The 137,214-nt window shown below is 52.0% G+C and overlaps 9 protein-coding genes, 3 long non-coding RNA genes and 1 other non-coding gene across 18 annotated transcripts; 8 read left to right on the top strand and 5 right to left on the bottom strand.

Moving 5' to 3' along the window:
* The first annotated feature begins 389 nt into the window (after nucleotides 1–389).
* Nucleotides 390–2,303, top strand: nkiras1 (NFKB inhibitor interacting Ras-like 1). The gene is made up of 4 exons (XM_057020057.1): nucleotides 390–525; nucleotides 753–853; nucleotides 926–1,167; nucleotides 1,321–2,303. The coding sequence occupies exons 2-4, from the start codon at nucleotides 760–762 to the stop codon at nucleotides 1,561–1,563; spliced, it is 579 nt and encodes a 192-aa protein (XP_056876037.1). The 5' UTR covers nucleotides 390–525; nucleotides 753–759; the 3' UTR covers nucleotides 1,564–2,303.
* Nucleotides 2,304–2,340: 37 nt separating this feature from the next.
* Nucleotides 2,341–7,360, bottom strand: LOC130517873 (ubiquitin-conjugating enzyme E2 E1). 2 transcript variants are annotated; one of them, XM_057020051.1, is made up of 7 exons: nucleotides 7,311–7,360; nucleotides 6,791–6,859; nucleotides 5,783–5,941; nucleotides 5,403–5,453; nucleotides 3,311–3,443; nucleotides 2,967–3,114; nucleotides 2,341–2,875 (listed from the first exon to the last, which is right to left on the bottom strand). In XM_057020051.1, exons 1-7 carry the CDS (start codon nucleotides 7,343–7,345, stop codon nucleotides 2,778–2,780), a joined length of 693 nt encoding a protein of 230 aa, XP_056876031.1. In that variant the 5' UTR covers nucleotides 7,346–7,360; the 3' UTR covers nucleotides 2,341–2,777. The 2 variants fall into 2 exon arrangements, with proteins under 2 accessions (XP_056876031.1, XP_056876032.1); XM_057020052.1 differs by lacking the exons at nucleotides 6,791–6,859; nucleotides 7,311–7,360 and adding an exon at nucleotides 6,462–6,574.
* An 879-nt stretch (nucleotides 7,361–8,239) lies between these two features.
* LOC130517874 (ubiquitin-conjugating enzyme E2 E2-like) lies at nucleotides 8,240–35,680 on the bottom strand. 2 transcript variants are annotated; one of them, XM_057020055.1, is made up of 6 exons: nucleotides 35,521–35,680; nucleotides 33,210–33,407; nucleotides 30,232–30,282; nucleotides 14,293–14,425; nucleotides 12,073–12,220; nucleotides 8,240–9,021 (listed from the first exon to the last, which is right to left on the bottom strand). In XM_057020055.1, the coding sequence occupies exons 2-6, from the start codon at nucleotides 33,398–33,400 to the stop codon at nucleotides 8,945–8,947; spliced, it is 600 nt and encodes a 199-aa protein (XP_056876035.1). In that variant the 5' UTR covers nucleotides 33,401–33,407; nucleotides 35,521–35,680; the 3' UTR covers nucleotides 8,240–8,944. The 2 variants fall into 2 exon arrangements, with proteins under 2 accessions (XP_056876035.1, XP_056876034.1); XM_057020054.1 differs by having other exon boundaries at nucleotides 8,240–8,983.
* Nucleotides 35,681–36,635: 955 nt separating this feature from the next.
* sf3a3 (splicing factor 3a, subunit 3) lies at nucleotides 36,636–40,236 on the top strand. Its single transcript, XM_057020049.1, has 17 exons — nucleotides 36,636–36,863; nucleotides 36,979–37,026; nucleotides 37,372–37,424; nucleotides 37,576–37,681; nucleotides 37,762–37,834; nucleotides 37,943–38,034; nucleotides 38,121–38,203; nucleotides 38,275–38,413; nucleotides 38,495–38,563; nucleotides 38,727–38,794; nucleotides 38,928–39,035; nucleotides 39,123–39,192; nucleotides 39,281–39,445; nucleotides 39,515–39,625; nucleotides 39,703–39,793; nucleotides 39,861–39,916; nucleotides 40,002–40,236. The coding sequence occupies exons 1-17, from the start codon at nucleotides 36,768–36,770 to the stop codon at nucleotides 40,077–40,079; spliced, it is 1,506 nt and encodes a 501-aa protein (XP_056876029.1). The 5' UTR covers nucleotides 36,636–36,767; the 3' UTR covers nucleotides 40,080–40,236.
* A 393-nt stretch (nucleotides 40,237–40,629) lies between these two features.
* maneal (mannosidase endo-alpha like) lies at nucleotides 40,630–45,269 on the bottom strand. Its single transcript, XM_057020050.1, has 4 exons — nucleotides 44,341–45,269; nucleotides 43,822–43,931; nucleotides 42,321–42,397; nucleotides 40,630–42,057 (listed from the first exon to the last, which is right to left on the bottom strand). The coding sequence occupies exons 1-4, from the start codon at nucleotides 44,846–44,848 to the stop codon at nucleotides 41,421–41,423; spliced, it is 1,332 nt and encodes a 443-aa protein (XP_056876030.1). The 5' UTR covers nucleotides 44,849–45,269; the 3' UTR covers nucleotides 40,630–41,420.
* Nucleotides 41,076–41,148, bottom strand: trnav-cac (transfer RNA valine (anticodon CAC)). Its single transcript has one exon. It is a non-coding gene; the product is annotated as a tRNA-Val (tRNA).
* A 2,301-nt stretch (nucleotides 45,270–47,570) lies between the features above and the next one.
* LOC130518231 (protein lin-28 homolog A-like) lies at nucleotides 47,571–52,459 on the top strand. The gene is made up of 4 exons (XM_057020671.1): nucleotides 47,571–47,763; nucleotides 48,625–48,785; nucleotides 49,397–49,575; nucleotides 51,090–52,459. The coding sequence occupies exons 1-4, from the start codon at nucleotides 47,754–47,756 to the stop codon at nucleotides 51,295–51,297; spliced, it is 558 nt and encodes a 185-aa protein (XP_056876651.1). The 5' UTR covers nucleotides 47,571–47,753; the 3' UTR covers nucleotides 51,298–52,459.
* A 1,255-nt stretch (nucleotides 52,460–53,714) lies between these two features.
* Nucleotides 53,715–59,590, top strand: pdik1l (PDLIM1 interacting kinase 1 like). Of its 2 annotated transcripts, XR_008947966.1 has the most exons (4): nucleotides 53,715–53,874; nucleotides 54,898–55,193; nucleotides 55,998–58,448; nucleotides 58,661–59,590. XR_008947966.1 is itself a non-coding variant. In XM_057020668.1 (3 exons), exons 2-3 carry the CDS (start codon nucleotides 54,909–54,911, stop codon nucleotides 56,736–56,738), a joined length of 1,026 nt encoding a protein of 341 aa, XP_056876648.1. In that variant the 5' UTR covers nucleotides 53,715–53,874; nucleotides 54,898–54,908; the 3' UTR covers nucleotides 56,739–59,590. The 2 variants fall into 2 exon arrangements, 1 of the variants encoding a protein (XP_056876648.1); XM_057020668.1 differs by having other exon boundaries at nucleotides 55,998–59,590.
* A 21-nt stretch (nucleotides 59,591–59,611) lies between these two features.
* LOC130518229 (replication protein A 32 kDa subunit-like) lies at nucleotides 59,612–61,554 on the top strand. 2 transcript variants are annotated; one of them, XM_057020669.1, is made up of 8 exons: nucleotides 59,612–59,764; nucleotides 59,839–59,940; nucleotides 60,306–60,419; nucleotides 60,493–60,552; nucleotides 60,624–60,731; nucleotides 60,867–60,950; nucleotides 61,153–61,233; nucleotides 61,308–61,554. In XM_057020669.1, exons 1-8 carry the CDS (start codon nucleotides 59,741–59,743, stop codon nucleotides 61,449–61,451), a joined length of 717 nt encoding a protein of 238 aa, XP_056876649.1. In that variant the 5' UTR covers nucleotides 59,612–59,740; the 3' UTR covers nucleotides 61,452–61,554. The 2 variants fall into 2 exon arrangements, with proteins under 2 accessions (XP_056876649.1, XP_056876650.1); XM_057020670.1 differs by having other exon boundaries at nucleotides 61,136–61,233.
* Nucleotides 61,555–71,731: 10,177 nt separating this feature from the next.
* Nucleotides 71,732–100,766, top strand: foxo6b (forkhead box O6 b). Its single transcript, XM_057020389.1, has 2 exons — nucleotides 71,732–73,166; nucleotides 96,551–100,766. Exons 1-2 carry the CDS (start codon nucleotides 72,669–72,671, stop codon nucleotides 98,240–98,242), a joined length of 2,190 nt encoding a protein of 729 aa, XP_056876369.1. The 5' UTR covers nucleotides 71,732–72,668; the 3' UTR covers nucleotides 98,243–100,766.
* Nucleotides 100,767–110,390: 9,624 nt separating this feature from the next.
* Nucleotides 110,391–115,667, top strand: LOC130518072 (uncharacterized). 2 transcript variants are annotated; one of them, XR_008947921.1, is made up of 3 exons: nucleotides 110,391–110,564; nucleotides 114,926–115,080; nucleotides 115,459–115,667. It is a non-coding gene; the product is annotated as an uncharacterized LOC130518072 (long non-coding RNA). The 2 variants fall into 2 exon arrangements; XR_008947920.1 differs by having other exon boundaries at nucleotides 110,391–110,783.
* A 307-nt stretch (nucleotides 115,668–115,974) lies between these two features.
* LOC130518075 (uncharacterized) lies at nucleotides 115,975–125,797 on the top strand. The gene is made up of 3 exons (XR_008947924.1): nucleotides 115,975–116,950; nucleotides 117,035–117,226; nucleotides 125,592–125,797. It is a non-coding gene; the product is annotated as an uncharacterized LOC130518075 (long non-coding RNA).
* Nucleotides 125,798–130,852: 5,055 nt separating this feature from the next.
* Nucleotides 130,853–131,983, bottom strand: LOC130518074 (uncharacterized). Its single transcript, XR_008947923.1, has 2 exons — nucleotides 131,168–131,983; nucleotides 130,853–130,990 (listed from the first exon to the last, which is right to left on the bottom strand). It is a non-coding gene; the product is annotated as an uncharacterized LOC130518074 (long non-coding RNA).
* Nucleotides 131,984–137,214: the final 5,231 nt, after the last annotated feature.

Here is a 137,214-nt window from a genome sequence, read left to right as displayed (position 1 = left end):
TTTAATAATATGTTAAAATATCTCGAGCAAGCTTTAAATGTGCCAGCTTCAAAAATTCAAAACCTAGTAAAGTTTATGTTTACTCTATGTTCAGAGCAGTGGATTAATGATCGCTGGATGTGGGAGCAGAGACGCGTTAATAAGCCACTAAAAGTTACGGATTTAAATGGTCATAAAAATCATGTTTCTCGTTAAACATGTAATTAAACGTCCTGAGAGATGATCTTAGAGGATTGTGAAAAGTAAATTCACTCAAGTCAGAGGCAGAGTAGTCATGAGAAGAAGTCGTCCAAGACAAACTTGAAACGTTCGTTCAAAGAGGAAATTGATATCTTTATTCAGTTCCAGCGTTTTCCAAATAAAAGCGGGAGCCCTGTAGGGGGCGGTAAAGCAACACCCTGCGCTGTCCCGCGTAGAAGAAGAAACCACGCATGCTCAAAGCGGGATTTAGCTTGACAGCGTAGGTAGCTAAGATGGATGCGACACTTTTAGACTTGGTAAACATCTAGAATCCCAATGATCCAAGTAAGACACATAACCACGTTATTATTATTTTTTTTTAGTAATTTACTATTTATGGCTCTCAAAACTGTATGACGCGTGGTTAGCCTGTTTCCTAGATTGTAACTAATAAAAGGAAAAGCTAGCTCAGCCCAAATGTAGCGGATTCCCAGAGCCTCACTAACTCGTATCTGTTGTCGTCTCATGTTTATCGTGTAAGACTATTAACACCGCAACTATGTTAATTACAGGTCCGAGATGGGTAAAGGTTGTAAAGTTGTGGTTTGTGGTCAATCGGCAGTTGGGAAAACGGCAATACTCGAGCAGCTGCTTTACGGAAATCACGTAGTCGGTACGTAAATGACGTAGCGGCCAGGGGGCTTTTCCTCCTCGGTGACAGCTGATCGCGTGCTCACTGTCATAGGTTCCGAGTCCGCCGAGACCCAGGAGGACGTGTACGTGGCCTCGGTGGAGACTGACCGCGGCGTGAAGGAACAGCTGAGGCTTTACGACACCAAAGGGCTGCACGATGGTCAAGATCTGCCCAAACATTACTACTCTGTGGCCGACGGCTTTGTGCTGGTCTACAGCATCGACAGCCTGGAGTCTTTCAGGAGGGTCGACATGGTCAAGAAGGAAATAGACAAATCCAGGGACAAGAAGGAGGCATGTTTACAATATTTCAAGTCAGTGCCTTTGGGAAATGTACAAACAGTGTAGAGTTCAATCACCGGCCCCTTAATGGAAATGTTGGAACTCCAGTGGCGGCCCTCCTCTGGAACCGCAGCAGATTTACCGACGTCTTTTTTGCATCCTCAGGTCACAGTCGTAGTCCTGGGCAACAAGAGCGACCTGCGGGAGCGTCGGCAGGTGGAACACGAGGCGGCGCAGCAGTGGGCTCGGGGTGAGAAGGTGAAGCTGTGGGAGGTGAGCGTCACCGAGCGCAGCTCCCTCATCGAGCCCTTCACCCAGCTGACCAGCCGGCTCACGCAGCCACAGAGCAAGTCGGCCTTCCCTCTGCCGGGCCGCAAAAGCAAGGGCACGCCGTCCAATGACATCTGACCCTCCCAGCGGGCCCAGTACCACTCCGGTTGCTTCTGGTTTACGTTCATCATTCCACCATGTGGAGAGCGCTGTCGCTGTCTGGTTAGCCTAGCCAAGCTCTGGTTAGGGCAACTAGTTTACAACTTAAAACAGATTTTAATCTAATTATTTCTGTAGTTTACATGGTGGACGAGTGTCCAAATGTCAGCATGAGGCGCTATAGTCAGCGAACCAGACCTGAGGCTCATCTCTAATCTAACCCTAACCCACGATCCACGTGCTATTTTATTGGTTCTGGTGAAACCAAAGTTGTTGTTTTTTTTTCTAGTGTTAAAACTGTCACATATCATTTCATCTCGGCATGAACGAGCACTTTACGACCAAAGATGCGACGTCTTCAAGAGTCTGTCCATGTTTAGTTGAGAATCACAGCACATGTAACATTAGCTGGCTCTTCCCTCTGAAGCCGACCTGAACCCATGAGCACCGCATCATCCGGGTCGCCTCTCAGGCCTCGAAGCAATAATATCACTGGTACTGCGTTTACTCGTGATGTCACTTCCTGTCTTACTTCACCTCCTGCCTGACTGGACTTCTAGCTAAAGCACTTTGACCAGTAGAAGATAATTTATTTTTGTCACTTTATCAAAGCCACATTCCTTTGATGTGAAGCTCCTGCAGCACTTTTGTCTTTGATTTCACAGAGATTTACTTTTCATTCCAGAAATAAATCTGTTAATAAAGCGTTGCCGATGAAAGCGGCGTTCTGGTGTTTCCCGAAGACGACCGCAGGCATCTGTTGGTCACGTTTAATTCATAAAAGAAGAAACAGAAAAGTTCTTGATAAATTGGTACAGAACACAAATTACAACCATAGCTAAACATGTCTACATGTGTGAAACGCACAGAATTTGGAGCGGGGAAGCAAACACCAACTGGAACTTCTTACAGGTGAGGATCGACACCGACGTGACCGACGGGGAATCATGCTGCGACACGTTTCATCTTATGGGTTAGCATGAACGTCTGCGATCAAAAACACGAGCTAAAGGCGGCGCTGTCGGATTTCGTTACAGTTGGGCTTCAGTTAACTTAAAAATATACAATAAACAACACAATTTCAGGAGTTTAAGACTTCAATTCTGAGATAAAAATCCACACGGCTCCACCCTCCACCCCTGAGTCAGCCCCCACCCACCCACGAGTCAATCAACCGGCGGCTCGTCGAGCGATTATGTGGCGTAGCGTTTGGTCCACTGTTTGGCTATCCGGTCGTGTTCGGGTCTGTTTGTGGTGTACTGTGTGGCGATGCTTCCCACCAGGGGGTCCGCTGCAACAACAACGTTCACAGGCATCACGTTACACATGTGGTCCAAACGTGTGTGTGTGTGTGTGTGTGTGTGTGTGTGTGTGGCTCTCACCAGGGTTGCAGTCAGTCAGCAGGGAGCAGATGGACAGTAGGACCTTGGAGATGGTGAGGGCAGGACTCCAGTTGTCCTTCAGGATGTCCAGACAGATCACCCCCTGGCTGTTGATGTTGCAGTGGTAGATCCTGGTCCGGAACGTCACCTGGAAACACAAACACACATGATTTCTAAAGCCCACAGGAAATATACTGGTGAATTATTTGAGCCGAGAAGAGATTCTGTCAGATTTTATTCATATTCTGTCTCTCCAGGAGGAGAGCAGCTCATTCTTTGTGCGTGGGCTCCCTCTAGTGGAGAAGGCGAACACGACACCCCTGTTGGACAGGTTGAGGACTCACCTTGGGCGGTTTGAAGGGGTAGTCTGGCGTGAAGGCGATGTCCAGGAAGAAGACTCCTCCCTCATACACAGAGCCTGGGGGACCCAGGATGGTGGACCTCCACTCATAGATGTTGTCTCCTTTGGGACCAGCACTGTCAGAACAAAGATGTCCTTAATGAGCGCGACCTTTCCAGTGTTTTGGGGTCACGTCTGCCCAGGTCATCATCTTCAGTCATCAACAAAAACAAACCGCAGCATCTATAACCTCCACTTTTGGGCTCAACCATCTTTTGAGAGTGTTTGACGGCGCAACTCCAGGCGGCGCCGGCGCCGCGGACAGAGATCGTAGCGTCGCCCACAGAAACGACCACACTGAGGTTTCTCTCCTCCGACAACAGAGGCGGCTCACATTCTCAGACAGGCCTGCGACGACGGCGAGCCGTGGTTTCCTCCGGCGTTCACAAAGGCTGCCCAGTGCTTTGTGTTGGCTAATGTCATGCAGCCGGGGGGGGGGGGGGGGGGAGGGGCTTCTGCCAACGCGCGGCGGCACCGGCGCTGACATTTCAGCCCCGTGTCTTTGGGCCTTTAACCTTTCGAAGCGGCCTGCAGCTGGTCTCCGCTCCTCCAGCACGTCAATGTTGCCGCGTCTCTCCGCCGCTGATGCGTCCGCTGGCAACGGGGTCGTGATGTCAGGCGGTGGCGCCGTGACGCGCCGCCCGACGGAGGCGATCCTTTACCGGGATGGCGATCTTCTCTCCTCCTGCCTCCCTCCGCTCACACACGTTCTGACTGAAATCAAGGCGATGGACGGTAATACGAACACCCTGGATCTGTCGGCGGTTGCCACGGCGCCCCTCTGGTTTTAGCCAATCACAGAGCTTCGCCAACACGGAAAAGTAAGTGACGAACTTCAGCTGGGAGACACGTGGCTTCTCTTAATTACCACCGAGCTATTTCAGTACTTCGGAGATCAGACCTGCTCCTCCTCCACCTCCACAGGAGCCAGTGGAGGAGGTTTGGACACAGTTCCAGGTTGGGGGGGGGGACACATGGACGGACTCTGGACACTGGGGGGTGGACTACATTTCCCAGAGGAGCTGCCTCCACTGCCCATGCCGGCAAACGCTGCCTTGCTCATTGGTATCCAGACGGTTGGCGGCCCCCACCGTGTAATTATCCGTGCACGGTGCCTCTGGCTGCAGCGCCTCCGGTCGGCCGCTTCCTCCCCGGGGAGCCCAACTCTTATAGACTGGCAGAGCTGCTGCGGAGGCCTCGGCCTCGGCGAACAAACAGCGGAGGAGACCCGGCCGAGGGGAAGAGGAGGAGCCAGAGGGGGCGGGAGGACGCAGAGGGAGGCGTCACGGGGACGGCGAGGCAGATCTCCTCCGATGACGGCTCCGCTCTCAGGGTGTAGAAGAAGAAAGAGGCTCCACGTCCTCCGCTGAGGGTTGTAATCAGGTTTTGATAACCGACTGATGAAAGGCTGAACGTGAACCACGGGAGTCACTGGTGACAATGGGAGCCCGTCAGGACTCACCGTGGCGCTCGCCATGATGCTGAAAACTCAGGATTAGCATCACAGAAAGTGTGTGAACAAGCCCTGGAGCGCCTGAGTGTGTCTCAACATTATTCTGGATTAATGAGAATAATCTGGCCACCGGTCCAGAAAGGGTCAAATCAGGTGGGCACAAGGGACCGGGACATCAGAGGGACCACAACACCCGTCCAACTGTTTGATCGGCGGCTCCAACGAGAGAGAAGCGGCGTTCCAACTGCTCGCCGTTCCAGCCGACGGGACCACAAACCACGAGGGACGGCGAGGAACGCTTCCTAGTTTCCTCGAAACACCGGCTGCAGCGAGGGCGCGTCCTCCTCCCCTCAAAGCGGTCCGTCTTGTTTCTGGAAACGCTTTGATGCTGTGTGTAAACAGTGCTGAGACGGCACACGGAGGTTCCCCAGGCGGCAACTGAGAGGACTCCGAGTGTGGCGGATCTGGAAGGACGCTAGCTGTCCCTGATGGACCGTTTAGCCTCATCGCTAACATCAGCACAGCCACAGAAACACACACACACACACACACACACACACGCCATGAAGCCGCGCCAGCTCACCTGCAGTTGGGCGGCGGATCCAGAGTAATGTCGGCCAGTTCTTTCTGAATTCTGCCAAAAGAGGAAACAGACAAATGTCAAAAGGAGGTGGATCTGGTGTAGCTCAGCATCCGTTGGACAATTCTGCCGCCACAGGAAGTGCGTCGTTCTCTTTGATGTGACACAGCGGCGCAGAAATAAGCAGAAGTTTACGTGGCGGTCCAAACTGACGGCCCTCCCTCAGCTGTAGGCGGTGCGTCGCATTCAGATTTCTCGTGAACTGGCGCCCAGCTCGAGGCTAGCGGCCTTAGCTTAGGCAAGAGCGCTTGGAGTGAAGCCGTGGCGCCATCTAGTGTCCATTGCTGTTCTGTCAACGGTTCTTCCCAGAGACCCAGACCCACCTCTTAGCGCTGGTAGACAGGAGTTTGGAGGTCTTGCTCATGCTGGCTTTGCTCTCTCGTTTCTTGGAAGGTGTGTTGTCTGGCTGCTGATGGTGGCCGGAGGATGTGGAGGATGAAGAGCTGGTGCTGGCACGGGAATCCTCATCCGACATACCGAGCCTGGAGGAAGACAAACGGCCCCGGATGAGACACCAGGTGAACTTTCAGGGAGTTTTATTAATTTTTTTACAGGTGTGTGGGGCGGCGTGAGGAACGGCCACTGTGACACCCTGGACACGGGAAACTTGTTTTAGGGCGAGTTTAAGAATTTCACCGGTGGAGAGTTCGAGGCTGAATGTCAAACGTGGTTTGAACGGCCAGGCCCGAACTGAATTTTAACTCGAGTTAACCGCTCTACCGGTTTAAATCACCATCCTCTGGGTGTTATCGAGGAACCCAGCGACTGGGCATTTTCATTCTTTCATAACACTAAATTGTGTCCTAGGCCAATGTCTGCTGTTATTTTTAGCCGAGCCAGGCTGCGACAAAAGAGGACTCCTTTGGCGAAATAGTCCGACTAAAGGCCTAGTTTACCGACCCACACCTCGGAGTGATAAAGCCGCACGACACCCATGGAGAGCCCCCCTCCCCAGCCCTAGAATCGACTCTAAGAGGTCGGAGTGGAAAAGCAGGAACACACCGACGGGGCGATGTCGCAGCACCCCAACAGTCCCCGCACGGATCAAACTTTACCCCGAACAAGTTGGTGCGGCTCCGCCAGTCGATTCGGAGCCGCATCGCGCCGCTCGCACCAAATACAAGCGCGCCGCACACTTAGGAGAGGTTTTAAACGCGTTTTTAAAGCGATATCCGTCGACACGCAGCTGATCTCGCAGAATGGTTCGACTCCCGAATTGTCCTTCCGACTGTAACGCGACATTTTGTATCACCTGTATCCTCTAGAGGACACGGACCCCTCAAACTGTCACAGTATCACCGGCTAAATTACAAATATTCCAGACTTTATACCTTTCTTTGTGTGGACAGCCTGTGTGCGTACGTGTGTGCCTCCGCCGCCTGGACGCACCAGTGTCAAACCTGCGTCAAGCACGAGACAGGAAACTTCCGGTCATCATCTAAAAAATAAAACGCCCAAAGCCGCGTTCACAATGCTAATGCTAAAAGTGCTAAGTAGCATTTTTTTAAACGTACGATCCAGGGAAAAATCAACACTAAATATGCGATTAATGTTGGAATATTTTGCCAAACTCCAAAGTGTAATAAAGGTTGCCTGATTATCAAAATAAAATAGTCACGTTTGATTTTGGGAAGTTTAAAATAGCAATTGTGAATTTTTTTTTATTGAGAAAACATTTAGATTTTCATTTCAGGAATAAAATATATATTAAAAATGTATATCCTTTATGTCCTCACCCCATGCGGCCTGAGTAATTAACAATATCAAAATCCTTGCAATAGTAGCTGTTGAAGAAAGCGATTCCTTTAAAAAAAAAAAATAATAAAGTTTAAAATTTGAAGCTTATTCTACCAGTGAATTAAGAAATAAATGGCAAAGGCGTCCATTTCTTCAGGATCGGCGCTTTTATTTTGTGCGTGATCGAGTTCCGGTGTGATGCTGCCGCTGGACGCGTGCCTCCCCTGGCAGGAAGTGTTGATCCCGCGGCCGACGTCCTGACGTCACGGTCACGTATCCTTATGACGCTTCACACAGCGTTGTAAAGTGACGTCACAGAGAAGAAAAAGACACCTAAAGAAACCCCAAAATTCAAACTTTTAACGACCCCCCCCCCCCCCCCCCCCCCCCCCCCAACATTGTGTGCCTACAGTTTTAGCCTGGGCAAATTTCTGTGAAATACTCAGAAGTTTTGTTGAAGGTAGCTCGAGTTGCATTCATCTTGTTCCATGTGCTGCTCATTTCAGGTTTCACTTCCCATCGTTCACCTACCTCCCGCTGCAAACGCCACTTCTCCTTTTCTGTCAGCTTCCTCCTCCCACGGTGTGCGAGGGAGGGAGGGAGGGAGGGAGGCTGGAGCACCCCCCCACCCTCCCCCCCATGTGTCAACCATAATTAACTCTGCCACTGTTGCTCCACTTTGGTTTTGTAACACGCAGGCAGCAGCAGAGCTCCGTCTCCTCAATATCACCTGCGGCCCCGGCCGGCCAGCTCCCCCAGATAGCGTTTCTGGAGGGGTTTTATTTTGAAAACTGCCCAGGAACTTCCCGTCCGCTCCGCCGTCGCATCCAGAACCAGGCGGAGCGGAAACAGGCCGCGCGGCGGCTGTAATCGTCTCCAGCTGCGGCGGAACACTGGAGCCGTCCCTCGACCGGTGTGAACTGGACTTCAGACATGAAACATTAATTAGGCGGCGCCTTTCTAGAGGTAAATCCAGCGTCCCGCACGACTCCAGTGACATGGTGGAAACATTCGACAAACAAACCAAACGCTGGTACTCAGGATTCATCACATTACAGCCAGTGTTTAATCGAGTACGTTTGTTTTTGTTGTTTTTCTCACGAGGCATTAACTGTACAGCCAACTAGCACTATATTCACACATGGTGATGGGCTCCCTTCATGCCGGGACAGAAATAATACCATGATCACATGAACACGTACGGCGATGCCATGCACTAATATTGATGATGAGCTGGAAAACCATTGAAAGCAAACTAAATACACGCGCTCAGTCTGAAGGGATTTTTTTTTTTTCTCTTTTCCGTTTTTTTTTTTGTTTTTTTTTTACAAGACCGTGGTGTAATGTTTGAGATAAAGAAGACGAGGAGGGTGGCCACCATGTTATAAACAATGCAACGACAACGACGACATTGACAAGAACGATAACAGTATTAAAGCTTTTCATGACCATATCAACATTCAGTGTATTGGAAAATACAATCCCAATAGACTCTTTGTATAAAAAAGAAGCTTTTTCAAGTCAGCATGGAACAAATAACAGTTCATTTCTGTGGGGAGGGGGGGGGGGAGGGGCGGACGACAGGAGCAGGTGTGCTTCCGTAAATTTCAGGGGGGGGTTGTTGGTGTGTGTATGTGTGTGTGTGCGTTTTTGTGTGTTGGGCGAGTTGAGTCGGGGTGTCTCGGCGGTCTATGTGGCGTAGCGTTTGGTCCACTGTTTGGCTATCCTGTCGTGCTCGGCTCTGTTGGTCAGGTACTGGGTGGCGATACTTCCGACCAGGGGGTCCGCTGCAACGACAGGAGTGATGTCACCGCTTTACCATCAGCTGATCACCAACAGACACATCGGAGGAAAAGGCACGTCATCACACGTTTCCAGCGACCAGGCTAATGTTTGCTTGTTTGACTGGCATAACCCTGAATGCGCGGGGAATTCCGGCTAATGCTTGCTAATGTAGCCTAGCGCAACTGATACGCACTAGCATTAGCTCGCCGCGTGCAAACGCCACGTAAGAATCAGCACATTCCGCTCTCCAGCAACGTGTACACCGCCCCCTAGTGGACCGGGGCACGTGCACGTACTGATGTCCTCGTGCAGTTTTTCCAGCGATCCAATTTGAACGGGAGCGGTGACCATAATCATCCACACTGTCTGGGAAAAATAAACACGTTGTCATGGCGACTGAGGGGGAAACGTGACGTCACCAACGAGCAGAACCCAGCTAGTCCAACAAACGGCGCCCTTTCATTGTCGTTCCGTGTGACCTACAACGGGGCCGACGCTTTTACGGGGCGGCGCAGTAAAACGCCGGCGCGGCCGTAAATCTGCGGTGATCATGACGGTGCTTCGGCATCGTGCAGAAAAACACGCCGCCGGCGCTGCGGCGTCCCGCCGGCTCCTCCACAGATTGTGCTGATGCTCTGGCAGAATCCTTGACGAGGTGATGGGGGGAGCGGCGAGCTCCCGTCCACTCTGCTCAGCGGCAGCGTCCCCGACGGGCCGCGGCCTGCTGACGGCGCAGTGTGTTCAGCTTGGCTGAGCAGGCGGCACAAACACCCTCCACGCTAATCTCCGCACGGCTTCCTTCTCCCCGCATTCCTGGATAAACGGATCCTTACGTCCGCTGCAGCTCGCTGCCGCGGTTCGTTGGTGGAACGGCCGCCGTGCGTTTGCATCAGTTATTTTGCCCTCTCGTCTGCAGGCGGGTTTCTTTTTCGTGCGTCTGCAGCGGGATTATGCAAATTGCGACGGAGATTTCAGTGAATTTTGATGGGACGTGGGAGAAGGGCGCCGCCCTCAGAGGCGTTTATACCTGCAGCAGTGAAGGGAAACGCCCAAGTTTGACACCCAAACGCTCGGAATAGCCCGACAGCTCCGTCCAACGGTCACCCTGAACTATCTCATATTTATAACTACAGAAGGAAAACTAGACACAACCCTTAACACAGCAGACAGGTTTAAATTAGGCACCGTTCAGGCTCATTTGGGCCAAATGGGAAACCTTGGAGCACAAACCAACAGGACATGGGATAAAATCCCCGAGGTGGCAGAGACAACAACGTCCCGTGCGGAGCCGCTAATCTGCCGAGAAATTCCAGGGCTGACGCGAGTCAGGGTTTTCCTGGATTAAGCCTCCTGAGGTCGGTGATCCTGAGTCCATTTGTGGAGGAGGAGGACTCGTTTGATGGAATGAAATGTGCTTCCTGGAAACACTTGTCCTTCAGAGACGAAGCGAGGCTGCAGGACGAGGTAATAAAGCACCGCCGCCTTATTTCCTCCCGTCTCGCCGGCGATCTTTGTTAAATTAGAAGGTGGCTTCCGCTCCGTTATCACAGGGACAGAACAGCAGGTCTGCCTCTAACTGCCCGTGTCAAAGTGGCCACAAATTCATTGCAAATGACTTTTTTCGCGCGGCTCTCGTGGAGTCCGGCTCACAGGGAAGGGCAGGATGTAAATTGGTCTCCTCTCGCCCCAGTCTGATGTCAGCTGAGATTGTTAAGTCCTCCTTTAAGGTCACACAGGACGCCTGTTATTACAGCTTTGACAAACTAACACCCCTGAAGCTGCTGAGAGGGGAAAGACGCAGCAAGCTCAGGAGATTTCCTCTGAAAGAGCAGGCGAATATCAGCGAGACATGTGACCCATCCCCGGGAGCAGCGGCAGACGGCTCCATCTGGCTGTGCTGGGAATTCAGCAGCACTTTTTGATGTTCCACGGACGAGAAAAGACAAAGACAAGGAGACAAAAATCAGGCCTGACATCGGTCTGAGCCCCCCGGGCTGGACCTGAGCCAGGATGGGCTGTGACGCGACAGACGGCCACCTGGACGCCCCAGGTAGACGCGCACGTGACGGCAGAGACGCCGAAGCCCCTGGGAGGGTTGATTAACTGTCACTCCAGCTCACCACCCTGCCCCCGCTTTAATGAGCCACATGCTGATAATCTCCGGCTGCAGGAGAGAGAATCACCAGATGATTCCAGAGCCCATCTTCAGCCCTCGAACGGGGGGGGGGGTTAAAACCCAACGGTGAGAAATGTGGTGAAAGGACTGATTCTGATGAGGCAAGAGGCTGAAAAAGGAACAAAAATGTGCGTTGGTAACAGGAAGGATGGTTTCGGTTGGTGTCGATCAAGCTCCTTTTCATCAGACTTTGAAGGAATTGGCTCATTTCATCTTGCCAACATCTGAAAATGTCAAAGGAGAAGAAGAGGAAGAGGAGGAGGAGGAGGAGGAGGAGGGGGCGGAAGTGAAAGCTGTTCTCATTTTCACCCACAGATGAAGCAGTCTTATCAAAGAGCAATCCCCTCCAAGAGGACATCAGCCATCATCAGAGGCCTCTACAATCATCCCCGTCTCCGTGAGTCACGTCTCAGATCACCTGTCCTCCCTCACAGCCCACTGATCCCTGGGAGGGTCAAACTGGGAGGGTCAAACTGGGAGGGTCAAACTGGGAGGGTCAGATCGATCTATTAATAACAGCAGACCTTGGCTCTTAAACAGCGATTAGCTCTGAAGACGCCGCCGTCTTCTCCGCGGTGTTGGGTCCAGAACCTGGTAAATATGGACTGAACTCCAAGACCGGAGGAGGAAGACGATGGTGAAGGAGGCTGATTCCTGACGCTGCCGCGTATCTAAGCCAGATATATAAAGACAGAAGTCGCCTCACTGGAAGGAGCATCTGGAGGTGTGACTGACGAGCAGCGTAACGAACTGTTCATGAAGGCGTCAACGTCAACAACTCATCTGTCCGTCTGTACGCTCCGCTCACGGCTGCGTGGACACGATCCAGACAGAGCGGCACATCTATCGACCTGTCACAGGTGGAACTAGAGCGACGTACGTGCGTGTGTGTGTGTGTGTGTGTGTGGCTCTCACCAGGGTTGCAGTCAGTCAGCAGGGAGCAGATGGACAGTAGGACCTTGGAGATGGTGAGGGCGGGACTCCAGTTGTCCTTCAGGATGTCCAGACAGATCACCCCCTGGCTGTTGATGTTGCAGTGGTAGATCCTGGTCCGGAACGTCACCTGGACAGGGACAGTCACATCAGGCCCATCAGTGGTGTGGGTGTGTGTTCCCCTACAGCAGATCCTCTGAGGTTGTCCATGACCTCAGGGACAACATCAGTCATAGTGTCACTTTGCCTTAATTAAAAGTGACACTTTCCATTATGGATGTGGAAAAGTCCAAATATAATCTGATGGATCCTGAAGTTTCCTTTATTCACCTCAAAACAATCACAGTATAATAAAGTGGGGTGCTGGTCAGGTCTCAATTTAAAAATGGACCATTTTCTTCATAGATGAATAAAACAGTGAATTATTTAAGCGGACTGAAAGCTTCTGTCTGATTTATGAGCTCTGCATCAGTAAACATCGGCCTTATCGGGACGGGAACGCCGGGGAGATAAAAGTGCGAGTGAATCAGTGAGAATCAGCTGCTGCAGAGTGAAGGTGACTCTGACCGTCCCGGAGAATCCTTCACGCCAGAATCCTTGAAGCGAGTACTCCTCATTACCGAATGACCTTTGACCTTGCGGTTACCTAACAGTAAAACCTGCTGACCTGGACGGGCAGGTTTGTTAGTGCTAAGCTGCTCTCTACCTCCGGACTGCTGCCTGTCCTCCTCTGGTTCCACCACCTTTCATCCTCTCATGACCCCCCCCCCCCAATACATAGAAATAAACCAGCTGAACTGGTTCAGTGAGCCCCCCCATGGGCAGAGTTGGCAGTGCCCAGTCACTATGTGGTTCTGTGGTCTCATTACCAGCCTGTAACGGCATCGTGGGCGAGGCTAGTAGAGTCTAATAGGTTTGCTCTACGGGTCTAATCACACGACACACAAACATCCTGACACTGAGGCAACGTACCAGATTAATCTGAGCCATAAATTCATGGGCTGGAGGGTCAACTTGACATGGCACCAGTGAAGCAGAACAAAGAGTTCTGAGATGACAGCGAGAACATAGTGGAAGTCCCCTCATCTCTGCGTCCAACCTTGACTTTATGGTGCTTCACGTCACCTTAAACGCCCGAGGACGCGGACGCAGAGAGAGTGTTCAAATCGGGCTGGAAAAAAAAAAACGTGTTCCCCAAAACTATTTTTAATTGCAAAAAGCCAGACTGTCATCATTGCCTGAAATGCCCAAAAAAAACACAACACACAAATCTCCAGAACCACAGAAAGAGCTTCTCCTGCGAGCCGACGCTGGCCGCCAGAACGGAAGAACATGACAGCAGCCGCCAAGAGTTTACATGAGCTCTGCCTGCCAAAGAGGAGATGGCGTTTCTTCGACAGGCGTGCGTCACGCCGCTCAGCGGATCACCAGACCGTGGCCACGACACCGTTTTGTTTTATTGCTTGTATAAAGGCGATGCTGTTTTTAGGACGGCCACTCACGGCATTTTCAAAGGTGTCGTCTTCTTATTTTACAGCCAACGTTGGCATTTCAGAAAGTGAATGAGCTTTACTGACCCCTGGTGGTAAAGGCTGGGATAACGGATGGTTAAAACATCCTGTGCTATTTTCATTCTGCCTGGTGTCCTCCTGAATCTGCCCCAAGAGAGGTGACAACTGCCCAGGATGGTGACACATTCAACGGAAGGGGAGGCAAAGCAGACATGATGACAACTCTTTTTCGCTAATTCGCCTAGCATGCCACATCACTTCACACTGCGTCTACGACCACCTGTAAGAGCAAACGCTGATGCACGAGTGAACTCATTTACACGACAGATGGCTGATCGGATCATCGGCGATGAGATTCTCTCCTCTTGTCCTGCAAAACTCTCCTTTATTTATCTCATTTCCTGCTCGACCTACATTAAGCATTTGTTGTTTGTTTTTACCTTTCACAGTTTCATCATGTCCTGGGGAGGTGTGATCAGCTTACGTATATCCAATAAATTCGAGGCTGAGCTGCGTGTGCGAGCTCTTCCAGGCTTTAAAGACCGTTTACGTCTCTTTTGAAAGGATGACAGCGAGTCTAAAGCACCTCAAACAAACCCCCTTTGTTGGACAACAGCCTGTAAAGGCAACGGCCCGTTGAGACAACGGCGGTGCTGTTCTGAATGCTGCAGCACTGCAGGGCAACACTCACCTTAGGTGGTTTGAAGGGGTAGTCTGGTGTGAAGGCGATGTCCAGGAAAAACACTCCTCCCTCGTACACGGAGCCTGGTGGGCCCAGGATGGTGGACCTCCACTCATAGATGTTGTCTCCTTTGGGACCAGCACTGAATTTATGGAAATAAAGAGGAGGGAGAAATTTAATCAGCCGGAAGGAGTCTGGAGAGGAAGAGACGCTGGAGAGGATCATCCATGTCGTGTCTGAGTCTGGGGTGCACAGAGCACACACATGCTCCCCCACACACACGCACACACACACACACACACGCGCGCGCGCACACACGCTGCAAAACACAAACAGGAAGGTGTGGAGCAGCAACAGCAGCAGCCCTGTTCCTTCACTGTTCGCATCAGCAATCCGCTGTTGTGCAGCTGGTCACTGCAGCGACACACACATGCGCAGACACACACACACACACACACACACACACACACACACACACACACACACACACACACACAGACGAGCATACACAGCTGTGAGAAGAGAGGCACTAATCCAATTCCATTTTCTGTTGGAATTAGGCCAGATGCCCCTGTCGGTTTCTTGTATTGCTTTCACTTTCATCATTTACACACAGGAAAAAGCAGGAAGGAGACAGAGAGAGAGGGAGGGGGGGGGCATTTCAGAGAGAGAGAGCATGTGTTGGGTACATAAATGTAAGATGAGGGTGTAAGTGGAGTTATTCATGTGAAACAGCAGCCTGTTGTAAAGACTACAGACCGTCTCCCTGTCAGCGAGTGTTTGGACACACAACAGAATTATGGCAGCGAGCTGCAGAAAAGATCCGGGCTCGTCCTCCTGGACGGATATAAATAGTCCGGAGAGTGATAGCACGCCGGCTGACCAGGGGCAAGAGAGCCAATAAATCATTCTGCTTCATCTGAGGCTGGTTTGATGGTGTAAAACATCCATGTTGCTGCGGCAAAATGTAAATAATGTAAATCTGCAAGGTTTTGGACGGTGTTCTGCAAGGCGCCACACTTGGACCATTTCCCCCTTGTTCTACTTCCCCTTTTTGCTGTTCACGTTATTGTTTTCTAACATGAATACTTTTCATAAAGGGCTCATTGCTTTTCTAAACCACACAGAGGAGGTATTCCAGGGAGGTCACGGTTATTTAACTCTAACTGTTGCCCCGTATTAGCAACGGTTGCTGAACGAAATCCACAAACTGCCACTCGTCTCCTGAAAAGCCGCATTATTAGTCAAATCTTGCATGTAAAATCAGCGTCCAGGCCTCTTAAAGTTGTCCAACCTCTGTTTTTTCACTTCTCCCAGTTCAATCTGCAGCATCTGGAAATGTTTAGTCCTCTCCCAACACTGTTCCTTCTGTCTTTTCCAGCCGCCTGGTACGACTCGCTCTTACAGGGGGACGGATTTTAGACCCAGCTGAGGAAGACCCAGATTCTCATGGGCCGTTCGGGATGGTTCACCTCTGGGTGTGCCGTTGTTTATTGGGCTTGTCTTGGCCGACAGCCCAGCTCTCTGCTCGACAGCTGGGGAGTTCTCACTCCAGATCTGGAGTCCGGTTCAAATAAACCAAAACAAAGACGAACAAGCCAGAGGAAGGAGCCCGAAAGATGATGGACCCGTTTATTTCCCATGGTGTCACTTTCCACACTGTAAGCCATTAATAATGAGCCTGAGAGCACTAAGAACAGCACGCGAGGGAAGCACTATAATTAAGATGAGTAGCCGTTAGCTCCCTAACAACTGGGAATGCTCCATAAAGCCTGAGACTCACTGCTGGAAAACAAAATGTCAGCTGACAAAAGGCAGCTCATCAGGTATTTATTTCAGTCTGGGAGCGTTTTGGAGAGACACGCCGCTATCATTCTTTGCTAATCAGAGGCACCTGTGATTGGCTAAATTGGAACCAGCTTTTCCCCCCAGTTTCAGTATGAGGCCAAAAAAAGCATTTAGCATTAGCATTAGCATTCCAGCCCACACATCAATATATAGGCGTGGTTATTATAAAGTCTGACTTCATGTTTGGAGATAACGTGGCTATTATTGGACCAGCCAATAAGGTCACGCACAGATTACAGGAAGTGGCTGAATTTGGGTTAATTGCTGTAGTCTTGAAATCACAGATTCTCGAATTCCAGGAGGAAGTGACTTTATTCCATGGCTGATTTGTTCATTTAAAGTTTGGCGCTGTTAAACATGGATGGAGGCTTCTGGTGTCAAACTGTTCCTGCTCCCAGTTGGTGAACTGGGTCCTGGTTTTTCTTCTCCTGACATTTGAAAAGTGGAGCCAATTTAGGCCAAACTCTTCAATCAATTAGCCTCATTTCCACAAACCTGAGACATTTCTCACGAGCCGTCACAGTCGAATGTCAACATCGCCATGGAGACCGTAGCTTGCAATCCAGGCGGATGTTGCTCTGCATTTCAATGCACAGGATAAACACGCACGTCGAGCCGACGCCAGTGAACGATCATGCAGCAGCTTCACGAAGGTGCTGCACGTTCCCACAGACCTAGATCGGCTTCTACCCTCGCGCAGCTTCAGCTCTAGCTGTTCAGACGTTTCCAGGCCAGGCTAACAGCCACGCAAAACATTCTGCGGACGGCCCCGAAAAAGGCCTGAAGCAACCTGGGAGACACAGCAACAGACGGAATATTTTTAGGTTTGAGTTTGATGGACTGCCCCGGCACCAGGGTGGTAATGAAGTCTTTAAAGCACGATTTCCTCAGCGGTTCTTGTCTAATTAAAGATCCAATTAGGAGAGTTCAGGACAGGATGGACAGTAAAGAACCCGGAGTTTCCTCATATATGAAGATGATACAGAAAACCTGGTGATCGGGCACCAAAACCAGAAAAACGACCTCACATGTGGGTGAAAACGGCAGCAAAAATCTCCTCTGGCAGCTCAATAGCACGTCAGAGACACATGTGGGGACGCAAAGTCACAGAGAAACACCTCTATTCAGCGGGTGGATGGAAGGAGTGTCTGCGTCCTCGCGGCGGCTCCCTGCTGCACACTGAGACACATTGAGAGGGACACAATGGCGGCCTTGTCCTGCAGCGGTGGCAGCAGCTGGGGGCTCCGTGTCCCACTCAAGGACACGTCCAGCAGTGGCTGTTTGAGGGGCCGACAGCAGAATACGCTTTCCTCACCCGACAGTTTGCTGGAGCCGGAGAGGAGCGCTGATGTTCGGGGGCTCATTCATGCGCTCCCGCCTCAGAAAACAGGACCCCCTGATGAGCAGCAGCCTCCTCGTTTTATCGCTCTGTCACCGAGATTACACTCGCCAGTCGAGATATTTATGACACATCGTAATTAGACGTTCGCTCACATCCTAATTAGACATTCACAGGGCAGATGGCCACCTTGTTGTCGGGCTCATCCCTCAGCTGTGGCAGCCGGGGAAGATCTCACGTCTCCCACATTTGTTGCACGACGTCGCCGTCACCGCAAGCAACGTGCACGCCGAGGAACAATTTAGTGTAAGTGTTCATGTTGTAGGACCGGCGTTCAGTTCAAATCCAGCGGCAGGCGGACGCACAATGAGGAGAAACGGATATTTCCTGCTCGTGGAGCATAAAAATGACACCTCAACACCACACAGACGGGTGGATAAAGGGCAACTGAGATGGGTGTAAAATGGAAGCAGACAACAGCTCCGTCCTGCTCTGCTGGTGGAGCCACACCCACACCCACACACACACACACACACACACACACACACAGATAATATTTGTGAAGGTGTAACAGGCCTTATTTAGATTTTTCATTGCCCTTCAGGTTAGTGCGGGGGGGGGGGGGGCAGAGCTAGATATTTCCCAGAATTCTGCGGTGATCAATTAATCAGTGTGAGGACGAGCTACTTCTGGCCAAGGTGTGATGACATGAGCTGTGCTACCTGGACTTCCAAGGTAAAACAGACAGGAAGTGATACAATTAAAATTTCACTTGTTGCTAACTTTGCTAGCGTTCAGCGGCGTTTGGTCCCCAGCAGCGGGCTCTTTAACTAGCAGCGTCTCTGTGACCTCTGTGCTCAGAATAGCATCATTTATCCTTTTCCCCTGCGGCCATATCAATGATTGCACTCGCTAATCAATCGCACTAACGAGGCCGAGCGTCGCAGAGGAGCCCCGGCCGTCTGTCGCTCACGCCATCGCTCTCAGAGAGCGTTTGGGGGTGAATCCACAGAGCCAGAGGGTCAACGTGGGCTCTCTTGGTTGGCATTTCACAACTCACATTAACACATTTGCAGCTTATTTACCAGAAGCTAAAATGGAAAAACCCTCTTTTATTGACTCTACAGCACAGAAGTGACGGTGTGTTTTGTTCCAGTGTTTCAGCCATTTGGCACTTGGAGCAGCGAGTCCACCAACAGGCTTTTATTATCGTAGAAGCCCCTCAGCAATGTTGCCAAGGGCACCGCACAAATGTCAGCGGCTCGGCGGAGCGTTCAGGCACAAATCTATTACACCGGGGTAAATAAAGTGTGAAGGCTCGCGGAGGCAAACCAATTAAGGCAAAATAAAAACAGAAATATGAAAACACTCCTAAATAATACATGATGTGCTGCTGCTGAGACGATCCCCGGAGCCGCTTTATTCAATACAGCCTCGGAGATTAAAGGAGGTGCTCGCGTCTCTACACCTACGCGCAGCCTCTGAAAGAGGATTGATTAGATTTGGAGAGCGCAGCGGCGTCTGACAGGAGCGCAGATGATTCACGGTCGAGACGGCGTGATGAGATTCAAGAGGACGGGTCGGCCTCGGCCTGCTGAGGAGCGGCGGAATAAAAACACTCCCATGGAAATCTCAGCCGTTCTGGATTACGGGCTGACCGGACTGAGTCCATGAGCTCACTGGGAAAGAACAGAATATGAGACAAGTGAGCAGAGACACGTTAGCGTAGCTGTAGAGCACCTTGTTATTTCAACCAGGACAGGAGTCAGTCGGTGTTGATGGAGAACGCAGCAGGTGCTGATTGACAGTCCTCCGCTTGGAGGTTTTATTAAACTGTAATTCTCAGAGGTGGAGGTTCATTTCTGGCGGGTCCAAAGCCTCGTTAGCAGACGCCAACCGGCAACAATACGTCAGCTCTTCTGATTAAAGCTGGGCTCGAGATCGGCGGAATGAGCCATTATCAAGAGGGGAACACTTCAATCCCCTCGTGAGAAAAGCTCTTTTGATTTCCGCTGCTGTCTTGGCGAAAAGGGCCGGCGGCTGGCTAATGCGACCTTTTGGGGCCCTTCAATTATGCCGGCGATTCGTCCGAGATGACCGAGAGAAAAGGTGGTGAGAGCGGGCGACAGAAGGAAGGTCAGGAAGGAAGGACTCCGACCTTCTAACCTTTCAATCAGCGCTAAACCAGCCGCAGCTCCCCATTGTCTCTCATGTGTTGCCTAGCAACATTACATCCCTGCAGTGACGGTACTTTGTGCCGCAAGAGGAATTTACGTGGAAAGGCCAGCAGCGTGACACCGGATTCACCTGGAAATAAACGCTGGGTGAGGCAAATCTCTTGTTTATGAACCATCATCTCCAAACGGATCCTTGGGGGCAGCAGCAGCAGAACCTTGCGCAATCACATCAGAATAGATGATGGTGTGACAGCGGCGGCGCCGCCTGCACGGCGCATAAATCCGGGGCGGTTTGAAAGGGATCGGGCCCTTTGATGTGCTCTGAGGGTGAGCAGTCATCGGGAAACCGCATCATTCCCAGCTCAGTGGAATCAATCTCCAGCGGGTTCCACCGTCAGCCGGCGAGCGCTGATGGGATGTTTAGACACAGATTTGTGGAGAGATTCGGGCTCCGAGTCCGGGCGTCACAGCCCGCTCTGACGGAGGAGGAAGATGAGGCGATGAAGGTGCGGGCGAACCACAGAAACTGTCCAGTTGGTGCCAGCTTTTGCACCCTGGTTGTTGGAATTCAAGGCATTCAGGAAATCCAGGCCGTGCACAGGCAGAACAACAGCGTCTGATGAGGGTGGAACCTCGTGCTGGAACCAACTACAAAGCTGTTGGTTCGATTGAAATTCCACGCATTCCTCCACGCTGTGCACCTTCAGCAGCTAGCGGTGATTCCTGTTCTCCATCAACCCTTATTTCCTGCCGCCTCTGGCGGACGACAGCCTGTGTTTTGCTGAATGGATGTTTGCTTTAGCGCCAACACCATCTTACAGCTTCCACCCCTTGTTTATCTTCCCGTCTCTCGCCGCTCTGACTCTTCTGTTCTGCAGCCGTGCAGATTATCTTGGAATTATCTCGAGCTCCGCAGCAGCCGTGCAGAATATCTACGGGTAACTGACGAGCGTCACCGCGTCGCACCGCTGCGATGTAAACTCCACTCCTCTAAAGCTTCTGTGTAATAACTAAAGTGTCCCGTCAGACAAACTTGCTAAAGCCACAGAAATCCTTCACACACGCCACAAACTCTCTCCCGGTAATAAAGTTGGCGTGCGTCTGCCTCCATTATGCTACATCCACCGAGATAATTCAGGCAAATGATAAGGTTGGATGTCGGCCAATTCCGCCCTCATTTTCTCACACATTTCAGCCACGACAGGGAGGCAAATGTGTTTATGATAACCTTTACCGCTGCTGTAGCCACTAACGGCGCCCATTACAGCCTGGAAACAGTCAGTCATTAACCCTTCGGGGGCAGTGCAGTCGATATAAAAAGGACATATTTTTTTGAAATGCTGCTGTAGTTTAGTGCACGCTTGTGTGTGTGTCTGTGCACGTGCGTGTGCCGTCTGCAGCGTCTGCCCCTGTTTGAAGGAAACACAATCTGACGGGGGCAACAGACCTGCCGGCTCAGCAGAAAGCTGAAACTCTGAAGACTGTACGGATCCCAAAACGCCGCCGCCGCCGCCGCATGTTGCGCAATGCTGGAGACGTCCGGGAGCTCCAATATGTGATGCTCGTGCATGTTCTTTCGAGCTGGTCGAGCAGCGGCGCCAGGCTGAAGCTTAACGATGCAGACAGGATCTATAGAGGCCACAACCACAACTTTCAATTCCAATTGAGCCCAGTTTATTCAAGGTCCGGCTGGAGCGTCGTTAACTCAAACAGATCATTATCTTGATCGGGTGTGGACGGGACACCGGTTCACCACAGGGCGTTAAAGGAAATGTGTCTTCGCTCGTTCAGGGCGCTTCAGAGTGAATCAACGTGATCAACGGATACGTGACAAAGACCAACGTTTGAGCTGAAAATAATAAACTATCACAATGGGTAAAAGACTTCCTGTAAGTATCACCTCAGGTGGAGAGGGCCTGTTCTTATCTATACAAGGTGATGCTGAGAGACGCAGTCGAATAACGTTTTAATAATATATTAGTCTCTTTTCTGGCTGCTCTTTAGAGACACACACACACACACACACACACACACACACCCCCCAAGGTCGCAGAGACCTGCACACTCAGCTTGCTCGTGTGAGCGAGCCTCGTTAGCTGCTCTTTCACCATCGTGTGCACGGCTGATGGCAGCCGCCTCTCACAGTCTCGGAGGGGAAGAAGGGAAACGGGCGAGGAAGATCGCCGAGTTACTGCGGACAAGAAACTCTATTAAATTATAAAACACGCCAGCTTTTTTTGTGTAAGGGTTCATTAAAGGGAAACACGGAGCGACCTCCACGACTTAGGAGAGAATGAAAGTCCCTCCCCGCCGCCATCATGCCAGCATTGATCAGGCAGCGCTCTGGACATCGATTTCACGTCTCTCCTCCATTGAGATGGGCTCAAACAGGCTGCAATCACTCACGGCCAGAAACATTCCGCCCGGCCTATAATTCACTCTGTCTGTCCTGTCTGACACGCGCTCTAATCTGAATATAATGCCCTTTAAGCTGTCACGTCGCTGAAATCATCTCCATAATCGTTTAGCTGAGCCTCAGACCTGGACAGCTGGGGAAGGAAGCGCGGCGTCAGCTGAATATCTGGCAACGTTTCCCCACATTCTTAAGATCTGGGGCTGATTTGATCCGCGGCGTCCTCTCAGCCACGTGTCCGGGAGCTGTCAGCCTGAGATGCTGCGACTGTGGGTAATGATGGTGGGACAGAAGCAAATCTGCGCTCGTTTAGAACGCGCCGACAATAATAGAGACATTTTTGGACCTGCAGGAGGCAAATGTGCAGTACTGAGCTCACCGGCTCCCGGTTTTGGTCTTTTTTCTGGAAATGGGGACGACATTTTGCATTCATGCCACATGGATTCCCAGGACACGAGACCGTGCCCCCCACCTGAGAGGAATCAAAGCCACCTGAGTGAAATCAGAGCCCTGGCAGGAAGCGGAGCGTGTGTGGAGGCCGGGGGGGGCCTCGGTGTTGCCGCCCAGCTCGGTGCCAAATCGGTAACTAAATCTAGCTGTAGCTCGGAAATATCTGTTCCTGCGCCAGTTCCTCTCACTGTTCAAGCACACACACACACACAAGCCCCCGGGCAGGTGCCAGCCCCCCCCGGCCCCCTGCAGGAACAGGACTGCATGTCTGCAGTAAAGAAATGCGGGCGAGGCCCTCATGATTTACAATCCTCCATTAGCTCACATTAAAGCAGCATCACCGCCTGCTTCTCCCAGCTGACCTGCCATGAGAATAAAGGGGGGAGGGGGGAGGACCCCCCCCCCCCACTGTTAAAAGCTGAGGCTTGAAGGTGATCGCTGTTGAAAGCATACCACAAAAGGGCACATTAAGAATTCATCAGCCAGCGCTGCCACATCAACTGGAAAAACCAAGGCAGGCACGGATGGAGACAATTAGCTGGAGATTTACCGTCCTGCGGGGAGGACGACCAGGAAAGGTCCCGGAATCTCACACAGAACACACCTTTAGGAGGCCTGTGTGCGTTGCTCATGCAGCACCACATCCGAACATGGAATTACCCCACGGACGGCTCCCCCAGCCTCCATCGTGTTGGTGGACGAATGACCTCGAGTTGGTCCACCAATATGGCTGAAACGACTAATTAATCTTATCGAGGGCAGAAGCGTGCGCGGCGATGACAGTGGAGGGACCGAACAATACACTTTTAAAGGATCCGGAGGTCTGAGCGATGCATCATTCCCACGGCTGCCACGGAAACACGGCGGCTGGTCCTTGAGGGGGGGGGGGGAGAACTGTAGGCTAGGACGGAGCCTGTGGGTGTAGCCTGGCTCCCGGCGCACTATTGATTCAGCAGCGCTGCAGTACGGGCGAGCGGCGGCTGGCTGCGAGGAATGCAAAATAAACAGAGAGGCGCTCCATGGGAAAAGAAGGAATTCTTGAAAGAGCATTCCTGGATCCAGACTCTGATGGTAAGTGGGTCAAGGTCCACCTCTGGTAAACGTTCTAATGGAGCTCCATCGTGTTCCCGAAGCACAAACACGTAAAATAGTTCTGTTTAAAGAGACAGAGTGCGCTGGACGTGTTTGCTTTGGAGCCTCCTCGCTAGCCAACGCGATCGAGCGCGTTTCTGGGGCTGCTGGTGCGCCTGGATCTTGAGGTTGAGCTTGCACCACGACGGCCCGCCTTATCTCTTCTGCGCTCCCAACTGCCAGGTTGCGTTAAGCTGTAACAACACGGGGAGATAAAGTGACGCCCAGGACAGCGTCAGCTGTCGGCGTTATCTGTGCGATGACAGCGGAGGCTAAACAACCGCGGTCATGCACATAAACTAAACTCTGCGCTCCTCTTCAGATCTCAGGTCTGCTTTATTTAGTGCACTAAACACCCTCTTTCAGACAGTCGGAGGCTACCGGTGTTATCCAAACAGCTATTTAACCAGAGTTAAATAGCTGCAAATGTGTCCAAATGGAATTAGGAACCTTTGAAAACGGATTCACAAGTGGTGTTTGATTAGGCTCCAGCTGATGACAAAACAAACCAGAGCTTCCACTGCAGTGACATTTGAGGTTCACACAGAGGAACATGCAGTTACACAACGGCTCCTGATCACCCCCCCCCCCCCCCCAGACACATGGCACACGCGGTTTGATGCATCCAGTCAGTAGGTCGTTCATATACAGCTCGATGGGTAAAAGTAAAATCTGCCTTTCAATGCAGGACTCCTTTCAGAATCCACCACGTGTGAGGCCGCATGTCACGCAAGCCTGCGGGAAAAAGTGAATGATTAAGTGTGGTCGGAATGGTCAATGCTCAGGAAGTGATAGCAAGTTTCTCTGTGTGGCAGATGAATGAAGTTTCCTCTTTCGGCGCGGCAGAGGAAGTGGTGTATTTATGTGCGATGTTTTTCTCTGTCTGAACGCGATGCGAGAGTGTGTGTGTGTCTGTGCAGACGGTGTGTTGCAGCCTGTGAGAGCCGATGCTGCTCTGTATCCTGATACTGCAGCACTTCCGCCAAACAAGCACAGCTCAAGTGAGGATCATTCATTCAGCACCGAGACATGATGTGCGTAGATGATTCAGGCACTATGATGACCACATTCCCACACACACACACACACACACACACACACACACACACACACACACACACACACACACACACACACACACACACACACACACACACACACACACACACACACACACCACACACACACACACACACACACACACACACACACTGCAGAGGCTTGGTTAACTGCTGTCAAACTGCAGACAAGAGGAGGAAATGAACGAGGACGGCGGAGCAGAAACAGTCACGGAAAAAACGGAGTGGAGTCGGATACAGAACCGTGACAACACGGCCGATCAGAGAGTGAATAAAGGGCCCATCAAAACTCCAGGAGGTCACAGACGGACCTATAGATACAAATAACTGGATGATTTAAGCGGTCACATGGTGTCCTGATGGTAGAATAAACAGCAGTCAGGTGACCTTTACTACTGATACTGCAGATTAAACAGCAAGGGCACAAAATGGGCCCTTCGTCAATAAAGAGCCCTCCGGGGTGACTTTCCAGTGAATAAATCTGCCCTCAGATGAGCTCTTAAAACCTCTGAGATGCCCTTCAAATTGGGAGAATGTGATAAAGTGCCCCCGCAGTGCCCTGCCAGTGCAGGAATCCAATAAAATGCAAAATGCCTTGGCTTTTTACATAGAGAAGTAAGCAAACACACCTCTAGACCACAACATACAGCAGAATCAGCAGGATAATGAGAAGCATGGCGTGCCGTTACGCCAGATAAAACCTGCTAAACCTCCAGCATGCTCAGTGCCCCAGGCGTCCCTGCTTATGAAACAAAGGCTACTGTTTGGACTACCTGATAATAATGGTGAGCTTGTGGCTGAAGAAGATGATAATGAGAACATAAAGGCAGTTAATCACCAAACGCTGACGCGATAATGAGCGTCAGCCATCTTCATCTGGGAAATGATCTGTTTTTGGGAGGCTCCTGTTGGATGGAAGCAGCAGCCTGACGGTTTTCCCAGGGAAATGTGACATAATGCATCTGTCCCTCCATAAAGGATGAAGGCAGGTTGGTCTCATCGCCTTTATTCTCACTGTAAAACATCTTCAGAGCGGCGTATTGAGAGAAAAGCGCGGGGCTCTGCGATGAGACGGTGAATAATTAGTATTTCCTCAGCGTCGCCTCCCTGCAGGGGTGCTACACAAACCTTTAAGCTCCTTCATCTCTTCCCTGAAACAGGCGGAATACGTCACGCTCCACTCGACCGCTTTCCACCAACTTTACTGGATCTTTGATCTCCAAACTCCAGGAATTTTCAAGATGGTTCCTTTTGTTTTTGTCCAAATCCTGGGGGAGTCTCTCCGTGCTGGAGACGTCTCTGGCTGGATCTATTTGGCAGATCACAATCATGCGAGCTTCTCCAAATATCTCACTCGGCAGAACAAAGCCTCGGCGTTCTCTGCTGAGGTAAATGCTCTATTAAACCACCCCCACATGACTAGTAAATCAGAAAGTTTCCGTCAAAGCACAGACTAAAACCCGCTGGAAAATAAAACAAAACAACTCGCTAGCATTACCGTAAAATATCTGATATACAACTGAGACGAACTTCATCCAGGTCGTTTATTCTCTGTGAGGCTTCTCTCTGCATTCTATCACCCCACAGAGGTAGCAATGAGCAGGGCGGCCAACAGGTCCATAATAGATAGGTTCCGTGTTCTGGTGCGAGCCTGGGGAGGTCCCAGTCCTCGTACAACTTGTCCCAAATATTGGCTCATTTGTCCTGTCTTTACTGTGGTACACAGCTGACAGAAAGGTGCTACGGTCACAGTAGAACATCCACGCTGACAGTTGTGGACACTCCTGACTGCAGCCGTCTGTCCAAAATCATCAGAATAATTCAACAGTTCTCGGCGCCTGACAGGCTGACACCCGCCGAACCAGCCGCACGGAGGCGGCACGCGTGTAAGCGATCGGGTCGCGTCCTTGTCAGACAAAGCCACGTCTGGCGAGCTGTAACCTTGAGCTGAAATGAGGAGGACACCTCTGGCGCGTTGAGGTAATATTTCAGCTTTTTGACAGCTGACATGAGCTGGGAGCGAGACCTCCGAGCCCGATTCAATCGCCGAGGCCCTGCAAAGTCCTGGAACCCCTCCCCTCGTAATCAGCTTCACGTGTGGCTAGCTTCTCTCTGATGCTGGACTCTCCCTCCTCGCCGTGTTCCTCTTCCCTCGCCGCCGTCTCTTTGCGCACTGATGCAGCTTTTATGCTGAGCAGCGAGTTCCTGTCCGGGCAGCTGGTGCGCTCACCAGCCGGCTGTTTCTCTGCGGGACGTTCCCCAGTAGCAAACTGGACCTCCCCCATTCATCTGCCAGAACAGCCTGCAGTAGCGCACTGATGGTGCAGGGACGCCGTCCAGGGTGGACGTGAGTCACAGTTTCGAGAAGAAAGAGTGAAAGTTGAGAGAGACCAGGCTGCAGCTCCGCTAATTTAACCATTGAGTAATAGAACTCTTTCGCTTCCCCGTCTCAGTTTCACAATCTCTCTCTCCGAACGACGCGCATTCAGAGAGGGGAGGACTGTTCTTAACGAGACAACGTGTGCTGGGGCGAGAGGAGGCGCCGACAGATTAAACTGCAGAGATCTTCTGTGGTCGTCATCTCCCCGCGCTGTGATGGGTTGTGGTTGGTTTGAGTGGAATAAAGAAACGGAAGCAGCGGCGCAGGAGCATCTCTGGCCTTCGAGAACATCGGCGCCGAGTCTCGTGGCGGCCGCTAACGTTGAGCTCCGCACATCGCACTCGCTCCGGTGCTCACGTTCCACGCCGGTCTAGGTCGTTGGGAGGGAGCCGGAATCCCGACTCTGCTGCTGCAGCCAACAACATTTAGGAATTGAAGCGATTCAACTGGGCGCGATTTTAAAAGATGATCCCGAGGGTTCCCCTCGGTCCGTGGAGAAAACGGGCTTCCCCTGTAACCATCGCGTCCTCCTTATCGGCTGTTCCGAAGGTGCTCCGGTGCAGCAGGCCTGTACATCACCCACCGACGCCTGTTATTCATCCTGCGGCATCAGAGGTCTGAACACGCTGGAACCGTGTAGCAAACCTCACATTTATGGTCTTATTCAACAGCTGCTGAGAGACTGGTGAAATAAGGCTTCACGGGCCTTAACAGAGCTGAAGAGGATGATGGTGGATGCGTTCAAGGACTCGAGCACTGCAGAAACAGTGCAGATGGTGAAAGAGCTGAAGTGAAATGGTTAAAAGAACAGGTTAAGTGGGGCCAACTTCGATCCAAATGAAAGATAAATGGTGTTGCTTTTGCCACGTGCACGCGAAACTTGGAAGGGTCATAAAGTTCCAGGAGTTTTAAATTTTAAAAGACGACTGGTTGAGAATCTGCCGGGTCATGTGATCAAAATTGGCCTTTGATAAGAATAAAAGAGACACGTTGCCACGTCAAGTGGATAATTTGCTTTAATCCTGGGTGATCTAAAAATAACCACAATCAGAACAATGTCCACACTCTTCCTCTTCCTACACTTCCACCACAGAACCTCCCAACTCAACCACGTCTGGAGCTTCACTGGTGGGTTTATTTACTGTTTTCAGAGCGCCGATAACCCTCCTGATAGCCAAAGGAGGTCGTACCTCCGACGCGATCACCGCGGACAGACTTGCATTCCTCTCAGTTGGCCCGTTCTGTGGCGGCACATTTGTCTTACATCACTGCCCTCATTCCTGGCGGATTCACGGGGGAAGTTCCTCCTTTGAAATGAGCAAGGACTTGCCGGGATTAAGAAGGGAAGAGACACAGAGGGAGGAGAATGGCAATTCCCCCTCCGCACATTGTTTCCACTCAGTCGACGGGGGATTCTTATCAAAACGCTGCCAGGACTATCTTGAAAGGATATGGTAATTATGGGAAATACACGTACACACACTAACACACTCACACACGGAGCCAGGAAGGCAGCCCAAGAATCGGGCTAATGTAAAGTGTCTGGTGTGGGGGTTATTTACATACCCTTCCAGAGCGCTTGTCACATCTAATTAATTACTCTCTGGCAGGGCAGCAAAGATGATTAGAACCAAGGAGGGAAAATATTTCATCAGGCACTGAGCTGAACCATCTCCAAATCAAGGTGCTTCGGCATAAGCGAAGGGGGCTTTTCTGTGGTCGCGACTCCTTCGACCGTGGAAGGGAATGAGGCAGAAGGGATGTTTGTGAGCGGCTGTGATCACGAGCAGGGCCAGAAGAAAGGGAAGGAGCCGAGGCCCGTGGGTAACGAGCTGCATCACAGCGTCCGTTCATAACCCCTCACATCTGACGTCTTTCAGCGCGCACAGCCTATTTAACACTGTCAGATCAATTAGTAGGTGAAGAAAGGGGCTGGGGGAGAAGAGGGGCCCTTTGTTCCCACAGACAGTGCGTGCAGGGAGGTACGCAGCGCTTCAGGGGTATTTATCTGGGGGAAGAAGGGTTTAATGTTCCCAACGCACAATTGTGATTCACTTATCCCACAAAAGAGCGGGCTGAATCGGGACTGTTGTGGTGAAACGTGTCGACGGAATCAAACACTGGGGATGTGACAGCCTGGGGGTTGGGGGGGGGGGGGGGGGGCGCTCAAACACCCCGGGGGGCATATGAATGCAGAAATCTACATTTCAAGCAGAGCCGTGGCTGTCTGCGGCTGGCGCCGAGGAGCAGCCGAGCGGCCCGGGTGCTTCGCCGCCCCGCTTTTGTCACGAGGTCTCGGCACCGACGTTCTTCCGAGGAAGCTCCCAGTTACGGCAGAATGTCATTTTCTTTACAAACTACAGCCCGTGGAAATTCTTTTTCCACCTCTGCTGCACAGCTCTTTATCGGGAGCCGTGACGGCTTCAGCTGGAGCCTCTTTGTCTGCGAGGACGGACAGACAGGCAGACAGACAGCCAGCTAGCATCTCTATAAAGCTCCCACCTTTAACCCAAGAGATGTAAAACTGTTCCGGTGAGAGGCTAGAACTCTAAAACCAGAACATTCTTTTGAGCGATCAGGTAACATTTGTCAGAGATTACAGGAGACCCATGAAAGGTCCCTCTGAGGGTCCCCCTTTGTCTTTGGGCCGAGGAGGAAAGTGGACAGTTTACATGAAACCCACGGGCGGGGGCGGGGGCGGGGCAATCCTGCATATTTCCGATCTGAAACAGAACCTCTGCCAAAGCAGCCTCCTTCCACACAGGCCACACAAACCAGTCGGGCCGGAGCAGGCCGCCTTTCCCTCCCCCGGGGAGCAGGAGCGCTGTTACTGCAGTCATCCAAATGGTAAACACTGCCAATCAAGTCAATTACACACTCTATTCACCTATTCCTCTCTTCATCTGGGTCTCATTCTGCTCACAAGGCGCATCCTTTCAGTTTTCAGCCGGGGCAAAACAGCAGCGCAAATCCACCACAATAATCTACCTTTGCTATTCATGTGACTCACTGAGCCGCTGCAATCCATTCAGACGGTTCACACGAGGCTTGTACACACACGCACACACACGCACACACACACACACACACACCAGTGCCTCAGGTGTGACAGCACAGCAGCAGGCTCCTACCTGCAGTTTGGTGGTGGGTCCAGGGTGATCTCTGCTAGCTCCTTTTGGATTCTGGAATGAGAGCAAGAGCGACGTTATGATCACATTCTCGGACACAGGCGGTTATAAAAAGTATATCTTGCCTGCCAAAACAAAACAAAAAAATAAAAAAAATCAATTTTCAGCATGTACACCCCGAACGCCTCATTGGTTTTCTATTGACTCGCCCAGCGTGGGCTGGCTGACGAGGAGACGCGAGGCCGAGTATTTGCTGCTTCCTCGGCCGGGTTAGAGCGAAACAGTGGCGATGCTAGGAGGACAAACGCACGTCAGGTCCTCTAATGAATGTCTTTATGTCCCGATGTCCATACCCATGTTCCCCGTGTTCCTGGAGAGCTCCCTTGTCCCTTAAATATTTGCAGTCTCTCGCCATCATGTCCTAAACGCATTGAAAAGCCCCGAATAGGTGAATTTGCTGCTTTGGAATACATGAATCCCAATTCGGTGGTATTCCGGTTCATCGACAATGTAGAAGCAGCTCTGGGAGGACGTGGCAGGGGGAGGGGAGGGAGGGGTGGGGTAGGGGGGCGAGGTGATGTGGCAGCACAGCCAGATAAAATCAGACAGCCACTGCGAAGAAAACGGTGCGTAAATGTCACAATCGCTCCGTACTGAGGATCGTCTCCGAGCAGGAGCGCGCTAAGCGCGGAAGCTAATTAAACCCAGCAGGAATAACTCGTAGCTCGGATTTAAAAATCATCAGACTGAGAGAATTTCTTGCCTCATAATCACAGGAATTACATCATCTGACACACAAAGGCAGCGTACGAGGAGACGGACCCGCCGTCAGAACCAGATTAAAACCTGAGGAATCGTGGGAGACGCGTCTCTCATGGAGCAGCAGCGAGCTTCTCGATGGAATGAAAACATCCTGAAAATGACAAAGATCAAGGTGTATTTTTGACTTTTTCACACAGGCGCTAATGAGGCCGCTAATAATAACGCACGCCGCGCCTCCGCGCTCAGAGATGACATAATCCCGGCGCTAAACGCGCTGCCGCTCCAATCAGCCGTCTCATTTTGATCAATCAAAGCAATTTCCACGTTAAGAAGGACTGACAGACGATATTCGTCGGGAGGTTTCGGCAACACACAGACGGGGCTCCTTCGAGAGAAAAGCGCCTGTTTGACAGCAAGATTATCGACCATGACGGGTTTATTTTGGAGACGACGTCGCCCAGTGCTTAAACCAGTTGTTATAAAAAATAACGGATTATATACATACACACACGTGTGTAGCAGGCGCTACCTCTTGTGACGTAGCCGCACACGAGTGAATGCGTATTTGAGATACAGGTGACCTGCTACTGTAGCTACAGGCGTTACTCCGGACTACGTCCCTCAGTTACATCACGCATCATCTAATAGGGCTGGAATAGAGACAGTCAACAAAGAGCCTCATCATTCATGTTGTTGTCATCATCAGTTGCAGCCATAATCCCCTCGAGAGGCCTGTCGGTATCCTGAGAAATACGAATGTGGCTTCCCGGTAATGGACCGCTTTTTTCCTTCGAATGCTCCTCGGCGTGGAGACGGCTGCGCCCGGCGTTAAGACACATATTTGTAAAGGAGCCTGTAATACAACCTTCACAGTTATGGAGCCGCTCTCAGCTCTGGCGCGCGCTGTGTAATTTCATCTGCAGTATTTCCTGAGGTGGCACAATTTGCTGGCTGGAGCCGGAGACCCCGTTCAGAGCGCTGACGCGGCGAAGGAACACGGGTGGGGGCGGGGGGGGCGCCAGGGTCTGCTGCCAGTTCCTTTAACGGCGCTCAAACGTTCCACACCTCGCTGCGTTTGATAATCCCCCGAGACGCCGCTCAGGCAACGAAACTTTACATTTTACGCGCCTCTGCCGTCTGAGCGCGGGCGTTTATGGCCGACAACAGGGAGAGCCGGGATCTAGAACAGGAAGGGACAATCGGTCGGTTTATAAAATGGGTCGTATCGCCGATACGCCGTCCTGTCCGATATCCGCGGCCTCAATCCGGCCGTCTCCGGAACACTGCCGCCACGATCAAACTGTCAAATGTGATTACTATGGTTTGTCTTCAGCGATACATCACATCAGGCCGCGTCACTCGTGGTGTTATGGCCCATTTCACCGATATTAAATTATTAATGAAACCTTAAATAATCCAAAGGAAGGAAATTAGATCAGACATTAGCGAGAACTTCCACTGTGACAGAACCATTTACTGAGGCTAGAAGCACGATCCTGTAATGACACAACATTTGTGCACGATGGCCCGTACGCACACGCCAGTGTCTGGTATCAGAGCCGTTTATCGTTCTCACTGGAGGCCTGACGGGAAACACAACGCTGGGTGTGTGAGTCCACACAGAACTCTGCACTTCAGTGACACAACAACTCACACTCCATACGTCTGCACGAGACTTGGGAAAAAACAAACAAATTATTGCCCTAATCTGACTAAAACTGGACGACTAAAGTGCATGTAAACGCATCAGTCCAATTAATAGTTAAGTCCAATTCTGTTCCTGGCTGGTTCCAACTGTGCATATAAATGTACTGCCTGTTAGCACCTGACGACTTAGACACTTGAGATTCTTTTGTACTTTGGTTGTGGTAAATAATGCCTCCGGGCGCCTCCAGAAAACATCCTTATTAGCAGCACAGCTTCCACTGACACGGTGCAAATAAAGAGAGAACATCTGGGTCGGCAGCACCGACAGATCATCTGAGGGAGGCTTCATCCGTGATAACGGATCAAACAGCACCAGATAGGGAAGCGCTGCGTTCCCGTCTGCACACAGAACCTCATTTACAACAATTTTCAGCATCAATTTGAGAGTTTGGGAAATGGGGAACATGAAAGATCGGACCTGGAACGTTGACGTTCGGCTGCTCGCTCTTTTGTCACCGACCCCTGGAAGTGAAAACAAACACAACCGCGTCGGCGAGGGAGGTGAACTCTACCTTTTGGCACTGGTGGACAGCTTGGCGGCGGTCTTGCTGGAGATCTTGGCCTCCTTCTTCTTGGGCTGGGTCTGGTCCCGCTGCTCCGGGCCCGGCTGCTCGGGGAGAGGCGCCTCCCTCTGCTCAGCGTCCGAGCTCCCGCCGCTGGTGTTGGGACTGTCGTCCGGCCTCGGCTGCACCTCACTGGACATGCTGACGCTGCACACAGAGGAAGAGGCTGAGGCAACCGTTCCGTCTCCCTGCCGTGACCTTTAACCTTTATCAACGCCAGAACCAGGCAAGAGTGAGACGCCCGAATAGCAGCGGGCTCTCGCCCTCAGCAGTCAGAGTTGGGTCTCATTCATAATAGATGGAGGGGCATCCACCACCCCCGGACGGGGACCTTTGCTTTGCCTCATTTCCCATCCCTCTCCCCCTCATTTCCTGGCACCTCCCGACCGTCTGCGCTCATGAAAAGACAGAAATACCTCTTCAAAATAAGTCCTCAACCCTCAGAGATCCATCACAAAGGACTGCCTTTTGTCTGGAACGCTCTTTAAAGACGCGCAGATATCAAATTTAGGGCGTTAAACGAGCCCTCCTCAGCAGCCAGACATCATCCCCGACGGGCTGCAGACATCACATGTTTGCTCTGAATGCAGAGGTTAAGGTAATACTTTGTTCCCGGGAATGCCCGGGGGCGCCGGCGCCTCCGTTGGATGTATACGCCATGTAAATGAGAAAAGAAGCTGCAAGAACAGAGAGGCGGGATGGCGAAAACAAAGGACCTGTTTTGGAGAGACCTCGCAGCCCTCAGTGGAAAGACAGCGAATTCTTGAAGATCATCCCTGTTCAATGAGCTGGAAATTATGCATGACTCCCCCCCCCCCTTCGCTCTGGGGGGAATTTGAATCCATGCATGTGCGTTCGCTAGAGCTTTTTTGGAATTAGCCTAAATAAAGGCGAGGGTATGAGATTATTTTCAGCACAGAAGCTGAAAGGGTGCGTGTCTGAACCACCAGCTGACTCATCTTTGTGGTCTTTTTTTGGGTGATTCACTTCACATCTATGAAGGTCGGGTTTGCTGCAGGAGCGCCTCGAGTCCCCGACTGGGATTTTTTCTGAATAAAGTGAGGTGAGCTCAGGTAAATCTACGAGCCCGGCGCTCCCATCTGATGGGGCTTTAGGAGGATTAGACAGTCGAGATTAGGAGCGACCCCACAGTTGTTTCCTCCTGGCCTTCGTCGGGATCGCAACATCTGCTCGCCTCAACAATAACAGAAACCTCCAAGGTCACGTTCCCCTAAATCCAACAGAGTGTGTGAGCTAAACTCAAGGTGGATGCCTCTATTTATATTCCCTGTCCGGCATGAAAGATGCACGACACGGACGGGCGACTGCGAGGGCATTTCTGCTGCACGCCGCTGAGCTGCAATGATATCACAGTGGACAGGTGAGAGGACAAATTGCTCCATAAACGCGACAAACAGGACAACAGCCAGGCGTGCGTGGGATCTGGTGCAGCCCGCTGCATTTGGGGGTGTTGCTCTGGATCATGACTACACATGATGTGGATGAAAGGAATCTTCTGGGGTTATTACACGGTGGGAAATGATGTGATCCTAATTGTCAGGTTAGGAAACACTGGCAGGACGGAGCTGTAAATCTCCTCAAGCTCCTGCACATGATTCTAGCTTCCTAATTTCCCCCCTCCAGGTCAACACACGCCGAAATAATTTGACAGATGATGGTTGACGGTTGTTCCGCGCGTCCGGGTCGTGATAGTGGGATGTAAAGTTGTGATGCCTTTTGTTTTCCAGTGGCAACAACAACCAAGGAAGTTTGGCTGATATGGACGCTTGAGCCGAACCAGACGCCGATTCCATGAGTTCTTCAAGGGGATCCGTGTTTGTGTGGGGGTGGGGGTGGGGGGGGACCTGCAGTTACATTTGAAATAAGACGATATTTTGGAAGCATGGTCGGGCGATCTCTGTTCAACGAGGAGGGGGGGAAGGGGGGGGGCGCATTTATGGAGACGCTGCTAAATGACCGCGAGCTCGCCGCCAGGGTCCGCCGGCTCAGAGGCTCCTCATGAGGCGTCAACACCGAGGCAGCCTCGGCGGAGACATCTCGATAGAGCTCGCCGACACCGAGCTCTCCAGCCCGAACCGCTTCAGCACAAAAGACAGAACGGGCGCCCACCCCAACACCACCCCCTCTTTTCCCCCTAAACCTCCACCATCGCCGCCCCCTCCCCTCCAGGAGACAACGTAATAAACCTCTATTCAACGCGCGGAGCTGGGTTTTCCCGGCAGGAAAGGCCCTCGCCTACCTTTGTTGAAGCAGACTGGACACTCGGCGGCAGGAGAACGGTGTGGCGACGCTGTAATGTCCTCTGGATAGTCCGTGTTCCGCGGCAGAGACCAACCGCTGCGCTCCGTCCGCCGCTGTGACTGAAACGCACCGAACAACAACGCCTGGTGGTGGCACGCGACGCTTCCGGCGTCACCTGTCAGAATAAAGGCACGCGCCGCATCAGCCACAGGAAATCAACGTGATGTCATCTAATGGCGTCCCCCATCTCGGAAACCTGTGTTTGTTTGTTTGTTTGTTTTCAAATGTTTTGGTATAAGTACACGTCAGGTGTATTAAAATAGTGTGAATGCGAAGTAATAGTGCATTTCTATAAACATACTGTATGTATCGCGGCAGGTGTTTGATCAAAATTATATAAAGCTGATATATATATATTAAAAAAAAACTGAAATAAACGTGTCTACTCTCCTTTCCACCCTCCTCTCACTTTCCTTTCCTATCGGATATATGTAGTGTTTTAAGTTCAGAGAATCCTTACTTCGGATGCTTTTGTTGATTTAGGGTAACTTGACGAATCAGAGCCCCCCCCCGTGCGCGCTCACGCGAGTTTGCGCAGACTGTGTGCTTTCTGAAAAGCAAAGGAAGGTTTTGATAACAGTGCGGACACTACAAAGGGGGAAAGAGCAGAGGCGTTTATAACTGCCAATGTAGTCTAATCTTTGAAAAGTCTACGCCAGAATTGAAAAAGTTTCCGAGGAGGAGCATCAATTTTCCCCTCAAAATATTCTTAAACTGAGAGCTTTGTGTGTCTTGTGATTCGGTGACTTGTTTAGGAGTCTAAAGTTTTTCAATAAATCAATGTTCTGTCTATTTTTTCTAATCTAATTCACGAGTTGAATAAACAGACGTGTCAATGTACTGGAAATAAAAACAAGAACCGGGAGTTTGTTGGAGACAATTCAATTAAGCCATTATATCGACTGTAGTGTTGTTCCTATTTGTGAGCGTCACATGCCTCATGAAATTCAATTATTTATATGTTTTGCATCAAAAAAAATCTATTTTTATTTTTATTTTTTTACATCCCGGAACCTTTCTCGAGGTAATGTTTCTTTTAGTTGAGTACAGTGACGGACCTGCACCGATCATGCGCCATTAAAAGTAAACTAGCCGATGCGGCCGCGGGGTTGACTGTTTCTTCAGCTAACCCTTTACAAACCACACAATTTTGTATATAAGATAAAGTAAAAACATATTTTGAACATGGAGACCATTTTAGAACAACAGCGCCGATACCACGAAGAGAAGGAGCGGCTAATGGATGCCAAAACAAAAGAAATGTTGTACAAGAAATCAACGGTAAGCCACTGGCGTTGTTAGCATAGCTAGACGTGCGTTTTTGTTAACGCGCAAACAAAAAAATGGGACAATATGTCAATTAACTTGTGCTTTTCTTGCATCATTTTTCCGACAGTTGCGAGAGCAGATCAACTCTGACCATCGAACCAGAACAATGTTGGACGTAAGAAAAACTTTTGGTTTACCTTAAATCAATGGGCGGCGTTAGCATCAGCAGGCTAATGTTGTTACCCGACGTTCACCGAGTTGCACAGTAAAAGTACTAACTGGTAACATGATGTAGTTATAGTGTTCTAGATTAACATGTGTTTGAATATAATACCGGTGAAAATTCACAAATTTGAACTGAAATACACCTAAAAACACCGTTTCAATGTAGGTTTAAGACATGCATTGACGTCTGCTGCTATAGCAGCAAATTGCATAATGTTAGACGTGTACTCGCACTTGCATTGAATAGATTTTCTATATGTATAAAAAGATACTACTTGCATTCTTGTCGTTTCAGCGGTACATGGAAGTTAGTGCAAATCTTAGAGACTCCTACGAAGACAAAGATGGGTAAGTCTGGAATGTGGCTACGTCAAAGCCCACTATCATTGTCACAGCATTGGGTCTCCTCAGAGAAACTATAGTTTGTGCTTGATTTGATGCAGAATTGTCACTTAAGCCTTTAGCTTTTACAGGAAGTTTGGTCATTTCTGTCTGACAGGATGAGGAGAGATGAACTTGCTGCCATCTCAGGACCAAATGAGTTTGCAGAGTTCTACAACAGGCTGAAGCAGATAAAGGAATTCCACAGAAAACACCCACATGAGGTAGATAATCTCTCAAATTAAACTGAAGTGTGTGACGTTTGTGAAATAGAAGCAACATTGTTGTCACGTGTTTGTTGTAGATTTCCATTCCCATGTCTGCTGAGTTTGAGGAGCTGATGAAGGCCAGAGACAACACCAGCGAGGAGGCGCAGAGTAAGTCCAAGTGCAGACGAAGCCTCTTTTGTTTTATTCACAGTTTCTACACTCTCTATATCAGCGCGGGGGTGATGAACGAGAGCTGTGGCTTTTGTTTCTCTTCAGACTTGGTGGAGTTCACTGATGAGGAGGGATACGGCCGTTACCTCGACCTCCACGACTGCTACCTGAAGTACATCAACCTGAAGGGAGTGGAGGTAGCTATCCCCTTCCTGTCTGTGTCATGTATTTTGCTCTTTGAAATATCGTGTTGTAATTCATATTTTATACTCTCCCTGTACAGAAACTGGAGTACATCACATACCTGTCCTCATTCGACCAGCTCTTTGACATCCCCAAGGACAGGAAGAATGCTGAATATAAGAAGTAGGAGTCCCATCGGACCCAGATTCTGAGGGAGAAGGCTTGTGGTGTAACTAATGGTGTGGTTAACGCAGGTATTTAGAGATGCTCCTGGAGTATTTGCAGGACTACACAGACCGCGTCAAGCCCCTGCTGGACCAGAACGATCGCTTTGGCAAAGTGCTGATAGACTTTGAAAAGAAATGGGACAGTGGGACGTTCCCAGGCTGGCCTGTAGGTCCTCCTGTCAGGTTTAAATGTCACCGCTGTTGGTGTTTTATTCTGAAAGGCTAACCTTTTGTGTTGTCCTCGTAGAGAGAGGCGAGCAGTGCTTTGACACATGCCGGAGCTCATCTGGACCTCTCTGCTTTCTCTTCCTGGGAGGTAAAACATTTGTTGTCACACACATCTCGCCTGATTAAATTACACTGTCGATAAGCCCCAGAACTGTTCCACACCTGCAGATGTTTGAAAGGAGCTGCGGTGAGCCTCTGTCTGTAAGACATGGCGGACAGTTAATCTGTTGTTGTTGCGGTCTTTCCTGCAGGAGTTGGCCTCTTTGGGTCTGGACAGGTTGAAATCTGCCCTCATGGCGTTGGGACTCAAGTGTGGAGGGTGAGTGTGTTCATGTGCAGATAAGAGTTTAAATAGCCACATGTTGCTCATGTAAGCGGCCTTTAGGTTTAAAGAACAGATTTGAGCTCCTGTAAAGCCCCTCAGGCTCAGTCTTTAACTGTGTTTTGAGCAGAACTCTGGAGGAAAGAGCTCAGAGACTCTTCAGCACTAAAGGAAAATCCTTGGAGTCGCTCGATCCTTCGCTCTTCGCCAAGAATCCCAAAGCCAAGGGCCCTAAAAAGTAAGTGGGTGTTAAAATATGAGTGTTGCTCATTAATTCTTTATCATTTACATAATTCATAACCATTTCCCTCCATCACTCCTGTAGAGACACTGAGCGAAACAAGGAAATTGCCTTCCTGGAGGGCCAAGTCTATGAATACGTGGAGGTCCTCGGGGTGAGTCTCGCATCATCGGGTTATCTATCACCTAAGCGATCGGGGTCAGGGTTTAATGGATGCTTTTCGTGGTGGTCGGTGGTTGCAGGAGCAGAGGCAGCTGACTCATGAAAACGTCCAGAGGAAACAGGCCAGAACCGGAGAGGAGCGCGAGGAAGAGGAGGAGGAGCAGCTGAGTGAGAGCGAGAGCGAAGACGAAGACAACGAGATCATCTACAACCCCAAAAACCTGCCGCTGGGCTGGGACGGCAAGGTGGGTCCACGCTCCAGGAATATTTTCTGTTTGGCCAACGGATTATACCGACTGTTTTCTCCCCTCCAGCCGATCCCGTACTGGCTCTATAAGCTCCACGGGCTGAACATCAACTACAACTGTGAGATCTGTGGCAACTACAACTACAGGGGCCCCAAAGCCTTCCAGAGACACTTCGCAGTAAGTTAATTTAAGACTCTAACAGATTTAGCTCTGTCAATACAGCAGCTGAGGTGTGTGTTCCCTGCTCTCTGCAGGAGTGGAGGCACGCTCACGGCATGCGCTGCCTCGGAATCCCAAACACCGCTCACTTTGCCAACGTCACGCAGATCGAGGACGCCGTCGCGCGTAAGTCGGTGTAAGGTTTGTGCATCAGAGGAGCAGCTCTGAGCCGTTGTGTGTTTGCTTCTCTCAGTTTGGGCAAAGCTGAAGTCCCAGAAGGCGTTGGAGCGATGGCAGCCAGACACGGAGGTGAGTGCGCGCGGTGGGTCGGGGCAGCAGAAGCCGAGCCGGTGCCGCGAGGCCACACGCTCATGTTGCCCCCCGTGTGTTTCAGGAGGAGTACGAGGACTCCAGCGGCAACGTGGTCAACAAGAAGACCTACGAGGATCTGAAGAGACAGGGCCTGCTGTAGAGGGAAACCAGCTTCCGGCTGCATATTTTTTTTATCACCCCCCCCATCTTTTTATTTGTATTCAGTAATCCTGTTTTACGGCCCCTCCCCCCTTTGTCGACTGTTTAATGTGGCAACCGTTGATCATTCTAATAAACTGGGAACTTTTGTCACCGTTTGTTACTCTGCCGTCTCACTTCTTACAGCCACGAGAGGCACACAAAATTGTTGCCGCTCTGATTTACCGCTCCGCTTTAAAAAATACTACAACTGTCTTCATGTCGGCCGCTGTGCCACTTTGATTTTTATGGCGGCACTAAACGGAGCAGTAAATTAGAGCACGAACGGCTGCGTTGGTGTTGATGAGCAAACCAGATACTGCCTGTCAAATCAGAGACAAACTGAATTTAATGACAGCTACTGATAAAGGTCGAGTTTGACAAAGAAAATATTGATTTTTTTTTCTTTACTGCATAGGTTAATAGCCTCTTAAACATGCTATTAAAATCCTACTCATGGACTCTTGTGTTTTGATGGAGCAATTCTACATTTAATAAACAGGTTATTAAGCTAAAAGTACAAGCTTGCATTTTTATTTTTTTTTAATCATTAACAGGATGTATGGACAAATGAGCCTTTGACTTAGCCTTTGATTGGAAAACGTTATAAAAGGTGGAGCTAAAATAGTCATAAATGTCGCTTGGTCTTTAAAGAACAGCGTAAAGCCTCCAGGCGGCGCTGGTTTACCATCGTTTACGCCAGGCGAGATAAATACGAACAAGAATATTAATCTTTTGGGTTAAAATTGCAAATTATAGCACGTAAAACACAAGTTCGATCTTATTTCATACTAAATGAGCGCTAACACTGATATTGTTAAATATTGAACATAAAATAATAAAATATTTTAAATGCAATATACATAATTCATAAATATAATCAACTCTACGTAAAAAACCTCAAGGGCATTTATGATCAAAGTTATATAATTTATCATTAAAAAGATTTTAAAAGAAGTGTTTCCGCCCGGTTTCGAACCGGGGACCTTTCGCGTGTGAGGCGAACGTGATAACCACTACACTACGGAAACCTGTGGTTAACGTAATGTTTTAAATTTAAATTTAAAGGATGTTTTGTCTTATCTAGAAATTTTAATGTCTTTCACAAAGAAATACAAGGGGAAAAGTACTTGAGCATTAGAAAATGGTAGTGAAAAGAACAAACAACTTCAGCGCACAGACATTTTCTCATAACAGCGGCCGTCATCAGGGAGCTTCAGCATAAAACGTACAACACTCAGGGTGGGAGAAAACCAGTATGGGCTTCTACAGATTTGGACCACGCTCAGGAGGTCGACCACGCTTACATGAGCCAGTTGTCCTTCTCCTTATTGAAGTTCTCGGCCCATTGGCGTGTCAGCTGTAAATAGTGGTCCGGTTGGTTGGGCTGGTAGTCCAGATACAGACGGGATGTGGTTTTCTTGGGCACAGCCCTTTCTACCTGCGTACCTTCGTGCCATTGGTTAAAGGACGTAATAGTAACAATCTCCGGCCTTACAGACAAAGCCGCCTGCAGGGACGTCTCGTAGTAACGTCCGTTCACCCGGTTCCGGGTGTTGTGATTGTTCCACGGCCGGACGGCTGTGTCCACGTACCCCGGGCCCACGCTGGGGATGAAGAGCAGATTGTTTGAATCGCAGAAGGTCTTGATTGCTTTCCAGTTCTGGTGCGATGAGCCAAAGGAGAAGCCATTGGAGGCGAAGTAGGTGTAGATGCCATCGAACCCGCTCGCTCTGATGTCGTGTTTGTGGCGCTCCTCCACGATGAGGCCCACGAAAATGCCGTCGTAAGGGGTGCCTCTGATGCTGTGCGCGCCTTTGGCTGTCAGGAGCTCGGCCCAGGACTCTGGTGGCGTCAGGTAGGAGTCGTAGACATAAAACAGTGGCAGAACCTGACCTGTGCTGGTCTTGAATCTATAGAAGGCTCCGTGCTTTCCATACCTGGGAAGAGCGGGAAATTAAAGCTCAATTCAGGGCTGATTATCTGACTACAGGCCTGTTTCCATCGCTGAATCAGCCGTTTACTGTTGATTTGTTAGAGAATGGACCCTGATAACGTTCTAGTTCCTCAGTTCCTGCTCACCAACAATGTGTTTGCTGCTGCTAAGATCAATGCTATCCAGAAAATGCTTATTAATATCTGCTACCATCTACTTTCAACCAGGCTGGAATGAGAGGAACGGCAAAGGACTGAGGAGGCTCACCTGTTGATGATGTATTTGATGTTGTCATGGATGGTCTGGTCCGTCCGTCCTTTGTATGGCTGTATGTGAAAGGCCACCTGTGCAGGACACACGTGGGTGCAGGCGTTAGCATAGCAGCGACGCTCAGCGTCCTTCATACACACAGGCAGGCGGTGGCTACGTTCACTTAGCGTGAGCTAGCGTGTGAGCATCGCGAGAAGGCTGGCAAGCAACACCAGGAGGAAGACGTCGAAGAAGAGGAGTTTCCTGAAGTGCACGTGCCAAAAATAACACATCGGGAAAGATCAGACAGGAGAGGGAGTGGAGCAGGAGACAGACGGAGACCAGCCCTCAGGAAGAGGAGGTTTACTGTGCAGCAGCCGAGCAGAGGAGGAGGAGGAGGAGGAGGAGCAGATGCTCTTCATCCCCACAGGCGTGTCCCATATTGTCACTTCATCTGTCAGCACAGTCGGGCAGCGGGGGGACGGCTCCTCAGAGGCTTTTACGCAAACACTGAGGGTATTTTTAGACTTCAAACGTTGAACTTGCAACAACGCCGTCGGCAAGTGGGTCAAAATTGGGATTCCAAAGTTCTTTCAAGTTCCAAAATCAGGCGCTTGATGTTTTACAGGAATTCAGTGACTGAGACGCTGGTTTGAGTGACAGCTGCTGCTATTATGTGTGTGTGTGTGTGGGGGGGGGGGGGGCAGGTTAACTGTAGTGGTGGAGCGTTGACACCACAGCACAGCTACAAACACCGAGCGCTTGACGCCCACGCTGCAAGGTCTTCTTCAACAGTTTCCATGGTAACGCCGCCGCCTTCGGAGCTCAGTCTCATCAGCCGTCTGCACTGGTTGGAGATCTCAGGATGCCGAGTGGGGTGAGATTACAGTCTGATGAAGGTGGGGGGGCGGGTGTGTGTGTGTGTGTGTGTGTGGGGGGGGGGCACTTGTGTTGTCCATCTTCTTCACGCCTGATATTTGTTTTGAACGCTGACAGTGGGAGTCAGACGTATCAGAGGAACAAACATTTTCTGAGGTAGGGCCCCCGTCAAACACACACACACACACACACACACACACACACACACACACACACACACACACACACACAGTCAGCTCTCAGGTCAGCTGTTGTGTAAGTCGCCCACAGAGACTCAGATCTGAGGAGACTTCAAGGCTGAATCTGCCATTTTTCCCGAGTCTCTGAAGGCTTCAGGGTGTCAGAACTTTAAAAGTGATTTAGAGAAGCACTGAACTCCTGCAAAGCATGCTGGGAAACCACAACAAGGGAATGATTCAAGAGAGAACCAAGGCTGAACAATCGAGTCAATCACCCCGTGAGTATGAGTCCAACCATGTGATCAGTCGGGTCACATTTCGTTTAATCCCATGCTAATGCTAATGCTAGGTAGCTACGATGCTATCATGTAAACTGAACCTACACGAAATATGGCACTAAATCTAAAAATATCAATGGTTACACCTGAAACCAAAAACAAACCAGCTGTCTCACCAGTTACCTTGATGCTGTGCCTGTGGGCCGCATCCATGACGGCAGGAACCAGGTCCTCGGTGGGTCCTCCGTGGTCGTCCGCTACCCCGGGAGGATACCAGGACAGCACCAGCACCCCTGGAGAAGGTGTGAATGTGAGGAATGAAACTCCGGAGGGGCAGGAATGAAGGAATTTTAACAGCGTTGAAGTTCAGCTAGGGTAACCTGGTCCAGTCTGGTCCAGAATGTTGGGTTCTTCTGGATCTGATGCTTTTTTGGCGAATTTGGATGTGTTTGTGGACAAATGTGGCATAAAATCGTGTGACTCTACTGGAATGGTTGCAGATACGGTGAGAGATGGGTTTGGTGGTGCTTGCTCCCAGGGTGATGAACGTCGTGGTGAGATTGTTCAACCTTGGTTTGCCTCGTGGGTTTTTGAGCAGAACTACCCGCAACAAAAGAATGGATCCCAGAGAACTCTACCCCGATTAACAGGAAAGGAGGAGAACCTTTTTAATCCTGGCCTCCCAGCTGTAGGAACTCTTACCTGCTGCCGAAGCTTCTATCTGGGCCATGTGGGACTCCAGCACCTTTGGGTCCCTGGAGCTGTAGGGCCCAAGTTCTGGGTAAAAACTTGAGGCGATATCCTCTGGAGGCATGTGCCTTCCCTGGGCATGGCTGGCTGCAATTTTGGGGTCCCAGTGTGGCACCAGAACGTGATCCCAGTGGATGTACTTGTTGTCCACACTGGGAGAACCGTACCACAGGTAGTAGAAGATGTGGACGTCGTAGAAGATGCTGTAGTCTCGGTCCGACCTGGTGAAGACCACCTTGGTGTCGCTGCTGTCCATGTGAAACTGGCCCGGCGACGCAGCCACCGCGTCTCTCGCGTCCAGCCGCCGCCTCTCGGATCTCTCCCCGGTGAAGTCCATCCCGGGGGCCAGGTCGGAGAACCCATCACTGGGTTTCAGCGTCCTGAGTCCCATCATAGCCCCAAAGATGAAGAGCGTGAAGAGGAAGAGAGCCACCAGCGCCTTCCTGCGGAGCCGCGTCATGGTCGCTGTCCGTGGTGCTGCAGACCCAGGAACCAGCAGCCGAGCTCGCCTGTTAACCGTCGGTCCCTGAACGCATCACCTGCTTCCAGCGTCGACTGAGCAGCTAATACGATTTATAATAATCCGGTCGGGTCGAGCAAAACCAGCCTCATTTCAACCCGAGAGAACGTTTCAGCAGACCTCTCCGCGGTCGCACAGGCCATGTTTGTGTCCAGATCCCCACACGAAGCCTGCGTAGTCAAAATCCAGATCCGCCCAGAGATCCGGTCCGGTGTTCGAGCTCCATCCTCCCGAAAGGTCACACTTCATCTGCGGGGCACAGAAGCATCGTTCGGAGAGGATGGGGGGACGATCATCACCGAAGAATGGACCGTTTGTTTTCGTGATGCGAGTAGGAGGTGGGCGGGGTTTATAGCCGGAAGTGACGTTTGGGGGTTTACACGTCACATAGGAGGGAGCGACAACTGGATAAAACAACGAGTTAAAACAGCTTCATGTTGCAAAGTCTGTTGGACAATTACATGAAAAAACCCCATCAGGTATGGAAGTAGCTCAGTGCATCCGGGGATTTAACAGGTGTTAATGTGTTAACACCAATGTGAAATGTGTGATAATAGTCAGAGGGTGACCGTCTTAAAAATGGCATCTGCTTTGGGGGCAGATTTTACCAGTGGGTTCATCCATCCTCGACACAGATGCTGCGTGGGTCGGTTATTCCACCCTGCAGCTCCAAAGTTATACATCTTATAGAAAACCTTTACAAGATTTTGGTAACAGTTATGGAAGATTGCAAAAACTGGTTCCAATTTTTTTTAGTATCTGTTCAATTAAAAGAAATTACAGGGTAGACGCTGAAAACATCGGACAAATCTCTATCATTTGTGCTACAAACTCACCTTTGATGTTCTTCTGTTGCGAATACGTACTTATGGGGACATCTAGCGGTCTGAATGAGAGTGTGCAGCAGATCTTCCTCGTGTCCTGCAGTAAAGATCATTTATGGCTGGATTCAAGGTTTGTCCCCGTATGTCCACAATGATGGACAGATCACGTGATCAGAACTTGCGCCTGGATATTACAAGGGAGATCATTTAAATCAAAGTGTCAGTGAGAAGGCTTGAGATGTCCAACTAATCACTAACCTGGCGGAAGGATGATGAAGTGGCCATAGAAAAACTGAAATATTAAAGTCTGATGAACAACCGAATAAAAAGGGAAGCTTTTCGGTAACTCTAGTTTGTCGCCCTCAAGCGGCCACTTTAAGAACCACAGAAATAAACACCGCACATTTGATTCTAACCCCCCCCATGAGTTCACCAAACACACGATTGAACATAAACGGACCAAAAATTAACGCCAACATAAACAATGAGTGAAGTCGCCACACATTTATAAATACGGGTTTGTTTTGAAATTGTATCCCTTTAAGCGTCCCGTTGATTAAAAGGGTCGTTATTGTTTCTTGTGGGCCCCGCAGCAGCCGTGGGAGGGATATCTGTCACAACACGGCAGCGGTTTAAAGATTTGTTATCGATCAGCTGTATTGATTGATCTCCCTCTGGAGCAGGGGTGAAAGGTGAGCTGACAGGCGTCCCGGGAGGCTGCTGCTTATGTGGCTGCGCGGAGCTGCGCTGCGTAAACGGCCAGAAACTCCACAATCTTCCTGAGTCGGGAGAAGCCTGTGGACGCGCGTGTATCCGTGTGCTGGTCGCAGGACGGGCGCGTGCCACGGCTTTGTCTCCCTCAGACCCCTCGGGGTGGGTGACCCGGGTCACTTTAGGGTGGCCAGAGTCGTTGAGCAGCAGCCGGTGGGCTTTATTCCCATTTCCATGGCGACTTCCACCATTAAACGCCTGAATGGAGGCGCTGCCATTTGGTTTTCATCAGGCAACACTTCAACACACACACACACACACACACACACACACACACACACACACACACACACACACCAGTGTTTTGCTTTCTCTTCAGTATTTTGTGTGTGTGAGGCCACATTTTTGGGTTCTCCATCAGGAAAGCTGAGGAGATTTAAGAAATGAAGAGAACAAATTATTTATGAGGAATTAACTCAGTTAATTTGGGGATAAAGGTTTGATTTGGTTCATTTAAAGGAAAAATGAATGTAAGAGAACTCACTTACATAGCTGTGTGTGTGTGTGTGTGTGTGGTGTGTGTGTGTGTGTGTGTGTGTGTGTGTGTGTGTGTGTGTGTGTGTGTGTTGGAGGGACATTATGACTTACAGGAAGTGAGTCAACAATAAAGAGCAGAGCAGCTTTGTGGTCCAAAAGCCTGAAAGCAACTAATTTCATATTAATGAGCTCGAGTGACTCCATCGGACTCCATAGGTCTTCAGCTGAGGACAAAATACTCTAAAATCGGCTTTAAAACACACATTTAAACACGTTTCGCCAACATTACTGAACATTACTGGTTTTATAGCACATTTATATTTGGTTATTTAATGTAATTCTTTTGGATTGGAACAATTAGTGTATATGACTTCATTTAAAATTTAAAAAAAAGAACGCACGGGCTAATAATTACCATCTTTACGGTGTGTGTGTGTATCTGTGTGTTTGAGTGCGTGAGCGCGTGTGTCCTCCCAGAGCTTCATTGTTATCCTAAAACCTCTAATTGACGTCGCTCCTGCTCGCCTCTCCTCTTATTGGACGTGCGGACGGTCGTCACGTGATCGAATTGACCAAAACAGCGGCCTGTGTGTGCGTGCGTGTGTGCGTGCGCGTGTGCGGTGGGGGTTATTAGTGTAGGAGGGTCACTGAGGTTCTGACCGTGTGCAGGACAGAGAGCAGGGATGCGCTGGAGCCTCCGGCAGCAGAACCGGTCCTCTGGGCTCCTGTGAGGTTCTTCCGGCTCCGCTGCTGCCGCTGAGGAGCTTCTCATCATGGCTGAAGGTACGAGGCTGTTGGGGGTTGAGCAGAGGGCAGGTCGGCCTCTTCTCCGAGGGTTGTCCTCCTCTCTGCTGGGTCTTTGTTGGTGTGGAGGCTGTGGAGGCGCCGTCCTGCGGCCCCCCACCCGGGAAATACGATTTAGAATATAATGGAGACATGGAAAATGTGGAGATGTTGGAGAAATGTGGACGGTTAAGAAAGTAGCGGTTTGGTCTCCATGGCGTCATCCGTCATTTCAAAAGCTCTAAACACGGATTTTGATGCTTGATTAGTTTGCTTTTATTTGCGATGTTTCGTTCACGAATTCACGAGTCGTTTTATCAAACGATTCGTGAATTAAGTCTTCAGGTTAATTACCTGAAAATTCTTCTTCTCTGGTCAAATGTTACGAGCGACCCCCCCCCCCCCCCCCCCCCCCCCCCACACACACACAAAAATTGAGGGCTTCCACGGCCTCCCAGAGCCATCGACGATTGATATTTGGCTGCAGGGCCTCGCTGTTCAGTCAGGCGGGTGTGCACCACCCCCTCCCGGGCCCCGGCCCTGCTCTCCCCGGGCCCCGGCCCGCTCTCCTCGGGCCCCGGCCCGCTCTCCCCGGGCCCGTCCCTCTCTCCCCGGGCCCCGGCCCGCACTCCCCGGGCCCCGGCCCGCTCTCCCCGGGCCCCGTCTCTCTCTCCCCGGGCCCCGGCCCGCTCTCCTCGGGCCCCGTCTCTCTCTCCCCGGGTCCCGGCCCGCACTCCCCGGCCCTCTCTCCCCGGGCCCCGGCCCGCTCTCCCCGGCCCCGGCCCGCTCTCCCCGGGCCCCGGCCCGCTCTCCCCGGGCCCCGGCAGTCAGCTCTTCCTCTCTCTCGTGTGTTGTGTGCAGGCGGGTCTCCGCAGAGTGAGGAGGAGGAGGAGGCCGCTGCTCTGTCGCGGGGCAGCGGCGTCTGCAAGTGGTTCAACATGCGGATGGGCTTCGGCTTCATCTCCATGAGCAGCAGGGACGGAACTCCTCTGGACCCGAACCTCGACGTGTTCGTCCACCAGGTGAGGGGGGCGTGACAGGAGCGTGACGCGGTTCATGTACACGTACAATAGTCTATTCTAATATTAAATATTGTATTGATCATTTGACCCAGTGAGTAAGTTTTGGAGCTTCCCTTCTTGTGTGTGTGTGAATTTATCCAGTTGACTTTTATCCAGCGTGTCTTCAGCAGGTCTTTGCTGGTTTTCAGGGTTTAGATGTGAAAGTTTCAGGTCAGAAGAGCAAAGCTGGGCGGTTCTTCTGCTGTTTCCTGTAATAAAGCAGCTAAAGCCTCAGCGAGCCCACCCAGCGGCCCAGAGCTCCAGGCTCTGCTCAGGTTACCTGAGCTGGGCTGCACTTTTCTTTTTGTCTGAGTGGCTCAGAGTTTTTCCTCTTTATAGGTTAATAAATTTCAGCATTTTCTTTTTTTATTAGTGTTTAATTTAGCTTTGTTAATCAGTCCGGCTGCACTAACTTTCAGGGTTAAATGAATCTCTCTCATATCTAAACAGTTTTAGACCCAAGTTTGCCTCTAATGGGTCATAAACTGCCTTAACTCAGATAGCTGAAGCTGAAATGTTTGGATCAACAGCCGGTCTAGATGTGGTGACGCCTCCATCTTCTTCACTGACAGAGCAAACTGCACATGGAAGGTTTTCGCAGCCTCAGGGAAGGCGAAGCTCTCGACTTCACCTTCAAGAAATCAACTAAAGGGCTGGAGGCCATCAGGGTCACTGGGCCCGACGGAGCGCCGTGTCTGGGCAGCAAACGAAGGCCGAAGAACGCCCTGAAGAGACGCTCCAAAGCCGAGAAGTAGGTCCAAACCGTCCACGCTAGCGCTCAGAATGATTCACTCCTTACGTGTCTGGTTTGTTTGCTAACGTTAACTGGTGGCGAAGGCAGCAAAGAAAGTTGTGTCAGAGGGTCAGTGTGAAGAATGTAACGATGTTTTGGAGAATCTACGGCGGCTGCCAAGGGACAATTCCAGATCAGAGGGTTGTTGTGGGCGATACACTTGCAAAGTAGAGGTTGGATTTGATGCCAAAAAATGATGATCAAAATCTGGTGAGTAATATTAATGAGGAATTGAGTTTGCCTTTAAATCTTTTTGGCCTCTTCAGGCTACTGTAGAGCACCCAGGAGGGGGACCCGGGGCAGAAAAGTCGGTTTGTCTTCAATAGAGAACCGGGGGAGTTTTCTGAGGAGAGGAGGTTCGTTTCCATTTAACTGATAACAGATGTAGGTGCCCTGGAGAGGTCAGAGGTGGTAACCATGGCGACAGGAGGATGTGGCGGGCCAACGGGGTGGAGGGATGATGGGGTCAGAGGTGAGGGTTTGTAGTGAAACAAAGGCGCTCCCACTCGCGCCGCTGTGGCCACGCTGATCAATAAGGAGAGGTGGGGGGCTGGGAGGACAGGAAGGAAGCGATCGCTGCCTGTGAGCTGCTCCAGGACCAGTTCTGCATTTGATCACTCCGCCCGCTGCCATTCTTAATCATCAGCCAGTTTCGCTATAACGAGCAGAATGTGAATGACAAATGAGAGTCGCGATTCAACCAGGTCACCCCAGGCTAAGTCAGCGCTAAAGCTAAACCCTGAGAAAGGAGGTAAAGCTCCAAATCAGTCAGGAACAGAGTAAAGGATCAGTAGTATCTAAATGAAACCTGCATGTTCTTAGTATCACCTTAACAGTTTGTGTGAAAACACATCAGAGCTGTTGTTTTCTGTTTTGTATATCATCGATCAATGATTTGCATCATTGATTGTAACATCTGTCCGCCTCTGGATCAGATCTGGGAATCAGGCTAGGATGCGCTGCCCCCTGCTGGCTAAATGTAGCATCTGCAGCCCAATGCTGGGAGGAATTTTGGATTCGTTTTTGCTAAAGAAGCTGCATTTTTAGTTTAATCTAGTGGAGAGACGACAATATTCAGAAATAAAGTTGAACATTTTCATGATTCCCTGCCTAATAATCAGATTTATTTCTGTAAATGTCAATGATTTAGGTGCTTATTTTTAACAGATGTCTCCAAAACATCAGCCACATGGTAACTGGATCTGGATGAATTTTGTCCAAATATCTTAATCATTGTATTTATATTCAGCCCAAACCCGGTTCTTCCATGTCCTCTTCACATTCCTCCTCTGACAGTTCAGCAGGGGTTAAAATTGTAACACAATCTTTTTATTCACCATGTTTTCCCTCCAACATGTCAGTGTGAAGCCATTAAGATGTCTGACAGCAAACCCGGAGCACTTAAAAGATCACTCTCAAACCGCAGCAGCATCGACAACGTGGCTCTGATGCTGCTCTGCTCTTCATTTCAGATGCTACAACTGCGGAGGAGCCGGACATCACGCCAAAGAGTGCCAGCTGCCCCCTCAGCCCAAAAAGTGCCATTTTTGCCAGAGCATCTCCCACATGGTGGCTGGCTGCCCAGCCAGAGCGCAGCAGCAGCAGCAGCAGCAGCAGCAGCAGCAGGAGGTGCAGCAGGAGGTGCAGGGAGGCTCAGGGATGGACCAGGAGGAGGAGTGACTCCAGAAACTGTGAAACTACCTCAGGTTTTATTTACCGAATGATCAAAGTGTCTTATCTGTGAAATCAAAGCAATCGGACATCAAAGCCAAAGATAAGAATCCAGATGAATGTAAGTTTTGCCGGAGCTGAATGTACAGTGGCGGCAGGAGGTTGCTCGTGACGATACTTGAACACGGTTGTTCTGGCACAATTTGTAGTTCAAAAGAAGCGGCTTCACGGTAACGGACGGCGTTCCCGCTCTGACAAATCAAAGGTCAAAACAACCCGGTCAGTGGATTTTGGTAGTAACATGTTTATATATCTGTTATTACGCTTTAACCTAAAACTCTGAACGTCAAATACCAAACTCAGGCCATTTTTTAAACATATTTATTTGCATATCCCTCAACAAAAGACAATATCAAAGACAGATCAGCAGAGGTGGAGAACGCTAAGGCTCCACCTTCATCCTGAATTAGCAAAGGTTTTGATCTGATGAAGAAGACACGAGCTTTCATCAGTTATACAGCCGCTATCATGCAAGAATCCCTCCTGACTATCTTAATTCAGCACATTTACAAGCTTCTCAGGGCTCATGTGACCCCAAATAAACAAAATTGTGGCTTGATTATCACAATTTCTTTTGAAATTTGAACTTGAATGTGATTTCCTGTGACTGAATGTGCCGGAGGTGGACGGGCGCCGCCTCCTGCCCAACATTCCTCTGTCCTTTTAGCGTTGACCTAATATGCAACACCAGTAATGATTGTATGAACGGCTCTTCCGTATCTGCTGACGTATCAGGGATGTTTCTTCTTATGGTCTCCTGATTTGATGTAGAAACTGTAGCTGAAGTGGAGACAATTGAGTTGTTGAGTCTTTTAAAATCTTTTTTTTAATTTTGCCTTAATCTCCTTTGGCTGTACATTAGCATAAATATCTAATTTTATTTATAATTTTTTTTTTACTTCCTTAAGCTTAAGCTAAGTTTTTCACTTTGTAACTACTATAATGTGCAAAACCCAATTGTGAAAAGCCACAGATTAGCATCTTAGTTTAGCCAGTTAGCTAATTCGGTTCTCACGATATTTACTTTCTCCTTTTTTTTCCTTGGCGGTTTTTGGTTTAGCGCTGCTAACCTATGCTATTAATATGATAGTGGGCAAACGTAGACGTAAAAAGAATGTTACTGTTAGTTCTGAACGAGATGGCGGCGGGACGATGAGCTGAAGTGATTCACTAGAAACAACAGTGAAGTAGGCAAATGGCTAAAGTATATGAAAAAAGTCAAACATTGACATTAAGTTTATTTAAACAATGGTTATGCCTCAATTACATATAATTATTAGGGCTTTGCTAAGCTAACAGCTTCCTGCTGCTAGCTGTTAAATTTTCAAATGTAGTGCAAGAAACCAATTTGACTAGAAAAGGTTAGCCTGTAGCATTATTTTTAAAGGATTATAGAACACAGACATCCTCTGTTGTGTGTTGCTGTGAGTCAGACAGTTTTTATTGTACATATTTGTGTCTTTTTTTAATCTATTTATTGATGATGTTCAAGCTTCTTTGCATGATAAATATGATAGAATAGATTTTTCTGTGGAGGGGACGTGGCATCACAAAGGGTGATCCGTATCGATCATCCCTCAGGATCAATACGCTCGTGTCCCCGTGGTTTGTTGTGTATTTTGTCTCATTTTTTTGTGCGCTCGACCAAGATGGATCTCGTCTGGTCAGAAATCTATACAGGTCTACCTCAGGTGTGATTCTGGGCGGCTCCAGAAGAGCCTGTCCCAGAAACAGTGTTGTGTGAATGTAAAGCTTTGTGTCTTTTTCACTATTTATGATCATTTTTAATCTGCTTGTGGTGTAACATAATGCTACCTCAAACGTGCTTGGTTTGTTTAAAACTGTGTGTTCATAAAACATGTATTTCAGAGCAAAAATGTAGAACTTTAGCCCATTTTTCCAGGTGACTGGGAGCGAAAATCAACTGACAAACACACATTTAAGATGTTAACCTGGGTTCTTTTTTGGCTCTTCCATGCCAGCAGAAGACAACAGCTGTGTTTGCTTCTCTGCCAAAACTGCTCCCGTGTGTTGATTTTCTAGTTTGGGCTCGGATCTCAAGCTGTAGCTGAACTCACCAGGAAAGTGCACAAATTAAACAAATATGCAGAGTGTGTGCCCCTTGTATCTGCACTTTATTCCAGTTTTCCCTGCACCTTGAGTTTACTTAATGCGTCTTAATTTGAAAACCAGCCGGAAACAGATCCCTCCGTGGTTGGGTAGTGTTTGATTTCAACTCCGATATCGATCCACCCGATTTTAGGCAGGAGATTTCTGGCTCCCGCCACCAAACCACGGACGAAGACCACCGACGCTGTCAGCGCGAACGAGTGTGTCGTTTATTTTGAAAGTCTGCACGGAAATGACGTCACGCCGGCCGCCCCTGCGCCGCTCCGCAGCTGCACGCGCTCACGTCCAGCGTTTGACAAAACCTTCTCGGCTTGACTGCGCGAGCGTGTGCGGCTGTAATGGCTGCCAGGGGGCGCGAGGAAGACAACAAATGAGCCGCGGAGCAGCGACCCGAAGGTGAGACGGGCGGCAGCTCCCGGCGAGTCTGTCCCGGGCACGGTCGGTCCGTCTGCCGCGGCGGCGGCGGCGGCGGCGGCGGCTGCCCGGGTCGCAGGTGTCTTGCGTGCGTGCGCTGGAGGTTGGACCCGGGACAATAAGGTGTCATCATCCAGCTTGGGTCGGTCACTCCTCCCGAGTGACCCGGTGGTGTTTGCGTCGGAGAGCTCCGGCCGCGGAGAAGGTTCCAAACTCCAGCAGCTGGATCCAGCCGTTGTCATGACAATTGCGCTGGCGAGAGCCGGACTCTTTGTTAGCTGCCGCTTTACGCGATTAAGCTAACGCTAGCGGAGCGGCAGCATCGCGGGCTAACCACGGCCAGGCCACGGAGCTGTTAGCCCCGCGGCTAATCTGACGTTAATTAGCCGGGTGTCTGCCTCGCTGTCAGGCGTCCTGTCCCCGGGTTCATCGGGAGACATTTCACAGGGACACGTTGAACCGTCTGCTGGCGCTGGCGCGGAGGTTTAATCCGCCGTCGGAACGATCCTGTCAAAAGAAAACAGCTCCGGATCATTTCAGTCACTTTCACTTGTGGCAAAGTTCACGCCAGCGAATCAAGTTTGTCAGTGTCAAAGCTCAGGAAGTGTGTTTGCCCTGAATTCTGTCAAAATAGCCTGAATATTTGAGCTCTTCATCCGGGAAAACACTGGCGATCATCGCGATCCGTTGAGCATAGTCATAATAATAACAATGTTTGCCATTTAAAGGTGATTTAATCATGCTAAAACTTGCTGGGATGTGAAAAATAATCAGCCCAGGAACACTGGGGAGGTGGGACTGATGAGATATGGCTTTCACACACTCTCTGGGCACATCTGGGCCGTTCTGAGTGTCTCGGTACTGTTCATCTGGGCCTGTTTGGAACCAGGAGCTGCATCTATGGGCTCTTCTGTTCCAGCTAATCCTGAACTATCAGTGTAATTCTCTGATGAGAGGAACATTAACGACCCACTTGCGGCTTATCCCTGTGTTCTTCATCCACAGTGAGGACGAGGATGGTAAGCAGCCAGCCGAAGTACGACCTGATCCAGGAGGTGGGGCGTGGCAGCTACGGCGTGGTCTATGAGGCGGCGGTGAAGCGCACCGGCGCCCGCGTGGCTGTGAAGAAGATCCGCTGTCACTCTCCGGAGAACGTGGAGCTGGCCCTCAGAGAGTTCTGGGCCCTCAGCAGCATCCAGAGCCAGCACCCCAATGTCATCCACCTGGAGGAGTGCATCCTGCAGCGGGACCAGCTGGCCCAGAAGATGAGCCACGGCTCCAGCTCGCCGCTCTACCTGCAGGTGAGGACGCCACAGGTCCACCACGTGTTTGCCTGTTCCTGGAGCCGACCCGGTCGGTCCATGAGCTCAGAGCTGCGCGTTGCTTGCGTCAGTTATGGCTGTAATTACAGTTGTGGATGATCACCCCTGCCAGGGGCTTCTACGTGGAGCCGGGGCCTCTGGGTCCCCCCCTCTGTTCAGTGGACCTGTCACGTCGAGGTGCCTCCCTGCTGTCTGACGGACGGCACACACCAGCCCTGATTGGACTCTCTCAGCGGTATTCAGGCCATTGTGGCGCGTCGGTGTTGGATGTTTTCCCAGAATCCTTTTATTCCAGATCTTTTTTCCCTCATTGTGCTGCTGCGTTCCAGTTCGTGCTTGCAGGGGAACAATGATAACGGGGCAGAATTATCTGAAAACACCAACCGTGGGATCATTTCTGCCCGTTCTCTTCAGCTGGGGGCTGGTGGCAGTTTCCAGGTTCGCGTTTCACATCATTTCTCCCGCCTGGAAGCCGTTTCCTGCCCTTTAATTGACCCATTTCCTGTTTTGTCAGCAGCGAGGAGGCTAATTTATCCGCTTAACACGCGTTTGTGAAGTGAAACACGACTAATCTGCAGAATCTATTCCAACGGTGTCAGAACGAGTGTGATTGAAACTGTCAGACTCACCTTTTATGTCTGTGGATGAGTTCAGCTTGTTGTTGTCATGGAGACGCGCGGACGTTTTCCTTTGTGGCACAAGGGGGCGCCATTGAGCTGCAGGAGAACGACCAACAGTCTGGGAAGGCTGTCCTCACTCTGTCTGTCTGTCTGTCTGTTGCAGCTGGTGGAGACGTCCCTGAAAGGCGAGATCGCCTTTGACCCCTGCTGTGCCTACTACCTGTGGTTCGTCATGGACTTCTGCGACGGGGGCGACATGAACGCCTACCTGCTGTCCCGTAAGCCCAGCCGCAAGACCAACACCAGCTTCATGCTGCAGCTGGGCAGCGCCCTGGCTTTTCTGCACCGCAACCAGATCATCCACCGCGACCTCAAACCGGACAACATCCTCATCTCGCAGGCCCGCTCGCCCGCCGGCTCCACCGAGCCCACCCTCAAAGTGGCCGATTTTGGGCTGAGCAAGGTCTGCTCCACCTCTGGGCTCAACCCCGAGGAGCCGGCCAGCGTCAACAAGTGCTTCCTGTCCACGGCGTGCGGAACGGACTTCTACATGGCCCCGGAGGTGTGGGAGGGTCACTACACGGCCAAGGCGGACATCTTTGCCCTGGGGGTGATCATCTGGGCCATGGTGGAGCGCATCACCTTCGTGGACGTGGAGACGCAGAAGGAGCTGCTGGGGAGCTACGTGCAGCAGGGCTCCGAGATCGTCCCCCTGGGCGAGGCCCTGCTGGAGAACCCAAAGATGGAGCTGCTGATCCCGGCCAGGAAGAAGAGCATGAACAGCCACATGAAGCAGCTGATCAGGGACATGCTGTCGGCCAACCCCCAGGAGCGGCCGGACGCCTTCGAGCTGGAGCTCAGACTGGTCCGGATCGCCTGCAGGGAGCTGGACTGGGACACGTGATGGAGCGAGCGGCAGGCTGACCACGCACACGTGCACGTTCCCGCCCGCCCGCGCGCTCGTGAACAGAACTGTTTTGTTTGGGGAGAGAGCGGCGCGGTCCGGTGGCAGAACCTCTGTCGCCAACCTCCGTCTCCCGGCGCCACGCCCAGAACCGCAGCTCCGTCTCAGGCTCGTCTTTAGAGGATCGCCCGAGCGTGACGGGAGGGTGGAGCCACGTCAGACCACCCCGGACTGGATCAGAACCCACCGGTTTGTTGACAGATACCATCCTGCACTTGGTGCTAAACGTTCCAGAACACAATTCCAGACGTTATCCTGTGACTGTGGCTCATCCATCGGGCCCATTTTACCGCCGATCACCTCTGTAGCTCTGACGGGACACCGACCCGGGTCCTGCCTCTTCACCAGCATCTGAGTTCTGTGCCCTGAAGGTCCAGGTATCGTGACCCACAGCCCGATGGTATCTGGAGACAAACTGCAGCTCACTTTTGGGAGGGGAAGGTACCAAACTTGGGCGCACTTCCTGTGTGTTTTCGTACCGGGTGTCCAGCTGGTCTTTAAGCCCGTCGGACTGCGGGAATGGTTCTGTCTTCACGGGTCAGTGTAACAGAACGTAACAGCTTGGAGAGAGTCACCTTTTCCTACATGGCGCCTTAAACACAGCACTTGTTCTAAAATGGGAGTGAGTAAATTATGTATGAAGTCTGAGGTCACTTCCTGCTGTCAAATGTTGCTTTTTGTTTACGATTATTGAGTCACGGTTCAAAAGGGTGACACAAAAAAAAAAGCCCGTCTAGCAAGAACCCGGACTGATCCTTGGAGAACCTTCTAAACACTGGAGCACCCGACAGCAGGTGGCAGCCGGGCCGCCTCGTTGGCAAACACGCCAGTTTACGCGGCGTTGACGCGAACGTTCAGCGTGAGCCCAATCAGGCGAACGGTTCTGAGTCTGGGTTTAGTCCTCAGAACCGCCGACTGCACGACAGGCGCTTCGGGCTGGGTTGGGTGCGATAACCGCGGCGCTGCGTTTAGCGGGCGAGCGCGCCGTCAGGCTGCAGTCGACTTAGCGTCGGCGGCGTCTCTCGCCCTGGTGGCGTGAGCGGGGTGAGAGCAGATCCTGGATCTGTGGATCTGCTCTCACCCCGCTCTTCTTTAAACTCCGGATCCTCCGTAATCCCATTCTTCATGCTTCCAACCAGCTCATTTTAAGCCTATTATGCTGTTGCAGCACTCGGCGGAGGATCGTGTCCTGCCCCCCCCCCCCCCCCCCAAACGCCTTCAGGGTCGGTGTAATTTGTGCACTTTTTTATGGGAGCCTGTAAAACCAAAGCGGCTGCTCGCTCTCAGGTTCCTCCCTGACCCGTTGCCAACGTTTTGGAGCCTTTTCTCTTGATTTACTCGATTGTTTACTTTTCCCGCCTTGTTTCTTTCCCTCTTCCGGATCGGGAGCCTCGGATCGGCTGGAGTCGCACCGTTCCGTACGGTTGCTGCGCGGCGACGCTGGAAATCAAATGCTTTGATCTGCCTCCAAAGTTCCTTTTGACAATATTTCTGACGTCCCGGACGGAGGACGGCCCCGGCGCGGCGTGCCATTAGCCTCGTAAGCGTTCCTGACAGGCTGGGAAACAAAACTGACAAGCCGACGCGTCAACTTGAAAAATGAGCTGCTGATCCGCTTCAGACGCGTCTGACTGACGCGTTTGTAGACCGGTGAGAACCCTGACGAGGGAGGTAAAGCTGCCGACGCTGACAGGAGGCAGCAGGGCACCAAAATACCGTTATTCCATTGGGGGGTGGGTGGGGGGGGGGCAATCATTGAATTTTGAGGGGTTTATCAAGACTTTGAGTCGAAAGGGGGTCGGTTTGATTGTAGCTTTGATCTTGTTGCCATGGGAATTAATGGTGTGGTGTTTGGAATGCAGGAACCATCATCATTGGTGGCGTGCTTTGGATTTGTTGGCGTCTTCTGCTCTCCTCCCACGTTCCTGCACCCTTGGTCAGAACACCCCGACGAGCCCCACTCTTCCCTGGACGTCGTTGCCTTCACGGCTCCTCTTCACGGGCATCAAAGCCTCTTCTGGGCATCAAAGCCTCTTCACGGGCATCAAAGCCTCTTCACGGGCATCAAAGCCTCTTCTGGGCATCAAAGCCTTTTCTGGGCACCCAGCAGAGGATGATGGGTAGAGCCGCTCCCGGACCCACTTCCTCCTCCTGAGATGAAGGAGGAGGAAGTGGGTCTTTGGCTTCCTGTCAGATTTGGCGAACAAACGGGAGAGCGTCTCTCGTTTTCCTTCTCTCCTCGTCAGCTCGACGTGCTGATTTTCTTTGCACACGTGTAAATACTGTACAGGATCGTGGACATGAACACGCTTGTTGTGTATTTGTGCCAGACCGGTTCCGTTTTCCAGAACCGGACCTGTCCCACCTGTAAATTGCTGTGACTGACTTTGGCTTTACTTCCGTCGCCAAACTGGTGTAATTACGGCTCGTGTCGGCGTGCTCGTGCTAACTGTGTTTACCCTCAGTGGCCTGTAGGCGGAGCTAAATCACCGCTCACGCTGATCCAGGACTCCTGTAAAAACAGAATTTGGTGCAGAAACAACTGAAATGGCAATATTTTTGGTACTTGGTGGCTCCTTTCTAGCCTTTACTAGGTTTTTTCTGGTAACAAAGATCCACTGATGCTGGCATGTGGGATTTCCTGAACCGTTTTCCTGTTTTCAGCCTGAACGCGATCAAATAAGCCCCGCCCCCTCGTCGCCAGGAGGACTCGTCACTTTTTGTATGACCTCTTGCTGTCATGTTGCTGTAAAATTCTTTGAAGAGATTAAATGAAGTTTATCAAAAACAAAGGTGTGAGCTTGGTTCTGTGGGGACACCTGAGCAAGCTGGCGCTCCAACAGGTGATCGCTCTGATTCGGTCCACCTGAGCAACTGGGGCAGCTGCTGGCAACTTTGCCCCCGCCTTCCTGGAGGTTGTGTTCAACAGGCAGGAAGAAGAAATGACAGCCCAGGCTACCACGAAGGTACGTCCGTCTTCTGCTGATCGTTGAAGGATCTGAAGACGTCCTGACAGGTTTCTCCACCCTGATCTGCACAGAGGGCAACTCTTCAGATTCTGCCCGTCACCGTGTCCCAGCTGCTGTCCGCTCCACAAGTGGGCCATGATGCCTTTGTGATCGGCTACTTGGAGCTACACCAGGTACATGCTAGCATGCTAAATGAAGCTAAAGCTCTTGGGAAATGGTGACCTGTTGGTGGTGGGACAACCTTCAAGTGTCCCACTGGGTATTTGGAGACACCTGGTGGTCGAAAAACGAACTGCAATATTTAAATACCAGCCAAGAGAACCCTACCAGGGTACAGAACCCTACCAGGGTACAGAACCCTACCCTACCAGGGTATAGAACCCTACCAGGGTACAGAACCCTACCCTACCAGGGTATAGAACCCTACCAGGGTACAGAACCCTACCCTACCAGGGTAGAGAAGGGTTTTCCAGATGGATGGTGGGCAATTATTTGACGATGTTTCGGGATCTGTTTCCTGGTTTTCCTCCTCACGCAGGTGTCCGTGGTTGGCGTCGTCAGAAGGTCCGCCCACTACGACACCAATGTCCAGTACTGTGTGGACGACATGACCGGACCGCCGCTCTTGGTGAAGCAGTGGGTCGGCGAAGAGGCCAGTAACCACACCGAGTTTTACGCGCCCACAGCGGAGACCTTATCCTAAACCGGTAAAATTGCCCCCGCAGGCCACGCCCATTTGCCCTGGCACATATGTGAAGGTCACCGGATGTCTCCGCGGTGGCAGCGTGAGTCGAAACTAAGGTCGGGTTCGAAGCGGCCTGAAGATCTTTTGACCCTTGAGGTTTGGTTCTGACAGGATCAAAAGGTTCTGCTGGCGCTGAACGTGCGCTGCCTCCAGGAGCTGAACGAGATCACGTCCCACATGATGGAGGTGGTCCAGGCCCACATGCAGCTTTTTGGAAAGGTACGTTTAGCCTGTCTGAAAGGTGTAATTATTCCATTGTTCAGCTCTCGGACTCCAGCGGCGCCAGTCGGAAGGTCGGGGTGACAACTGCTCTATGGTTTCCCATGGCAACCGTGGTATTTTCTATTTCTGCAGGCCTTTGACGTGAACATGAATCCCACCGCTGGACCCGGCGCTGGAGGCGTGCTCCCCATCGGGCTGTCCACCATCCAGGGGGAGGTCAGTGGGTTCATGGTGGGTTCGTGGATGTAAAGGAAGGGTTGTTGGGTCACCAGATCCGATTTATTTGATTAGTACTGATGACGATGGGGTGTGGCGCCCCCTGCTGGTCAATCCTGATAACGGGAATGATTGTTCGCGATGGAATAGCATTTTTGCTAATTAACGTCCTGGTTCCTGTCGAGGTGTTGCACGTCATCAGGACGTACGCCGCCTCTGGCGACGGTATCGGCATACACGAGCTGAAGACGCAGCTGGGCTTCCTCAGCTCGACCGACCTCAGGTACGCGTCCGCAGGTTTGCCGAGGTCAAAGGTCGGCCGCGGGCCTCACGCACGTTTGGTCTCTCCCTGTGCAGAACTTCTCTGGCGTTCTTGCTAAACGAAGGTCACATCTTCTCCACCGTCGACCAGCATCATTTCAAGTCGACGGAGCATTAGTTCCAGCTGATCTGGATCGGTCTGCTGCCCACGTTTGGACCTTTTTCGTTTGTTTTTTGTGAGTTTTGGTTTCTTTAAAGACCTTCTGACACTATTTCTAGCTCACGTGTTGACTGAATGTGGGACGAGTGTAAATGATGCTCTTTATAAAGTCTGAAGCTGCAACTGAGTCTCCTGCCTTCTATTCAACACACAACTGTGTACAAGCCCTCGTGAGCGCCCCTGGTGGCCGACCACAGTAGTCCTCTTTAATTTTAATTAGTATTTAAAGCATTAGGTCCATTTTTTCCCACACATTAGCTTCCATCATGACCAGCTGTCCCCACCTGTTGGAGGCGGTAGTGCTCGAACTGCCCTGTGGGAGGCGCCATTGTACCATCAGGCTAGCAGAGCGCTAACAGATGAGAGTTGCTAGAGCTTCTCAGTGGTATTAGCAAGCTAGCTGATTTAATTAAGTGTTGGAACCAGTTTGTTTTCAGAGTGTATAAATATGTCCACCAGATGCACCACTGGTATGGATTTATGTGGAGCAGACGAGCTCAAATGGACACTTAAATCATCCCGATTGTGCTCTATTAGTATGTAAATGGTGATTATATTAGCATCGGCTAAGACGGCAGTTTTTATGTGCTCCAGAAGGATCCAGTTACCAACGCCGCCGAAGGAAAAACAAATATTGTCACATTTTTAGAGCGTTGGCGTCGCCTCGGCGCTGGTGGTGAGACACGACCGGTGTTAATGGCTCATCTGCACACGCACGCAATTAATAAGTAAAAGGGGGTGTGGCTAACGCAGGTTGGGTTTCTGGGGTCCGGGGCTAATTAAAGGGGATTAATGTGATTTCTGGGTGTCATCACAGACTGGCGAGGTCCTCCATAATGAGTTTAGTGAACCACGTTGGTGGCCATCGATCGGCCTCCATTAAATTCTTGTCCTGGGTGTTATTGATCGGTCCAGAGGGAGTTTTGGTAGTTTAGTGATCAGTTATGAACGAGTGGCCTGATATATATCAGATATGTTTCCCTGTAATGATCTACAGGAACCTTTAAACCCTCCAGTGGGTCCATTTGTGGATTCCTCCACAAGTGACCATTCTGATCAAGTCCAAAGAACCAAGAATTTCCTTTAATGTAAAGTTGAAAGAACCCAGAAAGACCTTCATTTGTTCTGACACCCTGGAAGAGCCCCAGCAGCACCGTGAAGGCTCCGCCCTGATGTTCAGGGTCCGTCTTCTCCAGGGAGGCATCCAGCAGCCCAGACAGCAGCGTCCCGGGGAGGCCGGCGAGCTGAACGGCCTGCTGGGAAACCCCGCAGAGGAGATGTAGATGGATCCAGCCTGTGTCGGGTCTCAGCAGGGTGCTGCAGGAAAAGGAGTCCGGATACAAAAGAGGGAAGCTTCCCTTCCAGACGCCTTCTGCAGGAGAATAAAACCTGGGATTCTGGAGATCTGAGGCCTGTGAAGATTGACAGCTGCTGGATCATTAATAATTCATATCTGCTGCTGGTTTCCCTTTCAGACAAAAGTGTCCTGAAAACATTCCAGCGCCTGAGAAGAAACACTTTTAATGAAGCAGAAATGTGTGGAAACGACGGAGGCTGCTGGGGCGGAGACCAAGTTCCTGAGGTTCTTTTGGAGATGTTGGGATGAAAAAGCTCAGACAAGAAATGGAAAAACTACATTTTAACAGCATTTTTGGGTGTTTTTTCTGTGTATTTCACCACTTTTGTCATCATCCGTCCTCCAGTCTGATCCAGGACCAGTGCAGCTTTAAAGGGTCCGTGGAGCTCCAGGTGCTCCTGAAGGTGACATGAAGCTGCTGTTGGACCTGCTCACGAGGCCTCTCTGGGAGGGTCGGGTCCAGGAGGAGACCCAGAACCCCCTGAGACAGCTTCCTGTGAAGACGGAGAACCTGCCGCCTCAGAACCTCGCTCCCCCACGCTCCCCTCGCTCCTCCCGCTCCCCCTCCCCTCCCCTCGCTCCCCCACGCTCCCCCTCGCTCCTCCACGTTCCCTTCCCCCCCACACTCCCCCACGCTCCCCCACGCTCCCCCTCGCCCCTCCACACTCCTCCACGCTCCCCCCGCTCCCCCACGCTCCCTCCCTCCGCCCACCCCCTCCTCCTCCACTTCCCCACACTCCCCCACGTTCCCCTCGCTCCTCCACGCTCCCCTCGCTCCCCTCGCTCCCCCACGCTCCCCTCGCTCCCCCCTCTCTCCTCCACACTCCTCCACACTCCCCTCGCTCCCCCCTCGCCTCCCCCCGCTCCCCTCGCTCCCCCGCTCTCCTCCACACTCCTCCACACTCCCCCCTCTCCCCCTCGCTCCCCCACGCTCCCCCCGCTCCTCCACGTTCCCCCCCCCACACTCCCCCACTTTTCCCCTCGCTCCTCCACACTCCCCCCCTCTCCCCTCCACGCTCCTCCACACTCCTCTCGCTCTCCCCCCACTCTCCCCCACACTCCCCCACGCTCCCCTCGCTCCCCCACACCCCACCACTCTCCCCCACTCTCCCCACCTCTGCTCCCCACTTTTCCCCTCGTCGCTCCCTCCCCCACTCCCTCACTCCCCTCACAGCTCCCTCCCCACTCCCCCACACTCCTCCCCTCTCTCGCCCCACTCTCTCCCTTACTCCTCCATACTCCCCCTCGCTCCCCGACACTCCCCCCACTCCCCCACGCTCCCTCTCTCCTCCACACTCCCCCACACTCCCCCACGCTCCCCCACGTTCCCCTCGCTCCTCCACACTCCCCTCGCTCCCTCACGCTCCTCCACCTCCCCCACGCTCCTCCCACTCCCCTCGCTCCTCCACACTCCCCCACACTCCCCCACGCTCCCCCGCACGCTCCCCCACGTTCCCCTCTCTCCCGCTCCTCCACACTCCCCTCGCTCCTCCACCCCTCCACACTCCCCCACGCTCCCCTCTCTCCTCACAACTCCCTCGCTCCTCCACGCCCTCCACGCTCCTCCACACGCTCCACTCCTCTCCCCCACGCTCCCACGCGCTCCTCCACACTCCCCTCGCTCCTCCCCGCCCTCCACGCTCCTCCCCCTCCCCTCGCTCCCCCACGCTCCCCCTCGCTCCTCCACACTCCCCTCTCTCTGTCCCACGCTCCCGCCAGCTCCTCCACGTCTCCTCCCCGCTCCTCCACGGCTCCTCCACGCTCCTCCACACGCTCCCTCTCGCACATCCTCCACTCTCCTCCCACTACGCTCCTCCACACTCCCCTCGCTCCTCCACCTCCTCCACGCTCCTCCACGCTCCCCCACCTCCTCACTCTACCTCCCCTCTCGCTCCTCCTCTCCTCCACTCCCTCCCTCACGCTCCCCCACGCTCCCCTCGCCTTTGCGTGAATTACACATGGTCAGCTGACGCCTCCTCGTAAAAATAGGAAGAAGATGTCAGCAGCCAGGTGCAGCGGCAGCCGGAGCCGTAATGGATGCTGACAAGGCGGTGAACCGCAGGTGAGGAGCGACTTCAAAGGGACTCGATGGAGACGCGGATATTTGTGACAGTAAAATCAATGTTATTTTTCCTCCCTCCTCTTCTTCTATTTTTACACCGTGGCGTTGTGAGAGAGCGCCACTGTCAGATATTTATGAAGCCCGTGAGTGAGAGGGCTTTAATTGATATGACTGTTATTAGAAGGAATCCATGCTTGATATTTGTATAATAAACTATAATCCATAGCTCGGCTGGGCTGCGTGCGATGATGTGGGGGAGGATTAGCAGGTCCCTGGAGAATCTCCCACCGAGCTTCCTTTACTTTCATGTATCCACTTTGTCTGCACGCTGCTAATGGTCCCATCAACGGCGGGAAGAAAGAAAAAAAAACCCTTGAGAGTGCTAATTAAGTGAGTTTTTTTAGCAAACCGATTTTGATAGCACGTCTCTAGCACATGCTAAATGTGTCATTTCCCCCCCACGCTGATGAAAACCGCCTCTGAAGACTCCCAGCACCTATCTGTTCCTTCTTTTGGAGTCTCGTCCCGATCGCTGACAGCTCTCTGCTTTTGAAAGATGATTTCCTTTATTAAACCCCCGTTCGCGCCTCGCACTCCTAAAATGCTGCTGTTTCCCAACTGAGGGCAACGGGACAGCTGCAAACATCTGCCTCCGCCACAGCTCCACCACTTTACCTCCAGAAACAGGTTCCTCCGTACATGTGGCCACGCCAGGATTGACACATGCAGGAACACTTCGGTCCTTCCGCCTTTAGGGGGCGCTGCAGCGCTGCCGAAGCCTCCTGCTTCCCCAGCGCACGTAAATGGCACCTTGTTAATCAAATCTGCATGAGTGCGCTCAGGTTGCCATGGCAATAATTATCAGAGCTGCCTAATTAACTTTCTCAATTGCTTAATGATATACGACCCTCTGAACCCCCCGTTTTCTCTCCCTCTAATCTGAGTTGTTGGGGAGGGGTGGGGGGGTTTATGCCTCCGTTTCCTCTCCGCAGCTCTGACCTGTGACCGTCGCGATAATAGAAATTTCAGAGGAATTAAATTCGGCGCCGTGTCGCTCCAGCGTGGGACGGTCCCCCCCCCCCCCCCCCCCCGCTCTGACCCGGTATGACAGATGAATGAAGGTTGGGAGCAGCAGCCCTGTCGTCTCTGATCAGCCGGGCGAAACTGCTGAGATAAAGCTCGACAGGTGGAGCCGTACCTGGTGACACCCGCCCTGCCGCCCCCTGTCACAGACGGACCCCGGCGCTGCCCGTCTCCGCCGCCTCCCGTCATCCCGTGGCCCCCTCACCCCCCCCCTCGCATCTTGTTCTCGCTTAGTTTCTCCGTCTGCGTTGGGAAAACAACTGGATTTACTGTCCCAAGGTTTCGTCAGGATCTGACGTTAGCATTAAAGGAGCTTAGCGGCAGCAGGGTCCCACGAGGGGCCTGGTCCTGCTCTGGGTTTCTCCCTGTTACAAGAGAGTTTCCCTTGCTCCTGGTCGCCTGGAGACAGATCCGATGGCAGGAGACGGAACATCCGTTTGACTTTAAAGGTTGAAACGCGTCCATCTGGACGATGTTGTGTAGAAACCTGCTGGTGAAGGTGCTGAAGGGAAGTTTGGGAGCTAGCTGCTCCGGAGCGCCTCCAGCCCTAACGAAGCTTCCACATTCCAGACTCCTTTGGAACGCGGCCCTGTTTTGCGGTCGTCGCCCAGGGTGACTCCTCGCGCTTTGCCCCCACCGCTCCCGTCTGGCCTGTCCGGACCCGCGCTGGGGATCTGGGCTCGGTTCTCAGTTAGCACACCGCGAGGCTCGGAAGATTCCGCGTGATTAACTTTATGCAACCGCCGTCGGAGGCTCTCCGCTGACTCAGATGGCGCTCTGGCAGCCGTGCGTGGCGGCGGTGCGTGGCGTGTGTCTGGCCCCGCCCGCTGACGCAGCGTGATGCTATTTCCCTCTCTTCCTTCCCCACATAACCTCGTTTCAACACCCTCACCTTCCTCCCAGTTTTTGTAGCTGCTTTAATTGTGCTCGCCGGCATTTGTAGCTTTAAAGCGGATGCTGCTAGCGGTGGTGGTGGGGGGGGGGGATTATCTCTGTAACTCCTCTGCTCTGCATCGCTGTGCCCCCCCCCCCCCCCCTCTTGTGAGTGGATTTCATGGTTGAGAGTGCAATTTGAAATAGGATTAGCGGTAGGTGTCGGGTAGTGTTAGCTAAACCTCTTTATGTCAGGTGGAGTGGAGAGAGGTCTGTCACCGCGCCGCGGCGCCGCAGGTCGCTCCAGGCGGATTCTTTAAATATTACTAAAACTGGATTTGTATTCATCAAAAGCCTCCCAGGCAGGCGGGCGCGAAACAATGTCGTGGTTTCTGCCTGTCAGGAGCAGGAGGAAGCACGCACGTGTGCGCACTTACAGAACCGCAACTTGTACTTCCAATATGGGAACAAAATGCAGCCTTTTGTTTCTCACTGGGGGAGGGGGGGGGGGGTGGTTCTGGAGTGTCCTCAGACTGGGTGATGTTGGGAGGCCGCGGGCTTGGCTCTGACCCAGACCTACAGAGGAGACACATTCCTGGGATGGCCAGCGGCGGAGATGCCCGACCCTGTGGAGACAACTGCTCTTATGTAACCGCGCTTGGATGGGAATAAAAGAGGGTGCTGGGGGGGGGTAGGGGGTGCTGGGGGGCAGGGGGTGCTGGGGGGGGGGATTAAGGTGCAGCTAGCTGCCTTGCCCGAGGTATCCAGCGTCCAGAGAGTCCAACCCTGGAAACATTTGGGTTCCCCCCAGCTAACGAGCTGGCCGCGCTAACGGCTCTGTTGCTGAGCCAACCCCCCAGGTTTAAGGCGAACGTGCGCGGCGAATGTGCGCGGCGGCGGGCCGCCGTGTGCGTGGCGGCCGCTCCATCACGTCCCTTCAGGTGCTCACGACCTTCCAGCGCCGACACGTGCACAACTGTCAGAGCGCACAAAGGAAGCAGGGAGTCCGAGGCCTCCGTCCCGCACGGGCAGATGCATGCTGGGAAACAGGGTTTCGATGTCGCCCCACAGCCGCTTGCCTCACCCCCCTCTGATGGAAATCTCCCATAATTCATAGCGGTGCCGGTTCATTAACAAGAGGAAATCGCAGGGAAGCGTTTATTCATCAACACTTCATTTAAAGGCGAAGCTCCGAATTCTCATAATTTCCCCCCAGCTGCTCTGAAAGGAAAAGTTCAAGGGGGAAGTTGCTACTTTTGATCAAATGCAGCAGGAATGTGACGCTGCTGTCGGGGTTCTCGGGATAAGGCCACTGTCATTCCCCGGAACGTGATGAGCTGTGAGCCAGCAGGACTGGATCAGGACCTCCGGAGCTCCATGAGAATCCCGGTATCTGATACGGGGATTACGCAGCCAAGCCCCTGAAGCGGGACCACGGAGGGTCCGGCCCCTCGGACCCTCAGCTCCCTCCCTTCCATCTTCCAAATCTTGGAATTCTGAGAGGAATTCCAGAATTTGTCCTGACGGGTTTATCTTCTTTGACTGAGACTAACAGGTGAGCTGTGTTTGCTTTATTAAGAGCAGCGCCGGCTCTGCTGATCAGAGGCGTCGGTGTCAGTGTTACTCAACGGTGCGAAGCCTCGGGGTTTCCCAGGGCAGGGAGTGCCCCCCCCCCACAGTAAACACATCAATAATCCCGTAGGCTGGATCACTGGATCTGACATTCAAATGAAACAGGAAAACCTGCAGAGAGGAGGCAATTAGCGTCTGCGCGAGGGTGCGCGGCGGCCTCGGTGTCTATGTGTTAAAGATGGAGGCGAAGGCAGCAGGTGATCGGGCTAATGCTAATAACTGCCCCGTGAATATTAAAAAAATCCATTATACTCCCACAGAGGGGCGGAATTCTGCTCCTGTAAGTCTCGTTCTTAGCCTTCTGAAAGGGAATCTTGCATTCCCGTCCACAAACGACGCTAACGGAAGCTGATCTCATTTGATGTATTTTGGTGGCGCGTCTGTGCTAATTTGATTGTGTTTTAGCGTCGGATACGTGTCAAACGTTAGCTGGAGGCGAGGACCGCGGCGAGCAGACAGGATTGTTTAGAACTGATAAAAGGTTTATCTCCGGGCTCGCTGTTCTCAGCCAGCTAAGCTAATTAGCCGCAGGACTTCTTTGTGCATCTCTGATGGCGGGCGTGTGAATGTTTACGTTAAATGCTCCATGATGAATCACCGGGATTTCCCAAAGACTCCGCGTCTATGTCGATGCTAATGCTATTAGCGCTGCCATTCATGAAACGCTAAAAAAAGAAAAAAGAAATGCTAACCGTTCTTCACACTCAAGTTCGAGCCTCACGCAATCAACTGATGTCAAAAACACAGAGCGGTTGAAATTCCAAGCCTTTTCCGGGGCCCTTGAACGCATCCTATCCAAGCTTGTGTGTCTTCTGTTGTTTAATGTATGCTGGATTTTATGATGCGCGCTCTCCCGCTGCGATCCAACGCAGATGGCACGAGTCACTCACTGCAACGATGTGGAGCCCCCCCCCCCCCCCCACAAAAAAACTTAGCGCGTCGGCGTTTTTCGTGCGTCTGCGTATCGCTGTGGTCAACTGATGATTTGGTTGTTTGGGCCTGGAGGGCGGGGGCAGTTTGTGTAAACCACCAGTGACAATTATCACCTTCTCAAACCTGTTATCATGGTTCGGTTTGTGACACGACATTAGCGCTCGCCGCCGCCGGCGTCGTCCTCTGACTGACTGCTGCTGGTCATATGATGAACTGGGGGGTTTTTGGATTCGTCTCCCGGCTGCCGGTCAACACGCTCATCATTGTGTTGTGTAGCTAGAAATAGAAGCTGATGACTGGTGTTGTTTTTAAACTGGCCGATCCTGGCTTGGACTGGCAAACATGCGACGCGCCTCCACAAACTGGGGTCGGGGTCGTGGTCGGGGTCGTGGTCGCCGCCCGTTGCTTCAGCTGAAGCACTGGAGCGTCGCCCCGTATTTCCGTTTCCCAGCGGCTTTCTTCCCTTTTCAGTCCTTCAGGTAAACAAGTATCTGTTAGAATGAGCTGGCAGCACTTCCAGTTGTTGTGCTAAGCTAAGCTAGGCTAACAAACCCCAGGGCAGCACAGAAAGTTGACAACATCATGGCAGCAGTGTTTGTTTTGCAAAATGCCGCCGTTTTGTGAGGGGAAAAACCGGATTTTTTAATTTTTTTTCTTGTTTGGGTGGCGACGTTGACTTTCGCCTCTGGTTCCTGCGCGAGCGGAGCAGCGTTCAGACGGCGAGCTTCGATATTCGATGCGACAACAGAGGGAAGATAATTCTGACGAGTTGTTGCAGAAACCAGCTTCTCTGCAGGGCCTCGGTGCCTCTGCCCCCCCTCCCTCACGAGGCTGTTGCGTCCCGCGTCCGGCCCTGTGACTCACGTGTTTACGCCGCGGCGCCGCATCACCTGCGAGGACCAACAGCCCAACAGCCGGCCTGCTGGCTCCGCCTCCCTGTTTTCATTCCATATGAGAGGAGTCACTCCGAATTCCTGTTAGAACTTCTCTGCGGAGAAGAAAAAAACCTCCTCCCCAACCACAGAGCCATGTGTTTTGAATTTTCCCCCTGCGTGGTCCCATTTACAGCATCACACACACACACACACACACACACACACACACACCACACACACACACACACACACACACACACACACACACACACACTCTCTCGCCTTGTTGATGGGCCTATTTAGGCCTCATGAAAGCATTCCATTTAGGTGCATTTGGGGTTACGGTTGTCAGTGACAACCAGCTGTCAGCGAGCGGCGGCCTCTGTCAGTGTTGGGGGGGGGCATTGGGGGGCGTTGGGGGGGCGTTGGGGGGGCGTTGGGGGGGGGCTGAGGGAGATCCAGACACAGCCGCTATTGAAGGAGCCCTTCACAACCACCAAAGAAAGTGACGCTCCTGACGATGTCAAAACCAAACGTGCCGGCTGCGATATTTTCCCATTAAAATGTCAGATAAGACGAACGCCAATGCATCCCATAATTATCTTCATAAAGAAGCCGCAACAGACAAAGACACCAGAGCGACAGGGCGATTTTCATTTAGTTATAACACACAGGAGTCAGTAATAACACACAGGAGTCAGTTATAACACACAGGAGTCAGTTATAACACACAGGAGTCAGTAATAACACACAGGAGTCAGTTATAACACACAGGAGTCAGTAATAACACACAGCAGTCAGTTATAACACACAGGAGTCAGTTATAACACACAGGAGTCAGTTATAACACACAGGAGTCAGTTATAACACACAGGAGTCAGTAGTAACACACAGGAGTCAGTAATAACACACAGGAGTCAGTAATAACACACAGGAGTCAGTAATAACACACAGGAGTCAGTAATAACACACAGGAGTCAGTAATAACACACATTATAAAGTAAAAAAGTTCCATAAAGTCCCATCTGGCCTTGTATGTGACCATGACAATGGCAACTAAAGGTGATCAGGGTGTGTGTGTGTGCGTGTGTGTGTGCGTGCGTGTGTTCGACCCACCATCACCCTGTCCCGGCTGTGTTCCAGCCTCTCAGAGCTGTTAAAGGTCATCCAGATTATTTTTAGAAAGATATTTTTTCAAACTTTACTCTCAAAGTTGTGAAACCAAAGCTGCTAAATCCCATCAGGTCCCCACAAGTGAGGTAAAACGCCAGCAGGCTGTGGGTGGCCACGCCCCCAAAGGGGTCAAAGGTGCAGGCAGCGTCGGGATGTTTTCCGTGAAATGGTGTCGATTAGAAGTAATTTTATCAGCGGCAATTAATTTTTAAGGGTTTAATCAATAACTTTCTGTTAATTAGCTCAAAACGGAGATAAAGTTAATATTGATCGTTAATCTGCCGTAATCGAATTGAAATTTACTGCTGATGCGAGGTATGAAACGTTATTAAATATAAAAGAAAGCCTTGAAACAAGAGGCCGCGCGCGCGTACACTCACAAATACGCACGCACACGCGCGCACACTCCTCCTCCTCTCTGGAAACCTGTTCTGGAGGGAGTGACTTGATCCGCGCCGCGTCCAATTATATGGCAGCAGCACTTCTGCCACTTTATTCCGGGCTTCAGTTAAATGTCTGGAAGCCTTCGGAGACGCGCTCGGGCAGATCGGAGCACCCATGTGACCCACGGACGTGAAACTGCGGGACAGAAAGGTAGAAAGATCCGCCAAAGCGAGCGTGCGGCGGAGACGCGGAGGATGCTCCCGACCAAACGCGCCGGGGCTTTTTTATTTCGCTCTTTTTTTGCTCTCCCCGCTCCTCGTCTGGGAATCCACCGCTGCGTGTGAACGCTTCACCCAGAGCCCGGTTTGTCTTTCTGATGGAGTCTAATTGCTGATTGAGCTCTCGCAACGAAGGCGCAGGCGGCCGAAGCCGCGGGTTCGTGCTGTGAAGTCAGCGGTTCTGGGGGAGTTTGGTTCCTTTCGAGCTGCGCCGGACCTCATCAGGATCAACTGTTGCTGCAGCCGGAGTCTTCCTCTCAGGGTGGATGCGTGAGCGGCGGCCGCGGCTGTGCACAGGAGATGGGAGAGAGGCAGATGGTGCTGGCGATGCCGCGGATACACCTTCATCTGTCCTGATGTGATGCCACATTGTTGCGCTGAGGAGAATGATAATTTCCCCCCTCCGCTGCTGAGCATCTCTGTCAGACAACACGCGTTTGGCCCACTCGCTCTTTACAAAGGACCAGTTTGGGAGCATTTTCTTTTTTAAAAAAAAACAAACCCAACTCTCTGTCAGAAATTTGACAGGCTTTTGTTGCTGTAGTGACCTTGCCCGGGCTTGACATAGATTCAGCCGGGATAGCAGCATGCTGATGATGATGAAGAACGGCGGCATGGACGCGCATCAGGTTGATATCGATTCGGAATTTGAGCCCCACAGTCGGTCGCGTTCGTGCACCTGGCCGCTGCCGTGTCCGGAGGATTTCTCCACGGGAGAAGAGGCGAGCCGAGGGCTGGCCCTGGCGTCGGTCAAAGTGGAGCAGTACAACGTGCCCGCATGCCGGGCCGAGAGGAAGGGCGGCGCGCCGGCGGAGATCACGCATCCAGCCGGCGCCCCGGCTCCCATCGTGGCCGCCCCCGCCTGCATGTCCGGGGCTGCCCTCGACGTGGCCGGCCAGCTGCGCAAAGCCAAGTCCTCCAGGCGGAACGCGTGGGGGAACCTGTCTTATGCAGACCTGATAACCCGCGCCATCGAGAGCGCCCCGGAGAAGAGACTCACCCTCTCCCAGATTTATGACTGGATGGTTCGCTTTGTTCCTTATTTCAAGGATAAAGGCGACAGCAACAGTTCAGCAGGATGGAAGGTAAGGCCACATGAAAGAATTCTGACACCGCACGCTGATGGTTTCATACTGGAGAAGCAGCTGCACTATATTTAGGCTCCCTCTGCGTCCGCAGACTCTCTGCATATTTGAAAGCCACATAATTGACCCCTGGTCACGGCAATTTATGTCCGCGGTGCGTCCTCGCGTCACGCCACGCTACAGTGTGTGGGAAGGGGCGGTTAAGATGTTTGGCTGAGGGTTCGCCGAGTTCATCGCGTTTAGGGATTGGACCCCAGTCACGCTGGGACCCACTCTTATCACGCTTCCATTTGGAGAGGCCACCATTACGCGCCGCCGTGACGCATCGGCGAGGCATCTGCTGCGCAGCCCAATTCCTCTGCTTATCAGGTCAGACGGGGGACAGAGGCCGTCTCCGGTGCCGTGTGGAGCGGCACCCATGCTGGGGGCCCGGGATAAACCATTCGGAGGCACTCCGCCCCCGTTTGCTCTCCGGTGCGCGCACGTCGAATTACGCACGGGCTTTGCGAGAGCATGGCACAGGACGGGGGGGATTTAGGAGGCACAATAACAAGAGATGATGACATTCGGGTGTCACAGCAAGCAGATGTAACCGCAGATTATCCCTTAAATGTAAATGAATATGAGGTTAATCTAATAGATTGGTCTCTGTAATCTTCTTAGGTTTCACCACCCTTTCTTTGTGGGGATTAATGGCCTTTTGTTGCAGCCTCTCCCCACGCTCTCCTTTGTGTCCTACAAACTTCAGCCCGGAATGTTTTGACATTTGGGCAATTAAGAGAAGACAAATCACATCTAAATCCGCCGCGTTTTAAAATAGCACTTTAGCTATTTCTACCTACATTCTGAACTCTGCTGTTAGTTACATTCTACGGCTGCATCAACTGCGTAATTAGAGCAGTTTTTATAGGGAATACAGAAGAAATCAGGTATTCTCTGCTGTGAGGAGCCCGCTGGTGTAAATGGGACCTCAAAGAATCTTTTATTCTCACTGGGAGCTGAGCAGAAACCTTAAAAACTCTCCCAGAGCTTCTGGAGTCACGACAGCGATTTAGGATTTTACTTTCCGCTCATGTTGGGGAATCATGTTGACAAGATATCGCCTCTATTTTTAGCGCTTCCACCATAACAGGTCTGTTTGTCTTTGTCGGTTGTGGTTGGAATTGTCGCAGCCTTTGGTCAAAACCGGACCGGCGGGCGTGATGGCCTTGCCAGACGTGGTTCTTGATCCCAGTAAATATCGGCGGCGATCCTGATCGGGATCAGGGAATTTCATCAGCGCGGAGAGATAATCACCTCCTGATGGCTCGGGATCCAGAGGCTGCAAAACATTCTGTTTAAACCACCAGAGGCTGAGATAACGCCAACAATCTTCTGCTTTTCATCAAGAGTTTTAGGACTTTTGTGAGTGTCAGACCGCACTTGGTGGGACTCTGGTGTGTCGTGTCACACCCTTTCACAATAAAGGTCTATTTGTCAGTGTCAAAGTGACCCCTGACCTCTTGGGTTGGAGTTTGTTTCTTAGTTATTGGTGTTGCGGCTGCAACTACATCTCCCATAATGCCACAGTCCGATTTCAACCTGTGGTTAAGACGTCACGTGACATCACGGTGTTTAGAGCGAAGGTGTGGAGGTCAGCGGTTTCCGACAGGTGCCGCCATCTCTCCCTCTCTTTCGCCTGTAACGACAACATCAACACAAACACAAATCAAACTCTCAAACCTCTATTTCATTATTTAGGCTAAACAAGTTTGGAACAACCGTTGACGACCCTCTTCAGACTCCTTTCGGTGGAAAAGTCGCCCATGTTTGTTGGGACCGTGTCCATTAGCCTCCACGCTAACCTCTGTAAATGTTGGAAATGATCAAAGACATGAAAGAGGGTCATATATTGAGTCTATTGGACAGCAGCGACGTCGGCGTTTATGGGGGACGAGTTCTTGAGCAAAGGATTCGGCGTCTTTGTCCTCGGCGGCAGATTAAAGCTCCCTCGTGCCGCCCAGCGCTGGCGTGGAAGTTTTGATTGGGTGGTCTGGCCCGAGAGCGGCAGAAAAGAGCTGGATTCAAGTCCCGGCGACGGCGAGGAGACGCACACATGTTGGACTGTAACAGTTGGCAGCCAGTTTAATGAGATTTGAAACGTGGAGGCGCAGAATCGCTGCAATATGGACGCTGGCTCGCACATTCCTCCGCTCGATCTGGAAAAGGGGGAGCCGGAGTGGGGATGGAGCATGTGTGGATGGGTGGGTGGTTGGATCGGGGGGGGGTGGTAGGGATGGGGGGGGAAATAAGATCCAGCCGGAGTCTTGCTATTAAAAGCAGTCTTTAAGAGCTGTTGTGTAATCCTGTCTGAGAGCTGCTGCTCAGTTCAGCCGCTGGGCTCTTTGTCTTCATCTGGGCCGCCAGCCTCTCCTCTTAATAACACACTCACACTCACGCACGCACGCACACACACACACACACACACACACACGCACACACGCTGTCAAACACACGCACACAATGTTCTGGTGTCATGCAGGTGTATTGGAATTCAGATATTTCTCATGTGGCGTTGACAGAAAGATTTCTCTTCTCTCTCTCTCTCTCCCAACACACACACACACCACACACACACACACACACAACACACACGGACACACACACACACGGACACACGCTGTTGCTTAAGCGTCTGACCGGTTAGCGTGATGACCGTACGGGTTCCTCTCACTGCGGCGGGATAATTGTGGTCAAGTGTTCGGGTCGTGTTTGTTTTTGCGTCTGAGGTGGGAGGCTACGTTTGGGAGTTCACTCCTGTAGGTGTTGTGGTGCTGGTGGGGGGGGGGGGGGGGGGGTCTACGCTGTTACACACACACACACACACAGACACACACACACACACAGACACACACACACACACTGTGCATGCCGTTATGTTAGGTTGGCAAGTGGCTCTGCGTGGGAATGGATGTGCGGAGCCGCGGCCTGTGTGTCTGCAGGCTGCGCCGTGCACGGTTCCACCAGCGTGCACGCAGGTGGGAGCTCCACCTGAAGGCTGGATGGAGCTGCGGCACATTAAAGGCAAGTCGTGGGCGTTTGGCTGTTGTAATCTGTGATATAATGAGCATCTGGAAAAACAAGCTCAATACACGCGAGGATCAATTAGACATTTTGTAACCTGTGTCCAACTGAACATCCAGCAGGCTTTTGTCCTTATTTATCCTCGTTCCGTCCTTGTGGGTGTTCGCAACGGTTAAAATAGTCATCTTGAACTGTGTTGGAGTGTTTAAATTAAAAGAGATGCAAAAAAACCCCCCCCCACATTTGCTTTCATTATCTTGGCCACAAAATGTGAAACAATGGATTCAAGTTCCGCAGAATAAACGGAACAGCTCGTTTATTTGGAGCCACAGAGAAGCTGGAGGAGTTTTGGAGACCCCTAGTGGTGGGTGTCCCAGAGTTCTGGGGTGGCTGAGAACTTCTGTTTCATCTGGGTGGAGACGCTCCAGCTTCACTTCTTGTATCTTGGTCTGAAGTTATTTTTATCCGACTGTGTAATTGTCCATGAATGCGGCATTCTGGGAAACATTTGGATGCGTTTGGAGCCAAGTGTCCTCGCAGACGTCTGCCAGAGTGATGCATAATCCCGGCACAGCTGCAGACAATAGAGTTCTGTTACTGGACCCAGACCCGCGCAGTCCTGATGAAGAGAAGGAGGCCTCGCGTCGGATGATCTGGAGGCTCATTTCGGATGTACAGTAGATTGTTTACATCCGCGTCTGCCATATGTTCCCAGCTCCTCTCTCCTTCGGTCTTTCAGCGCTCCCTAAATGATCGATGATGGCTAAATTAGGATTTCGCCGCACTTTGCTGGGATTGTTTTTCCACTTCTCGCTGCGGTTAGAAGCAGACGCCAAGTCGAATCTGCTTGATTTCTGCAGAAGGTGGAGTTTAGCTGCAACGTTCCCGAAGTTTTAGTCAAGATCCTCCTCTCACCCCCTCCCAGGTTCTCCAGGGATCTGGTCCCAGACCAGCTCCAGGCACTTGTATTTATGGCCTTATTAGCAGGATTATATTTCATAGAGATTAATTAAGTTAATGTACGTTTCATCCACATTGAATGGATGGAGAATGGATTCCTGCAATAATAATTCCTGGATGTGTCCTTTTATCCGGAACCATCCGTAATTTAAGAGTTCCCATTTCCCAGCATCCCACCAACACACCGAAGAACTGATGGATGAGAACAGCAGATGTTTATACTTGTGAGGACCTTTCAGGTCAACGCTTTCAGGAGTCCAAATGGAGAGAGTTCACCTTTCTTTATCTCCGCTTCCACAGAGAAAGAGAGGATCTTTACCTCGTCTGCTAACGTGCTGCTAATGCGCGCTAATGCGCTCTTATGTGAAGTACGACCGCCGTCGCCTTGTTCTGCCGAGGTCTCGCTCGCCGGACACAAAGACGCTGTTGCAGAGCAGAGCAACGCGGTTCTGTGCGCCTTTTTTCCATGTTTTAAATTGGGTTCAGATCGAGTCGAAAGAGGAAGGATGGCGACGGCGGCGGCCCCTGATAGCATCTTCGATGCCCTCCGAGACAGAGGAGCATCGGGCTCAGAGGGTCCTCGTGCCGGCCGGCCTGGCGTTGACTGAACGGCGAGCGCTCAGCGCCGCCGCACCCTCGTTGTTATCACCCCAGAGAGGAAGTGCTGGAACTGGAGAGAAGACAGAGTCCCTGACCCAGGGATGCTGCACCGGGAGAGGGGGCGGGGCCTCGCAGTTTCAGGAGGAAACATGGAGGAACCAGGAAATCCGGTCCCCAGTCCCAGCAGCGGGTCAGGAAACGTCTGGTTGCCACATTTTCGTGTCAGAAAAGACGAAAACAAACCAGCGACTTTGGCAAAAGTTTCCGATTCTCACTGGCGAGCAGCTCGGCTACCTGTAAAGCCACTTCCGGAGTCTGGCGAAACTTTCAAAGTTTCCCGTCGCTACTTTTGAAAAACACGCCGCCGCCGCCGCCGCCGATCCATCAGGCCAAAGCAGGGAAAGACGGATTGCGATCCCACTGGAAACGGAGGGAAAACGCTCTAATGTAATCATGCATCTCAGATGGCACTAAATTTTAATGTGATTAACGACACAATAGCTTCATGAAGTATTCAACCCAGCAACTTTCTGCATATTGTAGTTATTATACGAGGCACCAGTTTGAATAAATCATCACCACTCACTCTGTGTTTATTTATAATGGGCTTTTGATGCCTTATAATGCCTTATGAGGACCACTTCAAGTAATGTGTTGCCCCGATTTCTTTCTTTTTTTTTTTTTTTTTTCCTGCAAGTGGGATTAGATTTTGAGCTGCACTAAAAAGGGTTTGATAGTGGTTGGGATGGATCTGAAGATTGCGTGTGTGTGTGTGTGTGTTTGTGCGTGCATCTGCTCTTGTTGTTGCAGCGGGGCCTGATGGGAGTCCAGGTCCGGGGGGTACAGCTCTAGTTAATAATTCAGATGAGGCTCATTATCAAGGCAGCGCAGATCTCTCTCTGATTCCACCTTAATTGCAGGCAGGATGTGCCTCTCAGACGCTCTCAGAGCCCCCCCCCCCCGTCTGCAGCTGCAGACACACACACACACACACACACCACACACACACACACGAGCGCGCACCTATAGCAGGTGAACAGGCCTCTGGAAAGGAGCGAGCGGATGGATCCCTCTCAGCGCGTGCGACCGGCGGTATCGACGGCGAGGACGGCGTGCGCTGCTATTATGAGCCACTTACATTTTTAATCAGATCTTCACGAGGGCTTTCTCCTGTCGGAGTGCTCGGCTCACGGAGATGGATGGGAGGTAATCAGGTGGAGGACAGGGGCTCGGTGATTAATGCCTCAGGAGAGCCAACCTCTCGCCACGGCGCCGGGTGACCCTGCCGCGGCCTCCCCGGATCTTGTGTAGCGGTGAGAGGAGGGGGGGGGGGGGGGCGGGAAGAGGCGCTGGGGTTCCTTCAGATTCTACTGGATCGCAACACAGATCACGCGCAGGTGCTGATAAACTGCCCAAATTCACCCCCGGAGTCTTGGAGGCCAGCAGTGGGAGTCCTGGCCCTGATTAGTGCAGGGGCGGAGCTTAAACTGTCACGGCCGGAGAACCACGTCACACTGAATCTACTGGGAATCATTTAGCGGGACACATCGTCGGGTTTGCGACAAAGGACCGGATCAATCCGCCGATTAGCCGCCGCGGGTCGCTCCTCTGGAGGTCAGGAGCCGAGCTAATAAAGTGATCCGCCTTAAACGTGCACGCGCAAACGTAGTCATGCTGGGAGCTCAACGGTGGCAAGTGGGAATGTTGGAATTTCAACAGATACTTAATGGGATTGATGGTCACGCTGGGAAGCTACCGTCCATCATCTCGCCGCGCGATCAATCACCTTTATTGCCTTTTGTTCTCGGCGTGGTTCAGTCGTGTTCGGTGGCGTTCCGCATCAATCAAGTCACGTTCATTTGCCCGGAATCGAATCTGTTTTCGTTAACAGTCTTCCTGAAGGTGCTTTGATCTTAGCTGATCAAAGCGAAATGAGCGTCCTCCCGGCGCCTTACGAGCCGGATGGCGTCGGTTCGTCGGCTGAACTCAAGCGACGCCGGGGAAGGTGTCCGTTAACGGCGTGGAGATGAGCGCAGACAAAGAAGAATGCGTCTATTGTGAGCGTGGCGAGGTCAGCCGGGAGCGTTTCCAGCTGATGAATATTCATCAGTCCAACGACGGATCTGGACAAATTACAATAAAAGCTCTTCAAGCGCCGCGCGCGAGGTTTTACTATCGGGGCCGTTTTATTATCCAAACACCGTTAAAGTGGCTGAAACCGCGGTGAGGCGCGGCGCCGTCACGGCGCGCAGGTCAGGGCGTCTTTATGGCGGTTTGGGGCGGCGGGCGGAGGTTAGCGGCGTAACACGGCCTCCTGGTGGATTTCTGTGTCAGTTTGATGAAAATAGGTCAGGATTCAGAGGCCGGCGTTTAGCATTCCCCCCGTGTGAGTGCCGAGGCCGGCGTACTGATCTGGGGGCTCCTTCTGTCTCCCACCCCCCCCCCCATGTTCCTCCCTCCACATTCCAAATCGGCCTCACGTGAAGGAGAGGAAGTCGCTGACGCTCGCCGCTGCGCTCCATCGGGGCCCCAATCCTCGCCGGTCCGCGTTCGGTCGGATCCCGGCGATGGAGAGCGACCGCGGAACGTCGCGGTTCTGCTTTTGAGAGGAAATAAAAGCGCAGCTGGGTTTTATGAGGGCAATATTTCAGCGGCGGCCGGCAGCGACCCAGCTTAGCATAAGGTCTCCAATATGTTTGGTCAACAAGAGGAGCTGGTGTTATTTCTCTCCTACGCCGCCCGAACGTCTCGCCGCTGTCACGCTGCAGAGAAGGTCCTGGAAGGTGGATTCACTTATGGAGACGTTTGACCACCTCTGGCTGGTCCAGGATCAGCTGCCCACACAAACAACCATCTGATAGCAGCTAACCGCCGATTGTTTCACTCGCTGGGTGGAAAACGAAGGTTGGATGAAGAAGAATCGTGACAGCCAAACAGAAAAAGGGATTCTGGGGTCAAACGTAGAATTCTAGCATGCAGGCAAAATCAGGAAATTCCTCTCAAAGTTTTTAACTAATTCTACAAAACTCTTTAACATCAAACACTTCCTGGATCTGTTTGATAGCAGCTAATTTAAAGCTAATGTACGGCTCAGCTTCTTAGCCGTGGGCTATAACTTCGCTGCTGTAGCTCTGAGAGACTTTTCACTTTAACTTATATTTTAATACGTTTTGCAGTTTATGCAAATGAGCCGATGGCTCCTCCCCCAAACGAGAAAACTACGATGTTTTACCGCCCGTATTCGCTTGGTGTCCCTTCGTCGTGGACGGGAGCTGCAGGGTTGGACCCGTTTGGCCCGTTTGAGTTGAGTACCTGCTACAGTCTCGACTCTATGAATCGCCGGACCGCGACCGGTGATTTACGATCCCGGCGAAAGTCTGACTTCATCAAATCCTTGATGGCGGCGGACCCGTGCGCCGTCTTTGACGAGCGCCACCAAAGTCGACGTGCGGATTTAATGGCGGCATTAATCTGCCTGTTTAATGGTGTTGTTGAGGGGAAGGTGGTCGCCACAAGATGCGGCACTAAAAGATGAGTTACGGTCCGAGTCGCCGAGCGATGAAATGTAAAGCAGATCAGAAGCGGAGGAGAGGATTTAACAAGGTCTCCCCTCGGCGAGGGTGGCGAGCCGGGTACCGAAACACTGGAGGTAAACGAAGACAGAGCCAGGAACCGGCGCAGGTGATCGCAAACCGTCACCTTTGACCCTTAAGACTGACGAACAAACGCAAGTTTCGTCGCCAGGAAACCACGTCCTGGTTACGTCGGGTTAGCCGTTGATCAGCTACGCTGCCGGGGCTGATGGGAGGCCAGGCGCAGGAGCGGCGGCGCGGCGCGGCGCAGGAGCGGCGTGGCAGCGGCGTCGCGTTTGCGTGACTGAGCACCGCGCAGCCTGTCTGTGCGATTCTCTCAAGACGGATGTTGAAGAGGCGGCGGAGAGGGGCCTTTCCCCCGCGCTCCCACTCTCCCGCGCCTTCGCCTCTCTCCCTCACCCTCTCCCTCACCCTCACCCTCGCTCTCCCTTCCCCTCCTCGTCTCCGCTAATGATCTGCTCCGCCTGTCGCTGCCTGGCTGACTGATGCCCACTGACAGCCCCACTCATGCGGAAAGGCTGCACCCCTCCTCCCCATTCACACACACACACACTCACACACACACACGTGCGCACAGTAATGAACTCACATCCCGATGCAACATATTTGCTATGCATGTGTGACACACATGCAGCACACACGCCAGCTTGCGTAAGCACTCACGGTGAGATAGATGGATCTGCATTAACAAATCACGCCCATTTGTTCACTCACATGTCACCAGACGTGCACGGTACGTGCAGCAGAGGACACGCGTGCGCGCACGGAGTGCTCGGCGCCGCGTCCTTATATTTTCATGCAAATGAATCCCGCCGTGTTGCAAAGTTACGCTTTCTGTTGCCTGGAGCAGGGAAAAGTCTGTTTTTCCACGTCCGGGCTGGACGGAGGACGTTCTCAGTCCTAAAGAGACGGATCCTGTGGTGGAACCGTCGGCGAGTCACGATCAAGCGCTTTTTGTTTTACCTCCTGGGATGTGCTTGATAAACTCATTAGCATCAACATGCTAACTAACGTCTCTGACACACGATACAGCAGTAATTCGTAAAGTTCCGGCCTGTTTTTCCCTCCAGAAGGGATCAGAAACGTCACGTTGAGACGATGCCCCGACCGCTCTCCGGCCGCTGACCCTCTGCCGCAGCAACGGGTCGGTTAGCTTGAGGGATCCATTAAAGATGGACGCCGCGGTTATCGTTGGGACTTGACTAATTTGCCCGATTGTTGCCTCTTTTATGGTTCCCGCTCCGTCTGAGCTTCACGCCTCGACGCGGGGAATTTCGTGATTATCGCCCGGCTTTTATGGCTAATCCGAACCTGGGCGAGAGTTTCCTCCCGACATTAAATGTATTTATGCGCTCATTAGGCAATCTGTGATGAGGAGGGAAACACTCCAGCGGTGCTCTGAAATAAATCAGCCTCTTCACAGATTTAGAAACACCTCTGGATGCTGCATGTAGCCTAGTTTCCCAATAAAATAATAACTTAAAATCTTTCATTAGCATGTGCTCGGCGTTCTCCTGCCGCTCCCGCCCGATCGCTAATTAGCATGTGCTAATAATAAACACTCCTGTGTATGGCGGCGAGATGATTGCGATCAACTCGGGGTCCTTAAATCCCACCCAGTTGCACTCAGGCAGGGATCAATCTGCCCGTGTTTCATTTAAAAACAGGAAAGTGTGGCTGCGCCTCCCAACATCAGCATCACGTCAGGGGACGCTCGGGGATCTGAATCGAGGTCAGTAAGCAGCAGCGTGATGCGGGGCGACGCACCCCCCCCCGGGGTCCCCTCGGTCCCAGCCCGCACGCCGTTCCCCAGCTGATGGATTGGGATTGGCGCCGGCGTCACGCCCAGCTGGGGTTACACACTCCTGGCGGGGATTAGCGCCGCTCAGGTGGGATTGTTCACGTGTCCGCGCGCTCCGGTCAAAAGGCTGAAATGGGCCAAAGAATTCTGGGAGAACTGGAGCTGTTTTAGTTTATCCATCAATAATTTAGGTGCCACTCGCTAACAGGTCGTTTATAACGGCAACTTTTTTTGTGTCGGACTGAAAAATCTCCTCAGCTTTTAAGTAATTAGCGCTCAGTGTTGAAGCTAAAAGAACGCTCAGGAGATTTAGCGCTCTCCAGCGCGCAGCGGGATGATATTTCATCGAGGAAAAGACGGAACAGAGATTTCATTTGTCAGAAAATCACATGTTTGGATGTGAAGTCCTGCTCAGATGTTTTTAACAAGGTCAGAGGTCACTTTCACAGCCCAAATGGTGCCCTCTGGGGCTTCCAGGGTGTCCTTGAAACATCGCTAAGCACCCTCAGCCTGAAGCTAAGCCCAGCTAGCATCATCTTTATGTCGCAGTTGTGTCAAGCACGGACAAAAAGTTTGTTTCCTTCATCCTCACTTTAATTTGTTCCCATTATGATCAATAATGTTCCTGAGTTCTGAGGAAAGGACGCCAGTTTCAACAACACAGGTCAGATTTCCGTGAATATTTCAACGTGCGAGTCCATAAAACGAGCCGAATGGCTTCCATTAGTCACATGACATAAATATTAAATGAAATTTCTCTGCAGCTCAACGCGTCGATGCATCTCTGTCTGAACTCCCTGAGCCGCGGGGTTGCTAACGGCTTCGTTTAGCACTGACAGACGGGACCCGTGAGGTCAAAGGTCAGGAGCCGAACTGTTGGCGGAACAAGGACGCAGAAACAGAAGCCTTTCCGTTCGGTGGAGCCGGTCGTCGGCGGCAACGGCAGCCTCTGACAAAGTTTCTCTGCTGTTTGAAAGACTGAACGCGCTGGAATTCTACCAGCTTGACCCCCCCTCCCCCCCCCTCCCTCCCCACCAACACACACACATGTGCAGACGCCCAAACACACAGAAATCACACATTCCAGCGTCCCCATTAGCAATTCATGAGCGGCGTCTCATTAGACGTTAAGTTTTACCACAGGCCTCTGAAGTACGTGGCTGGAGCGCTTATTAATATTTCATCGTCTCCCATTGAGGAGCTAAAAACGAAGCCGACCCGCTTCCGCTACAAAGTGACTCGCGCGCCTCTTTCTTTATTTCTCATCTTCTCTTCACCCCCTCTCCTCTGCCTCCCCGTCAGACTTCCTCGCTCCTCTCTTCTCCTCGCCGCCGCCGCTCGCTCCCTTCAGCTTCCTCGCCTCCGATCCTCCTCTGCCACGCAGACCTTAACTCAAGCTGACTTAATTGGGCTGTCTTTGTTCTGGGAAGTGTGGGCTTACCTTCCACTCCTACCCGGCACGCAGGCGGGAAAAGTAGGAAGTGATGGAAGGAGGGATGAAAAACCTGAGTGAGGAGTTCTCCTGCCATCAGTGTGGGGGGAGGGAGAGAGAGGGAGAGAGAGAGAGAGAGAGGGAGAGTGTGTGTGTGTGTTGTGTGTGTGTGTGGGGGGGGGGGTCTCGAGGGTTCATACGGTGTGTCTGTCAGACTGGCAGACAGGAGCCTTGCCCCCGAAACAAACCCATGCATGAATAAGTCAATAAAGCCACGTCTGTGTGTGCGTGTGTGCGCTCGTGTGTGTGTGTGTGTGTGTGTGTGTGTGTGTGTGTGTGTGTGTGTGTGTGTGTGTGTGTGACGGTGAAAGAGGGAGAATCAAGTGAAGACGCTTCTCGTTTCCCAGCGTCTGTAACAATGACGCCACATTCCCAAAACTCCTACGAGGGCTCAGCGAACGCCTCACACTGAGACCCGGATGAACCCAAAAGTGGAGCTGAACCCACCCTACACTCCCCACACCCCCTCATACACCCCCCACACCCCCTCATACACTCCCCCACCCATACACCCCCCATACACCCCCCCACCTCCAGAAAGAATCTGAGCTTTATCTACACCAGCTTTGTCTTCAGCTGCGACCCAGACCAGCTAGCATCCTCTCAGGCAATGAAACTGCTTCATGTTAGCGACAGTTTAGCTCTGCTGCAGTCTTTCCCAGCAGCCACTGGGGCCGAGGCGGGGGCCCGGACCCTCCCCCCGACGGGTCACAGAGTTCACTGCCGTGCGCCTGAACCCGAGCAGCTAAAGCCGCAGGTGAAGGTGAGCAGGGAGTCTGAGGAACCATCTATTCATGATGCCTTGATGACATCTGCGCCTGTTCTCCCACTGGACCTGAACGCACCACGCTGCGGCGCTCCCACGGCGTGACGGCGCTCCCACGGCATGGCGGCGGTCCACGTGGTTCCGTAATCAGACCCTGATCCAAAGTCCTGGTGAGAGGTGGAAGAGTTTATTACAGCTGCCGATGTGAAGCCCTCCGCCTCGTCACTGAAGGGAGGTTTAATGAGAGGAGGATAAATGAGTGTGTGTGTGTGGATGTGGGTGTGGGTGTGTGGTGTGTGTGTGTGTGTGTGGTGTGTGTGTGTGGGGGGGGGGGGGGCAGCAACAAAGGAAAAGAAACAGAGGACGGAAGTAATCCCGTGTCCTTGGAAGCCCATCAGGCTCGTTTGAGTTGAAGCCTCTTGCAGCCTCATATGACCTCCTCCTCTTCCTCCCCTTCCTCTTCCTCATCTTCCTCCTTTCCCCTCCTCTCCCCCCTCCTCCTCCCCCTCTCCCTCCTCCCCCTCCTCTCCCTCTTCCTCCTCTTCCTCTCTCTCCTCCTCTTCCTCCCCCTCCTCTTCCTTCTCTCCCCCCTCCTCTTCCTTCTCTCCCCCCTCCTCTTCCCCCTCCTCCTCCCCCTCCTCTTCCTCCTCCTCTTCCTCCCCCTCCTCCCCCTCCTCTCCCTCCCCCTCCTCTTCCTCCCTCTTCCCCTCCTCTTCCTCCTCCTCCTCCCTCCTCCCCCTCCTCTCCCTCCTCCCCCTCCTCTTCCTCCTCTTCCTCTCCCTCTCACCCAAGATGACCCTAGTCTGTCACAGATCTACACTGTTGACAGTCAATAAAATGTGCTAGAAGTCCCTAAATGACCAGATAACGACCCTTTGATCAGAGCAGCTGGCTCAACGAGGTGGAGGGGGCGGGGCCAATCTGAATCCTAATCCTGACCCCTGACCCTTCCTGGGAGGGACCATGACAGGGGCGCGTTTCTCAAAGATGTTGGCAGATGCTGATTGCTGTTTCCTGCTCTAACCTTAAATGTAGCATTAGCATCGTTGTTTGTTGCCCCGGCAACATCTGATCAGTGAGGTGAAGGAGTCATGTGACCAACCCCCCCCTCACCCCAGAGCGCGACCTTCTGGCTCAGAAACTGGCGCCAAAGTGGGAAAGACTGTGAGAGTGAGGGAGTGGAGTTGTTGTCTGGGTGTAGCTGTGTGGCTACCTTCCACCTTGATTTGTTTCCTCCAGCCTCTCACTCCTCACGTCGCTGTTTCCTCGCGGCGCCTCTCTGCTCGTCTGCCATGGTCACGTCTCACGGGGGGAAGACAGTTGGCAGGATGCAGGCTGGCTGCCATGGTAACAGGAACCCTCCCTCTCCCCAAGGTCTCCTTAGCAACTAGTAGCTTGGCATTGTAGTAATGAGCTGGCCCAGCATGCCACACTAGTGAAGCACAAGATGTGTGTGTGTGTGTGTGTGTGTGTGTGGTGTGTGTGTGTGTGTGTGTGTGTGCGTGTGTGTGTGTGTGTGTGTGTGATATTCACACTGTCAGAGTGAGACCGACTTCTGCTGGGGTTTAATATAGGATGAGAAGTTGCGGTGAATTGATACAGGCTGTGTGTGTGTGTGTGTTGTGTGTGTGTGTGTGTGTGTGTGTGTGTTTCCACAGCACAGGACAGATCTGTTGTAACGGTGACAGACACAAGTCTGGCGTTGCTCCACGTGTTTTGGTGCACTTTTGTGTTCAGTAACAACAAACATGCTGTCACTTATGTATATTTTTAAACACCAATTCCGTCTTCCATCACATTTTAAATGCTAAATTTTCGCCCAGCAAGAACAATAATGCTATCACGTCACGCTCGTTGTAAATTTGCGATATCGCCGATGCGCTCAGCAATGCGGAAGCGAGTGAAATCGATAATGCTAATGTGGCTAATAGAGATTAGCATTATTTTATGCGTCGGTGATTAAGAAGCAGCTGCAAAACTCATCAATCAATCGATGACCTCATGCACCACCGTTAGCAATAGCTGCTAAACAGCACTGCCATATATTAAAGACTAACGTTAGCCACACGCTAAAAGATAAACCGCGGTTTAGCCTGAATGCTAAGTAGCGCGGCCATAGCGGGGGAGAGAGATTTAATGGACTGGTTTTGAGGCAAAGAAAAGGCGGCGTTCCTTCTTGGATCGGGTTTCTCCTGACGTGGGCGGCGCCTCGGCGGCGGACGGAGGTGACAGCTGAGCGTGGAGCTCCTCCGGGGCTGCGACGGCAGGTGTGATCAGGACTGTTTCCCAGCTTCTCCCGCGGCTCCCACAGGCGTCATGACGCCCCGCCTTGGGTGTGAGAGCCCCTCGAGGAGGGACAGAAGTCACAGCAGTGGAGGTGGCTGTAGCGAGGGGGGGGGGGTCACGGGACCGGGAGCCGAAACATCAAATGTGAGGAGGACGCAGTGGGATTGAGCAGAAAACCCGCCGTCAGCGTTCTGCTCTCTGTTTTTCCTAAAGTTAGCGCTAGCCCAGGACGCAGCGGAGGCTTTCCCCCGCAGTCCCGGTGATGTAAGAGCAGGAAGGAAGCAGCACTCGTGACTCCGGGTTCATCACCATTAGAGCCGGCCTGAGGTCTGGGCCTCTCTGGCACGCACCGAGGATTTTCCGATCCCCTGCACTGCGTTCAGATGCTCGTTAATCTGCCGGCTCTATTTTTATCTGCCCTCTCTTCCCGCCCCCGGGCTCTCTGCCTTCACTCGGTTCCTCATGGCCGTCCGCCGAGGGAGCACCTTCCCCGTCCGTCCGGCAGCTCCAATTAAAGGCCTCTCTGCTGGGGATGGGGCTCGCTGTCCGCCTCTGCCCCCCCAGGCTATCTTCCTGTCTACCTTTTCTCAGGTAGCCCCAAACGATGCCTCGCTCCCCACCCGCCCGCTTCTCCCCGCCGAGCTCCTGGAGCTCCACAGGGAGGAGGGCGAGCGAAAGGCCTTCTGTCGCCCGGGGGCCGGCTCTGGTCCCTGAGCTGCACTTTGAGGAGAAGCTAACTGGTGCAACGTTCAGGAGGTGGCCTTTGCACGAGCGGCTTGAAATGCTAACAGCGATCACAGGCGCCGCTAAACCCGCGAGCGGGACGACCAAACAACCGGGATTCCTCAGAACGGGTGCGTTTGTTTCACCTTCAGGGAGCAGCTTTTCCGCCGGGGTCTTCGGCGGTGCGTTTTGTTAGCGCGGCGGACGTGGGTGATGGATGACGCTCCGGAACGCTGCCACCATTGGCCCGAAAAGTCTCCCTGATTGGACGAAATTGCGAGGTTGTGCAGAATTCACAGCAATTGATGGCGCTTCGGCGTGTTGTCGCAGCGTCGCCTGATAAATTATTAACGCCGCGCACAGCAAAACACCAAAGTCTTTAGACGACGCTTCTTTATGCGCGGCTTAAACGAGCTACGTGTCTTAAAACAGCCACTTTCTGGCGGCGCAGTAAATAAAACACGTTTAAAAGGACGTCCTGACTGGGGCTGTGCCGCCTCTGGCCTCCAGCACAACGGCGCTATTGTTGTTTCCGGAGTGTTCCTCGCCACGCCGGATTCCACTGGATGCTCTGACCTATTATTTCCCTCCGAAACAGAATAGCATCTGTCTTATTTTCCCAGCTTAGCCGGCGCTCCAACTCCGCATGCTCGCACCTTCTCCAACCCCATTAATCCCTCAGCCTCCCACTCCTTTATTTCCCTTCAAAGAGACAAGCGCTGCCTGTGACATCAGTCACAGGAAGTGAATCTTTAGCGTTGACTAATTTCCATCGATTGCCTCCAGACAGGCTTAGCAGACGAGACCCATTCCCACACAGCCTGGCTGCTCTCATTTAAGTCTCCCCGCCTGCAGAAAAGGCTCCACAATGAACGCAGTCAGCGCTTTTATCCCCCCCCCCACTCCTGCTTATTATCAAATAAATGCAGAGCGTAGAGAGATACCCATTGACAGGGCCGTGCATAATGACTCCTGGCTGTGTGAAATGGATTATTAAATAATGGTTGAGCGGGGGGAGGGACCGCTCCGCCCGTCCCCGCGCCGCTCGGCCGGACCGCGTCCAGCGGAGTTCCGCACGGATTTTGGAGCGCCCCTCCTCCCGGAGCCGCTCTGGAATGTGTCATAAATTAACGGAGGGCGTCTTGCAATGTGGAGCGGGAAGCTCTTGGAAATCCAGTACATGATGTTCCGGAGATCCCCCCCCCGCCAGGAGAAGGACAGCCTCCACCATTTACAACCTCAGTTCCTGCTTAGCATCCAGTTAGCATTGTTGCCTAATATGAAGAGTACAAGCTAACAGCCGAGCATTTAGCATGTAGCCAATGAGCAGAGACACGCGTCACACGTCCCAAATCCACATTTAGGTTGAAACCTTCTAAAGCAAAGAATGATTTTTTGCGTTACGATGAGTTTGATTTGATGTTGGAAAATACTGGTTTTCAAAAATTTACAGGGAATTTTACACTAAAGATGTGTCTCAGTGGAGCTGAGACGTGTTTTTCAGGTTTATGGAGCGATGAAACGCACTCCTAAAGTTCCCCCTGTAAAGCTCCACAAACAATGATTTTAAATCTGGATGATCCCAGCGTTTATGTTGTTGTTCTGTAAATACCCGCAAATCTACGCATATTTAATGAGCTCGCCTCCGATTTGCATATTCACTGAAGTCATTTAAAAAATGTGACGGGCACGTTTAACGGTCACCTCTCTCCCCCTGGTGACAAACGATTCCAGCACGTTTTGCTTCGTTAAAACTGGTGAATCGACATCTTTTTGAAAAACGGCGAAGAGTAAAAGTGTCTCCGCACCAGAGGAGCTTAAACGGTCTATAAAGCCCAAGCTGAGCGGCGGCGTGGAGCGTGCGCCGACCGCCGCTGTGGCTGGGGCAATAAGTCTGTCTGAGACAGAAGGTGAAAAGGTCTCAAGCTCCTTAACGGTAGATTAAGGAGCAGCTTGATCAAGGCGTCTTAAGTGCTTCATTTCAGAATCAGGATCAATAGCCACTAAGAAGAATTGAGCAAGGGGCTCAGGCAGGTAGCGCTGATTGAATAGAGGCTAATGACTTCTCAGAAGCTCTGAACACCAGAGGAATGAATCAAACTGGACAGAACATCCGCGCCAGCTTCCATTAAACTTATTTATATAAATGGCAACCAGCCCTGATTCCGCCAGTCGTCACGTAGCTTCACGTTGCCTGAACGCTAGCATGCTAGCGCGCTACTCCCCGTGTATAAACATGTTTTCCAAGGAGGGCAGGAACAACAGCGTGGCGTGACGCGGCCGGGGTCAATCCGGATGTGTTTTCAAGACCCGGGGACTAAAAAAACAACCTGCGCTTGTTTTTCTTGACTCGCAATCAACGTCCGACCAATTATGTCCGTCGGTGCAATCGCCATGATCCGACCAATCCCCACCCTGTCGCCGTGGTTTCAGGGTGAAACCCAGCTGAGGAGTGCCCAGAATTAACCAGGATTAGCCCTGGATTGTCAGGGATTACTCAGGCTGGAGAGGGATTAAGTATGATTGCCAGTTTGGCAATGAGGTTGGGGGGGGGGGGGGGCTACGTGCGTGGCAGCGTGTGCACGAGTGCAAGTTGAGATGACAAAAACATTGCGCGTGTTTCAATTTCTGCGTTTTCTGTGACGGGAGCAACAAGATGTTGTTCTCGGCTCATTCAGAGAGTCCTCAGGAAGAGACGGGGAGAATAAAGGGCTACCGGGGGCTACGTCGCCGCCGTTGCTACGCAACGCAAACGGGATCATTTGCAACGGATGTAATTAGTTACCCACCTAACCCAGACTAAAAAGGGACAAGAGGTTTTAGACTCGAACGAGTCCAGTAGATGACCATCGCTCCTTTGATAGCAGGAGGACTTGAGGACAACGGGAGGTTTGGACACCCTGGACCCCCCCATTTCAGCCTGGACCCCCCCATTTCAGCCTGGACCCCCCCATTTCAGCCTCTCGCTCCCAGTATAACCAGTCCATTTAGCCATATTATCGTGGTGTGCTTGATTCACATCACTGTGTTTCCTTGCATAGCTGCTAGCTTACTTCCATTCAAATCCATTATTTATTATGTGTTTCACTCGTCGGTAACCCGTCAGCCCGGGCGCCTGTGAGTGTGTGGCAGCAGCGGCGCGTCAGGGTGCGGCTCCCTGCCGCCTTTGTGTGCGTGATGAGATCCAGAAGTGGACCTGGATACGGTGAGTCTGGTCCCGGTGGAAGCAGAGGAGGGCGGATGTGAGGACAGATGCAGCTGCCGCCGTCCATCTCCTCCTGCGGTGGACAGACGGTGAAAGGGTGACAGCGAAGGGACCGGCCTCCTCCTGACAACTGAATAAATACGCCAGGGCAGGGCGGGGTCTTCAGAGCTGGGGCTGATGGGGGGGGGGGGGGGGGTGGCAGCAAAGTTTCAGCCACTAAAGTTGGACTTTAAAACCGTCTGATCTGGCGCCTGTCTGGCACGCTAACATCATTAACGTCCGCTAACAGTTGTGAAAACACAATTTCCCCCCCCGAAACTGTCGATTAGCTGGTTTGATACTTTGATTTTTAAAACGGGCGTGACGGCTTCTGTCAGAAGTTTCGCAGTGATGTTTCCTGTCACATTAGCCAACAAATATTTGGTGCTGGCTAATGATGGTTTTCTGATGTCCTGCCTGTAGCTGTTGTACAAGCTAGCCAAGATGTACATACCTGACCAGGCTTTATCATTTACGAGATGGGAGTGAGGGCCAAAAGCTTTACAGTATATTCAACCTCTACGGATACATTAGCACACTAATTAGCTTACCACCTGCACCCTATGTTGCTGTTAATAGACCTCTTAGCCAAATTAAGTCACTCTTTTAATAATGAACCTTAATGTATAAATCTACCATATGGCACTTGCAGAAGAAGGAAAAAAAAAGTTCACTCTTAGTTCATGCTAATAGCACAGCTATGACAACCTCTCAAAGTGCTTAGCTACTAAGGTTTCTGCAGAAGCAGATAGTAAAATTCGCACCTTGAACACAATCAAAGATGCTAATCCTCATTTCACATGTTTCTGATCATTATAATTTACATTTAATAGTTATTTTCCAGATGAACCGCGCACCAGTTAGCTTATCGACAGCTTGTAACCTACATTGATCCTCTAATTCCACCCACGTAATTATGTGTTTTGCCGGGAAAACGTGAAAACTATCCAGCAGGCCTCCGGTCGCTCATCCTCACTCGTCTAATTTGTTTATGATTAATTGGATAATGTCAGATAATGACTAATTAGAAACCATAACAACAACGTCTATCGTGTTATCAGCCATTTTTAGCTTCAAGCTGTCTGTTAGCACTGACTTCCTGGTTGGAACCATTATAGACTTCCTGATTGATGACATCACATGACCAATCACAAGCTGCTGTTGACAAATCACATTTCAATTTCTATGGTAGAAAATGAGTAATAAAAGGTGTAAATATACATCAGTACCAATGAAAACATGGGCGAGGGGTGGAGCTTCTGCATTTCCTGCAGCCTCCCACCAGGGGGAAGGCGGAGCTCCGTCTTTGTTTACTGCGAACCAAAGAAAACGTTGCCTGGAAAATAATTTGGCGGCACCCGTGGAAATAAATAGAAAAAAGAAAAAAAAAACACACAGAGCTGACGGAGATTGGATGAAATTCCATTTCCAGTTTGTGTTCTGGAATAAACGAGCGGATGTCGAACCCTCCTTTGAAGAGACGAAGAGTCCTGGACGATTTTATTTCCTCGTAGAGACAAAAACACCGATTGTTATCATTTACGTCTAAAGCTCAACAGTGTTGCGTTCACTCTCCCTGTGAATTCTTTTTTCTGGGTGTTGTGGGATAATTGCGGTAGTGGTACAGATTCTACTCACACACACACACACACACACACACACACACACACACTGAGTGCTAATCACAGCTTGGTACAGGTAGCGAGACGGTGGGACTGCTGGTGATTGAGGCTCCCCGGTGGATTGGAAGCAGGAATCTGACAGACTCAGATAAAAGGCTGTTTGGAGTTGCCTGCAGCATCAAACAGCATCAGCCGCCTCCCCTCCTCCCCCTTCCTTCGCCCCTCTCCCTCCTTCCCTCTTCACTCTTCTGTTCACCCTCTTTTTGGTTTACTCTGTTGCCATGGATACGCCTAGCTGGAGCCGTCACGCGGAGGAGGAACCTGTCAGGTCGGCTCTCGGATCACCTGACGAGGGTCGCCTCCTCCGGCGGCCTTCTCGGCACGTCGCCGCGGCGCACTCGGGCTGTGATAGCGCGCCGCGGCGACGCCATTGTGTGATTTCAACGACCTGGGGTTTGGGAAGGGGCCCCTCACGAGACCCTCCCTCCTCAACCCAGGCGCCTGCCTGCGAGAGCGGCGTGATTTGAGCGGAGGATGGGGGCGAAATTACCTGTTAGGTGTCACGCCGGGGGGGACGGCTCTGCTTTTTTACATAACGAGAACAGATACGAGACTGATGTGACACCCACTCCAAGCTGAACCCCCCCCCCCCCCCCCCCCCCCATAAACACATTACCTGCTGCGCTTTTCAGACTCGCCCTCGGAACAACAAAGCGCCGCCGCCTCTCTGCGCCGTTAGCCCGTCTGCAGCCATGTGGCTCCGGATCCTGTGCCGACTCCATGGTCGTTTCAACATCAGCCCCCCGCCCACCGAGCAGAAGGCTCATACCTCCTGGATATTCCTTCAAAGTACGGACTTGAAGGTCCTTACTTTGAAGTACTAACATACTTGATGAAATGGGCGGAGCCAGTACACATCAGGGGAAGCTTGGAGCGTACTTGGCGGTGCTGGAACGAAGACATCGCGCAAGAATACAAGTACGGAGAAGTCCCCACGTTGAGATAAGGCTTCTGAGGAGCTAGCTCCAAGGCTAAATCTGACAATAGCCATGGCGATACAGTTGTCATCAGATGGGAAAACAACAAAGAGATAAAACAGAGGGAGGACAAAAGAGCCTGTCTGATTAAAAAAAATCAAATCTCAGCCGTAAACAGCAGAATCGGACTGAACAGTTCAAGGCGGCGGGCGTCGTTGTGAATGAATGAATCACGGAGTGAAAGGGGAGGCTGGAGGTTGTGCGAGATGATGGGAGGATGAATGCAATGCGAGGGGGGAGAGAGAGGGGGAGAATGAGCAATGTCGTGATCAAGAGACACCGGGACACAGGGAGGGAGATGAATGGGGCCGAGAGCAGGAAAATTGGACAGGAGGCGGGGAGTGAATGAAGATGGAGAAGGGCTCCAGATATCAGGAGACAGAGATTGTGAGCTATGTGCAGGTAATAAACAAGGCAGGGATAGATAGATATCTCCAGAGAGGGAGAAGGAAAGTGTGTGGTGGGGCTCGTGGCGGAGAAGGATGAGTCCTCGCCGGCGTCAGAAATATCTCAAGTCTCAATACTGAGTATCTGAAAACTGATCAATGCTACGATCAATTGCAAGGCCTGCAGCTAACAGCTACGCTTGTCACATTTACCTGCAGTTATTTAGGCACTTATTTGTTTGGCCGTTATTATCTCGACAGAAGAAGTCCCTTTTTTTGGTCTCCACTGTCAGAAAACAGTGTAAAATATTCAAGATGACGTCCTCAGTTTCTCTTTTGGTCCCATTAAACGAAGGTGTTTCATCAGCCGTCATATTATCTACAATCTGGTGCCTGATCCACAGATCACCAGATTCTTCTTGGTCCTCTTTTGAATGCTGGATCAGACAGATCCACATCCCGGTCCTCCCACCTGGCCCCTCACCCAGGCCTGGAAGAGGTCCTTGAGAAGGATTTGAAAGCTGAGTTCCTAATTCCAGTCTATTTGAACCAAACCTTTGGTTCAAAACCCCAACCCTAACCAGGGGCCACAGGCTTTAGGAGACCCTACCCGTGGCAGCCTGACCCCAACATGATGCCCCCTGAGGTCAGCGGGGCACAGCGGGGCATCCAACATGACTGTTTTTGGAGGAAATTTGAAATTCCTCTACTGTGACAATACTTGGCAGCGGAGGTTGAGAGGAAGCCGAGGAAATAGAGGTAAAGAAAGAAAGGGCGGGGAGCGAGCGGGTGAGTAACGACACCGGCAGGAAAGATTTGGATGAACATGTTGAATTTAGACTAAGTTGGCCGGCTGAGATGATGCGTATCCCAGCTAAGCTCTCCTCCAGGCGGACTCAGATCTCATCAATTCACTCCAGGTTGGCACCGGCTTCAAATGCTGCTGCCGAGGACGGGATTAGTTACACAGTCATCACCAAGACACTTAAACAAGGGTCTAGAGGGGCCCAAACCCCCTCCCAAATACCCTCAGCAGCACCATCCCTCCTGGCTCCTCCCACAGAAATGGCAGGTCTGTTGACTCTTGTGCACCTTTCACTCACTCAGATGAGGTCGGCAGCTCATACGTTCACAACTGGATTTACTTTTCTTAAGTCCTTTATGGAAGAGGATTAGGAAAAAGAAACAACTATGTTCTATCCTAGAGGAGTATGGTTTAGGTCCATGAGCCACACCCCTTTAAGGCTTCTAACGGGAGGAGTCCGTGCTGAGGATAGCTGCTGCGGCTTCTTCTGCTTCACTTTTAAAGGTGTTGAATAAACATGTCCACCTCTTTTCTCGCTCTGCCTTATTCCTTTTTTCTTCATTTTGGTGTTGTGGCCCAGCCCCTCCCCTCGCTCTCCTTCTGGATCTCAGGCTCCAATATTTGGAGGCTTCGCTATCGATTGGGGCCGTCTGTGATTGGGTTGCTTCGTGTGATTCATTTCTGTAACCTTGGTGATGGTTTGATGTGGAGCCTGCATCCATGTCCGTATTATGACTCAGTGAGCGAGTGCAGAGAGGGGAGGCTGGTCAGGGGAGCTATCGATTGGTCCTTCACTCTCCCTGCCCTCTCTGCTCTCCCTCTTCTTCTTTATCTATCTTTTTCCCCCACTCACTGAGCAGCCTTGATGGTTTAAACCGTAATTTGAAATGAGTTTGTGTTCTGAAGAAATGATTATTTAACCCTGAATGTCCCCTTGGGTGTTAATGTCTCTCTTTTTTTGTCCTCCCTCCCATTGTCTCCCTCTCCTCTATCTCTGTCTGTCCAGAACTCAATCAGACACAACCTGTCCCTGCACAGTCGCTTCATCCGGGTCCAAAACGAGGGCACCGGGAAGAGTTCCTGGTGGATGCTGAACCCAGAAGGAGGAAAAATCGGAAAGGGGCCGCGACGACGTGCGGCATCCATAGACAACGGCACCCGCTACCTGAAGACAAAGGGCCGCATCAGTCGAAAGCGAGCTGGAGCAATGGGCCTCGGACGGGGTCAAGGCCAAGGGGTGGGACCGACAATGCAAGGATCCCCTGAGCATGGCAGCCCTGCCGGGAAAGGTGGTGTGGGCTTGGGAGGTGAGGAGTACGACGCCTGGACAGACCTCCATTCCCGCACCTCGTCCTCTGCCTCCACGCTGAGCGGCTGCCTGTCCCCGATCCTGGCTGAAGCGGAAGCAGATGAGCCGGAGGAGGGAGGACTATCCTGCTCAGCCTCCCCACGGTTGTACCCCAGCCCCACCAGCACCCGCTCTCCGGCCCTGGGCACTGGGGGTCACTGTCCCACTGTGGAACTGCCCCAACTAACTGACCTGACTGGGGCTATCAGCCTAGACGAGAGCGGATACCCGCAGCCGCCACAGATGAAATGCAACAGTTATCCCTATGTGCCTGGGCCCAAGGCGGAGGGCTCCTACTGTGGGCCCAGATACACACAATCCTCCATGGGGATGCTTCAGCATCACACTCCCATGGAGACCATCCAAGAGAACAAGCCAGTCAACTTCCAGCATCCTATAAGGGGCTACTCAGAGAACAATGCCCTGCAGAGTTTGCTGACAGGAGGTCCTCCCTACTGCAGCAAAGACCCAGGGCTGGGTCAAGAACCACACACGCTACTGACACAGGGAAGTACGAGTGTTCACAGCCCACAGGGCCACAATCAGAACCGCGGCCACAATCACAGCCAAGAGCATGCTCATAATCCTGGTCTACACAACGGCTCCCTTCACGACCAGAACACGACCCATAATCAGGGTCACAAACACCAAGCTAGCCTTGACTACAGCCACAGTCACAAGCCCCGTCTGGCCCACGACTACGGTCCGAGTCACGATCACGGTCACAGTACTAAAGTCAACGCCAGCCACGATCACAACCCTCACTCCAACCAGACCCACATGCACAACCACAATCCTCACAGCTCTCACAACCCTATGCACAGCGGGCCTCACTCTCAAGCCCTGTCTCCACGGGTCAGCACCGACATCCTGCAACCCTACAGCCTCAAGACATCCAACCACTACGGCCCCCGGCCTCACCTCCCCACATCACCGTCCCTGCCTCCCAACCCCGCTGGTGTCATGGATGTTCCGCAGGATCCTTGCCGCCTAGCGTCCGCGCCTCACCCTCGTCACCAGCCTTACCCGGGAGCTCATCACCAGGCCGTGACTGACTCCTGGCATGGTTACTTCCACAACAACCACCAGCCGGGGAACAACAGTTACCAGGGGCAACAGCACAACTCCCAGCTCAGAATGGCGGCCAGCGTGGAGATGGAGAATATCTCCCACAGCCTGGACTGTGATGTGGACTCCATCCTTCTCAGTGACTTTATGGACACAGAGAATATGGAATTCAACTTTGACGGCTCTCTATCCCAAGGCGTTGGCATGGGGATGGGCATGAGTTTTGGGGCTTTTGCTTGCCCTCCACCAGCGCACAGCAACCAGAGCTGGGTGCCAGGGTGAACCCAGGCCGTGGGGACTGAACAGACAGGAGGGCAGAAAGCGCCCCCGCCGGGCCATGCCGCTGGTGGGCTGTACCCTTGGAATGACTGACTGTGATTTTGTTTTTCTCAGACTGTGGGACAAAAATGCGTATTGTCATTTTATTTCCTGGGGACTCCCTATAGTGTCACACCCTGCTCCCCCCAACCCTGTTTATAAAGCCTTCTGTCTCCATATTGAACCTGCCCCTGATTAGCCCCGTCCTAAAGCCCCCTCCCCTCCTTCATGCCCGTCATTTTTTTGTTTGGTCGTTCTCCTCCCAACCTCTTCCTGCTCTAAGCTCTCAAGCACTTTACATCATCCTCTAAACACAGATGCAGTAACAGAAGAACAGGCGAACTCGCGCCGTGTGTTGGCTTAAGTTGAAAGTATGCAATCCAATTTCCAGTGTTATCTCCTCGGAGGAGGGGGGGGGGGGGGGGGGGGGGGGGTTGTTGTTTTTGACCTGAGAACATGATCAAACAGCTGCATAAATATCTTTCAGCGTGGAGGTGCTTTCAGATTGTGGGTTAAAAAGCAGGCAAGCCTTTGAGGTTCGGGGATGAATTTAAATAATAGGTTTAAGGGAGAGAACCTGGAGCTAACGCGGATGGGGAGGGACGGCAGAAAAACCTCGGGTCAGTGTGACACCCGCCTGGTTCGAGCTACACGACTCTATGCCAGTGAGCTGAGGTCATTGAGATCTTTCTAACGAGCTAAATAGACGAATTTTCTGCCGTAGAGTCACTTTGCTGAGCGGGAAATGCAGAGTAGCGAGGTGGGCCGATGACTTTGAGAGTGGTGTAGTTTGAACCTGGCTGTAGTCCCACTGTGGACGACGGCGCTTCCTGTAGCAGGAGGACAGTCATCCATCAGGCAACCATCAACACCACTCCATTGAAATGCAACATCCTTTCTTTAATCTCCAAAGTAATGCCAGAGTGATGCATCACTATTGCAAATCTAATGCGCCACTCTGTGTTGTTTCAACCCCCCCTGACTCCGGACACACTGGCTTAATGTGTTTTGGCGAAAGTGATGATTAAAGTCACTCTGCACTAAATGGGGGAGGGATTGAAAGGGGTTGTGTTTGGGGGGGGGGGGGGGCTTTGAGGAGAGGAGATAGGAGAGGAGAAATGCAAATATTCCCTCTGTGCCTCTTCCTCTCCATTTTGTGGATTTATGTAGCTTTCCTTGTAATGAAATAAGCAACGATCAGAGGCTGCTGTACATCCCGAGCAGCTCCCTGATTGGCCCGCCTCCGCGTGGCACCTTCGCCGGCTGACCCCGCAACAGCTTAGCGTGCGGCCGCGGTCAGGCCCGGATTGTTGATGGAGCCGCCTCCTCCGGACCCCGAGCAACCCCGTCTAATTCGCCGACGCCCGGGTTCGGGCCCGCCGCTTGCGTCTCCCCTGCGAACCGCACACGGATGAACACTGTCAGCAGATTACTATTTGGTGCTATCTCCGTTTCCCAGACACCCTCCTATCGCGCCGCCCCATCCCGAGGTTACTCAGAGGGTAAACAAGAGTAATTAACCGCCAAACAAGATGGATGATTTATGCAAGTGTGTGTATTCGCTCATCGGAGCAAAGTCATAATTCTTCCCCCCGCTGCCAAGAACAAGGAGGTGATTTTTGAGAGGTTATGCCCAGCAACAAGGTAAAGAGGCTGGCGAACGTCACGTTTGTGTTGTCCTTCAAGTATCCCCTCCGCCAGCGTCCCCGCCCCCGTCCAGGCCCGTTTTTACGTTGCTCTTGTCTTCTCTTGTGCTCGTTCTGTGGTCGTGCGGTTGTCTTTCCTGTTTCAGCAGTTTGGGTAGGAGCTTTCGTGTGAATCCTCTTTGCTTTTTTACACGTCCGGAGCAGCAAACAAACCAAATCCACATCCCGGCAGCAGCGGTGGCGAGCAGAGGTGGAGGCGGGTGCAGGTTTTTCCAGCCTGGCGGCTTCCTGTGGGATTGGCTGTTTGAGTCAGGCTAAACGTCAAGTGGTGCTCGGCCAGTTCTGACGCGCGCCGACCAGAACGCCGCTTCTTCAACCCCCCCAGATCAAGGACCGCGATGGGTATTTCCACGCACTCTTCTTTTGCTTTCTACTTTAATTTTTTGGTGATTCAAGATGGCCCTTTGTTGTAGTCCAGATGTAATTTGTTCTTTGGCCTCTGTGCACTTGTGTGTCCAGCTTCTCCAGCGTGTGTGTGTGTGTGTGTGTGGGTGTGTGTGTGTGGCCCCTGGTATATGTCCGTGCATTGACGAGTGCAACATACATAATATATACAGTTTATATTTATTGGTTGGGGAGCCAGCTCTGCTCTGACTGCTCGCTGCTCGGTGTTCTCAGTGACAAAGAGGCAGGATTCTATTCCGGTATGATTACATTTCATTCTGTACATAATCTATATTGAGAAAATTGTATTATAATTTTTTGCAAATATCAGTTTCTTTTCTAAAATGATGTATCTGCTCATCTGGTGACTGTAAAATAAATGCAAATAACATCAACAACGGTGCTGCTGTGCGTGTTTCTGTGTTCCGAGGCCACATTTTCAAGGTTTTCCTAAACTTCACAATAAAGTTCTGCATTATAGCCCCTCTTATTTCAAAACTTTGACCCCTGACCCCGAACTGGACCTACACACAAGTCGACCTACGTGGACGACTAAGTGTTTGACAGCACTTAGCTGTCAGAATTCGCTGAGTTTAGAGGGAAACATCAGGGAAAAATCACTTCAAAACCACTCAAATCAAAGCTGCCTTCAACATGAATCATTACCGGTATTTATTTATAATTTTCAGGCAATAATTTTACCTGACGGTTTCTGTTGGCGTACATGTTGTTGTAAAGCCAGTTTAGTGTATTTGTAATAATATCTGTATTTACTGTTGTCGTTTGTTTTCTTCTGTGCTCATCACCCCCCCATGACCTCGGCCTGACAGTTAGCATTGTTAGTTAGCCAGCTTAGCAGTTTGGTGACGGTCGTGTTATTTGTTGAACCATCGACACCTTTTGACCCTGGAAACATGATTAAATACCTGCTGAGGAGAACAGAAGATGGAAGGAAGAGCCTTTGTTTTCCGTGCTTCTTTATATATAAAATGAAGAGTCATCGACATAAAAGAGCTCTGTTTTGTGGGAATCGTGGGAAAATTGATCCCGATAAAAGGCGACTTTACGTAAACAACAAAAAACCAGGAGAAAACGGCTAAATGAGTGAAGCGATGGAGGATGAGATGAATCACATTAGATCCACAACACAAAATCCCCGATGGTGCAGAGAGCAGCAACTTCCTTCTTGGTTCTTACTCATAAAACGCCTCTTTTGTTTCTCAGCTGCGGTGCGTTTAAGAGCCGTTTGAAAGAATTCCCACTTCGTCTCTTTTGACAGTTTCACATGTCTTATTTAAACGCAGAACATTTAAATTAATACACGATTTTACTTTCAATCCCCTGATTTTTGCCTTTTAAATTACATCCAGAATTTTGATATTGAACATGTTCAGGGAGGTGGTGTGCAGAACTGGGCAGAAGTTTGGAGGTTTTTGTGAGGCATTCATGTGTGTGTATGTGTGTGTGTGTGTGTGTGTGTGTGGGGGGGGGGGGGGTGGTGTTCTTGTCTAGCGCCTGTTTAATAAGGCTCGTTAGCAACACAGAGCTTTGGCACAGCTGTGTCCATCCCAGTGGAGTCTTCATCACTGAGGGACTGACTGCATCTGCACCACCCCCCCACCCCCCCACACACACACACCCACAGAGTGTCCTCACCCTCTCACCTCTGTTGATGTGTGTGTGGTGTTAGCCTGAGAGGCTAACACCAAGGTAATGTGTAATTAGCAGCAGCTCACCTGACAAGATGGCTGATCTTTGCACACCTGGGAAGATGGCGGCAGACACCCCCCCTCCTGCCACACAAACACACACACACACACACACACACACACACACACACACACCCCATCAGAGGCCAATAAGAGCTCTGTATCGTCCCTCCTGGCTCCCGGATGCCGGTTGGCTGATCTGCTGTGTGAGACAGGATGCATAATCAGGATGAGCTGCGGCTGCACTCATGCAAATGTGACGCCTGACGTGTCGGAGCTGTGATGGATTTGTTCTGACAGACACGGCGACAGCCTGGTGACAGCAACTTAAGAACCTCCACCCCGTCCCCGCCGCTCCCTCCCGGTGTATATTTACAGCCGGAGCAGCTTCCCGTGCTTCTCCTCGCTGATCTCCTGCGTTGCCTTGTGATCCGGCCGAGGTCGCAGCAGAGATCCTCACAGTAAACGAACGGTGTCGTTTCAGGCCCCAAACGTGCACTTTAACCCTCCATCTGATGGGCTCTAAACCAATAATTGGGTTAAAATTCATCATAATACGTCAGTTTCAATGGTTGATGAACGAAGCCAACAGATTTATCCCTAATTTGACCCTCTGTAACAGTATTTTATGAATTTTTGGAACAAATGACAACTAAAAACCAGCGTGTGTCTGGTTCATCGCTCCGTCAAAGGAATTAAAGATTCCTTTAACTGTTTCTTTGGGTTTTAAAGAGAAAAAAAGAAAAGTTTAGCTGCTCCGACAACCAGAATGGGTTCAGGAATGAGAGCGAGACACTGAGTGTTTTGTCCCTGAACCTCTGGAAAGCACCAGCAGGGACTTTCGGTCCTGCATTCCTCAGTTCCTGCGGCCAAAGTTCCCCTGAAGCCTCCGCTGGTGGAAAACCCCTATTGGCAGAAACCAACCTGCCGAAGCGCTAATTTAGCTCCGTCTCCTCGCGGCTTCGTGTCGAAACAACCGCTGAGGTGATGTTTCCTGCTTTGGTGTCACTTTCAGAAGAGAATTGGAGCTTTTCAGAGGCTCCGGTTGCTGTTTCATCTCCGCTCTGACGGGAAAACGTCCCGTCGCTCATCATTTCCCTCAGCGGCGGCGTTTCCCCGAGGTTGCCGGGACGATGGCCGTCCCTGCAGCCGTGCGCGAGGTGGGCGTTTGATAACCCGCGTCTGCTGCTGTAGTTCAGCTCCTCGTCAGCGACGGTCCGCTCCAGTGAGTCATCAAACCCTATTGTTGCCATGGTTACCCTCTGTTCACACGCGCGCTTGCCTTTATTTCTAATGATGGTCAGAACGAGCTGGAGTCAGGGCCGAACATCCCCAGATCCCCTCTGTTTTTATCTCCTCTGTCCTCCGTAGAGGACGGAGCGCGGCCCCGGCGGTCTCGCCGCCCGGCAACGCGTGGCGATCCGGCCTCGCCGGTCCCCAGCAGGGCCCCGCTGGGACCGGCTGATGGGACTTCCTGCGGTGCTGCACTTTATGGCGGCGGCGGCGGCGGCTCCCCGGGGACCCGGCATCAAAGCTGCCTGCTGCACCGGCGCCGCCAGGATGTGGGTGGAGGTCATCTCCGATGAATTCTGCCTCCTATGTGGGACAACCGCCGTCAGCACGCCGCAAAGACGCTCATTATCAATTCATGGCGCCGCCGAACGCTCCCCGTCCTTTCAGAAAAAAAAAAAAAGAGCTTTAAAGCTCCGCGCGCTCTCTTTTTTCTTTCTCGGGCGTGAATTTCGACAATTCAAACTTCCGCTCAATGACAAGCTGCGAGTCCCACGCCGGAGAAAGGTCCCCTGTGTCTGAGGCATCTAGGCCGCAGCGTCTTTTTGATCAGCGGCTCCGCTCTGAATTCCACAGATCAGAAAGTGGATCAGAGGCTCCCCGGGGACCGCCATTTACGCCCGCCACCGGCGGAGGATAGAGAATGTAATTAAGAGTTTGTTAAGATGCCCAAATTCCTTCTCATTTCCACCCCTCCCCCACCCCTGCCCCCCCCCCCCCCCACCCCCACGCCCGCCGGTCGCTCTGATCTCATCGCAGATTAAACCTCTCGCTCCCTGAGAAGCCGGAGCGGCGGAGGGGAGCGCCATCTCCAGCCACACAGGCTGATTATCTTAAAGAGTAATTAGCCGGCGTGACAATCTCGCAGGCAGAGCGCCGCCGCCATGATGGAGATGGATTATCCTGGCTGGCGCCCCCCCCCCCCCCCCTCACCCCCCCACCAGGACACAATAAAGAGGAGCGTGTGTCACATGTGGGCTAATTACCGGTGTCGCTCACTCTTTATGTGTCTTGGTGTGCTCGTTAGTAATTAATGTTCACGTGAACAGTCAGTCAGTCACTCAGTCAGTCAGTCAGTCAGTCAGACAGACAGACAGACAGACAGACAGACAAACAGTCAGACAGACAGACAAACAGTCAGTCAGTCAGTCAGCCAGCCAGTCAGACAGACAGACAGACAGACAGACAGACAGACAGACAGACAGACAAACAGTCAGTCAGTCAGTCAGCCAGCCAGCCAGTCAGACAGACAGACAGACAGACAGACAGACAAACAGTCAGTCAGTCAGTCAGTCAGTCAGACACTCAGTCAGTCAGTCAGACTCTCAGTCAGTCAGACAGACAGACAGACAGACAGACAGACAGACAGACAGACAGACAGACAGACAGTCAGTCAGTAACAGGCAGAACATCCCGTCTGAGGTGGCTACGCAGCTTTAATTGATCTGGAGCTTTATTGTTCCGGAGGATTAGCAGGTATTTATTTATTACTTTTTACTTTTTTTGTCTATTTCGACGGAAAAGGCTTAAATTGGGATATCGTGGTCATCAATTGGGATATCGTGGTCATCTTCGCCATCTTCGCCATCGTTGCTCTCGCTTGCGCCCACACGCGAAAAAAAAAAGAAAAAGAAAAAAGAAGAGACCTGCGCAATTAGAGGCAGTAATTTAGATAAGTGGGGGCGAATTGCTAACGCTTATCATTGATATTAATTAACACATGAGGACTAATTAAGGCGGTCAGTCTGTAATCTGAGATCCGGACAGACGTTATCGGACCTCTAATTTGATTATTTTGGATCTTCTACGTGACCAGATCTGCTGCTGTCGTCACTTTAACACCAACGCTTCGGTCATGTGACCAGCGGCCGCAGCCAAACGGGTGCTAACTTGTAATTTATGTCGCTTTTAAGGCTTTTGTGGAACTATTTCATATAGTTGAAGCTCCCCAACTGTCATGGAGGTCATCAGCACGGCTGGGGTCAAAGGTCGGGCATGAGCAAAGACTCCTCTAATTACCAACAAAACAACACGACAGTTTATCCTCATCAGCACCTATTAGCTTCTCATGCTAACATGGAAGCAGGAGCCCTTTCCCAGGTGCAGGCTGGTGAACGTCTGGAGTTCGTACTTGGATGTCTGTACTTCCTGCACTCGCTGGCTGGGGTGAAATGCATTGTGGGATACCTCGCTGTCCCCGCAAGGTGCGTCTGACACGCACCCTCGATGAAGTGGGCGGAGCAAGTGCTCATCTGGGGGGACGGGCGTTTCCTCAGAGTGTCCGGCCGCTGGCTGGAAGACAGCGTGTGATCAACACCCAGACGAAGGAACATGAGCGAAGGGGAAGTGTGTGTGTGTGTGTGTGTGTGTGTGTGTGTGTGTGTGTGTGTGTGTGTGTGTGTGTGTGGTGTGTGTGTGTGTGTGTGTTGGGGGGCAGGTAGATTGCATCTATCAGAGACATCATCTCCCTGAAAACACTGTCCGCCTCTGGACTCCACTCTCTTATTTCTTTTTTAAGGGCAGCAATTCTCTGCAATTCCCGAGGTGTCAGCCGCCGCTGTCATATCGCCGCCGCTCCGCCATCCCGGCTCGCCGAGCCCGAGGAGCGGGGAGTGAAGCCGAGCCAGGCGATAGACATCTCATTACACTTTTATGTGCTGCTAACCGCCGGCTGGTCAAAGCCGGGCCCGATCCAGCCGCCTGCCGGCCCAGAGGCGGCCGCTCCGCTCGTCTCCACGCGTTAATTAATTTCCTGACACGTCGGTCCTCGCGGTTCCCTGCAGCCGCCGCGTCTGTTCTCCATCCCGTGGCTCTTCCCAGATCAAACGGCGAGATGTTTCGACACCGGAGCGAAGCGCTAACTCGCTAGCCCCGGCCCGGCTTCAGCGGGACCCGACACGAGAGTCTGGGCGCAGAGGCAGGCTCAATCTTCCCCCGCTGGCCTCCAGCAGCAGGCCGGGCATATGGCTGATGCACCGTTTATGTGCCGGGGGGGACGCCTGGGGGGGGCAGCGCTTCTCCCGCCTCTGGAGAAACAGGTGGTGCAGAACAGCTGCAGGATGAGGAATGTTCTTCTCTCGAAGCAGAACACTCAGACATACGTTCGTTTAAGCATTAACCTTTTATGTTTTACGCTTTTGGAGGTAAAGCCGTTTCGTTCCTGCAGAGGAACCAGCTAACAAGCTCGGAGCGACGCGGAAAACCGCCAGGAAGCAGCGGTGCGAGGCTAGCTAGGCGCGAGGCTAGCTAGGCGCGAGGCTAGCTAGGCGCGAGGCTAGCTAGGTCTTCACCGTCTTCTCGCTCGTCTCTACCAGGAGGAAAATGGGCAGCAGAAATGATGAGTTCCTCCTCTTTTCCTTGAGTTTTGTCAGATTTCGACCTGCTTTATCACAAACCTAAAAAAAGAGCGACACGTGCTCGTTTCCTGCCTTGAAAGGAGTTCTAAATATAGCTCTGAAGATGAAGGAAAGAGGGATGAAACGCGCCTCTGCGGCTAATAACCGAGGATCTTTGTGTAAAATTGTTGAGCGGCGTCCATCTCGTCCCTCGTCTCTGGCGACAACATCCTCCTCCGAGGGTGCTATGGGGATCCTGTCGCCGTGGTTACGGCGGGAGCGGTAGCTGAGCCGGGGCCACCTGAAGACCGGGGAGGGGTCAGCGTCGGTGTCGCCTCGCTACCTCTGATCTGATCTGACATCAGTCCTGACACGACCAGTTTAGTGTTCAGGAGACTTTTTAGCAGCGCGCTAATTTTAGCAGAAATGGATATTTACCAATTATCATGTAATAACAAACGTGTTAATAAAGTTAATTAGATATTCATCCTATTCCCGTTTCTGTAAAGATTCAACCTTCATCAAAACATAAATCCTTAAAATGAGGCTTGTAAAAATGATAATTACAGATTTGTCTGCATCCGTTATGCTATATTTATTATTATTATTATTATTTAACTCATTCCACACCTGTTTAACAGCCTCTTCTCTAGTCTTCCAGGTGCTATTTCATTTTTTTTCATCCGAGTTTTAAACGTCTCCTTTTGGCCGAAGTCGTGATCGTCAACGCCCTTTGAGAACAGTTCAGAAGAATCAGAATCAGAATCAGGTTTATTGCCATTGTTCATGTAATACACAGTATTACACAAACTAGGAATGTGTCATGGTGTGACGCTGCGACAATCAACATAAAGAAGACCACAGTTGTGGAAGAGTCAGAGCATCAAAGAGGTGGAGCAGCTTTGATCTCCGTGGAAGACGGGCTGTTTGTCTGTGACGGAGCCTGGAAACGTGCGTCCGTTTTGTGGTTGTTTGTTGTGTTGTTGTGTGAGAACGTCGGTCACCCAGCAGAAGGTTCCAGCCCCCAGCCCCCCGCTCAGACCCCTCAGTCTCCACCACGGCTAAAACAAACCCCCGTTAGCATCTTCTGCTCTTTTCTAGCTGCTAAAACACTCCAACTTCCTCCCCCGGCGGAGTCTCGCCCTGCTGGCAGCACCGGCGGCGCTCCGATAAACTCCGGACGTCCGCCTTTTCGCTTCCACCTCGGCCGGGTCGACTTGGGACATCAAAATATTTGCTTTATCGCCTCCCAACAGTTTGTGAGATATTCAGAATTTCCACCATGACTTCATCTCATATTCACAGATTTGTGTTTGGGCGTCTCTGAACTCGCCCTCTCCTGCGCCGGGGCCCGCGAACGCCGGGTTTCTGCCCAGGAAAATAAACACTTCCCACGTTTCCGTGTGGCTCCTCTTGATAAATTACAGCGTGCGGTAAAAATAACCGGAGAAATATGGAGATGGAACCAACCCGGTGTTCCGCTCCGGGCCAAAGCAAACACAGTTTATACGTGCAAACACCTCTAAAGGGAGAGAGGCCATCGCCACGGTGACCTGCAGCAACCCCCCCCCCTCTCTCTCTCTCTCTCGGTGTCTCTCTATCAGTGTGCTGGGCTGCAGACACGCTGCTGCTAATTGAAAGTGCTGTGAAATATAGATGAAGACAGGAAGCGAGCGGGCTCTTGGTTGTTCCTCACTCTGCATCCTCCGTTTCATCCCCCTTTATCCTTTTATCTCTTTATCTCCGTCCTTTTGTGAGGTCCGATTCCCCTCCCTCCCTCGCTCTCTAATTATCACCATCAGGAGGTAATTAGGGATAAAAACTCAGGGTTCAAACTCAAACGCCCAATGTTTAGCTCGAAGTTCTGGTTACGACCACGTCTGGGTGGCAAGGCCCCGCCCCTTTCCTTCTGGATATAAGCCCCTCCCTCTTTCCGCTCTCCTCTTTCCAGCTGCGTTTCCCTCGGCTGCGACCTGTTCACACGTCACCTTGAGGTTTTCACTCGTAGTTTTTTAGAGGTGGTTGCCATGGTGATGGCCGAGGACCAAAATTGAATAAACACTTGTTGAACCTTAAGTCTGAATCGGCTTTGGAGTCTGGTGATTGATCTGAAATTCTACTTTTTAGTGATTTCTGGGGGTGGAATGAATTCCAGTTGGGAGGAGAGAAACTCCGTAACCTCTGATGGGCGTCTGGTCATCGATTTGGTGGGTTTGTGGTCGAAGCGAGTGGGTCTCTCTGACGTTTGATGAAACTCAGAGGAAAACGGGGAAAGTCCAGAGAATAACTTCAATTAACCGTAGAGGTTGGAGCTTTTTACTGTATTTAGCTAGCAGTCCCTCATCAGTGAAGGCTCCAAAAACAGGCAGAAACCTTCAGCAGAACCCTGCTATTGACATGTTTCGATGCTGTTCTGGTTCCTGAGGGTCAAAGGTCGCACCCTTACCCCCCCGGAGAGGACGGTACAATAATTCAGCTGACCAGAAACAACAAAACCCACAATCTGCTAGCAAAAAAGCTAAAATTCGGATACATTCCGTCACATGCGATCGAGGTCGGCTTCTATGCTGAGCACAGGATGGAGCTAAGGGTTACCACGGTTACAGGGGCTCTTCCACCACCTGCACACACACGCCTCAGTTTTGCTAGCATGTTTAATAGCGGCGTACGCTAATGCGGATGGTGTGCCTGCGACGGGCAATGGAAAAAAAATGGGAAAAAAAAGTTGCTTGTTTGTGTTTGCGCGGGAGTGAGTTGATCCCACTGAAAGTCACCTCTGACGGCCATTATACGCCCACATGCTGAAATATCCCTCAATTTCTGTTACCCCCCACCAGCTCCCTCCCCGACATCGCTCTGTTCTTCTGATTTGCAAGGGAATCAGAGCGGACCACATTAACGGGTGGTGCGTTCAAGGACCGGGTTGTGGATCTGACACACAGCGGTGGGTCCGCGCTGGAGAACCGGAGCGTTGGGACCCTGATTCGAGACCTCGGGAACGATGTGGTCCCGGAATAACGCCATTGTCCACCGTTATTTGCGTGTTTCCAGGTCACGTGCACGGCTGTAAATCACCCCGGCGCCTTTGTTGTGCCGCCGCCCGTCTCTCAGTCTGGGTTCCGCGATAGATCCTGACAAGCTGCCGTCTGAATTATTGATTCCCTGATCTGAAAGTTTGATGTTTAGCCCGAGGGTTGGATTAACCCGGTGTCTCCCCTCAGAGGGAACCGTGGCACGGGCGCAGAGACGCGTGCACGGTCGCGTGGCCGGTCAATGTGGCGGACCCACCTGGCTAGTTAGTGTTGATTACAATCACACATCCACTGACGGATATCAGCTAACGCTAGCTGGCTGCGCTGACCCCCCATGTACGTGTGTGTGTGTGGTGGGGGGTGGGGGGGGGTGTCTCCCAGACAGGTGAGTCCCCAGAAGAATGGAAACTTCTTGTCAGTTTCAGACCTAAAGCTCAATTTTAGTTTCAGCACCATTAGCAGAACCCTGATATTGACCCTGCTAGCTTATGCGTTGGATTCTCCTCTCTGGTGGTTTGAAGCTGGATGAGTGCCCCCTGCTGGTCGTACCTCCCGGACGGGATTACAAAACTATTGTTTGATAAATAAACATTTAGTGTCACAAAAACAAGATCAAACTAACTCATTTTTTTTGCCATTTTGCCATTTTTCAGGCGCGTGTCCAGAGGTCAAAGGGCGAACGCGTCTCCTCCTCATCTGTCCGGATGTTGTTGGGACATGAAGTGGCGGCTGAGTGATCCGTTACAAACGAAAGGTTTGGTTCGGAGCGTCGCCCGCTTGGGGGAGGGAAGGAAACAGCCCCTCCGTGAGTGATGGGCTGACACATGAAGGTGTGTGACGGATCTGGCACTGAAGCAATTAAAGCCTCGTTAGCATGTTCGCTAAACTAATGGCTGATCTCAAACCTGAGCGTCTGCTGTTGCCGTTATTAAAATTTCAAAAGCCGATTGGTTTTGGTGGCTGTGCGGCGCCGAACCTCATCCTCGCCGCCGCCATCGCCCCCCCCCCCCCCTCGCTGTTTCTCTCTGCTTATCTGTCACATGGCTGAGGTGAGTCCTCTGTCTCCTGATTTATTCATGATACGACTTTTAATATCATTCACTGTGACACTGGAGTCTGCATCTCAAATTAAAATCCTTCAGGCAAAGTGTGTGTGTGTGTGCGCGCATGTGTGTGTGTGTGTGTGTGTGTGTGAATGCACTGTATCTCCATCAGTTTATCCAGCACTGTGAGAGCAGATGCTTAAATAATCCATTATCTGATTACATGAGGGTGTTGGAGACAGTATATGTTTTCATATCACACACACACGCACACACACACACGCACACACACACACCTTCATCTGCGTGTCACTTGTCTTCCTGCATCCCTGTGTGTCGCATCTCAACAATTAGCCAGGTGTAATTGAGTGGGGGGACATGATTGTCGCCAGCGATGGCGGTGATGGAAAGGCACCGTTGGAGGGTGCGTGGGCGGCGGCTACGAGCGCGGCGCCATGTTAGCCTGCGTTTTAATGGCCGCCTTTGATGGAACATTACCGGTTTGTTCGCGTGCGCGTGTCGACACGTGTGGGTGGAAAGGTGTGCTTCTGAAGAGCTTTTTCCGTTTAAACGTGTAGGCGGGACTTTTCTTTTTTTGTGTGTTTTTATCGGTATGGTGGAGAATTTACGGCGGGTGACGACGGGGGATGGGGCGGTGTTTACAGCGCGTCGCTTATACATTTGTGTTTACATCATCGCGGCTTTATAGCAGCTTTGTTCACCTCACAGCGTAAATTTGACAACTTCCTGTAAACGGCAGCTGTTGGGATTATTCTGGGATACACGTTTACGAACCCGTAAACTCCGTATTTACGAAGACGAACGTGTCAGAAAATTTGTACCTTTTCCGACTTCTACACGTCTTCATGGAGCCTGATCGGCCTCCTTTGATGCACCTGATTTTGACATCAAAGAGATGCTTTGATCTTGTGGAACGGGTGTTGCTGTAGTTGCTCGTTGTTGCCTCCAGGGTTATCGCAGGTGTGACTTTTTTTAGTGGTTTTTACTCATGAATGAAACCAGTCCACCGGTCTATTATGGACGCCGCCGCCGCCTCGTGGATGGCCGTAAACACGTGTTGCTTCCCCGACACGTCAACACGTCCCTAAGATGTTCACAGACACCCAGGAAGTGACCGTGGCTTCAGTCACTTCCTGGTTTCCTCACCTTGGGGGCGGCGCCTCGGTACGACCTCCATCTTGGTCGTAACCACCTGGCCCTACTCTTACCCACAATGCAGCTGTGCAGCAACAAATACCCCGAGGACGATGACAAAGGATGAAGATGAAGAGCAGGGCGAGCGCGCGCTGCGCCTGCGAGCGGGGGCACGGCTCAGCGGCGTCCCCCCGATGGCGCCTGCTCCTTTTCTTCCTTTTTTTGATGTAGCGGACTCGGACTGGGCTCCTTTTCTAATGTTATGCAACTTTGAAGATGGAGCGTTTGAAGTTATGCATGAGTTGGACTCATTTCCAGCTTCTTCCTGATTTGTTTTGTGGGTTTTTTTTCACACCATCTTTTTCTTCTGGGTGCTTTTTTTATTTTATTTTGATGGCGTGCGAATTGCGTTTGAAGTGAAGGAATGTTTCAAGGGTATCTGCACCATTGTGGTCGGGGTCCTCGCTGTGCTCGGGCTTTAATTGTCTGCTGCTGTTCCTCCTACAGAATCTATACCCTCTCCACGCCGGCTTCCTCTGGACCGTAATTACAGAGTAATGCACAGAAACACTTGTGGGAGTTTGTGTTGGGCTGCGTTGAGGACAGGTTTAACCCGGAGGAACCAGGGGCGGAGCAACCGGGTTCAGGTCTGACGCCGGTTGGCACCTTCTTTTGGAGCAAGTTGACAATTAGAAACGTTCCTTCGTGTGTCGAGATGGTTAAAGTGTTAAAGGAGTATTAGCATTAGCCCGTAGCGTGCACCCCTCACCTCGCACCTCGATTTGCGGTGGGGGCGGGGCTTATGGGCTCCATAAACATCAGACTCTGTGGTGCTGTGGTTTGTAGCAGCCATTTAGCCGACTTTAGCATTTTGCTTATTAGCCTGCAATGGCAGGTTTTTTAACTGTCGTCGGTCAAAGCTCGGTCTTCCCACGTCGGGTGTTTCGTCTCAGGCAGGCGAGTCTCCAACGACATAAATTCACGATTCTTCCAGAGGGGAAAATAATTCCGAACAGGCTGACCGTCTGATCCCGGGGACGCCGCTCCGGTAATAAACGAGCCCTCGTGTCCAAAGACGTTGGATCTTCCAGCTAAACGCGGGATCTACCCTCATTCCTCCATCTGACCCCCCCTAAAGAGCGCAGCGCCGCCCGGCACCATCCCTTCCTTCACCTGCTCCCCTCCGCCCCCTTGTCAGAAAAGACAAATGACGCGAATTCTCCCTTTTCGGAGCGCCGCAGCCCATTTCGGATGGTTCTCGGAGAGTAATAGCGCCGTTCAATATTTGGGATTAGGCTCTGACGGCACCGAGAGGAACTATTATCCTGTTGTCGTGTGAAGTTTCAGTGAGCTCTGGATCCCTGTGATGTGCACTTTTAATGAGGCCTATTAAAATCAAGTGGCAGTTCCTCACGAGGAAAAGTTGGTTGGTGTTTAATAGTTTCACCGCAAGCTTACATAAGCCCCTTTAATTCAGCGCTTGGGCGCTCTTTCCGGGCAGCGCCGGGAGAAGGCTCCCTTGCTCCGCCGAGAGGCACGCAACAGCAATTAGCCGTCCTCTGGAGTCTTAATTAGGGAGCCACGTCGACCTAAAGACGAGCGTGAGAGGACCACACGTCGGTCAACAGCCAAACAAAAATAGATGAAAAAAAATATAGAGGCTCCAATTAATTACAGACTCCAAATGAGCATCCAAGTAGCAGCAGGCCTTGAGAGGCGAGAGGAATAAAGTCAGGCAGCGTCGGCTAAACGCCACTGGAGTGATGGAGGCTCGCCACCAGCCCCTCGCCTTTTTACTGCCGGTCCCCGCGTGCAGAGCTGCTTCGCAGACGTGGGAGAACACTTAGAAGCAGCTTGTAGCGCCTGAGGGCAGAGCCATTCCAGTGATGTTAGATCGTATGCTATATGTTCCTTAATTAGCTCCTAACCGACTTTGAAGGGCTATTGTCTTCACTAGCTTATCCTTCATTTGGCTAATTAGCATTCAGTGCGTGCTCTCGTCGTGTGTGTAGATGTGCGCGTTACCTGTGTTGTTTGCGCCGCGTGCTGCCGCCACCACGGTGCGGGGAAACAGCTCCAGGGAAGAGTGACAAAGGACGATCGCCATGGCGACGGCGTGCAATGTTTGGCATTCGCGCGCTGGCAGTAAATAAGACACGGTGACGTAGCGATCATTACGCCCATGACAGCGATGAGCGTCGAGGCGCCGGCTGCGGCGGGAGTGGATCGGCTGATGATCGTTATTACGGCGATGATGGTAGCGATAGCGGCGAGGCCCGACACCCGCGGCGAGGGCTCGGGTGTCAGGTTACAGCTGGCGTGCCGGCAGAAGACAGCAGCCTCTCGTTAGCTTTAATGAGATAAAGGCATGTCCTGCTCTCTGTCTGGGGAGGGTGGCGTGTTGGAGGAGGAACGCCGCTCCGCCGCCACTGCGCAAACCTCACCAAAGAGAATGGCGGTGTGGTGAGGGTGGGGGCGGGGAGGAGGAGGTGGGGGGGCGGGGGGGGGGTGACCAATCCCATCAACTCATTTGTATTCCCGGTGATGTTTCACATATAGAGATGTGTGTCATCCACGTTCTGGCTCCTCACCACTAACGTCGGACTTATTTGCAAACGAGCGGCGCTCCGTCGGACCCTGACAGCCGACGTTAAACCGGCTGCTCCTCTGCGTTTGTTTGGAGGAACCCAAACGTGCGCAGCGTTAGCGTTAGCGTTAGCGTATCGCTGCGTGGATCTGTCTGTGTGGCTGGGCGCCGTGCCAGCCTCTAAGTGACAGCACCCCCTCTCGTTGGCTCATCTTTGTCTCGGAGACTAATGGCACAGAGAGAATCAATTACCGCCATATCGCTGGTGACGTGCCAGAGCTGCCGGGCGGTGGAGGAGCGAGGAGGCTCCTCTTAACCCCCCCTCCACCGCCACTGCCCCCTCCTCTTCTCTTCATCCTCCCGTGGTTTGAAGGTGGTGACATGTCCCCTCTTTTCCCATCACCAGGCTGCAGCGGAGTACCGCAGGGAAATGGCGATCGTTCCAGAGGCTCCCCGTCACCAGTGGGGGAGGTGGTGGTGGGGGGGGGGGGACACCCTGTGGCTCGGAGACATAGCTCCACACATCTGCCAACGTTTAGCCTGGGAAACCCCAGAGATCAGGTGAGTCAGTGACCATCACCTCCGGCCGAACAGCAAGTTTCTGATAATTCCCTGAGCTTTTATCCCTCCAGCGTCTTTTTTCGCTGTGATCGTGCATGTGGGAAAGCGTGCGCACGTCACGGCGCTCCAGCTGGCGACCGTCTGGGCGCGGGCCTGCTTGCGTCGCCCTCGAAGCAGCAAAGTTCCCTTGTTTTTTTTAAGTCAATGGTTGTTCTGGACCTTTGTAACTGAAACTTTCCTCACATTGGGAACGTTAACGTAGCTTCTAGATTAGCATCACTGCAGCAGAAGAAGGCGGGGCTATGATCTGGCAGATGCTGATTGGTGGAACATTTGTTGGGGTCCAGGGTTCCGGGTTGTGTTTGGGTTTTCCTGCAGGGGGCGTGGAGGAGTCAACATTGGCAGGCGCACCTGTCGGCCATCTCCATCAGAGTGTTCTGGTGCTGCTCGTTTGAGGTCTCCACGCCGTCCTGCCGGACTAGAGAACGAGCTGAACCCGGAAGATCGAACGAGTGCTTCCCTGTGGTCCAGAAGGACCGCCAGTTTGATTTGTTTTAGTTAAATAAAGGCTAGTTTTTGGACTTTTATCACTGCGTTCTTTGCTTCCGGGCCCTGTAAACCCAACCCTAACAACACTTGTGTTGCCCCGCCCTGTTGAGAGAGATCGCCAACTATCTTGATTTCGACAAGTTTCACTTAAAAAATGAGAATTTGAAAACGAGCAAATTGGTTTCGAGCCGCCAACTCAAAATGACCCAAAACTTGGAATATAGGCAGCGCAAAAAAAGTGATTTTTTTTTGGTTTTTATCTGAAATTTTCCATAAAAAGGCAGAATCAACGTGGCTGGAGCGGCCTTGTTGTGGGACGGCGGCGCTACATTTCACCATTGCTAGCGAACGTGTTCCGCGCGGCGGCTCGATGCCGCTGGGATAATCCGCAGGTTGACTTAAATGAACCAGGAGGGGATCGTCTCCTCACGCCGCAACTCTTAAAGCGCGGCAGCAAAACAGCGGGAGGAGCCACATGAGAAGCTCGTGGCGGCCGTGAAGAGGACATAAACGGTCTGAACACGCTGACTGCCTGATTTTAAAGGGCCTGCAGGAAGAGAACAAGTCCCTTTGTACGACCTGGTTTCTGAAGCGCAGCCGCCAGAAAGCGAACGTCGCCTCAGCCCCGTTCTCGCACGCTGAGTTCTTCAAATTATCCATCAAACAGGTTCAGATCGTCTCACTTCTTTGGCGGCTTCAAACAGGAGAAAGAGGAGGAGGGTTGGAGAGAGAGAGAGAGAGCGAGAGAGGAAGGGTGGACGCGGGCATCTGACAAACTCATTTGCAACGTGGAGGCGAAGTCTGTGGTAGGAAAACTGAAAGAGATGCCTGTCTTCTGCTGCTACAGTAAATAGCTTTTATATACTTGGTAAAACAAAAAAAGCAGCCTAGCCCGGCTGTGAAGGCTGTCTCGTCTAGACGTGGTAAACGGGCGACATTTGAAGCGTTGCCAAATAAAAGATGAGCTGTGACTCAAAAGGCCTCTCCACTCCGCGCTCTCTTTATCTCCACCCAGTCTCTCGCGGCTCTGAAGTTTCGACAGTTCGGCACCTGTTTATCGGGAGTGCGACCAGAAAAGAAAAAAGTTAGCGTCTGTTTTTGGTTTTGTTCCGACCTTTTGAGCCGGCTGGTGTTGGTCAAACTGTTTTCTACGGAGAGAATAAACATGCCTGTCCAGGATTTGTTCATAGCTGTTCCTTCGTTAGCATGAGTAGAGGTACCCTGCTACATTAGCAGTAGCAAAGCGTACCGAACCGGAACTTGGCACTATCCGGCTACTACTCGATTGGACCATATTGTTGGTTGTTCCCTGTTTGGACAGGTAAATCTGAAGCTAGCTAGCTACAAACCTCATGGCCCGTGTGCTGGTTTATCTGATGACTGAAGCTATTCCTCCTCATCCCAGGATTCCAAGAGCATCTTGAGACCACAGGGTGGGACTCTTGTGGCTCCACCAGGCTTGTGAATCACGGCCCACTTTCCCAGGTCAGCGGCCACGTCGGCGGGAGGCTCCACCGTCACACATCCGCCCGTTGGCTGATGACCAGCGCTTGAGTCACGAAAATGCTAACTTCCTGTCGGGCCCTCGGCTGTGACGGTAAATTCCTCCGTCTAAAAACTCCTTCTACTCCTGTAGAAGCAGAGACACACAAGACAACAATCATGTCCTCGAAAGTCCTCGATATCACTAAAATATATCGGTTACGTTGGCGTCGCTTGTGAAGAAGGCAGCGATTCATCAACTTCACAGGTGAACCCAAAAACCGCCGCGACTTCGTTGGATTTAGACACTTGTTGCTCTGACAGTAACTCAAAATATCAAGACAGCTTCAGGGCAATTACAAAAAACTCCAGACTTCCAATAAACAATCAATCACGCTAACTTTGTTTTCCGCGTACAAAGAGAGCATCTCGACAAACGAACGCCCCACAGCTACACCGTAATAAACAAAGCGAGATGCCACTGTGACTTCTGCTAACAAGAAAGGAAAATAAGAGGAAAAATCATCATAACCCGCCGGAGTGGCGTGCAGCAGGTACGCGGGAGCGGCGTGAGCGATCGCTGAGCTCGTCACGTTTCAAACGCCGCCAGAGGAGCTCTGTTTTAACGTGATTGCTGATTGCTGCGCCGCGTGAACAGCAGCCGCCGTTTTATTTCAAAGGAGCCGCGTTGGAAAATTACAGCAGCCGAAATATTCGTCGATTTCAAAGGTGTCGCTCTGACCGTCGAGAGTTTGGTGATGTCATCAAAGCAGGACGTGGAACAAAGAAAGGAGAGGAACATACAAACATGGCACCGAAGAGTCGTTTCCGAAACTGCTAATCAGCATGTGAACGTGGCGCCGGGCCCTCGGGGGCCAGAGCAAACTAATAATCAATTAAAGAGGAATGAAACTGTGACGCTCGTTAAAAAGCCTGTTTACGTTCGCCTGAAAGCTCGTCATCCACACGTCTCAACGTGTCACCATTACTGTTAATCGCGGCTCAGTTAGTGGGTGACACGCGCAAGCCAACACCTTCTGAGTGTAAGCTAATGGCTAATTGTAACCAATGTTGCGTTATCATCAAGCTAACAGTGCGATGAGACAATTAAACCTGCCAGACGTGTTGGGTAGGTTTTTTAGTGTGGAAACGGGAAACGTAGTGTCAGATATATTTCAACCCATGCTAATAGCGCTAATTTTTACTTTCTGGGTAGCGATGGGATTTGAGATGGTTGTTCAGGAGTCTGGAGCAACATGAGGCAACCCTGCAGCCATTATTAATAACCAGAAATGGCCTCGTCCTCAATTAGCTTGGCCTGCGATAGCCTGTAAAGTGATGCTATCGCAGGCTCCAGCTAGCTCCGCGGCGTCTGGATCAGTCTGTACATTCTGCCCTCATTAATATTCATGGGCGGCGAGAAGTTTGAGATATTGTGCGGCGCGTGTACACACACTTTTTTCCTCCCCTTCACAACTTTGTGTTGCGTGTTGTGGTTTGCGTGTGCGTCTTCCTACCCGGGGGACATCACAGCAGTATCTCATTTCACATGAAAAGGCACTGGGTTCGCAGGAAAGTGTTTGTGAGGGGAAGAAGCTGCCTCCGTCGTGCATTCGCCCAACAACCCACCCCCCAAACACACACACACACACACACACACAACAAAAAAGAAACTAAAGAAGAATTTTTGATTACAGTAACAAGCTCATAAATTATGCAGAGGCAGTTGAGCATGATGAGCTGATGAAAGACAGCCCCTTTTAACCTTTTTCCCGGCAGAGGAGGAGTGCCCCCCTTTTTGTTTGGCCACATGCGGCGAGGAGGAGTCTGGGACGGGGGTCTGCAGGAGAGGGTGATGCGTTCAGGGTGGGGGGTCTCTGTTTCCAGTCTGAGAGGGAAACGCGAGGGCCTCGCACTGCAGCGAGTGCTGGAGGAGTCACATTGATTCTGCTCCTGTTGCCCCTTTTGGCACGAAAACCCACGTGTGCGTGTGTGTGTGTGTGTGTGGTGTGTGTGTGTGTGTGTGTGTGTGTGTGTGTGTCGGCTTCGATCAGGGCTGCTGCTGGGAGCCTTCAGCAGAGAGAGTGAGTGCACTTCTTTCAAAGTGGATGCCCCTTAATGCATTTCTGTGTAACACAATACCCCCCCCACACACACACACACACAACAAAAAAGAAACTAAAGAAGAATTTTTGATTACAGTAACAAGCTCATAAATTATGCAGAGGCAGTTGAGCATGATGAGCTGATGAAAGACAGCCCCTTTTAACCTTTTTCCCGGCAGAGGAGGAGTGCCCCCCTTTTTGTTTGGCCACATGCGGCGAGGAGGAGTCTGGGACGGGGGTCTGCAGGAGAGGGTGATGCGTTCAGGGTGGGGGGTCTCTGTTTCCAGTCTGAGAGGGAAACGCGAGGGCCTCGCACTGCAGCGAGTGCTGGAGGAGTCACATTGATTCTGCTCCTGTTGCCCCTTTTGGCACGAAAACCCACGTGTGTGTGTGTGTGTGTGTGTGTGTGTGTGTGTGTGTGTGTGTGTGTGTGTGTGTGTGTGTGTGTCGGCTTCGATCAGGGCTGCTGCTGGGAGCCTTCAGCAGAGAGAGTGAGTGCACTTCTTTCGAAGTGGATGCCCCTTAATGCATTTCTGTGTAACACAATACCCCCCCCCCACACACACACACACACACAGACACCCAGAAGTGCGGGGCACACTTGGTGTTGAACATACCTGCCACGTTACACACATGTAATCACACTGAGACGGGTGAAGCTAAAGATTTTACAATGTTTACTTCGGGTGTCTCAAGATCAGCGCGTCAGATACGATCCATCCACAGCAGGAAATAGTCCCCAACAACGACCCATCTACCTTCCATAAGTGGGACTAACTGGACAGAACCAAGTCCGACTGGTATCAGCTCTTGTGCTAGCTTATCCGCGTGTGTAGCCATAAACCTGAATTATACAGATTTATTCAACACAATTATCCCGATGATTACCTCGCTAAACTAATTCTAACCATCTGACGCATCACAGCCGACACAAAGCAGCTCCGGACACGTCGGTCGTCTGATGAGCGCCAGTAAATCCTCGCACATGTGGATCCACATCGTCACCCGAGGACATTTGGCACGGGCCCCAGTCCCAGATCCTTCACAAAGACCTATTGTAGCGAGCTATGATAATGAGCTCAATATGCCCTCCTCAGGAATGTGTGAAAACGGGGCAGTTTCGCTTCAGAAATGCCCCCTTTCCCACACTCGCTCAGGACCCAGCGGCCCCTCCGACACATGACTGGCATACAAATGCTGCCGGCCTCAGCACGGGGGCCAGCGTTTGGCGTGCAAATGGGCGGGCAGACGCGAGAGGGCACCCTGGCCGCCACCCAAGATCTACAACGGCCATATGTGGGTGGGGGGGGGGGGGGGGGCAGAGCGGCTCCCCGGTGCTGAGGGGTTAACTGGGGAGCAGCGGGGCCGCGAGCTCTGATTAGAGATGAGTGAGAGAGGGAGGCGGCGAGGGAGCCGGAGTGGTTGTGGTGGGCGGCGGGTGAACGCCGCGGTGCATCGGGGGGGGGGGGGGGGCAGTTTAAGTGGTGGGTCGTTCTCTCTTCTCAACCCTCCAACCGAAGATTTGCTGCGACCCTTTGACCTCCGCCTCTCTCGGACTTCTGGGTCTTCAGCCCCCGAATGGTGGTCCTGACCCCAGAGCCCCCCCCCCAGAGGACACCCCCCCCCCCCTGTCGTCTGGGCCCAGAACACCTTGAGCTGAAGGGCAGAGGGGCGCGGCCCCCGGTGGAACGCTTTCATCTCTTTGTTCATTTTAATCACATTTTTAATGTTTTTTTTTGGTGCTTTTGTCACCTTTTTTAAGCATTTTTTACGGGTTTTGTCAACATTTCGCTTCCTCCCTGAACGTGTCACGTTTTGATTGAGGTGTAGTTATTAAAATGATAGCGTTAATTTTAACGTACCTAAACTTCCCACTGTTTCTAATTTTAATTTAATTATTTTTTTTTTTAAAATGGCAGTCTGATATTAATTTATTTGAACTAAAACTTCACTTCTGTATATGGAAGAAGTGGAAGCAGCTACATTGCTAACTTTTATGCTAACCAGATACGGAAATTACATTTTGATGAGCGCTCCTGTTATTCTGCGGTCCACCACAGGGGGCGACAGTGTTTCCTTCTGGAGGTTCCAATATTATCATCATGACTGTCAGTCTGCTAGCTCATCGCAGAAAGTTTAGCTAATGGCTAACGCCAACTCATCAAATCTATTGTATTTAAAACAGAAGCCAAACTTTCGGGTTATGAAATCTGTATCTGTATCGCTAGCGATGTTCAACACAAGGTCGTTGCTATTCCTAGCCAGGAAGGGGGGGTTTAGTAACGGGACCTCCTGGATGACGCTTTGGGGATCGGTTGACCGTAACATCGCGGCCGTGCGGCGACACAAACTCCAAATTACCTCAATTAACGCTTTAGTCGCTGAAGACATTTCCTTTAGCTTACATCAGTGACACGCCGCTCTACGCGTCTCACGCCGAATTTACATAATTATCATTTACATCAGCCAGAAATGTGGCTAAACTGGGATTAGCTAACCCTCCCGCGCCGTTACATCAGCCAGCCCCCAAACGGAGCGGAAGAAAAACTCCCAAAAAATATTTGTTCTGCTGCTGTTTGTGGTTCTCCGACTGCTGGGATCCACGCACACACACACACACGCGCGATACCTCCAGAAACACCCACACACACAGAAATCCATCTCTTTCATTTGGATACTCGTGTCAGTGTGGTGGAAGGCTAGCGCGAGTGTGTCGGGGGTTTGAGACGCCGCTCTAGGATTCCATTGGGCCGCCGAACAGTCGGGGTGTTGCTGCGAAAGTCCAATCAGCGCTGTGAGGAACAGCAGGGCTCACAGCGGCACATCCATCTTCAAGGCCCGCGGGCCGCGAGACGGAGCCTGATGATGAAAAACCCCGAGCCTTAAAAGAAACGTTGGTCCGACTACACAGGCCCCGTCATTACCGCCTCACCCCCGTGTCCGTGGAAACTGTTCTGAAGCTCGCCGAGTCGCTAACACAAAGTTAGCCGCCGCTGTTCCATCACGTGCGCTCGTTCAGGTAAATCCTCCCTCTGTGAGAGGCTCTTATGTGTTTGGCTGCTACCTGAGCGCCCTCGGGACGGCGCCCCCGCTGGACGCGGGAGCATCTGGCGGCGTCGAGGCGTAAAAAAAGTCGCCGTTTTCTTTGAACTTGAGTAAAACGGCTTCACTCACCGAGTTTCTTATTTTCATGTTTTTACTTTTCTCTCCAGCGCGCGAACTTGGTGGAGACGAGTCGCTAATTTACAGAGCTAGCATGTGCCGACACCCCACATGTGCTTTAATTCCCCGCCGCTAATGATGTGACAGTGATGTGAGGACGGTCGCGGAGCCGCACTATGAAAACAACATCGCTCGGTCGGAGAAACTCAAAATTAGCTGACTTTTTTTAAACGATAAAGTTTTTAAGCTCAGTATTCACCCACTTCCTGTTTAACTTCAGGTGAGTTGGTGGCAGACAGCAGGAGAGTGTGGTCAGTTTGGCAAGATGCTAACAACATTTTAATGCTAATTTCTAAAGTTGTCTCTGAACCACAAACAGGAAATACTTGATCCAGTGGTTGAAAGATCCTTTTTGCTCCCCTGTGGCCACCGTAGGCGAGGTGGCTCTCTTTGAAAGCAACTTCTCAGTAACAAAATCTCACAGACGGAGCTTTTAGCTTATGCTAAGCTAACACAGGTCCGAATAAGTTCTCCATTATTCTCTCAACAAGCAGATGGGGGCAGAAGGTTGTCCTTACAGAGAGACCACTGTGTGTGTGTGTGTGTGTGTGTGTGCGTGTGTGTGTGTGTGTGTGTGTGACACCCAGCTGGGAAATGAGACCAGGCCCTCGGGGGACTTTGGGAGAAGTGAGGGGGATGAAATTCCTCTACATCTGCCCAGAAAACTTCCCCTGTCACATGAATTATCTATTTTCCTCCTTCCAGGAGGACATGTGATGTCCAGTGTGTGCTTCCATCCCTCATGGTCACAGGTCTGGCCGGAGGACGCTGCCACTGAGGACACGAGACACACAGGACGTGTGTGTTTCCTCTTGGGTGTTTTTAGGCAAATATAATGTTTAATGTCCCGTGATGTCCTGATTGGCTCCTAGTTGTGAACTTTTAGATAAGATAAACACACGACTTTGACGTAAAAGTGTCAGAAAAGACAAATTTGACTAAATAAATTGGCTTAAAACAGTTGAGACCACGAGGCCCCATAAATGGGCGTGTCCCACTCTGAGTGGGCGTGTCCCCGCTGAAGTGTCCAATTAGATCATTGCAACATCAAATGAAAATCAACCAATCAAAGGGCTGTAAAATCTGCCTTTCTATATTTGCTTTGATCTTAAGTTCCTTAAAACAAAAGAAGCAAAAGAATTTGAGGAAATTCTCAACAAAGACAATAAAGATGAGAACAAACGTAAACAAACATCAAACCTGCCTGAATGAATTTGAATAATTCCAGACTTTCACGTCAAGCTCACACTGAATAAATCCACAAATTAACCAGAGACGCCAGCTAAGATCAAAGACAGCGACACCGTCAACGTCGTAGCATAGCGGCATGTTAGCGTTTAGCATGACAAACCTTAGCAGACGAGGCAGAAACGACAACTCAGAACATTTCAATCCACAGCAACGTTCAGATGTTGCTCTTCAGTGGGGCGCACCTTCATTTACCGGTGACTGTGCGCTAGCTAACGTGCGTTAGCGTCTCCTCTAACGTTCCCTCGAGCCTCCAAAGAGCAGGGATTAATATCAATTATGGACGGGTGGGAAAGTTCCCACCATGTGCCAGATTCCTAATAGGGACATGTGTAAGTCATTACCTCAACACTTTGGGCTCCGAACGCAGCTTAAGAGTGTGTGTGTGTGTGTGTGTGTGTGTGTGTGTGTGTGTGTGTGTGTGTGTGTGTGTGTGTGTGGTGTGTGTGTGTGTGAGTGAGTGTGAGATGATTGATGATGAAGAGGCCACGATGAAACTCAGAAGGGGAGAAAAAAAGGTTTGTAGAGAAGTGATGAGAGGATGGTGACAAACTTTCTGTCGCTGTTCTGAAAGGATCTTTATGGGCTGGCTTTGTTCTCTCTCTCTCTCTCTCTCTCTCTCTCTCTCTCTCTCTCTCACACACACACACACACACACACACTTGGCCCGCCTCCATCAGAGTTCGGCCTGCTGACAGCGTTGAAGGCCTCACCACGTCTCTTGACGTCTCTGTCCTCTATTTCTACAGTTTGCTAGCCTCTGTTAGCCTCCGTTAGCCTCCATTAGCCTCTGCTAGCCTCCGTTAGCCTCCGTTAGCCTCAGCGGCTGCTTCCAGTACAGCAGTAACCAGTATGACTGGGCCAACCTCGTACCCGAGCACGCTGTTGTCGTGCACACACCTTCAGGAGAGTTAGGTCCTTCTGAAAGTCACGTTACCCAGGATGCACTGCGGCATGCTCTACTTCCCCTCTGTTTGGTCAGTGGTTGGGGGGGCTGAACAGATTTAAATGCGGTTTCTCACCATTTCCCAGGCAAAGATGCAGATTTTCCTCTAAAGGCTAAAAGCTAATTAGCCCTGCAACCCCAAATCCTGTGTCTCTCCTCACACAACACCCCCCCCCCCCATCCCAGAGTCTCGCCGGGCTCGGACAGATGACCTCGCCGGCAGCCAGGATTCTGGAGTGAACTGAGCCAACCAACTGGGCTCCGGGTCATTCCCAGTAGCCTGTAGTGGGAGGATGGGGAGGAGCTGCTGGGGGGGCTGTACGCCGCACAGGAGCCCGTAGATCCTGAGGAGGTCACGTCCATTGTGCTCTGTGTGTCTGTGCACGGGAAAACCCTCACGTGTGTGTGTGTGTGGTGTGTGTGTGTGTGTGTGTGTGTGTGTGTGCACCTCCTCACACTGCTGTGATTGTGGCGCTGGGGGGAGCGAAGGAAGCAGGAGAGTGTAGTCGAGGGGGGGGTGCGAGACTCCTTGGAGCCGAACGCGGAGCGGAGATTATAGCGGCAGGGGGCCGTTGCCCGGCAACCCTTCAGCCCCCCCCCCCCTCGTAAATCATGTCAGCGGGGGCGCTCGGCGGCGCCCATCTCCTCCGATCTGTCAGCGTCTCGACCGCCAGACTGGGTTTAGGGGTCCGGCCAGGACGAGAGCTGGGGGGGTCTTGGCGCGACACCTCAGCTTCCTGTGAAAGAAAAACCTCTTTGATCTCTTGAAAGGCTTTGATTTCCCCCCTTTGGTGACCCGAGCGGCGTTTCCGCCGAGGTCGGGCGAGGACGCGAGTTCCTTCATCAAAGAAATTTGTTTCTGGGTGAATTCCTTTCATGTCCCCCGGCCAATCAGAGAGCAGCGACCAAGAGGGGGGGCGTCGACGACCTGCTTGACCTCCGCTTTTGTCTCCCATCAGGTCTTCAGTCCCAGCTGGTGTGAAGGAGGACGTGGTCAAGGTCGGCGAGATGTTTGGGAGGAGCGACAGATTCGCCGTCCGGGTCGGTTTGATGCTAATTTATTAATTTTTACATCTAAATTATGACAGATTATCTTCAGATCTAATCCCCCCCCCCTTCCCCCCCCGGCTCGGCTTGTTTGGATTCGCCAACGCCAACGTGTCACTTGGACGCCCCCGCTCGCCCTCCGTGGCGGCGTCTCGTTAGCATGCCGCCGCGGCGCAAGGTCAGCGGGCAGGGAGGGTGGTCGTGGCGTGCTGGAGTGAGCCGGTGCAGGTAGGGGGGGTGGGGGGGGAGTGGGAAGGCGGGGGGGCGGGGCTATTAGCATTCACCAGCTCCCCGCGCATCCCTAAATTTTTCAGTAACCTCCAGCTGCTTGATGTTGAAGCAAATCACCAGAGAGGCTCACCGTGTGCCAATTCGCCACGCCGCCCCTCCCCCCCCCGAATCTCCTCCCCCCTCTGGAGCGGCGTCTCATTCAGGCCTCCTCACTTATTCATGAGTTTATTTATTATTTCATCGGCTGTGTCTGAGTCGCAGCGCGAGGAGGCTTCTGCTGGTGAGAGCAGTCATTAATTCATCAAATCTCCCGCTCGCTTTCATCCGTCTCCCTCTTTATCCCTCCATCTTCTCCTCCCGCCGCTCCGCCGCCGCCCTCCGCCGTCTCTTACTGCCGCCACCATCAACAGATGATGGAGTGTTTCTCGAACACGTGCGTGCTCGTGGGTCACGATGCGTTTAATAACAGGTATTCCTAGTTTCTGTAACAGTTGGCTTGTTGCTATCCTAGCAATGGCGACAGAAATGCTAACGCTAGCCCACCTGCACAAGTCAAACAGCTTTTGAAAATTGCCTTGAGGATCGTTGAGTGAGAAAGCGATGCTAACGGATTAGCATCGTATCGGCATTTGCTGCTAATTACGCAGCTGGCTAGCCGGGCTGTGGCAACTTCCTGGTTGAGTCAGCATTCCATCACCTGCCGACCAATCAGATTACCTGATGTGTTTTACGCCGTTATACCAAAGAATCCTGGGTAAGTTTCCTGTCCTGTCATGTCAACATTGGTACCCAGACAGGTGTGTGCCTGCTCGGGGGGGTTACTGGCTGCTCGGAGGGTTATGTATGCGAGCGTAGCGGCGCGGCGCTGCCAGGCCTGTCGTGGTTATTAATGACGGCGATAGTGTGGACCTCACGCACTCCATCACCTCTGGCCGTACAGTCCAGCAGCTCATCTACAACACTGACACCTGGCAGCCTCGCCCGCCTCACCCTCACCTCTCCACCCGGCCACGGTAGCAGAGTTTTGGGGGGCCCCCCTGGCAGCATTTGGGCTTCATCATTAGCATCGCTGTGCTAACGTGATGTCAGGTGTTGCCTTTGGGAGGGTTGCCAGTTTGGTACCGACGTGTCCACGTCCGCGTTTGAACTAGCGCTTTAATAAGCTAGCTTTAAAATGGAAAACAGGACAGTGCACGTGTAGAGAGCCGAGCTTTTTGTTTCGCTAATCATCGTTCTCAACACCTCTCCACGTCTTCTCCGTGAGAGTGGGGGACGACGTAAGTCCGGGAGTGAGTTTGACGGTAACTCGGGGGATATTTGGAAGGGATCAGAATAAATTTGTTACACTACTTCCAAGTGAGGGGAAAAATAACATTAGCATAAAGCATCACTGATTTTGCCGCTTGCTGGGATCCGAGAGCTGCGATTATCAGATACAAGGTCACCTGGAACCTGAAGGACAAGGTGTCTTTTCAACAAAACAGGCTTAAAGGGAGGTTTAGGCAGAGGAGAGCTGCACTGACCTGTAGCGTTAGCATCGGTCTGTAGCTTCAATGTGCTTTTTAAAAATCCTTTAATTTTCAAGTGATTCTGCACAAAAACTAAACCTCATTTTTAAAAACCATTTTTCATGGTGTGGTTTGGCCACTAGGTGGCTTTTTTGTGCGAGGATTAGCATTAGCATAGTTTAGCTACAGTTCAACGAAAGGTGGCGCCTTGTTAGTCCATCTCCTTTATTTCTCTGAAAGTAGCTCCCGTTCAAGTGATGCTGAGGCTAGCCTAAAGCTAGCTACGTTAGCTTCACTCTTTCGTCATCGTCGCTAATATTACAGGTGGGTGCATGCGGCTCCACCCCCCACCTGCCCTCGCAGCACGTCTCTCGGCTCCGCCGGTATTTCCCGGCGAGTACGTAGTTTTCTTGAGCTAGCACGGCGCGACCTCGGGCCTCGCTCTCTGATCCCTGCCTCCGACTCTTCCGCCGCTCCCTCCATATTCCCGAGCCGGCGCGGCTGCCAGTCAGAAGACGGAGAGGATAAATGAAGGGAAGGGAGGGGAGGAAAGGGGTGAGATTGGCAGCTCGGGGAAGGCCAGTGGAGGTGAAGAAGCACGAGCGAAATCAGCAACACGGCGGCGCTCCGATGTGTGGAAAAGAGGTGAGAAGAGGGGAGGAAAACCGGAGAGACGGATGAAAGAGAGAATGAAAACAGAATAAAAATAGTGGCTGAGAGGAATCCTCATTTTTCATTTGGATGCCTGGAGATCAGACAATCAGACCTGATGGCTTTGGGAGGCTCAGTCAGCTCGGGGCTCGGAAAATGATGGGAGCGTGATGGGGGGGCGGGGGGGGGGGGGGGGATGGAGGGAGGAGGGGAAGAGAAATGGTTGGGGAGTAAATAACAGCAGCACGGAAGGACAAAGGATGCAGGCGGAGACGGAGGGAGAGGAAGCGGGGTGATGTTGCTGCTGCGGGGGCTGCGGGGGGCCACCGAACACCCCCCCAGGGGCAGAACCGGTCCCCGGGCGTAAACAGCTGGGTGGGAGGTGAAGGGCGGCGGGGACGGACGGACAGATGGAATTTCTTCTTTTGAGGAAGCCGTCAGCGGCGGGTTTACGCGTCCTTCACCCCAATCCCGCAGGAATAGCATTAAAATGCCGCCCCCTCCCCCCCCTCTCTGCTCCCCCCCCCCCCCCCCCCCCCCTCATTAAAACTGTGTGCCTCCGCTTCTAATTAAATCCCACTTGAAAGTCTTAAAAGTCAGACTCAGATTGATTCAATTTGCATTTCTGAACAGGGAACATTGCCTAAAAGGATTAATAAATTGGTTGAAAAATGCTTCTTTCTGCACTGTTGCCGGTTGGGAGACAACACCATCCTAGTTACCCCCACCCCCGGTTATCCCACCCCCCCCAATTTATCGCCCTGGTGACGCTTGAACGGGCTAAAGTGAGGCCCTGAATGCACCGTTGCCGTTGGTCCACAAACATTTTCAGGATTCCTTCAGTAGTCGATTGAGTTCATGTCTGTCGAACATGTAGTGCCCCCCCCACGCACACACACACACACACACACACACACACACACACAAACACACTATTCCCCCCCCACGCACTGTCGCCACTGGCAGGCCTCCAAAATTCCCAGCAGGATGTGATGGAAGTGTACAGGAGAGGAGGGTGTGTGTGTGTGTGTGTGTGTGTGTGTGTGTGTGTGTGTGTGTGTGTGTGGATGGAGAGGAGGAGAGACATGGGGGAGGGAGGTAATCACTCCAACAAGGCGGGGGGGCATCAAAAAGGCGGCGGGATGATTGGCGTGCAGAACTTGAGCGGCGCTCTGATGACTCACTGTTGATAACGATGGAGGGGCGCCACCACGGGTCACTGACCTCCCTCCCCGAGGGCAGGCCGGCCAACGTGCCCCCCCCCCCCCCCACACACACACACACAGGCTGGACACCTTCAGAGGAACCCAGAGGGCTTAACGTGACATCGGCTTTATGTTTCTTTATTGAAACATTTGTGCTTTTCAGCATCAACTCTTCTTCTGGTGGCCACGCCCCCGTGGTCGTTATGCCCCGCCCACCCGGGTTTTATTCTCGGCCCCCAACGGAGACAAAGTCAGCCGTTCGCGGTTGCATTGAAGCTCCACGTGTTCTCCCTCGCTGATGAGGCACGGCCCAGGTTGCCATGGCGCAGCGCTGCAACACCTCAGGTTGCCCCGTTTAATGGGGCAATAATTTCCACATCGTGCTGGACGGGTAAAGACTTGGACGGCTGGTCGGGGCTGTGAACACATGACAGAACTGTTTGCTGAGCTAATAAATCACGTGGAGCCTGACTTCATTTTCTCCTCAGCTAACAGCTAATCTGCTAATCTGCCGCGCCATGGTGGGGGGGACGCCGGTGTGGTCCGAGGTTGCACAGAGGTTCAGATCTTTTCTCTAAATGTGTTGAACATGAAGCAGGTGGAAGAAATCAAGATGTAGGGTGTAAACATTAGCACGCCGGGCTAGCTATCCTACTAATGCTAACCAACTCCCAAGGTGGAAGCACGTGCGATTTTTGTTGGATTAAACCAGTTTAAGGTTTAAAAAGCTCAAACTGGAGACCAGTGGAGACCAGGAGGTGTCCTGCTGGTGGGGGCGGGGCTTCTCGTCATGTGATCAACGCTCAGATCTCAGTGTCAAAGCAACATAAACCCAGAGGTTTCATCTTTTTTCAGACAATGGACCCAGTTCAAATGAACTGGTGCTGTTACGTAATCTCCGGCTCTTCTGAGGATGAAGCAGCACATTCCCCCCGGGGGGGTCACCTGATGGGGTCCTCTGGGGTGACTGAAGCCGGGGGAGCCACCAGGGATGAATCTGGAGCAACAGTGACCTCCAGCGGCAGCGGCGGGTCATGACAGGCAGCGCTCTGATCCCACCCGGAGCCGCAGGACGGTCATCTGACCCCCCCGTGCGCCCACCCCAGGCTGCCACTGCTCGCGGGATTCATGTTTTATGGTGTAGAAATATCAGCCGTGCGGGAACGACTGCGTGAGGCAGAAAAATACCCAGTTTGTGTTGCGTGTTCTGCTTCACTTCCCCGGTAAATGAGCGGACGCTCGTGTGCTTCCGCTGTTTAGCCAGTAAATAGTGCGGAAAAGAGGGATGAACACGGAGAAATGGAGAAAGGAGGCTAAAGTCGGCGTGCGCAGAAGGCTCCGCGTGCGCAGGCCTGGATTAACCTGTAACAGGGACCCGGGGCAGAGTTGGGAACCAGTGAGGAACAGCAGGAGCATCACCAGTAGAACCAGTCCATCTGGACCTGGGACGCACTGCATCTTCCAGCCAGGCGTGCACGCGCACGTGATCCCCGTCACCGTCCGTGTTTTGATTCATCCACGCCTTCAGATTTGATTGATTGCAACTCTTTAAAAACCAAAAAACATAAACTTTCAGTCTTGAGTTTATTGTGCGTTTTAATCCGAAAGATCGAACCCAGAAACACAGTGATCCAGTTTCCGGTCCGGACTGGGAGGAGGAAGCTCATTGGCTCACGCGGCAGGTGTCTCGGGTCAGGTAACCCGTCACAGGTGACGCTGCCCCAACAATTAGGAGGAGAAGAGCAATACAAAAGGTTGGTTTTCATGTTGGTCCGGTCTCCCACTTTAACCAGTTTAACCGGTTTAAACATTTTCCCCCCGTTTTCCCGAGAAGTGGATTCGGTTATTTCATCCAGGAAGCTGCTGGTTTTGTCCTTCGATGTTTATTCTCACCTTTTTCTCAGCCAAGTCACCTAAAAAGACGGAAATTCTCTTCAATCTGGTTTCAGTTGAGCAGCTGCGGGTGCAGTTCCCGACGCTGCCAGCGGGGGGCAGTAGTGCACCGCCAGGGCGCGTCCTGTCTCCGGTTTAAACGAATGTGGAAGATGGAGGGATGGAACGGAGAGGTGGAGAGGGGGATGGGAGGAGAGCGGGATGCTGGCGGAGCCTCCAGGTGTCCTTCTGGGTCGCCAGATCTCCACCTTGCAGGAACGGAAATTGACAAACGCGATCTGTTTGTGGCGGTTGCGTCAAAAGTGGCGGGTTTGTGGCGGTTGCGCCACCCCAAACTCAACCCTTCCTCTTCCTCCTCCTCTTCTTCTTCTTCCTCTTTCGGACGTGACTCCAACCCTCCGGTTCTGCCACAAACATCTGGGCTGTATTTTCCCCAACTTCTTATCTCCTGTTTTATCTTTGCGGTCGACTGAGCCCAGACGCGACCACGCAGCAGCAGCTGCGCGTTAGCGGCTAAGCTACTCGGGGGCGGCTGACTAAGTCCTATTAGCATGCACAAGTGTCCCTCCTCCCTCACCGGCCTACACGAGGCGAGCGTCACGTTCTTGTGCCCTTGAAGGAGAAAAACCTCCACAGCAAACAAATGTAGAAGAGACGAATCGTGGATTAGTCGGCGGCTAACTTTAGCAATTAGCTCCAGTGGCCCCAGGGGAGGGGCCCATCAGGACTTCCTAAACAAACCTCGATTGCACCTCCTTCACTGCAAATGTTAGCTTTGCTAATGTTAGCTTTGAGTCGAGACAGGACATTTTTTGACTGACTCATGCTACGTGTAGCTTGTTGATGTAGCGGAGTGGCGGGTTAAACCTGTGACAGCTGGGGGGGTCTCTGGCAGCAGCTCCACAGGTTTCAGACAACTAAGATGCGTCTGTGAGGTGGCGTCTTGGCTAATATTGACTCGTCATCGCTCCAACATGCTAGCAGCAAAACCCTGAGGGCGACAGTGAGTCAGGCGGGCAAACGAGTCCCGTGTTTGCTGACGCCTTCACGAGGACTCGCGGTGGGTTCTGACCCCCAGCAACATTCAGGTGAATAAAGCTAAACGCATTAGCTGAAAATAGGCTAGCGCTGATCTGGACCGAGGTTAAAGAGGGAAACCAGCGCCGGAGACGTGAGGGATGTTCCTCTGGAATACTGTCAGGCTTGTTAGCGCGACCGCGGCGCTCCAATCAAATCAAGATGACAGAGCGACCTTGTAGCGGCGCACAGAGGGAATATTTTTAGCGGTCGTTCTCACGGGGATTCTCGCTTTTTCCCCCCCGTTTAATTCTTTCCTTTCGTTGATACCAGCGCTGCCAGGGTCCTTTAGCCGCTCGCTAAAGAGGCCTGGCGGGACGGCGCGGCCTCCGCCGAGGGAAGAGGCGTCACTTTCCTGACACGTCTGTATTTTCACGCCGTGTCGGAGAAAACTAGCGCTGAGACGAGTGCGTGACTCACTGGCGGCTAGCGCTCACACACAGAGAACTCTAGTTTAGCCACCAGGTGCTAATTGGAGGCAAGCAGGCTAGCCACCGAGCCGGAGCAACAGCGTCGATATCTGATCCAGCTTCACTCTCGTGTTGGATCCTAAACGTTGAAACTTTGTCGCCCGTAATCGTCAACGTCACCTACGTGGACAACGTGCTGGCTGTGGCGCCAACCAAAGCTAGCCGCGGCTAAATTCCAGGGCTAAAAAAGTCCTGACCACCATATTTTCAACGAGAATTTCTGTCCAACCGGTTCGAGATGGTGAGAAGTCGAACAGTGAAAGCGGCTTTAACAGGAGACGCCTCATGCGGACGTGCTAACGTGCTAGCTCCCTGTGGACTGTGATGTCGTAGGGTAACAGGAAGTTCCACAATGCTAGCGAGCTAAAGGAGTGCACCTTGCTACCTATCAAAGCCGTTGATTTCAACTATGAGCTGGTTTCCCTCCAGTGCACGTCTACTAGAGCCCGTGCACGTGAACAGGCTGGTGAGGTGAGCAGAAACCAGTTAGCCGCCAGCTAATCTGCAGCCCGATGAGGCAGAGTGAGCAAGAGGAGCCAGAGAGTCTTCAAGGACGAGGGGGGGGGGGCTGCTGACGCATGTAGGAGACGGTGGCGTCGGGAGGGGGAGGGGCCGCGTGGCTGCTGACGTCCGGACAGCCGTGCAAATCTGGAACCAAGGAGATGGACCCGGTCCAGAGCCCTGGACCCAGATAAGAGCCGGCGGCTCAGACGACAAGTTCCTCCTCCTCCACTTAGCTGGAGAGCGGCGTCTCCGCGGGGGGGTTGGACACGGATGAGAGGGCGGGGGGCAGCGTGGAGGGACGGAAGGGACGCGCGCTTCCTGGTTCCAAGAGAGACCCTTGGATCCAGGAACAGGGAGACCGGGACTGGACCCCATGGTGAAGGCTGATCACATGACGCAGCTCATGTGTTCACATGCAGAGCATCACGCTAGCCCCCACGGAGGGGAGAAATTAATGACAACAGCGAGCGCGGCTAAAGTTAGCGCGCGCTATCAGTGACGGTCAGAAAATGGAAACTTGGGGCTACGTTTTAAGCTAAACAGTTTGAACCACTTGTTGCTAGCATTCGCTGCTGGGGAGCGGCTGTTAGCATGAGAACGTGCGTGAACTCTGGAGCTCCTTTCTGCGTATTTGCTAGCGTAGAACCCAGCTCTCAACAGGTTAGCTGTCTGCAGACAGTTCTGCTCCAACAGAAGTCTTAAATAAATAATTTAAGATGTGATCATTCCTTTTAGCCCTGGGCGTTAGCATAGTCTTATTAATGTCTGAACTCGGTGCCATCTGTGGGAACGATAACGAGGAGAGCATGATGCCGCTAAACCACTGGAGCGGGTCTGTTAGCATCGCTGCAGACGTCACATATAGCTTGTGTACAACAGACCAAACAGTATTGATGATGCTAACACGCTAAGAGGAGAGCGGTGTGACGTGTCCCCGAGCTGCTGGTGATTCATAACAAATATTGACGCGACTAACGTACCATGCTAAAGCGCTTCCCAGTCTGTTTTCTCAACATCCAGTTTATCTTTAATGCCGCTCTTGATTCTCAATATCCTGTTTTCTGTTGTGACACGTTAGCAAATAAAGCAAATAAAGTTTTGGAGCTTTTGATGCTAACTCAAGTGTGCGACTTTATTCAGTCGTTCGCTAACTTAACCCACCTCCAACTCTCCAGTGCTGCCTGTGACTCAGAGTTTAAAGTCAAGCGCTAACAGTTAGCAAATACTCTGTGGTTTGGCTTAAAGGGCTGCTGTTCTCTGTAAATGGCACTGGCATTTCATTTGACCTTTCCCGTTAGCATTCGGCTAACCCCGGTGCACCCTGTCAACCACGTTGGGATGAGGAGAAGCAGCCGCTGCTCCGGACCTGCTGCTCGGAGCCGGACTTTACATTTTAGGCTTCGTTATCGTTAGCGTGCTAGCTTAATATCGTGATACTGAATGTCATCAAAAGATAAAACGGTCATCTTTGTACGGCTCTGGTTTTACTTTTCCAGATCCAGGTGAGCCACACGGATGTGGAACCTTGGCCCTGACCTGGGCCCTGACCTGGGCCTGTCCTGGGCCCTGACCTGGCCCTGACCTGGATCCTGACCTTGACCCTGACCTGGGCCCTGACCTGGGCCTTGTCCTGGGCCCTGACCTGGCCCTGACCTGGGCCCTGACCTGGACCCTGACCTGGGCCTTGTCCTGGGCCCTGACCTTAGCCCTGACCTGGGCCCTGACCTGGCCCTGACCTGGATCCTGTCCTGGGCCCTGACCTGGCCCTGACCTGGGCCCTGACCTGCGCCTTGTCCTGGGCCCTGACCTGGCCCTGACCTGGATCCTGACCTTGGCCCTGACCTGGGCCTTGACCTGGGCCCTGACCTGGCCCTGACCTGGATCCTGACCTTGGCCCTGACCTTGGCCCTGACCTGGGCCCTGACCTGGGCCCTGACCTGGGCCCTGACCTGGGCCCCCATCGGCTTGGTTCCTCCTCAGCCCTGAAGCACCGCCGGCTCTGCCGGTGAGTAATGAGGGCGCCGCTGAGACGGCTAACGCAGACGTGAGGGGAGCGTTGGCGTGCGTCACCGTTGCCTCGGGGTCGAGGGGGAAGAACGACACCCCCGACCGTTCCCGGGGAAACCGAGCCGATGACATCAGCATTGCGAAACAGCGCGGCGGCGCTGAGTAACGCCGTCTTTCGCTAACTCTGGAATCCGCGACGACATTTCTGAGTTTCCTGTCCGCTGGTTTCCCTGAACGTCACTCAGAGACTCCGGGCGGCGTGATGAGGGGCCGGGAGGCGTGGCCACACGGCGGGATTAGCATGCTGTCACAGAGGACGCGTGTTGTGAGCACAAGAAGAATTAGCGCCCTTCGTCTGTCACCACGGACCGTCCGGAGGGCGGAATCCTCCGGGGTCTTTCCTCTGCGATAAACATCAAAGCAGCGTCATCAAAACCTCAAAGCAAACACGTCTGGAAAGCCCACGAGACGTTTACTGACGCCTCCGCCCACGGGAGATTTGAGTTGATAGAAGAGCGCGTTCAGCTGGGGCAACGGTGGGTGGCAACGCAGCAGCAACGTCTGAATTTGGGCAACCGTCCCTTTAAGACTTCCCGCCGTAATAACACGTTAATTACACGTGTGTTTACGACACAAGCGATTAGCCGCGGAGCCGTGAGCCAGTCTGAGCCTGAAACCTGCTGAAGTCGCCTCTGTTGAGCAACAGAAACCAGACTTTAGCAGTTAGCCGCAGCTCAGCGCTGCTAGCCTGTCAGAGCAGGGATGTCCTGCTGTCACACAGGTGGGCGCGGCAGCCCCCCGCTAGCAAACACAACATCAAAGCGTTGCGTGCTGCTAGCGCGGCAGCCCCGTGCTAGCAAACACAACATCAAAGCATTGTGTGCTGCTAGCGCGGCAGCCCCGTGCTAGCAAACACAACATCAAAGCACTGTGTGCTGCTAGCACTAAAAGTGTGTGAAGTGTTTTACAAGACAACTGCCAAAGCAGTTTCTAAGCGTTAGCCTAGCTTAGCGTACAGATGATCGGTGAAATCATCGGTGATGCCGGCGGTGGATCATCGCGGCTCGCTAAGTGCTGCTAAAGTTGCTCGCTCGTCTCAGTCAGGAAATCCTTCGGAATGTCGAGGACAGTTTGCTGATAACGTAGACTAAACATTAGCATGGGGAAACGCTAACGTTCCCCTCTCGCCTCTTCTTTTGGTGATGAACACGTTGGACGTGGATCTCACTGGAATCGTTCCGCTAAAACTCGTGAGCAGCACTTAAACGTACCGAAAAATAGAGAGATAAACTGACATGCTAACGGCGGTGAAACGTGTTGCTTGCTAACCCGAAGCCCCTCTGAGGCAAAAGGCGGGAAAACAAAGCAAAACTGTCGGGTTTCTAAATCTTTGTGTCTTCATTTATACTGTCGGAGCTCCGTCATGTCACTTTCCATCGTGTATATTTGAGTTGCCGACTTTGCCGTTAGCTCGTGACGCCGCGGCGGCGTACGGAGGCTCGGCCAGGAACCAGCTTTCGGTTTCAAAAGAACCCTGCGAGCGCTGAAACGCGACCCGGCGCAGCTGGTTTGGGCGATACAAAGATCGGTTTGATGGATTAACAGCTGCCAAAACAGGGCGTCGCCATGGCGACGCACAGGATGCATCTGCGGGGCCCTCAACGGCAACACGTTGGGGCGCTTTCAGAGAGGAGCTACGGAGCTAAAGGTCGACCAGGTGGCTAATCTCTGCGATGCTAACGGTCAATCCAGGCCAACGTTACGCACAAAGCCTCCGTTACAGTGGCGACAGCGCGGTTCCGGACGTTCCCACCATAATCCGGACCAGCGTCTTCCGGTTCCAGAGGGTTCCTGGTCTGGACCTGAGGGCTTCTGGGCGTGCACGCGCGCCCGCCGCGCTACAGGAAGAGGCGCCGTGTGTCGGCTTCCTGTTTACGTTTCAGAGCAGATAAGCTGGTTCAGATCTGCGGAGCTCCAGCAGAGTCGTTA

Source organism: Takifugu flavidus, chromosome 21 (genome assembly GCF_003711565.1).
Source record: "Takifugu flavidus isolate HTHZ2018 chromosome 21, ASM371156v2, whole genome shotgun sequence".
Classification (NCBI taxonomy): Eukaryota; Metazoa; Chordata; class Actinopteri; order Tetraodontiformes; family Tetraodontidae; genus Takifugu; species Takifugu flavidus.
This window is presented reverse-complemented; position numbering and strand designations above follow the sequence as displayed.

Bases quoted from the DNA above. Each gene is read 5' to 3' on its own strand.
- nkiras1 (XM_057020057.1), top strand. From the start codon at position 760: ATGGGTAAAGGTTGTAAAGTTGTGGTTTGTGGTCAATCGGCAGTTGGG. The intron at 854-925 runs GTACGTAAATGA...TCACTGTCATAG, and splicing joins TTACGGAAATCACGTAGTCG to GTTCCGAGTCCGCCGAGACC. The intron at 1,168-1,320 runs GCATGTTTACAA...TTGCATCCTCAG, and splicing joins AATCCAGGGACAAGAAGGAG to GTCACAGTCGTAGTCCTGGG.
- LOC130518231 (XM_057020671.1), top strand. The intron at 48,786-49,396 runs GTGAGGGGGGCG...CTTCACTGACAG, and splicing joins TCGACGTGTTCGTCCACCAG to AGCAAACTGCACATGGAAGG. The intron at 49,576-51,089 runs GTAGGTCCAAAC...TCTTCATTTCAG, and splicing joins AGACGCTCCAAAGCCGAGAA to ATGCTACAACTGCGGAGGAG.
- foxo6b (XM_057020389.1), top strand. From the start codon at position 72,669: ATGCTGATGATGATGAAGAACGGCGGCATGGACGCGCATCAGGTTGAT. The intron at 73,167-96,550 runs GTAAGGCCACAT...CTGTCTGTCCAG, and splicing joins ACAGTTCAGCAGGATGGAAG to AACTCAATCAGACACAACCT.
- maneal (XM_057020050.1), bottom strand. From the start codon at position 44,848: ATGACGCGGCTCCGCAGGAAGGCGCTGGTGGCTCTCTTCCTCTTCACG. The intron at 43,932-44,340 runs GTAAGAGTTCCT...CACCTTCTCCAG, and splicing joins GATAGAAGCTTCGGCAGCAG to GGGTGCTGGTGCTGTCCTGG. The intron at 42,058-42,320 runs GTGAGCCTCCTC...CGCTCTTCCCAG, and splicing joins ATCAAATACATCATCAACAG to GTATGGAAAGCACGGAGCCT.
- sf3a3 (XM_057020049.1), top strand. From the start codon at position 36,768: ATGGAGACCATTTTAGAACAACAGCGCCGATACCACGAAGAGAAGGAG. The intron at 38,414-38,494 runs GTAGGTCCTCCT...TTGTCCTCGTAG, and splicing joins GGACGTTCCCAGGCTGGCCT to AGAGAGGCGAGCAGTGCTTT. The intron at 39,626-39,702 runs GTAAGTTAATTT...TGCTCTCTGCAG, and splicing joins CCTTCCAGAGACACTTCGCA to GAGTGGAGGCACGCTCACGG.
- LOC130517873 (XM_057020051.1), bottom strand. From the start codon at position 7,345: ATGGACGCCTTTGCCATTTATTTCTTAATTCACTG. The intron at 5,942-6,790 runs GTATAAAGTCTG...GTCTTCCTCCAG, and splicing joins GGCTGTCCACACAAAGAAAG to GCTCGGTATGTCGGATGAGG. The intron at 2,876-2,966 runs GTGAGAGCCACA...TTGTTGTTGCAG, and splicing joins GCTGACTGACTGCAACCCTG to CGGACCCCCTGGTGGGAAGC.
- LOC130518229 (XM_057020669.1), top strand. From the start codon at position 59,741: ATGACAGCCCAGGCTACCACGAAG. The intron at 59,765-59,838 runs GTACGTCCGTCT...TGATCTGCACAG, and splicing joins CAGCCCAGGCTACCACGAAG to AGGGCAACTCTTCAGATTCT. The intron at 60,732-60,866 runs GTACGTTTAGCC...CTATTTCTGCAG, and splicing joins ACATGCAGCTTTTTGGAAAG to GCCTTTGACGTGAACATGAA.
- LOC130517874 (XM_057020054.1), bottom strand. From the start codon at position 33,400: ATGTCCAGTGAGGTGCAGCCGAGGCCGGACGACAGTCCCAACACCAGC. The intron at 30,283-33,209 runs GTAGAGTTCACC...CTCTCATTCCAG, and splicing joins CTGTCCACCAGTGCCAAAAG to AATCCAAAAGGAGCTAGCAG. The intron at 8,984-12,072 runs GTGAGAGCCACA...CTGTCGTTGCAG, and splicing joins GCTGACTGACTGCAACCCTG to CGGACCCCCTGGTCGGAAGT.
- pdik1l (XM_057020668.1), top strand. From the start codon at position 54,909: ATGGTAAGCAGCCAGCCGAAGTACGACCTGATCCAGGAGGTGGGGCGT. The intron at 55,194-55,997 runs GTGAGGACGCCA...TGTCTGTTGCAG, and splicing joins GCTCGCCGCTCTACCTGCAG to CTGGTGGAGACGTCCCTGAA.